Source organism: Hypanus sabinus, chromosome 16, assembly GCF_030144855.1.
Source record: "Hypanus sabinus isolate sHypSab1 chromosome 16, sHypSab1.hap1, whole genome shotgun sequence".
In the NCBI taxonomy this organism is placed as follows: Eukaryota; Metazoa; Chordata; class Chondrichthyes; order Myliobatiformes; family Dasyatidae; genus Hypanus; species Hypanus sabinus.
The window spans coordinates 44,793,392-44,937,570 of NC_082721.1; the positions used below are offsets into that span (position 1 = coordinate 44,793,392).

Consider the following 144,179-nt stretch of genomic DNA (forward strand, 5'->3'; position numbering starts at 1 on the left):
CCCAAAGATTAAGAAGTATTCGGAAAAGAGAAGAACACAACCATTGCTGACAAGTCAAAAACAGCATAAAAGCAAAAGAAAGGGTATATAATATAGCAAAAATTAGTGAAAAGTTAGAGTATTGGGAAGTTTTAAAAACCAACAGAAGGCAATTAAAAAGCTATTAAGAGAGAGAAGATGAAGTATGAAGGTAAGCTAGCCAATAATATCAAAGAGGATTCAATAGGTTTTTCAGATATAGAAAGAGTAAAAGAGATAAGAGTGGATCAAGCAATGGAAAATGACACTAGAGAGGTAGTAATGGAGGAGAAAGAAATAGCAGAGGAAATTAATAAGTATTTTGTGTCAGTCTTCATTGTGGAAGACACTACCTTTATGCCAGAAATTCGAGAGTGCCAGAGGCAGAAGTGTGTGTCATTGTTATTACTAAGAAAAAAAGTTCTCGGGAAGCTGAAAAGTCTGAAGGTAGGTAAGTCACCTGGGCCAGATGGACTACACTCCAGGATTCTGAAAGAGGTAGCCAAATAGATTGTGGAGGCATTAGTAATGATCTTTCAAGAATCACTAGATTCTGGATTGGTTCTGGAGGACAGGAAAAATGCAAATTTCACTCCACTCTTCAAGAAAAGGGGAAAGAAGAAGGAAGGAAATTATAAGCCAGTTATCCTGACTTCAGTGGTTGGAAAGATATTGGAGTCTATTATTAAGGATTAGGTTTCATGGTACTTGGAGACACATTACAAAATAAGCCAAAGTCAGCATGGTTTCTCTCAAGAGAAATCTCGCCTAACAAATCTATTGGAATTCTTTGAAGAAATATCAGGCAGAATAGACAAAGGAAAGTCAGTGGATGTTGTTGATTTGGATTTTCAGAAGGCATTCGACAAGGTACTGCACATGAGGCTGCTCAACAAGGTAAGAACTTATAATATTACGGGAAGGGTACCAGCATGGAAAGAAGATTGGCTGACTGGCAAGAGGCAAAGAGTGGGAATAAACAGGTCTTTTCTGGTTGGTTGTCAGTTCCACAGTGGTTGATGTTGGGACTGCTTCTTTTCATGTTATACAGTTATGATTTGAAAGAATTGATGGCTTTATGGCCAAGTTTGCAGATGATATGAAGATAGGCGAAGGGACAGGTAGCATTGAGGAAGCAGGGTGTCTGCAGAAGGACTTGGACAGATTCAGAGAATGGACAAAGAAGTGGCAGATGGAATATAATATAGAGAAGTGTATGGTCATGCATTTTGGTAGAAGGGAGGAAGGCATGAACTATTTTCTAAATGAGGTCAAAATTCAAAAATCAGAGGTGCAAGGGGACTTGGGATTCCTCGTGCAGGATTCTCTAAATGTTGACTTTGCAGCTTGAGTCGGTGATAAGGGAGACAAAGGCAATGTTAGCCTTCATTTCAAGAGGACTAGAACATAAGAGCAGGAATGTGATGCTAAGGCCTTATAAGGTATTGGTTAGACTGCACTTGAAGTATTATGAGCAGATTTCGGCCCTTTATTTGACATTGGAGAGGGCCCAGAGGAGATTCACGAGAATGATCGTAGGAATAAAAGGATCAATATGTGAGGAATATTTGATGGCTCTGGGCCTGTACTCACTGGAGTTTAGAAGAATGAAGTGGGGAATCTCCTATAACTCTATTGAATACTGAAAGGTCTAGATAGAGTGGATGTGTGGAGAGGATGGTCCTTATAGTGGGTGAATCTAGAACCTGAGGGCAGAGCTTCAGAATAGAGACATCCATTTATGATAGAGATGAGGAAAAATTTCCTGAGCCAGAGAGTGATGAAACCATGGACTTCACAGCCACAGGTGGCTGTGCAGACCAAGCCATTGGGTATAATGGAGGCAAAGATTGATAATCAATCAGGGCATCAAAGATTGTGGAGAGAAGGCATGAGAATGGGATTGATAGGGATAATAAATCAGTCATGATGGAATGGCAGAACAACTCAATGGTCTGAATGACCTAATTCTGTTCCTATGTATTATGGTCTTATGAGTTTGTCAACAACGTCACATTCTGTTGAAGGAAGTTCCTCCTTCTTTTGCAACCTTTGATAAATATCAGCATTATTTTTTTCAAAGATACAGCTAATGCCTTAATCACTAATTACTCACCCTTTCCATATAGATCCATCTCCAGGTGTCACAATGATATTCTGCCAGAAAGAGTGTATCATCGACAGACCCTGTCCTTGCACAATGTCCTTCAGAGTCACGGCACACAGTGAAGTTCCTTCTCAGGGTACGGCGGCCCATAGTTATTACTTAAACAATGTTTCACCCCTCCATTGTATTTCAAGCCATGATAGGATACTCCTGAGCTGAACATTAAGCTTGCAACAATTAACCTGGTAGAGGAACAAAGACACTCGATTAACATCTGTGGGGGAAAAGGTTATTGTGAATGTTTTTCATCGAAACCCTATACCAGGAAATCAGGTCCTTCCACCCCTCCAAGTGCTGTTCAACTTTCTGAGTTCCTCCAGCAAATTGTTTGTTGCTCCAGATACCAGCATCTGCATTTTCATGTGCCTCTTAAATAATAAGGTTGTCTGGCAACTTCCTATTCTTGAAGCACTTCATGTAGTGAGTTATTTTTAATAGCAGTGATTATTGCCAAATAACCAGTGACCGAATTTATGATGAAATCTTCCCAAAACACCACTTGGATAAGATCTACTTAACATGAAGGTTGGAAGTGGGGGGTGTTTGGAAATTATATTTTATGGCATATAATTTTTTATGTGACAAGCAATTGCTTTTGATTGATAACTAATCATGAGAAGTGAGAGGAAGCTCTGCATGTATAGCATGCTCTGGTAAATTGCATTGTAACCCACCTGCTTAATGAGACACTAGCGCATGGAAGTCAAAGAGCTCATAGAGATGTCAATAAGCATGCAATGTACTATTGTTATTACTGTTGCAAAATTGGAGCATACATACAGAGTTACAGAATAGTGAGTACCTCAAAAGTGACAGGAGGCTTCACCAGAAGTCAAGTGGGATCTTGAATCCTCTCACATATCCTGAAAAGTTTTGAAAGAGACATTATATCCCATAACTAATGGAAATTGCATTGTGCCTCCTTTCGCCTTTCATGCACCACACTAAGACAAGCCCACTCCTTACTAGTTCCAGTAATAAATCAGCAGCTCTATTTTTGTAGATGCAGAACCACATAAAGATAGATCGCCAGTGTAAAATGCACTATATTAATTTAAAAATTATTCCCCCCCCCCCCCCGTGGTCTCAAATTGAACTGGTATTTTACTACCCTCCCCTTCTGCCCTGCTTCAGCAATGATTGTTCCTTTTATTGTTTGTTATGAACTTGACATCTGGAATGGAAAATACATGTGAATTTTCAATTTTCAATAAGAATCTGAACCAATTTTGAATGTAACGGTTGTTATGAGCCAAGTAGAGGTGGTAATCATTAAATTATATCCTTTGGAACTGTGTGTTCCTTAGTCCAGTATGCTGGTCTTTCTAAGGATCCTTAATGACTGAGTGACAGCATTTCCACAGAGCAAGACTGACATTGGTATGATGATGTGGAGCACCAGTTCCTCTTTAGTCTTTCTTCCCAATCTCACCTCCAGTCACACTCAGAATTGTGATTCCACTAAATAACTATAGACTCATGAATTGCTGAAACATTTTTTGTTCCATAATGATCTAGATATATTTCTTTAATCACTGCTGCTGTAGGCAGAAAAGACAATTCAAAGCCAATGTCTTCACAATTATTCTTCAGGCAATTTGACTTTAGCAACAGTAGTATTGCAAGAATGGTTGTTGTCTAGAAAAACAGATACATTGCAATTTGTCATCAGTAGGTATTCTCACTACTTCTAATGTTAGCAGAATATATGTGGTTGACTACAGCTACAAAGGCAGGAATTAATCCTTATTGCTCCAAAGTGTTTATCTTTCAACAGAACAATGAAGCAAATAGTCCAGGCTCTTACTTAGATTATAACGGGGGTGTTCCTAAAATAAACTCAAAGTTAAAAGCTTCTTTTCTCCCCCTTTCTTTGGTATATACAGTAGATACTGATCCCAAATTACCCTCTTTCACATGGAGCCTTAAAATAGTGGTCAGGCAGGCTATTGAACTTTGAAATCATTACACCAAGCTTGATCTTATCAATGAACACCATTAATGCATCAGTGCACATGCATATTTGAACAGTTATGTATGTATCCAGCATATTAGCTCTCAGCTAATTTGCCATGTACTGACTTTTTTGCAGGAAAAAGCTGAACTGAGAAAGACATGTTTGGAGTTATTAATGCAAGCTTTCATTGGTTTTTAACAAGCAATAGACTGGCATTCTAATACTTGACATCTGATCTGCACAGAAATAACTTGATCACAGATTTTCTGATTCTCAGCTGCAGAATAATTTGCTCTTTTGTCAATAATTCCATAGTGATATGTGATTGTAGCAGTTTGTAGTCATTAGCTGCTTTCACTTTTGTGCATTTTCACAAGCACAGCTTCACATTCACTATATTGCTTCATTCTATAAAAAGAATTATTGTCATTTACTCTCAGGGTACCGATAAAATCACAAACATTTCCTTTACACTTTTATGAAAGAAAAATGGGGATTACAGGTTACTAACTTCATCCACTCCAAGGAAAGCCAAACTCATCCCAAATGATCCCCATCTAGTGTCTCCTCAATGACATTCTGACCACTCTAGATTTGGCTCACTTTCTGTGCATTTTTTGACATCTTTTGTACGTATGCTCAAACAAGAGGTGTACGCAAGCAGGAACAGCTCAGTCTGAGAATAAAGAAGCACATACACACACGACTATGTCCTTGAATACATATTTTAGGCCAAATATCGAATAAATAAATCAATGTAGCTGTTTATATGAAAATAAAGTTAACTACAAATATGGAAAGGAACACAAGATCATGCAATCACTGATGCAAATACATGCAAATAGACAGGGAATACTCCTGTAAGAATGCATGAAACAGGCACATAGTCTTGGGAACAAGCACACACTGCTTTACGTTTAGTGATCGCTCATCTAATTAATTGACATTAGAAAATCAAAAGAATGTAAAATGGATCTTTTCAAAACTTCTCAATTGCAAATAAGTTTTCTACCTGTGTACGCCATAGTTCTCTCTCTGTCCGGTCACAGTTCGAACTAATCAAGGGCCTACCAGCAGAATCAAGCCAGGTATACTCAAACAAGCAGCCACCTTGTTATCAGCAATCTGGCTATCTGCTCATTTCTATTTGCTTTATCTAGAAGAAAGAATAAAAAGATAATTTCAATAGAAGAGGTATTTCATAATAACTTTGCTCAGTGGAATTGGATGACAACTATTTCAAGGAATCTGATGTATTAACTAATGTAATAGAAAAATGCTATGGATGCTGTAGAAGGAGCAATGGATAAATCACAGAGCAATCATATTGCAAGTGCAGGAATAAAGCTGAGCTCTCACACTGTACAGGGTGTTACACAACAAGTCTCAATCCCAGTCTACAGCACTACAGCTCCACCTTCAAACTTAGAAGATGGCAACCAAATGGAACCTTGGAAGAAATATTTTAATCAGAAGATGTTGTGTTCAGATGTTGTGTCCATCACACAATACTTTGTCTGCTTTGCACTCCTTACTTATTTGTAATTCACATCAGTTTTTTTAATGTATTGCACTGTTGTGCTGCTGACAAGTTTCATGGCATATGTCAGTGATATTAAACTTGACTCTGATTCGGATTCCGATTCTATGTCTTGCAGATTACCCTCACTGCAGCAAGTGAATTTAATTATTTGAACCTGTTGGATCAAGATCAGTGGCTCACTTCTGTTTGGAAGACTAGTGATTTTGTTGTTTCTTTACTGTTAGTTTAACAACAAGTCATAGTCTGCCATACAGCACAGAGCAGAACATCATCTGAGCAGCCTGAACTGTTAGCAACAATTTGGCTCTGGCATTCACATCATCAAGTTTTAAAATTTGGATTAATTGTGCAATGTATGCTTAAGTCCATTTATATTATATTACAATTTTTAAAAATCATGGCCTACCAGCACTGACTAGGCTACCTGATGCAATCTAGGGAAATTACTCTCAGTGTCTCGTAACTGCTCAGATAACTAAGCAAGATGTCTTTTAGTAATGAGTCTACCATGTCTTTCTATCCTAATTCTTAACTAGTGCAAATTGTGTGAATGATAATGAGAGTATACAGAACTATTCTGTGGGCTCAACTGTATCTACAAAGAGAAAAATAAAGTTAATATTTCTGAAGGGTGATTTTCATTAGAAGTAGTTTGGGAGAGTTGGAGTTGGAGTGGATAAAGCTAATTAAATTTGCTTGTATCCAAGCCATTTTTCTCCTCTAAATTGAAAGAGTGGAGGATTTGTGCCCAATTCCCACAGCTGAGAATCAAATTTGGGTTGATGCCTCAATGCAGTACACAATGAGTGTGTGCTGACTGTGCTGTGTTTTAGATGACAAACTAAAACTGAGGCCCCATCTGTTCTCTCAGATAGATATAAATAACCCTACAGGTTAAATTGGATTAATAATGGGAAGGCTTTGCAGGAGGGTTGGTTCTGTATAGTGTTCAGAACAAAAGTTATCTCTAGTCAACATTACAAAAACAGATAATCTGATCACTATCACAGCATCACTGTGGGAACATGTTGTATGTTTATTGCTGCATTTCATAAATTTAGGATAAACTCCACACTGACCCTGCCCTCAAATATACCTGGTCCATTTCTGACACTTCCCTCCCCTTTCTCAATCTCACTGTCACTATCTCCGGAGACAGCTTATCCACTGATGTCTATTATAGACCCATGGTCCCTCACAGCTACCTGGACTATACCTCTTTCCACCCTGTCACTTGAAAAATGCAATCCCATTCTCGCAAATTCTCTGACTCTGCTGCACCTGCTCAGGATGAGACTTCATTCCAGAACAAAGGAGATGGCCTCCTCCTTCAAAGAAAGGGGCTCCCCTTCCTCCACCATCAATGCTACCCTCAACCACATCGCTTCCATTTCACACACATCTGCTCTTACCCCATTCTCCTGCCACTATACCAGGGATACAGTTTCTCTTGCTCTCATCTACCACCCCACCAGCCTCCAGATCCAGCACATAATTCTCCGAAACTTCTACCATCTCCCGCCAGCAAGCACATCTTTCCCAGCCATCCCCGTACTGTCTGCTTTCTACAAGAATCGATCCCTGCGTGACGTCTTCATTTGTTCCTCCCCACTGATCTCCTTCCTGACAGAACAAGTGCTACACCTGCCGCAACACCTCCTCTCTCACTACCATTCAGGGCCCCAAACAATCCTTACAGGTGAGGCAACACTTCACCTGAGTCCACTGCTCCTGGTGTGGCCTCCTGTATATCAGTGAGACTCCGACGTAGATTGGGAAATTGCTTCACCAAGCACTAAGTCCGCCAGAGAAAAAAATTGGGATCTCCCAGTGGCTACCCATTTTAATTTCACTTCCTATTCCTATATGTCTATCGATGGCTTGCTCCACTGTCGTGGTGAGGCCACACTCAGGTTGGAGGAGTACCACCTTATATTCACTATGTGTAGCCTCCAACCTGATTCATCGATTCTTGAACTTCCAATAATGACCCCACCTTTGCCATTTCCCCATCTCCTTTTCCTACTTTCACCTCATCTACTTGCCCACCTCCCTCTGCGGCTCCTCCTCTGTCTTCTTTCTTCCATGGCTTCCTCTCTCTTTCACCAATCAACTTCTCAGTTCTTTACTTCATCCCTCTCCCTCCCAGTTTCACCTATCACCTAGTGTTTCTCTCTCCCCTCCCTCCACCTTTTAAATCCATTCTTCAGCTTGCTTCCCCCAGTCCTGCCAAAGGGATTCAGCCTGAAACGTTGACTGTTCTCTTTTCCGTAGATGTTGCATGGCCTGTTGAGATCCTCCAACATTTTCTGTGTGTTACTTGCCTCAGTCTGTTCTGTTATCTAGACGTAACCAAGTGGCTTCTGTTTTGTACCTGGAATATTATCTCTGATATCCATCAAGGATCTCTCCTTGGATCCTTCTCAGTTTTATTACATCAAGCCTGCTTCATTGTTCAATAAGATCGTGGCTGATCTGACCATGGACTCATCTCCACCTACCTTTCTTTTCTCATGACCCTTAATTCTCCTACTATGCAAAAATCTATCCAACCTTGTCTTAAATATATTTACTGAGGTAGCCTCTACTGCCTGGTCTTCCAGTTTGGAAGCTGAGGACCTACTTGCAGAGGGAGTTACAGCGGTCCAGGATCTGGAGCCTTTCAATCAGAACTGTAGGAAATATTGTGTTAAACGCTAAGCTGTAGTCAATTCTCATCCTGAGATAGGTATTTGTATTGTCCAGGTGATCCCAAGGCTGCATGAAGAACCAATGAGGTTGCATCCGCCATAGACCCATTGTGGCGATAAGCAGTGGGTCCCAGTCCTTGCTGAGACAGGAGTTTGTTCAAATGATAACCAACCTCTCAAAGCACTTCATCACTGTAGATGTGAGTGCTACTGGATGACAGTTGTTAAGGCAGGTCACGTAGCTCTTCTTGGGCACTGGTATAATTGTTGCCCTATTGAAACAGGTGGGAATTGCCGACTGTAGCAATGAGAGGTTGAAAATATGTTTGAACACTCTTGCCAACTGGTCGGCACAGGTTTTCTGAACCTTACCAGGCACTCCATTAGGGCCCGTCGACTTGCGAGGGTTCACCCTCTTGCAAGATAGCCTGATGTCAGCCTCTGAGACAAAGATCACAGGGTCACCAGGTGCTGCAGGGATCCTCCTAGCTGTAGTTTTCTTCTCCCTTTCAAAGCGGGCATAGAAGGCGTTGAGTTTGTCTGGGAGTTTGTCTGGGAGTTTGCCATTCATGATGTTGGGTTTTGCTCTGTAGGAAGTATTGGCCTGCACACCCTGCTAGAGTTGACGTACATCCGATGTTGCCTCCAACCTCACTCGGAATTGTTCCTTAGCTCTTGAAATAGCCCTCCACAAGTTGTACCTGGTTTTCTTGTACAGTCATGGGTTGCCAGACTTGAATGCCACAGATCTCACCATCAGTGATCCTTCTGGTTCATCCACAGCTTTTGATTTAGGAACATACAGTCAATTTTTGTAGGCAAACACTCATCCACACAGGTTTTAATGAAGTCAGTATCAGCTGTGGCATACTCTTTCAGACTCAAAGATGAATCCCTGATTACAATCCAGTCCACCAATTCAAAATAGTCCTGTAAGTGCTCCTGTTCCTCCCTTGCCCACCTCTTCTTGGTCCTCACTACTGGTGCTGCAGTCTTCAGTCTCGGCCTATACAAAGGGAGAAGAAGTATCAAAGTATGATCAAAGTATGAGCATGGGTAAGTGTTATTCTGGTGGTGTAACAGTGTGTTCCTCTGGTATGACAAGTGATTTGTTGGTAATAATTATTTAGAGACTTTCTCAAGCTGGCCTGGTGAAAGTCCCCCTAAATGATGGGGAAGGCGTCAGGATGTGCTGTTTTGTACATGTTGATTACATCACCCAGTTCATCCAGAGGCTTAAGTTAAGAACTGAAATTAGGAAGCATTTTATTCAGTTACAAGTGAGCAAGACTGGACATCAGACCACCAAATAATGATTCTGGAGAGGTAGTCATGGGGGACGAAGAAATAGCAGACGAACTGAGTAAGTATTTTCCATCAGTTTTCACTGTGGAAGATACCAGCAGTGTACCAGAAATTCGAGAGTGTCTGAGGACAGGTGTGAGTGTAGTCATTATTACTAAGGATGGGTGCTTGGGAAGCTGAAAGTTCTGAAGGCAGGTAAGTCACCTCACCTGATGGACTACACCCCAGGATTCTGAAAAAGGTAGCTGAAGAGATCATGGAAGTTCTAATAGTGATCTTTCAAGAATTCTGGAATGGTTCTGGAAGACTGGATAATTGCGAATATCACTCCACTGTAAAAGGAGGGAAGAAGGCAAAAGACAGGAAATTATAGGCAGTTAGTCTGACTTCGGTGGTTGACAAGATGTTAGAGTCCATTCCTAAGGATGAGGTTTTGGGGGTTCCCTGCAGTGTGTTGGGGGACATAAGCAGAGTGAGGTACAGATAGAGGTACAAGACTGAACGATGATCCCCTGATGCATTCTGTTGGTATGTAAGTCAAAACTGAGCATGATACTTTTAATAATATTTTCACATCCTGCTTCTACCTTTCTATGTTGATGAGGTCTACCATTTCAGCGTGGTCACTGTTCACTAATCTGCTCCATGTGTTTCAGAGTCCCCATCTATTTGGTTGTCTGGCTGAGATTTCATGTTCACAGACACAAGAGGTTCTGCAGATGCTGAAAATCTTAAGCATGGTCCTAATGTAGGGCTACAGTGTGAAATGTTGGCTTTTTATTTCCCTCCATAGATGCTACATGACCTACTGAGTTCCTACAGTATTTTGTGTGTTGTGATTTCATGTTGTTACTCTTGCTGTCCTGTGAAAGGAGATAGAGGAATGTTGAACGACAAAATCTGTGCCAGTTTCCAAAAGACAAAATGAAAGCTTTCTATGCAAACTATACCTTGACCAAAAAGTTTACTAAATTGTAGAATTTTACAATGTTGGATGAAGCAACTCATGTGATACAAGCTTGATGAAAAGTAATTGTATTTTTCTCCTTTCATGTTAATCTGGAGTTTCTTCACTCCCAAAACATACGGGTACTGCATTCACAAACTCTATTCACGCTAAACTGTTAACTAATTAACTTTCCTTCCTTTCTCTACCAGAAAAGTTTGAAGATGCCTCTCTTTCTTCAGGCACTGTCTTACCTCTTTCAAAGCTGTCAAGATCACTCCACTTATAAACACCACTGTTGATCCAAGTTTTTGAGAACATTACTGGATCTGAAGGGCTTGGGCTAAAAGGGGAGGATGGTGTGGTGAACTACATATACCTGTCTGGACACGCCCCCTGCTGACTGCTCCTGTGGCTCCTCCCACAGACCCCTGTATAAAGGCGATCAAGGCCTGAGCCCGGCCTCTCAGTCTCCAGGATGTGGTATGGTGGTCACTCACTGCTTGTTCCTTCTTCCAGTCAATAAAAGCCGATATCTCGCCTTACGTCTCAGAGTGAGTTATTGATGGTGCATCAGATAGATAGATTGGGACTATTTTTTCCTGGAGTGCAGGCAGCCAAGTGGTGACCTTAGAAATTTTTTTTAAAATCATGGGGGGCATCGATAGGGTGATTAGCCAAATTCTTTTCCCTCTGGTATGGGAGCTCAAGACTAGTGGACATAGATTTAAAGTGAGGGTTAAGATTTAAAAGGGAATTGAGGGGCAATTATTTCACCCATAGGCATGTGAATGTATGGAAGGAGATGTCGAAGGAAGTGGTAGAGGCAGATAGAATAATGTTTAAAAAGCATTTGGATAATTACATAGACAGGAACACTTAGGGGGATATGAGCCAAACATCGGCAAATTGAACTAGCTCAGGATGGTAATTTAGTCAGCATGGACACATTGGGCTGTGGGGTCTGTTTCCATGCAGTACAGCTTACCCGGTTGCGCCGGTTTTTGTTGATATTTTGGGTGATTTTGAATCGGGCCGGCCTGCAGGTAATGAACACTGAGCTGAACTGAATGTGCCTGGACTCTTTTGATTTTGCATTTAATATTCTGTGTCTTTTGCTTTTTTTGTTGCCATTTGCACAATTTGTTTTTTTTTGTTTGTGCGTGGGATGAGGGTTGATGCTTATCCTTTGAACTGGTTCCATGGTTTTCCTCGTTTCATGGCTGTCTGTAGGGAAGACAAATCTCAGGGTTGTGAACTGCATACATACTTTGATAATTAACGGAATCTTATGAATCTAAAACTGGAAATGCTAGAATCACATACGCAAACAGGGAAACAGATAACATTTCAGATCAAAGAGCCTTCATAGGAACTGGGAAGAGAGAGAGAAAGAAGTTCCAGAGAAGTTGACAGATGGAATATCTGTGACAGGCTGAGGCCAGGGATGCTCCAGGGATAAGTTGTTAAATGTGATAAAAAGAAGTGTGATATGTTGTAAATAGTAGATGAGGTTGTGCCAGTGAAGAAGGGGGAGAAAAATCTGAGCCATTGTCGGTTCTGACAGCCAGAGAAAAGATGTGACATTAGCCCTCCAGGTTACTTTGAGCCTTGTAATAAGAGTGCAGAAGGGCACAGACCAATCAGTCAGAGTGGGAAACGGATAGAGAAAGTGGCAGGCAACAGGAAGTTCAGGGTTACCCCTGCTGTCTGAACATAGGTGTTTTGCAAAACTGTCTCCCAAACCGTGTTCCGTTTCTCTACTTGTGGAGACTGGATTGTGAACTGCAAATGCAGTTCACTAGATTAGAAAAAAGTGCAAGTGAATCTTTACCTGGCAGAAATGTTTAAGTCTTTTCACGTTCAAAAGGGATGGGGTGAGAGGACACTTGTGATCATCTCCTGTCAATGAATGGGAAAATGTCCCAAGCTGAAGACTGGTTGGTGGCAACTGAAGAACAGACCAGGGAACGATCTTTCAACATTCTTAAAGGTGAGAGAAGAAAAATGTGTTTGATGGTGAAATACTGTTGGAGCTGACAGAAATTGCAAAGGATGATGAAAATCTGGCTAAAGGTGAAACTGTAGAGAATGACAGGGATCAGAGGAAAGTGAAAGAGGAGAAAAATATGGACAGTACTAGAGTTCAACTATTTGATTTTGTGACTTTTCATGTCAGAAAAGGAGGAGGAAGTCACCTATACCACCCACCTGGGACATTGCCTCTTCTTTCCCAGACAAAAGACAGTTAAAGCCTGAAATTATGTAGCAACAACCTCAAGGACAGCTTGCACTCCGTTGTTATAAGACAATTGAACAGTTCCCTGATATGGTATGACCTTGTGCCTTACTGTCTGCCAGCACTGCACTTTCTCTGTAACTGAAACACTTTATTCTGTATCCTGTTATTGTTTATCTTGTACTACCTCAGTGCACTGTTGTAATGAATTGATCTGTATGAGGTGCATGCAAGACAAGTTTCCCAACGTACCTCATTACAAATGACATTGATAAACCAATTTACTATAGCAGTGTTGAGTGCAGCACATAAAACATAATTGTTGATTAAGACAGTCTCGCGATCGAGTGAATTATTGCTGTAGTGAGAAGTGTGGAGCATGTGTGTGGAGATGCATTGCATTAATAGCATTTCTCGTAATGTGATGAGGTTACTGTCTTAAGCAATGCCAGATAAAATTTGAGCATATTTGTAACCCGCGGTGTATGGGGTAGCACCTCTGCAGAAGGGACATTATGCGTCATCTACTCTCCATTTGTCCCCACTGGATAGTCAGCACACCTGGTTGCAAGTAGTGTTTTGCACAAAACAGCAACCCACCCTTCAACAGGCAGGCTAAGCCACTTGTGGGTAGCCAGCGAGCCTCCTACACAGGCGAGATAGGAATATGCCTATCCTAGCAGGAGAAGTCAGCGGCCAGCTAATTGGGTGGATAAGATCAATAGTGAGATAGAATGGCCAGGAAAGCAGTCCTGCAATGCTTTGTGGAAATTCCAAGTTTGCTGAAACAGTGTAGAGACTGATACAGCATGGAAACAGCTCCTTCAGTCCAGCTGGCCTTTGCCAACTGCTATGCCCAGCTAGCTAGTTTCATCTAACTACACACACAAAATGCTGGTGGAACGCAGCAGGCCAGGCAGCATCTATAGGAAGAAGCACTGTCGACGTTTCGGGCAGAGACCCTTCGTCAGGACAGCTAGTTTCATCTGCCCATTTCTTGGCAAGAAGATTTTTACTTGGAGAGCGAGGCAGATGATAAGGTACAGAAAAAGTCCCGGTCATCCACTGCAACCAAGGAAGACTCCAGTCGTGAGGTCGACTCTGACCACTCGACCCGCACTTCCAGGTCGAGAGAATGGAACTGCCACAGAGCAGGTTCTCCCGCTCAGTTCTTCAGTCATTGTTGGATAGAACAAAAAAAACACCAGTACTAGTAGTATTCTAATTTATTCTGTATTTGATGTAAATAAACAATTTTTACTCAGTTAAACGGCAGTTTGTCATTATATCTTCTAAACTATGAAACTTCGCCTCATTGGGCAGCCGCTTAATTGGGCCAAAATATACCTGTCCCGATGCGTCCCAACTAACGGGAATCCACTACATATAAAATAAACAAGTAGTCCAACACGAGAACAAAATAGTGTTCATTGTTTCATACACCGTTCAGAAACCTAATGGCGGAGGGGAGAAACTGCTCCCTTCCGCCATTAGATTTTGAGATGAGGGCCCGAAACGTTAGCTGTTTATTCCCTGAGTTTGAGTTCCTCAAAGTGAGTGGGTGAGAAGGTGAGCGGGCAGCGGCGAACCCTGTATGCCGATGCTCCTAAGGTGAGGAATCGGCATTTTGTATGTATGTTGCTCAAGATCTTCAGCACCGACCGAATTTCTTGCGTTTGTGGTTTGCTGTAAACTACAATTGCAGATTAAGAGATCCAGGTTTCGTTACCGACTCCGACCCACAGTAGGCGAGGTAGGTCCTCCGATCCGCGGGAGGCGCTGCAGCTGACTCCGGGCTACAGCGGGCGTTGGAGGTACTCCGAGCCGCGGGAGGCGCCGCAGGTGACTCCGGGCTACAACGGGCGCTGTAGGTACTCCGATCTGCGGGAGGCGCTGCAGCTGACTCCGGGCTACAACGGGCGCTGTAGGTACTCCGAGCCGCGGGAGGCGCCGCCTCTCTGTGGGTTCAGGATGATCCTGCGGCCGCGGCTGCCTTGTCGCGGGATGAAAGGCCGAGGTTGCGGCAGTGTGGGTTGCCGGCGCTGAGTGCCGCCGTGAGTTTGAATGAAGTTGATGAAGGAGTTTGCGTTATTGTAGGAGTTCTGTGGAAGGTAAGTGGGCAGCGGCGAACCCTCGGTGCCGATGCTCCTAAGGTGAGGAGTCGGGCCGAGCCCATGGCCCCCAGTCCCCCGGGCCGGAAGCTGCGCATCAGAATTGCCCTGCGGCTCAGTTCGTGTGCTAAGCGGGGGGCCTCCGGCAGCTGAAGCGGCCTATGCCGGCCTTGGCAGCCACCCTCATATTGAAACTTGTAGCAAAAGGGATCTGTGGTGGTGCAAACCCGGCCCAGTCCAACCGCTATCTTCCCCCACCCACGCCCGTTACCCGTGCCCTGTGAGGGGGAGGGTGTGGGACTCTTCTCCAAAGAACTGCGCTTGTTTATAATATGCGGTTTTAAAAGGAGTCTGGTGGGTCTTGAGGGATCTCTACATACAGGCGATGATTGCGTTTTAAATCAGACGTCGTCTTCAGCAGTTTCTTCTCCCTTTTAAACCATGAATGGCCAGTGGAGGACCATCCCTCCAGATTTATTTCGCTGCACCTCAGTTGACTGGAGTTTTCAAAGAGCAGTTTTCTTGGGCTCGGTTGTTTGGAAGTCTTAGAATTGTTCATTTTACCTCGTTAATAATGCAGATTTTATCAATCTTGTAACTTGTATTGCAATGCATGCTGACTTTCACGTATTCATGTTGTTCTAAGCCTTCCTCGATGATATAACGTGTAAATGGCGTGGCACCGTTCAAGACATAGAACAAAGGTCAGAAGAATGATATTTTTGGATTGTTCCCTTAAGAAGCAAGTTTGCAGCACGAGGTGTCCGGATCATAACTACTCATGTGAAAATGATCGGGGATGGCACAATGGCTCAGCAAGCAAAGCTGCTGTCTTGTTCTGACCTCTGGGATCTTTGCTTGTGTGGAGTTTGCATGTCCTCTCTATGCCTGCTTGGTTTTCGTCTACAGCCCAAAGACATTGATGGTTGAGTGGTTATTTGACTGCTGTAAGTTGCCCCTATTGTGCAGTTAGGAGGTTGAATCTGAGGATTTGTGGAACATAGATGAATAAAATAAGATAGGGAAACATGAATAATGTAAGATTTGTCAGATGGGTGCTTGGTGATTAGCATTGACTTTGTGGCTGAAGGACCTGTTTCCACACACGATTCTTCCATCTGTCATCACTGGATCCCTTGATAATCAATCACACAACTGTGCCCTCTAATTCTTGATCCTCTGTCAGTGGAAAATGGTTTATCTTTCTTTATTTTGTCTCTACCTTGATGATTTTGAAGAGATCTGTCACTACTCAGCTTACTGTTTAAGGAAAATAATCTCTGCTTCTCCACTCCCATATACTTGGGATCCTTCTGGTAAATCTATGGATGCTTTCTAAGGCATTCACATCATAAATTGGGTGATTCCAGTTGTTCATTGTATGTGCTTTTGTAGTTGCTTTCTCAAGCTACCTTGCCACTTAAAAAGAGTACACTCATTCAGTGATATTTCTCTCTTTTGGATTCCCTTTTACTGCCTCTTGAGATTTTCATCAAAATATTTGTGCTTCTCAGTATTAAACTTTTGACGTTTGTTTGTAGGGTCTGAGTGGTGCCAACAAAGGTAGCACTTACAGTGACCCTTCTGGATGCTGAAAAGGTTTCCTGAATCATATACTCAGGTGGGATCCTATGGCACTGTACGTTTCAGGTTGTGTGTGACTCGGCAGGGAATCTGGTACCGTTCTCATCCTGTCACTGCAGTTGTATGTTTGCAAACACCTGTTGGAAAAGCTGTGGTGAGTAACTGCAATGTGTTTCATGGATGGTGCACTCTAGCCATTGTGAATGGAGGAAGCAAACACTTCTACTGGTAGATCAATAGCCAGCAAAACAGCTGTATTGAACTGGATAGTAAAAGGTTTCTTGAGAGTTGCTGGAGCTGCAATAATCCAGGCAAATGGAAATCTGTGGTTTGGATATGGTGGATGGGCTTTGGGGTGTCAGGAGGTGGATCAATAGCTGCTGCATCTCAGCTTCTGACCTTTTGATGTCATAACATGGAAGTGGCAAATCCAGTTACGTTAATGATGACATTACCAAATAGTTTAATGTGAGGGGCTTGATGTAATACTGTTTCCCAGTACCTGTGTGGCACAAAGTTACTGCATTTATCAGTTCATACTTGAATGCTATCTGAGTCTTGCTGTATGCAGGCATGAACAGTCCCATTTAATAAATAATTGTGAGTAAAACTGTACTTGTGCAATTATCAAGCATTCCTTTTTCTGACCTAACAGTGAAGCACCTAAAGATGTTCAATTTGCAGTCCTACACTGCTGATGTGAATCATTTCCAAAGATGTCTTTTTATACTTCATGCAGCAGCCACAGTCAAACCAGTGGAGGAATTCAGCAGGTCAGGCAGCATCCGCAGAGGGAAATTGAGATTTTTAAAAATGAGAGTACCGCTGAGGGCATGCCGTTGGTATTTCTATATGGACATTCGGAAAACTTTTGATAAACAACACATCAGGATAATGAGGATGCTACAAAACCAAAATAAAAACCAGTGTTAAGAAACACTTGACATTTGAAGTGCTGCTAAATACGAACAGTAATATTGAAACTTGTGCAGACCAGAGAAAAGGGACAGTGGAAACAGGTATTCAAAACTGAGATAAACAGTGAACATATTTTAAGAATCTGATTTGGAAATTGGGTGCTGGTTTCACAATTTTTCCTGACAAAGTCCTGAAGCATTAACATAGAGTATTGTGTGTTAGATATAATTTTCAAAACTTGCCCATGGGGGGAACCTAGAAACAGCAAGAATACTGACAGAATGTAAGTGGACACTGATAATGTTAATTGATAGGCAAGCACATGGCAGTTTCACCAGATTACAGCCCATACCGCTAATGGCTATGCTTATTTTACACTTAATACCAACCATCTTGTTGATTATCAAGTGAGAGGGATAAAAAAAAAATCAGTGGAGCAGACTCAGGGGGCTGATTGGTCCAATTCTTTCTTATGTCTTCTGACAATTGCAAGGAATCTGTTCAGTGTTTCTAAGCTTTTTTTTACCAGGTTCACTCAGTTCCAACTTCATTACAGCCTTTGTCCAAGCATGAACAACCAAGTTGAATTCCATTGGCGAGGTGAGAGAGATCATCTTTATCATAAAGGCAGCTTTTGACCAAGTGCATCATCAAGGAATCCAGTAAAATTGAAGAAGTGGGGAACAAGAAAACCATTGTTTGGCTGGTCATACTTCATGCAAACTCAGTCTAGATAACGAGTCTTGATACAACACATTGACTGGCCATTCCCTTCTACAGATGCTGCCTGACCTGAATTCCTCCACTGGTTTGTCTTTTTATACTTCATGCAGGGCCAGTTATTGGATATGATTCACAGCAGCAGGAGTTCCTCAGGGCAAGACTGCAAGCTGACCATCTTTAGATGCTTCATTGTCAGGTCAGAGAAAGGGACGTTTGATCATTGCACAATGTCCTTTGATAGATAACACAAAATACTCTGCTGATGCTGAGGTGGTCCTTTGATAGATCCTTTGTGGTTTTCCTTTATTATGCCACATATCCTACTGCAAATTTTGCTTTGGGATTGCACCTCTAACAGATTTCCCATTACACAGACTGACTTGCAGTTACTGGGTTTATACTTGCACTTACAAAAATATTTTTTTTCAATTCTCCTTTCCTTTGCCACCAACTCTCTATCAAAGAATGATTATAAGATTGTCAAGTACCTTTTAATTTATTTTTCTCCGAATACTGCAATGCATTCCATTCAGACTTGTTAACACATTAGAAGGGACTCTATGTCCCTTGTTAGAATTCTCCATGTCCATTGTTTGAAATTACACATACATTTTTTCTCTATCATGGAAATGAAGTTTACTCTTGAGTTGGCTCTTTGTGAAAACTTTATTCAGTGACAATTGAAATTGGGTGAGTAAATAGAGTAAGCATTAAGTGTAAACTTTACATTGGTGATCTGAAATAACAAGTAAGGTCTTTCTATTTAGTAGTGCACACGTGTTTGTGTCTCCGTGTGACTCACGTAGTTTGGATCATCCTCGATCTTATGAAGAGGGTTGTACAAATGTCATGTATGTGTAGTCATTCTCCACTGATTATGTTCCAGTCATTGTAAAGAAAGGCAGCTGCAGTAAATTGTTCCATTTGGCAAATGTTCAGATGATGAGCAGCTGACATGCAGCGGTTTCTATGCCAGAAATGAAATAAATTGCCTCTGATAACTTGTAGGTATCTGCTTCTGGGGTTTGTACCTTGACTATTAACCATAATTTTGTTTGTGTAACCACTGTGAATTTGAAAGGTTCAATAAATAAGCATGCTTTGAAGTAGAGAGAATTTTTTTTCAGTCTGTTTTTGTGCAGGGAATATGGGTCAATGGTCATATGGTAATACTAATTGACCGGACAGACTGAGCTTGTTTGTTTGGGCCAATCAGCCATGAATGATAGTTACATTTACTGCACATTTTGGTGTCTTGTGTTATGCTGTCAGATGGAACTCCTGACATTTTCTGTTGAAACTTCATAATGTAAGTTTACAGGTGATTTTCAAGGATAATGGAAAGTTTGCTTTGCATTATTTTTTTAACTCATTGTCAGTGGCATTTTTAAGGTAATGTGTGTAAGTCGCTTGGCATTTGTAGGAACCATTAGCACATCATTGTTTTAATTTTGTTGAATATACAGGCAAGTGACAGCTCAGTACAATTTAGTAAATCATTGAAAATCATTTAGGTTCAGAGGCAGCTGTATACACCATTGTGCTTCTAACTGCTCAATAAGCTATCTACTTCTGAATGAAACAGTGGATATTCAGCAGACCAGGCAGCCTCTGGAATATCTCTTACTACAAATATTGCCTGCCCTAAGTATTCGCAAAATTTCCTGTTAGTTTCAGGATCTGTTTTTTGCCACCCTAGTTCTGCTGCTGTTCTTTCCACATTGAGTGTATCATCCTTTCAGATTCTGTTGAAAAATGGAATAAATTTCTTAAATATGTCTAGTTACACAATTCGTATAAAACTTTTGTTAAAACGAAACTCATTGTCTTTTCAATTCCTTTTCTCTAATTTTGCTTTTTGATGTACCTTCAAACAATTTTTTTTTGTATTATTTAATCACATTTAATTTGACACAGCTTCATGATGCTTGCACCATGAATTTACAAATAGACACTTACTTGCTAAAAGTATAGGAAGGAGATAGTGGTGCAGATGGAGGTACGAGTGATCTGCTACCAGCATCAGATTCTTTCGTGTACTATCCTACAGAATCTATTCAGATGCATAGAGAGGACATGCAAACTTGTACTTGCTTGAGGTAAGTATGCACTTTAATGGCTCAGTGGGAACATTCACAACATAAGTCACAAAATTGTGGACTTGAGTCCTCTAGAGAAACGAGCACGCATCCAGCTGTCATTCCCAATGAAGAATTGCTGAACTTTTGGTAATGCTGTTTTTCTGACATAAACTCTTTGCTTTTTTTGATGAATATAAAAGATTCCATAGAATCATTTCAAAGAGGGGCTATGAAAGTATTCCTTAACTAACATTAATATAAAGTTTCTGGTCATTGCTGTAATGTACTGTTACTGTGCCAGCTATTATGTTATGGCAGTGACAGTTCAAAATTGTCTTCGTTAACTGTAGGTTTGAGACATATTGAAGTATTTATGTCCCTGCACTCAATTGCCAAATATTCTTCTGAAAATAAAACCATAGCTCTTTGACCAAAACTTCAGGTCTTCCATTCTACAACTTCGCATTAGCATTCTTTCCTGTTTCATTATGTGTTTGTGAAGTATCTTGGCAAGTTGCTTTTAAATGTAAAGTAAACAAAATTTAGCAAGGCTTCCATATTTCAATACACCATCATGGCCACGGATTTAGTATCCAGTGAGAGAAAAGTATTTGTCATGGAGGTGGCATTCTTGCCATAAAGTTAGATGGTAGTGAATTTGAATCATGCTATGTGTAGTATCAGTTGGTGGAGATGAGAGCTTCAGCTGTGAATTAAGTTTCTTTTTTTAGAGCGATAATAAATATACAGATTTCCCCCTTGAACTTAGGGTTGTGAGAGCCACATATAACTAATTGTAATGAATTATCAAAATTTGCATATAAATCATGTTTGTAGCAGGCTCCCAGTCATAAAGCATTATAGAAATCTTTTAACTTACTGTTAAAATAACTCCTGAATTCACATTGTCTATTTCATCCACCTAGAGATAGAGTGGACAAAATTTCCAATGCACATTAATGCCAAGAAAATTGAGAGCATCAGCACTAGCCACTATTCATGCCATTTTCAACTTCATCAAAGCATTTGTTTTGAAAAAAAATTCTAGGGTTTGACCGTGGAACTCCTTCCTCAAATTTGACCAGCTAGAGAAATTCATCTCCACAAGACTGAGCAAACCATGATATTAACTGGGTCTACAACAGAGCCAATTTCAGTGAAGACTGCCGTTAAACAAGCCTGTGTCATTACCCCAATATTTTCCTCGATCTTTTTTGCAATGTTGCATCTCTTCTCCAACAGATTTCCCATAGAAAAAGAAATGAATCTGATCTTCAGAACTGATGGGAAGCAAGAACTAAGACATGGTCTACCAGATTGCAATGTCTGTCCATATATATACTTCAGAGACCTAAACTGACTTTGGAAGCCATATCAAGGCTTTGGGGGAAATGATCTTCACAAATGACTCCAAATTCAGTAGATTAATAATTGACTCACATTGTTGTTGTCTCTTAGGTTCCCCAGTTCATCTGGTTACTCTCAATTGGCTATTTATTTCAAACAGGGGTACTCAACTTTTTTATGTCATGGACTCCTGTCATTAACCAAGGGTTCCATGGACCTCTGGTTGGGAACCCAATTTAGAGATACAGCTGGGAATAAGCCGTTCTTTCCCTTTGAGCCATGCCCCAGTAACCCCTATTTTAACCCTAATCATGGTACAATTTACAATGTCAAAGTAATCTACTAACAGCACGTCTTTGGATTGTGGGAAGAAACTGGAGCACCTGGAGAAACCCCATGCATTCCACAGATTTGAACTCCAATCCACAGAGCTGTCATAGCATTGTGCCAACCACTACATTACCATGGTGTTCACAGTATGTTGGGCTGGCCAAATTATCTACATGCCCAACACTAAAATCCTGAAATGGAAGCTCTTTTTTGAATTCTGTCATTGAGGGAGATTACCAGGTGCTAAGAGAAGAAGACTTGTTCAAACCTGTAAAGATTCATAGGGTTCTTATGTCTTTAATGGATGCAGGGCCCAAGACAAGCTATATACATTCCTTAAACCTTTACTTTGCTTGTGACCATAACTAGATCATTATGGTCATCCTATTATTACAGCTATGGGTACTTTTCAAGGCAAAATTAATTTTGGTCACCTGGGGCTAATTATGCACTTTTCAGGATCTCCTGGATTGGAAGCATCAATGGTTGAATTTCTTGAACAGATTACTTGCTAATTGTCATGATTTGAGAAGAACTAAGGAACAAGAGAAATATAGTTTGTTGTATTTCTATCTGGTAATAGCTGATGCACTTGTTTCATTTTAATATACATTTGTAGATATATGAACTAGAGGAAATAGGAGTTCATAATAAATAACACTGAATAATTTAAACTGAATATGTAAACATTGCCCAAATACAAAGATTTCTGTTATTTTTCTACTGTGATTCCTCTGTATCCTGGAAGGAAATTGTACTTTAAACCTGACCATTTCTGACATTCCTGCAACTGTGTTAAGTACTCTTTGGTCCACCAGTTTGACATGTATTGGACCTGCTTTCATCTACGACAAGCATAAATGCCTTCCTTTTGGAACTCTCCAGGTGGTAATGGTGCGGTCTTCAGAAGCACCAGATGCTTGGGTATTAGTGCTTCCAAATCAATAAGTCCTGAGGTTGCTTTAGTAATTGGGTGACCATTGATTAGCCTCTACCTCGCAAAGGATTGTGTGGAAACACCCTTCATCAAGATTCTGTACCTTCATGATGGAATTGAAGATCTTTTGCACAGACCTGATCAATCTCTCCCATGCTTCTCCATGTGAGCCTCCTCTTGACTTCCGTATCATCTAGCATGAGTTGGCCAAAACATTCAGGATTCACAGGCCATTCTCTTTCAGCTTGAAGAAGATACTGAGGCTCTGACACACGTTTCATTCTTCAGGAATGCTTTCACCTTCAGAGCTTCACAGGCCACATCTGCTATGTTGCTTGAAATGCTTACACACCTCCTTTGAAGTGCCTATGAGTCTCTAAAACTATTTGCAACAAAGGTTCAGAACCTGAAAGTTTCATTCATGATGTACTTCAGCACAGAACAACTATTGTCGCTGCATGATTCCAAACAACTTGCTGTCATAGCAATAGTGAGCTATGATGACAAGCCAACAAGGGATGGAATCTGATTTCAACAAAGCTACCCAAGATTTTCCCATGATAAAAGCACTGCATCTAAGAGCTCATGTTGTGCAACAAATAGGTAGAGCACTGCTCCATGGCCATCTTCACTTGCTTCTGAAAAGTGGTGCAACTGCAGTAGTAACCTCCAAACTGCAGGGGCTTCAAACATCAAACAACCTTGAAGCTTTTCAACTGGCAGAGTTCTTCCAGCCAGCTTGTCCACTCATGAGCAACTGATGTTGGTATAGTGTCATCCCAGACAAGCTTACTTCCATAGATATTATGGGAACTTCTTAGAAGATAGCACTACCGGACTCAAGGTACCTAGAGGATGATAGATGGAACTAACTTTGGAGAGGATCCCCCTCCTGATGAGTGGTCTATCTCAGATCGTGATCTTAAACTTGAAAGTACCAGACTGAATGCACCATTGCACACCCAGTACACTCTCCACTAAAGGTATATCTTAATCGAAATTCAAATCTTTCATGTCTTTCACTTTTTGTTCTTCTGGTATCCCAGTTAGCACATTATATCTGTTGCCTATCCACTGATAGGTCGAAAGCCACCTTTAGCACAAATGAATGCTAGGTCATGATGGACAGACACCACTTTGTACTCAGAAGAATGACACAAGGCAGTCATCAACATAGAAGCAATGCCCAAAACCCTATGCTTAGTGCTATGTGTAAGAATAAATCAAGATGCAGGGTCAAAAACAGGAGTCAGAAATTTTCAGGAATATCTCATCCTTAATTTACTCATTCAGTGAGGGTCACTTGTGTGGTTCTGATTTATGGGAGAGAACAAATAGGAAGAAAATTAAACTAATCCTCTGGTTTGGTCTTCATAGGAATGCTGCAGGTAAACAACCTAGCTAACATTTTCTGCCCTTTTTCCTCTTGGAGATTTTCAGAAGGCCTTTGACAAGGTGCCACACATGAGGCTTCTATATATGATAAGAGCCCATGGTATTATAGTAAAGATGCTAGAACGGCCAGAAGATTGGCTGACAGGAAGAAGGTGAAAAGTGGGAATAGATGGGGCCTCTGCTGGTTGACGGTAACTTAGCTAGGTTGGTCAGTGTTGTGTCTACTACTTTTCACGGTATGTGTTAATGATCTGGATGACAAGTTTGTGATGAATGTTGCAGATGATACACAGATGGGTGGAGGGGTAAAAAAGTGTTGAAGTGGAGTCTGGAAGGACATTCACAGATTAGTAGAATGACAAAGAAGTGGTGAAGTAGGAAAGTGTATGGTCATGCATTTGCAAGAAGGAATAAAAGCTTAGTTCATTTCTAAATTGGAAGAGAATTCTGAAATCAGAAGTATAAAGGAACTTGGGAGGCCTAGTGCAGGCTAACCTAAAAGTTATCTTGCAGGTTGAATTGATAGTAAGAAAAGCAAATGCATTGTTAGTATTCATTTCAAGGCGACTAGAATATAAAAGCAAAGATGTAATGCTGAGGCATTAAAAGGCAGTGATCAGGCCACATTGAGAGTATTGTAAGCCGGTTAGGCTCCATATTTAAGAAAGAATGAGATAGCATTGGAGAAGGTCCAGAGGAGATTTATGAGAGTGGATCCTAAGAAAGAAAGTGTTAAAATATAAGACCATGAGATATAGGAGCAGAAGTAGGCCATTTAGAATGCCATTCAATCATGAGTTGTTCCAATTCTTCCAGTCATCCCCACTCATCTGCTTTCACCCCATACCCTTTAATGCCATGGCTAATCAAGAACCTACCTATCTACCTTAAATACACCCAAGGACTTGGCCTTCACAGCCATTCATGGGAACAAATTCCACAGATTTACCACCCTCTGACTAAAGTAATTTCTCCGCATCTCAGTTCTAAATTAACATCCTTCAATCCTGAAGTCACACCCTCTTGTCCTAGAATCCCCTATCATGGGAAATAACTTTACCATATCTAATCTGTTCAGGTTTTTAACATTCGGAATGTTTCTATGAGATGCCGCCCCCCCCCCCCCCCCCCCTTTATTCTCCTGAACTCCAAGGAATACAGCCCAAGAGCTGCCAGACATTCCTCATACATAACCCTTTCATTCCTGGAATGATTCTCATTAATTTTCTCTGAACCCTCTCCAATGTCAGCGTATCCTTTCTAAAGGAAGGAGTACAAAACTGCACACAATACATGTACTCCAAGTGTGGTCTCACGAGTGCTTTATAGAGCCTCAACATCACATCCCTGCTGTTGTATTCTGTACCTCCAGAAATGAATGCCAGTATTGCTTTTGCCTTCTTCACAACCGACTCAATCTGGAGGTTAACCTTTAGGGTATCTTGCACAAGGATTCCCAAGTCCCTTTGGATCTGCATTTTGAATTCTCACCACATCTATATAATAGTCTGCCCGTTTATTTCTTCCAACAAAGTGCGTGAGGAGTGTTTTGATGGCTCTGGGCTCCTGGACTTACCAGAGTTTAGACGATTGGTTGGGTGGGGGGGGGGGAATGGAGAGAATCTTGAATATTAAAAGGGCTAGATAGAGAGGACGTTTGGAGGATGTTTCCAATAGTAGGAGAGTCAAGGGCCAGAGGGCATAGCATCAGAATAGAAGGGCTTCTCTTTCTTTCGTCAGAAGGTGGCAAATCTGTGGAATTCATGGCCACCAATGGCTGTGGAGGCTGAGTTATTAGGTATATTCAAAGCATAGGTTGAGAGATTCTTGATTAGCAAGGGAGTCAAAGGTTGCAGGGAGAAGGCAGGAGAATAGGGTAGAGAGGGAAAATGAATCAGTCGTGATCCAATGGTGGTCTAGACTCAATGTGCCAAATAGCCAAATTCTACCCCTACTCTCTTATGCTCTTACGTTTCGACTCATGTTCCTAGGCCTGCAGTTCCTCATTAATTGACTGATTGTTCAGACGTGCTCTGTGACTATGTGCTCTCACAAGACCTCTGGCCTGCACACGTCAGTGGAAGTAAGTGTATTATGAATCTAGGCACCTTTTCTTTGACTTTCTTTCTACCTTGTGGGGGGTTGCTGGTTGGAGTTATTGTCACTGATGTTTTGTCAAAGATCCTAGGTTAAAGTTGAGGCTTTCCTGGTCTGTTTTGTCAAATCTATATGAAAAACTAATTGTCCAAGCCACCATGAGGATGGGGAAAAATACCAAAAAAGTGTTACTTGCATTTTCAAAGCTTGAATGATTTTTAAAATCCTGAACTTTGTGCATACTTGAGTCAGCAAGAGTTTGAGGTTGTAAAGTTCATAATACAGTCAGCTCTCCTTATCTGTAGGTTTTGCGTGTACAAATTCAACCAACCGCGGATCAGAAAAACCTGGAAGTTCTCTCTCCAGCAATTGTTGTTGGAGCATGTACAGACTTTTTATTCTTGTCATTATTCCCTAAACAATACAGTATAACAACTATTTACATTGTTTTTTACATAGTATTTACATTATATTAGGTATTATAAGTAATCTAGAGATGATTTAAAGTATACAGGAGGATGTGCATAGGTTACCACAGATCGGGAAAAAAAAGCAGAAATTCTCTTAAGTCGGAAAAGGTACATCCAGTGTTATTTAGTGTCAGTCAAGCATGATCTCAAAATGGCGGTGCAGGCTCGAAGGGCCAATTGGTCTACTTCTGCACCTATTGTCTATTGTTTGTCTTAGTATATAGTATATATTTTACCTTTATATGCATATAAAACACTTAAGAAACATATGTATTTCAATAATTAAACCACTGCATTGCTTAGTAATAATTGTAGTTTTCATCGGGGCGGGGTCTTCACATGCTCCATTATTCTCATTTTATCCTTTAAAATTGTTCCGATCTTTGACCGACTGTAGCCTAACGCTTTTCCAATGACTGATGGCGTTTCACCTGTTTCCGATTGCTTTATTATTTCCACTTTATTTTCAATTGTGATTGTTTTCCAGAACAGAAACACTGTGGGCGGCGGGTCCCAAGCTCCGCCGGGTCATAAAGTCCACTGCACTGAGACAGGTTAAATAAAGTCGCGAGCTCCGCTGGGTCCTAAAGTCCACTTTTTTTTGGTATCCTGGTGGATAAGGAAGTCCAATTGTACTTAAGATGATAGGCAGTGTTGATTCACTGTTTTGCTTGAGCTTATGGCCTCTCTCTGAGGTCTGTGTCTGTCCTTGCCTGTTGCAATTTTTGTTCTGTCTGGCTAGTGCAGATTTTAATGCAAGTCCTTGCACTTTGCCAGCTACTCCAGTCATCTGTATTATAACCGGCATTACTTCCTACTTAAGTGGTACTAAATTAGCCGGCAGTGAGTTAATTTACAGACATTAATTTTAATGATACAGTTTTACAACATGTTGAATTTTACAGAGTTATATAGCATGCAAATTCTGCCCAGATCATTCTTGTTGACCCAAGATTTCCATTTAAGCTAGTCTGAAATCTATACCTGCCTCTGCTACTTCCTGTGGCGTCTTGATTCCTGTACCCACTACTGGAAAAACGCCTCTCAGGTCTCCTTTAAATTTTTCCTTCCTCACATTCAACCTACGTACTTTAGCTTTAGTATCATCTACTTGGGAAGGGGGTGTGGGGCAGAGACTGTGACAACATACCTTGTACAGTATATTGATCATGACTTTATAAACCTTTAGGTCAGTCCTGTGCTCTAGGGAAACAGTCAGTGTAATCTTTCCCTATAATTCATAGTTATTGATTGAAATTCTGGAAAGCAGAATTCTTGCTATTGTTTATGATCTTTGGCTTGTGCACCTGTATATATATCAGGTTTATTTTCTCTCCTCCCTCATGTGGCTGGTGGTCAGGATCACACCACCTTTGAGTATAAGCAAAGGATAAGAATTGAGAACATAAGGAAGAGGACCAAGAGTAGGTTACATGACTCTGAGCCTGCTCCACCGTGCATCAAGATCATGCCTGACCTTTGCCCTCATTGCATTTTCCTAGCCCTGTTGGCATATCCCTTGGTTCCCTTGATATCCTGAAATCTATTGATCTGCTTTGAATGAACAATGAATAAATCTCAGGGTCACTGTTCTGTGAATGCCTGCATTAGGAAGCAAACAAAGAAATGCAATAGAATCAATGGAGAAACGATAGCCTAATACTGATAAGTGACCAATGTATACAAGATAAACAAACAAATATGGGAAAAAATAATATCAACAAATAAACAAGTAAGCGATTTATTAATGAAGTACATGAGTTGTAGAGTTCTTGAAAGTGAGTCCATAGATTGTGGAATTTGCTTAGTGCATTAGCATGCATAGGAAGCATATAGTGACCCTGAGATTTATTTTCTTGTGAGTATAATAAATTTACTTTGAACTTTTGAATTTTGAAGATGTAAGGAGATCACATTGAAACTTAGAACATTCTTAAAGGACTTTATCAGCTTATCAGCCAGGTGCAGGAAGGATGTTTCCTTTGAATATGGAATCCAAAACTAGAAGGGACAGTCAAGACTAAGGGGTAGCTACTTAGTATGGAGAAATTTCTTCATTCAGAATATAGCGTGCCTTCACAACACTTGATCCTAGCAGGCTGTGGAAACACACCCATTATGTTCATTCAAAGCAGATCAGTAGATTTCAGGATATCAGTTTAGTGTTGAGGTGAGTAAAGTTATCCATGCCAGTTCAGTAGCCTAATGGTTGAATGAATAGCCTAATGAATACAATCCTAATCCTCTGATTTTCTTCATAAAGCAAGTCTGCAATTCCTGAATTCAGTGTAACATTCTTCCATTCCTCCATGTTTTCCTGACCAAAACTGTTCCAGAATAAGATCAAATTCCAAATAGTCAGAAACTAGGTGATTGGCCAATATCCGTTTAGATTAGTAGGAGTAAAGAGAATGACATCTGGAATTTCCATATCACTTATTGCAGGACCATTTCCAGTTCCATTCTCTTCATTGCAGCTGCAACACACGGTAAATTATTTCCAACAACCCCTGGTCGCTACAAAACTGGGATATATGTGGCAAAATTTTCTCGATGTATTCAATTGGAAACCAAGAAGAGGAGCGCTGATCCATTCTTATTTTCATGTTGGATCATTTGCTGACTTCCATGACAATAGTTGGGAAGCTTAGCTTCGATACATTTTATAAGCCAAATTTTTCATGATTTTTCATTTTTTAAAAAAGTCTTGGATTCTGGTAAAAGTCATTGTTCTGAAATGTTAATTTTTTCTCTCTCGCAACAGAATCTGTGATTCAGCAATGCTTTTCCCTATTTTCAACATTTGTAGCTTGTTGATTTAAAAAGTCGAATTCTTTTAAGCATTTAAATGAAAAAACTGTCACTTGCTGTATCACATTAGAAATGTCATTGCTGTACACTGTTGGGATTTGTGCCAAAATCAGTGTTTTTCAAAATATATCATTCTGTTAGAATAAGCATTAGCTGAATTTGTTTTGTTCATAGATTTAAAGAGAAAATTGTGCAGGATGTTTTATTTATTGATCTTTTTTTTCCATTATGGCCTTTCAGTAATGATATTTGAGAACTGCCTTCTGTCAAACTGTTCTTGTCAAGGCCCTGCTGTCTGTACACTGTAAAGTAGTTTTGAGTTGAATAACAAATGTTCATTGTATCAGTCAAGCTTTTTCTGTTTTTAATTTTTTGCAAAAAAAATCTCCAGTTTTAATTTTCAAGTGAATATTTTGAAAAGTCCCTATGCCTGTAACTATAGCCAAAAGAGCAACATTATTTATGCCCCCTCATAATTTGTTTCAAAAATATTTGTCCCTCTCGTTTCCACAAATAGCCCTTGGTTAATGTTATTTAGAAAACTCAGATTTTTTAGCACTTTGCAGTAGGTTGTCCTTGTCCGTAAGATTCCATAGCTTCTAAGTTGCAGCTGTTGTTGCTGCTCATGCAGACTAACACTGAAAACAAAATGCAAGTGCTGATAAAAGCATATAAAAATAGAAAGTGCTGGCAGCATGCTCTAGGTTTCAGTACTTCCTGTGCATCTTCTCTAATTTCTTAAGCTGATATTTCACTGCCCTCTAACATCTTGCCAACCATGGATTCATCCCCTGGATACTATTAACTAGAGAAACTCAAATTGTGCATGTGGAATTCACTGGCAGAGCTACCATTTTTGTTTGCTTATTCCTCTTTGTCCCTTGAAGAGTCTTGAAGGAGCCAAGTGTTTCATCAAGGAGGGTAGATCAATCTTATTAAAATTGGACAGAAATTAAGTTAAAGGACAGACATAAACACACACACACACAGTACTTCAGTTCATTGTCCATGCTGACCATTTACACCAATCCTACATTAATTGTGATATTTTTTTATTCTCTCCACATTCTCATCAGTTGCCCCAGATTCTAGCACTTGTGTAAGCACTAGAGGTGATTTACAGTGGCTAATTTACCTATAGAACCACATGTTTTTGAAGAATAGCAGACCCCTTGAAAGAAGTAAGGAAGTTCATGTGGTCACAGGGAGAACTTGCAGGCACCATATAGGCAATACAGATAAACTAAACTTCCCATTGTTAAACCAGTTAAATTTTTCAGGTCACCCTCATTGAAGATCATTTTTTTCAGAAAACTGAAATTTGTATAAAATGTTTTTAAATTCTTGATTGTATTTGTGCTTGTGTTCTCTGAATTAATAGCCTGACATTTAACCACTGGATGTCCTTTATCTCTACTTTCAAATTTATTCAAAAATTCTGGAAGGAGAAAATAACAATTTTTCATAAATGTTGGGCAAATGTGCCGTTATGGTGGGTATGAAGCAGACAATTCTTTTCTTTATAATCTGTACTTGTCATTACAGGAAAATACCAGCCGTTGACCAGTTTTGGTCTCAATTGAATGCTCTGATTGCTGAAGAGATCTGAGCAGGGTAATATGATAGTTAGTCTGATAGTCTCAAGGAAAAACAGAAGTGTTTATGGCCATGCTAAAGGAAGCATGTTTCTTTTCTGGTGGTGGCACTCATAACATTTGAACTAACTGCAGGCTGAGCTGCTAAGCGGAATATTTTGCCAGGATACATGTTTCTTGGCACTGGTGAATAAAGCTTTACATTGCCTCTTTCAACCTCAACTTAAGGGAACCAAACAACTGGCCCACTCTACAAGCTCCTGCAGTCAATGATCAGTTATGTAAGCAAGTAAAATATAATGAGGTACCTTATCATTTCCCATTTGTTTTGATGCAGATTCTGAGAATGCTATTGGTTGCAACATCCAGTTGTTTTTGACTATGACGTAAAAGGCATTGTTTCAGATAATCTATTTCATGCTTGATAGTAGTCATTGGTAAGTGTTCTTTATTTTAGAAATGTTGAATGTACTATTTTACTATTTTATTATTCTACTATTTTACTTGAGGTACTAACTTTTGTTCTCCAAGAATGTGCAATGTAACCAGTGTCACGGTTATGTAAAGTATTCCTTGATAAATTTGGTCGATAAAAATTTAATTTTTGTGTCTAGTATTAGCGTTCTTTTGCATCCTTATAGTGCACAAAGATTAAAACTGATTTCCTTGTACTGCAGCAAGGACAAATGAGTATGTTTGTCTCTCTCTCAACCCTAAGTGGTCTACATAAATTAATCATTAAGAGTAAACATGATTGTTATTTTATCCAGAATGGACCAAGTACTGTGAAAAATCAGCTAATCTTTGGGTTGTGGTGAATAAGGGAGCAATACTCATAGAACATGGAACAGTATAGCTCAAGAATGGGCCCTTGGGGCCACAATGTTATGCCAAACCAGCTAAAAAGTAAGTTTAAAAAAAAACACTCAAAAGCTCTCAAAAAATAAAACCTCCTTCCTACACAATGTCCATAACCCACAATCTTCCCCAGATTTGTGTGCCTATCTAAATGTCTCTTAAAAGCCTGTAGCACCTTCCAGGCATCCACCACTCTCTGAATAAAAAAACAAACTTAACCCTCACATCTTTTTTGAACTTACCCCCTTGGTATTAGACACTTCTATTCTAGGAAAAAGATACTTTCTGTCTACTCTCTTTATGCTTCTTATAATCATATAAACCTCTAACAGATTTCCCCTCAACCTCCGCTACTCCAGAGAAAACAACCCAAGTTTGTCCAAGGAATTTAAGAAAGGACATACTGGCTCTCGAGGCAGTGCAGAGAAGATTCACTAGGTTAATTCCGGGGATGGGTGGGTTGATGTATGATGAGAGGTTGAGTAGATTGGGACTCTACTCATTGGAGTTCCGAAGAATGAGAGGCGATCTTATTGAAACATATAAGATTGTGAAGGGGCTTGATCGGGTGGATGCGGGGAGAATGTTCCCAATGATGGGTGAAACTAGGACTAGGGGGCATAAACTTAAAATAAGGGGATGCCGTTCCAAGACTGAGATGAGGAGAAATTTCTTCACTCAGAGGGTAGTGGGGCTGAGGAATTTACTGCCCCAGAGAGCTGTAGAAGCTACTACACTCAATAAATTCAAAACGGAGATAGACATTTTCCTGGATAAAAATGGCATTAGGGGATACGGTGAGCGAGCAGGTAAGTGGGGACATGAGGCTAGGTTTAGATCAGCCATGTGATCTCCTAGGCCAGTTTTCGATAGCCTGGATGGGACAGAGAGGAATTTTCCAGATTTCTTCTCCTCAATTGGCAAATCGTTTTTTATCCCCCAGGTGATCACATGGGTTTGGGCGGGATGAATAATAAAATAAAATGGGCGGCATGGTGCCCTGTTGGTTGGCACTGTTGCCTTGTGGGATTCGGTGATAACTAGAGTTAAGATTGGATCAGCCATGATCTTGTTGAATGGCAGAGCAGGCTTGAGGGGCCGATTGGCCTACTCCTGCTCCTAACTCTTATGTTCTTATGTTGTCCAGCACATGTCCTCTAAACCAGGCAACTGCACATTCTCCAAAGCCTCAACATCCTTCCTATAGTGGGATGACCAGAACTGTACACAATACTACAGAAGTGGTCTAACCAGAGTTTTTTAACTTGCAACATAACCTCTTGACTTTTGAACTCAATGCCTTGATGAATAAAAGCAAACATTCCATAAGCTGCAACATTTCTTCAGAATTGCTCAAACTCTGTCTGGAGCTTTCAGAACACATATGCTTGGGCTTGTTTAATCTTTTACTTAGATAAAAATTATGATGTGCACCTGAGAATGCTGAGATTAAGGGATCTATGATGACAATTTATTCAACAACCCAACTTTAATAGTACATGACAAATAGATGGCCAACTGTAGGATTGATTATTAAAATATGTGCAGAATCAGGTGATCAGCTTATTTCATGAAACTTATTGCTTTGTGGCAGCAGTACACTGCAATACATGGTAATAAAAACTAAGACTATAAATTACATTATGTGTATGTGTGTATGTATGTGTATATATATTATGTGTGTAACAGAGCAAAAACTGGATAAAATGCTGGGAAACTGTTCATGGGTTCTGAAATCTGATGATGACAGAAAGGAAGAAACTGTTCCTGAAATGTTGAATATCTCTCTTCAGGCTCCTGTACCACCTCCTTGATTGTAGCATTGAGAAGATGTGAGTCTTGATGGATTTTTAAGGCATCGCCTTTTGAAAGGTGCCCTGGATGCCGGGGAGGCTTGTGCCCATGTTGTAGCTGAGTTTACAACCCTTTGCAGCTTTTTCTGATCCTGTGCAGTGGCCCCTCCATATTAGTTGGTGGTGCAACCAGTTAGAATTGTCTCCTCAGTATATTTGTAGAAATTTGTGAATGTATTTTTGGTGACATACCAAGTCTCCTCAAACTTCTAATGAAATATAGTCACTGCACTGTCATACTTTCTTTGCAATTGCATCGATATGTTGGGCCCATACTTCCTCAGAAATGTTGACACCCAGGAACTTGAAACTGCTCATCTGATCCTGCAATGAGGACTGTTCAATCAGTTCCTTGGTTATAGTGATGGAATTGATGGCTTTGTGGCCAAGTTTGCAGATGATACAAAGATGGGTGGAGGGGCAAGAAGTGTTGAGAAAGCAGGGAGGCTGCAGAAGGACTTAGATTAGCAGAATGGGCAAAAAGGTGGCAGATGGAATATAGTGTCAGGAAGTGCACTTTGCTAGAAGAAATAAAATCGTAGACTCTTTTCTAAATGGAGAGAAAACATTTTTTTTAAAAAACTGAGGTACAAAGGGACTTGTGAGTTTTCGCCCAGGATTCCGTAAAGATTAATCTGCAGGTTGAATCGGTGGTGAGGAAGGCAACTTGCAATGTTAGAATTCATTTTGAAAGGACTAGAATGTAAAAGCAAGGATGTCATGTTGAGGCTTTATAAAGCACTGGTGAGGCCTCACTTGGAGCATTGTGAGCAGTTTTACGTCCCTTACCTAAGAAAGGATGTGCTGACATTGGAGAGGGATCAAAGAATGATTCAGGGATTGAAATACTTATCATATGAGGAGTGTTTGATGGCTGTAGGTCTACATTCACTGGAGTTCAAAAGAATGAGGGGAGGATCTCACTGAAACATCGAATTTTGAAAATCCTCGATAGATAGCATTTAGAGAGGACGTTTCCTATGATGATCAAACGAAGATGAGGAGGAAATTTAGCCAGAGAATTGTGAATATGGAATTCATTGCTACAGACAGCTATGGAGGCTATGTTACATTTAAAGCAGAGGTTGATAAAGTGATTATTCAGGGCATGAAGGTTATGGTGAGAAGGCAGGAGATTGGGGCTGAGATAGAAATGGATCAGCCATGATGAAATGGCAAAGCAGACTAGATGAGCCTAATTTTCTGCTCTTATATCTTATTGTCAAAATTCTGTCTAAATGAACAGCAGTGGAGAATATTAATAGCACAAGTATTGATATGGGAATGATTGAATAGCATGGCTGTGATCCAGTCAATATCGAGATATTAAAACACTTGTTTTGTTTTTGTAGAACACTGATTTGGTGAAGGCTTCTTAGCCTGTTAATGCATAGAGTAAAGAAAATTAAACTTGAAGATCCGTCAGAAAGTTGTAAAAGGTAAGTAACTATAATGGTTGCCCCGCCTCCCTTTATTTAAATATTAACCTCCTTGACTTCTGAAGTTGATGAGATTCTACCAGGATAACAGTATTTTTCTGAGATGTTAAACAATACTGAGCTGATCTGAGATTGTATATCTACTGGATTGTTTGTGGCATCCAGTGACTCAGCAAGAACATTTCAAAGTTGAGATTTTTTAACTTAGTAAACCACTGGAGAATGTCCATGCTGTAAGTATGAAAGATACACTGACTGCAGTTACCGGGTAAATGGATTTTGATGGTGGTTGGTGGGGTGGGCGGTAGGTCAGAAAATACAAAGAACCATATTAATGAAACAGTGCTTTATAACCATTACAGGTGTCCCCCGCGTTACGAATGTTCGCTTTTCGCCACTTTGCTTTTACAAAAGACCTACATTAGTAACCTGTTTTGGCATTACAAAGAGGATTTTTGCTTTTACGAACATTTTTCCCATGTAAATGAATGGTTCTTCACTTGACGCCATTTCAGCTTAAGAAAGGTTTCATAAGAGTGCTCTACCTTTGTAAAGGAGGGGACACCTGTACTTGAGATCCTGGGGATTTAATCATTCCCATGTATCTTTTCTTTAAAGAAAAATACAGTGGAATTTTGATGTTGGAACCATTGTCTTTGCTGAGCATTCTATATTGTTGGTGCATTAGATCTATAATACAGAATTTTCGTTAGGATGGTTGCTGGAACTTCAATATCCCATAGTTGCTTGCTGATTTTCCACTACTTATCACCTTTGACTTAATATATTTATTCTTCTTGAAACAGTGCTATGACAAGAAGGCAGCAATTTTTTAAAATTAGTTAGCAAAAGTATGTGGAGAGCATCATAATTAGGACCCCACCTCTTCCATTGTCTTCCAGAGCAGAGCAGTAAACCAAGATGTTGCATAGGGTGAATGCATGCGTGGATCGATGAGCATGGATTGATAAGCAAGGGCAACAGTTCAGAGGGTTGGAATTGGCTAGCCACGAGTCTAAGAAGTATAGGCAGACCCTTCAGCAACACCATCACAATGTAGGCTGTCACATTTGTGGTCAGGACACAAGTGACAGGAGTTGCATGAGAACCATAATTAAATGTCATAACCTTATAACTGAAAATAGGAGTCAATGCTATAATGTATGAAAAGGCTTTTGAGTCTGTTTAATCCTTTTAGGTGTACATGTTTTAGTGAATCTGAAGCAAATATATGGAGGAGTAAGCTGCACTATCATTTGTATTTGTGTTTATATGCGGTTGGTGCACTGGTGAATTTGAGTTTGCATTTGGGCTTGGATCATTCCCTTCATAATTAACTGATTGCATTTTGAATTGAGCAAGAGTGGAGCACATGTGAAAGTGCCTTGATGTACACGGTGAAATAGCCCATTCAGTTAAAAGCTACACAGGCTGGACACAGTATCTATGGGGACAGAAACATAGATGTTTCAGTTTGCATAACCAAAATAGAAGCCAGGAAAATAAGAAAGCAGGTTTATGGTAATAAAGCTTAACCGGTCACTGTAAATTACTTTAATTGCCTGTAAGTGATAAAATCAGAAAAGAATTATGAGAACATGGGAAGAATTTAAAATGTATTATATTGAAAGAGTATTTGGAAGTAGCTGCTTGGGAGGGATTGTAAATGCTGTTTCATGATGTAGGGTCCTCAACCTGAAACATGTACAAGGAGGTGGTTATGTCTGAGCTATGTATTAACACAGTGGTCCCCAACCACTGGGCCACGGACCAGTAACAGGCCGCAAATCATGTGCTACCAGGCCACTAGGAAACAATATGATTTGGCGATAAAAATCGAAATGAGTCAGCTGCACCTTTCCTCATTCCCTGTCACGCCCACCGTTGAACTTGAATGCACAAGAAATCATTACCCACTCGAGGTCATCAGTTGCCTAAACGCAGCAATGCCCTCACGCCAGGGATCACTGGTTGGCCTTAGATAACCAGCTGCCTCATGCAACCGGTGGGAAGTGCCGTTGCTACTGGCCTGGAGCAGGGACAGATGGGCACCACCTCTAAACCTGTTTAGCACACTGAATGTTCGTGAAGAACCCAGTGCTAAAATATTCACAGACGACCTAATTTGGGCTCAGGGTTTTGTAAGTAGCAGAGCAGCTACCTTGCTGTGATCTACTGAAAGTCATCCCTTGAAGTCATCCCTTGAGCCAAACTTTTATCAGCTGATAGATCCTACCTACCTACGGGGGTGGGGGGGGGGGGGTTGCCCTGTCGCACCCCTCGCTCAGTCAGTTGCTCTCTCCAGACTACAACCGCCATGGCCCTGATATGGCGACTTCCGGCCCTTACCTTGTCCTCTCACTGGTGTGTTGCAATGATGTTATCTGTTTATACAAGGAAAATATGCGCTGTGTGTTTAATATCCAAACCTTAAAATGTTATGATGCTATTTACTTGTAAGTGAGTTATAATTGACTTATTGTGGCGACCCATTTCCTGGCACATCCGAACTGGCTCACAATTAGATAGCCTACGGGGGTTTGCGAGCACAGAGCTTTGGAGCCTCTGCGCCACGGGGGGCAGGTTGAGGGAGGCTTAAAAGTGAGGCTGAGGATTTCGAATAAAGTTTTTTTTTCCTTCGACTGCAGTTACCGACTCCGTGTCGTAATTTTAGCGCTGCGTGTAGCACACCGCTACATTATCACTATATTCACGTGAGGAAAATATGTGCTGCGAGTTTAGTATTAAATCCATTAGATAAACCCTTTTAGAAACAAAATTGAGTGTATTAGTCACTTATAAGTGACATGGTTGACTTATCACCTATATTCCGGTCGTGATTAACAACCCCCCTCCCTCCCCCCGTCGGCAGGTCCGCAAGAATATTGGAATATTGTCAATATTAACCCGGTCCATGGTGCAAAAAAGGTTGGTGACCTCTGTATTAACATCAATGAATGTGTGAGTTCTGTGACTGGCTGCATAGAGAACTGTACTGAGCATATCACTGTTACTGAGCATGGCTGAGAGATCGATACTGCCTTCAGATTGGGGAATAAGACAGCTCTCGGGTTAGCAAGACCCGTGCCATCAGAAAGGCAAAACAGGATTAATCAGAATCAGGTTTATTATCACCGGCATGTGACATGAAATTTGTTAACATAGCAGCAGCAGTTCAATGCAATACATGATCTAGCAGAGAGAGAGAAAAAATAATAAAATAAAACATAATGAATAGACAAGTAAATCAATTATGCTTATTGAATAGATTTTTTTTTAAACGTGCAAAAGCAGAAATACTTTTTTTTTAAATGAAGTAGTGTCTAAAGCTTCAATGTCTATTCAGGAATTGGATGGCAGAGGGTAAGAAGCTGTTCCTGAACTGCTGAGTATGTGCTTTAAGGCTTCTGTACCTCCTACCTGATGGTAACAGTGAGAAAAGGGCATGCCTTTTGTGCTGGAGGTCCTTAATAATGGATGCTGCCTTTCTGAGACACCGCTCCTTAAAGATGTCCTGGGTACTTTGTAGGCTAGTATCCAAGATGGAGCTGACAGGATTTACAGCCTTCTGCAGCTTCTTTTGGTCCTGTGCAGTAGCCCCTCCAGACCAGACAGTGATGCAGTCTGTCAGAATGCTCTCCACGTTAATATTAACCATATTAATATAGAAGTTTTTTAGTGTAGTTCTTGACATGCCAAAGCTCTTCAAGCTCCTAATAAAGTATAGCCGCTGTCCTGCCCTCTTTATGATTACATCAATATGTTGGGACCAGGTTAGGTCCTCAGAGATTTTGACACCTAGGAGCTGCTCACTCACTCACTCACTCCACTTCTGATCCCTCTGAGGATTGGTATGTGGTCCTTTGTCTTACCCTTTCTGAAGTCCACAATCAGCTCTTTCACCTTACTGACGTTGAGTGCCAGGTTGTTGCTGTGGCACCATTCCACAAGTTAGCATATCTCACTCCTGTACGCTCTCTCGTCACCACCTGAGATTCTACCAACAATGGTTGTATCATCAGCAAATTTGTAGATGGTATTTGAGCTATGCCTAGCCACATAATCGTGTATACAGAGAGTAGAGCAGTGGGCTAAGCACACACCCCTCAGGTGCGCCAGTGTTGATCGTCAGCGAGGAGGATATGTTATCACCAGTCCGCACACTGGTCTTTCAGTTAGGAAATCAAGGATCCAATTGCAGAGGGAGGTACAGAGGCCCAGGTTCTGCAACTTCTTAATCAGGATTGTGGGAATGATGGTATTAAATGCTGAGCTGTAGTTGATGAACAGCATCCTGATGTAGGTGTTTATGTTGTTGATGTTGTCTAGGTGGTCTAAAGCCATGTGGAGAGCCATTGAGATTGCATCTGCCGTTGACTTATTGTGGTGATAGGCAAATTGCAATGGGTCCAGTTCCTTGCTGAGGCAGAAGTTCTGTCTAGTCATAACCAGTCTCAAAGCATTTCATTACTGTGGAATTAAGTGCTACCAGGCGATAGTCATTAAGGTAGCCCACATTATTCTTCTTTAGCAGTGGTACAATTGTTGCCTTTTTGAAGCAAGTGGGAGCTTCTGCCCATAGCAGTGAGGGGTTGAAATGTCTAGAATATACAACCACTTCTGTGAAGCCAGAGACGTGAAGCGTATGTGACAGAGCATTCAGATCACTCTGCACATCATTGACGGTGACACTTCTCTTGATCGGCTAAATGTCTTACACTCTGATGCATAGAGTGATGTGCTGGCAAAGAAGGCTCACTTTCCCTTCTGACCCTCAACCTCCCCCCAAGGAGCAGGTACTCTGTCTGGCCACAGCTGATGTGAGGAAGACCCTAGCCAGGGTCAACACACATAAAGCTGCAGAGCCTGATAACCTGACTGGTCAGGTGCTGAGGTTCTATGCAGCCCAGTTAACCGAGATTCTAACAGACATCTTCACTGTCTGTCTGAAACAGTCCACTGTCCCCTCAGGCCAACATCATCCCTGTGCCCAAGAGGGTGACAGTGACCTACCTCAATGAGTACCATCCAGTGGCACTGACCTCAATAATGAAGTTCTCTGAGCATCTGGTTATGGATCACATCAAAACTTCCTGCCACATTGGATCCTTTCCCATTCGGTTATCGCTCACATTTGTCCACCATAGCCTGTGCCCCCCATTCTGTTATGTCTCATCTGGAAAATTGTGCCTTGTATATCAGGGTGCTGTTTATTGACCTCAACCCAATGCATAATATGATCATCCCTCAGAAGCTGGTGGGTAAACTGTCCTTATTGGGTCTCAACATCTTTCTCTGTAGCTCGATCCTGGACCACAGAAAAGCCCCAGATAGTCCATGCTGGCAGAAACAATCCTTGCTCCATCATACTGAACACTGGCCCTGCCCAGGTCTGTGTGCTCAGCCCACTGCTGTTCACACTGCTGACACATGACTGTATTGCTGGATCCAGTTCAAACTGAATCATCAAGTCCACTAATGACTCAGTGGTTGACCTCATCAGTGATGAGACAGTATACATAGAGAAGTTAAAGCAGCTGGTGGAATGGTGCAAGCACAACAAATTGAGTCTCAATGTGGTCAGACCAAAAAGACAATAGTGGTCTGTAATGCACGATTAACTTTAAGAAGTTGCAGGGTGACCCTGCTCACTGCGTATACACAGGTCCTCTGTGGAGAGAGTTAGGAGCACCATGTTTCTGGGAATGCACATAATGGGCAATCTCATCTGGTCCTTTGACACCACCTCTCAAAAAAGCACAGCTGCATCCTCATTTTCTGAGGAGATTGAGGTTTTTACAGGAGCACTACTGCGTGTCCTGACCAGCTGCATCACTGTAACTTATGGGAATTGCAAAGCATCTGACCACAAGACCTTACAAAGGATTGTTGAGAGGATCATCATCGTCTCTCACCCCCCCCCCCCCCCCCGCCCCACTGGAGATATTTATCAGGAGAGCTAGCATTGTCAGTGATCCCTCCCATCGATGGAATTATACCTTTGACACCCTACCATCAGGCAGTAGGTACCATAGCATTAGGAAAAGAACTGTCAGGATGGATATCTTCTTTCTCCCCCCCCCCCCCAAAAAAAAAGCCATAAGACTACTGAACTCCCTGCCACCACCCAGGTCTCCTCATGTATGAAGTAGCAGCAGCATTAGACTGTTTACTTTTTAATGTACATCTTTGTGTTATGTGTCTGTGTGTTATATGTACTGTGTTCATCTTGGTGTGGAGGAATATTGTTGTCTTTGTTGGTATACATGTGACGTGTACAGTTGAAGGACAATAAACTTGGAACTATCTGGCACAGGTGTCTTTTAAAGGCCAACTGGTTACAGCTCAGGACAAATATGTTCCTGTGAGGTTGAAAGACAACAATGGCAAGGTTTGGGAACCTTGGATGACAAGTGACACTTTAAGAAAACACATGTAAGCTGAAATCAGACAAGACCTTAATGAATGTTAAGGGAAGAAGAAAGAACTTAAACAAAGAATTAAGAGGGCTGAGTGGGGCCATGAAGGAAAAGAAAGATATCAATGAAAGTTGATGTGGATTCCTTACAGACTCAGACAGGGCAAAGCATGTTAGGAGGAGGAGGAAATGATGGGAAAATTACACAATTATTTTTTTTGCTTCTGTCCACATGGGAGAAGAGAAACTTTGAAATTGCTAAGTTCAAGTTTACAGTGAATAAGGAGTAAAATAAATAAGTCCATTAATTTCTCTAAATCCTATTTTACCACCAGAGCTGGAAGTCTGTAAACCATAGGGTCTAATGTTGTGTATCCCAGAATTTTGAAAGAGTTGGTCTTGGAGGCGGTGGATGCATTTTTTTTAACCATTTCAAAATTCCACAGATCTTACTGCAGTATTACATTAACTTCAGAGTTTGTCTACTCAGAAAATGGAATGTAGTAAACGTAACCCCACAATGTAACAGGCAGGAAAAAGAAATTGAGGAACTACAAACCAGCAGCAGATCAGCTGAGAAAATACTAATGGAATTACTAAAATCAAGCTAGATCAATGGAAGATAAATCGTAGTTGGTAATCTGTTAGTTTTTTTATTTGAGTTTGTAACTTCTGGGATAGAAAAGGAGGGGCTAGCAGATGTAGTGTATTTGGAAACATTTCACAATTCAACAAAGCAGCACCAAGAAATTAAGTGGAAGTAAACTACCAGAGTCATTTATTATTCTACTTTCACTTAGTAATTCACAAAGTGCTGTAAGGTTATAAATCAAAACTTTGAGGTAATGTAATGAGGTAACATCAATTAAGAGTCAAAAACAATGGGAATAAATAGGTTATTTCTGGCGGCTTTGACTGGAAGTTTGTGGTTGCCGCACCGATTAGTGCTGAGATGTGAGTTGTTCCCAATCTGCGTCAATGATTTGTATGAGGATATCAAGTGTAATAAATTCAGCTTCATTGAATGTGCAATTCTGGATGGCAGCATGGCTTGTAAGAAGATTGCACAGAAGCTTGAGTTGTGATATGTCCAAGAAAAAGGTTGAAGATGTGGAAAACTTATCAATCATGATTGTTGAGAAAAAAGCCAGTAGTTTGTTAATGGTGAGAGACTGAAATGTGTTATAGGTCAGAGAAACCTAAGTTTCTTTGTAAACAAATCAATGAATGTTAATTTGCAAGTACAGCAAGATTTGGAAGGCATTTACTGTGGTGTTTATTCAAGAGGATTTGAGTATATGGAATGGAACTATATACAGTAGGGGATTGGTCAGATACAGTTCTGGTCTCCCACCCAGAATGAATGTACTTGTGATAGACTGCAACAAAAGTCACCAGATTGGATCTAGAAGTGGGGGAGCAGTCCTCAGAGAAGGTGAAATAGACTGCATCCACTTTTTTTTTAATTTAGGAAAATGAGAGGTAATCTCAATGAAACATCAATAACTGGGATGTGACAGGATGAATGTGGTGGAAAATACTTTCTCTGACTGGATTACAGCTTCAAAATAAGAACTTGTGAATCTCTGTAAATTGTTTACCGAAGAATGTAGTGCAGTGCACTCCCCGAGTCTATTCAGTCTTAACGACAGTCAGTGGTCAGCAAAGAGAAAGGTCCGTCAGAATCATGTATGGTAGAGCAGGAATGTGGGATTGACTCACCTACTGTTATTTCTTGTTTTATTTTGGAAGGAATGCGGTTTACTCTTAATTCAATGTTACTTGTTTCAAACAATTTTAGCACAAATTTGTCATTTTAGCACAGACTTTGTTGAAAACAGGAGAGGAATTCAGATCTGCACTTCTTTTGTCTTTTATGACCAGATATCCCAAATTGTTTTGCAGCCAATAAAGTGTTGCCACTGTTGTAATGTTTTGAAAGTATTTACCAGTAATAAAGGTTTCTTCTCTTAGAAGGTTCATGCATCGCTAATCTTATTACAATAATTATTATTCCTGACATGGGCCAACATCTTGTTGAACTATTCTTTGCTTTTCTTTTGCGGCTCTCGTTTCCTTATTGCTGATGCTCTTTAAGAATTATTCCTAACTGTGTGTGATCAGCATTTAGATTTATGCAAGATGCATTCAGATTTTGACTGACTGCGATGTGGTTTCACCTTGCACTGAAATTACAATATGCAATGGCCCAAACCTGGGACTGTGGCCTGTCCTAATATGATAATTGGAGAGCAGCATTGTACCACTTTACCTCGATACCAATATACAACACAAAATTAAGTGCTGCTTTTATTCAAATCATTTGGATTTGCTCTGATAGTAAATGTTATTCCTAAAATTTGTAGGATGTAAGTATTCTGATTATGACCAGGAAATGTTATTTTTCCCCAAAGAAAGTATTCTATTTTGTATAGTGTTTATTTTATTTATTTAGCGATACCACAAGGCTTAGGCCATTCTGGCCCTTCAGGGTGATCCCCGACAAACCTGATTAACTTCAACCTAATTAAAGTACAATTTACAATGACCCTTTCACCTATTTGTTACATCTTTGGACTGTGGATGGAAACCAAAGCAACAGGGAAAACCCAAGCATTCCACGGAGCGGATGGATAGACTCATTACAGATGACACCAGAATTGAACTCAGGAATGCCCTGAGCTATAATGACATCATGCTAACTACTACTCTACCATGGCGCCCTATATAGTGTTTTTATACGTTGTTAGTATAGTGTGTGTTCAAGTGTATAATTACATCGATTATCTTGGGACTGATTAATTGTTGGTCTGTGCTGTGTTAGTTGAGTTGAGTAGGTGTAGCAGTGGGACCACAACCATTAGCATCAGCAATTCAGGGTTATCTGTTCTTACTCCTGTTTGTGGTTCAGCAATTCTTACTGAAGTGTATAGGCTTGAGTAGTAATTGTTCTCATTTTTGTATTCTAAATTGTTTTAGTTCTGAGAGAAATTCATTATATTCTGATGTATACAGTATTCTTCCTTCTTGGAAGTGTTGATCTATTAATGCATTCATGAATATAAAACTAATGTAAATTGAATTCCATAGATAGTACCTATGCAGCTGTATTATAAAATCAGATGAAGAATTATTCTTAAATAGACGGATCAGGTCAGCAACTGAAACATCACAGTCCTGGTGCTAGATTCCAAAGTTCTTTGAACAATGCCACATAAGGTGAACAGCTATTCACTCTCCTGGTTTTTGAGCTGGTGTTCATTTGGATAAGGTATCTGATGGTTTCCAGTACTTATAGAAATGTTAAGATAGTGTAAACCACTGCCTTCAGAAACAGGAAGAGAATTGGAAAGGAAGAAGAGATTCTGCTTTATAGATAGGATTGATGATGTTCGGTTGTAAGATGAGTAGGAGACGTGATTGTTTCCAGGAGGTGTTCTGATTTTGTTTTGTGGTTACATGTACAAAATGAAAATGGAAGAAGTGAGCACATTCCCACACAGTTACTTAATTTATAGTTGATGTAGTCTTTAAGTACAGTGCTTCAGATTTTTAAAGTGCTGAGAGCTGGAGGTTCCTTGGCTGTAACTATTTATTTAAATTGCTGACTTTATAGGGAAGTGCTTATATGAAGATTTCCTGTACTTAAAATCTCCCTGATAATCATCTGCTGAGAAACTGAAAGAAACATCGAACAGCTGATTGTCAACGTGGTTTCAGTACATCAAACGAAAGTTGCACACTCGCCTTATTTACTAGATGGCAACACAGTGAGGAACTTGGTCCTGGCACTAAGAACAATAATTTTATATGGTAAATATTTTTTTTATAAAAGGCTAAAATAAGGAGATAAGAGAAATTTCTCATTACTTAGATTTGTTTTCTCTGTAATTGTTAATGATCCAAGATTTAAGATTTTGCTCAGAATATTCGCTCTGTAAATTTATGTGAAAAGATCATTTTTAATTTGTATAGTATTTACAATTTCAATACCTTACTGGTTTAAATAAATTATAAGGTGTCTAAATGTAGTAAACATACAAAAGAAAATTTTCACTCATGTCACGTGTGCTAGAGCAGAAATATAGCTAAATTCCACTTATAATCCTGGTGTAGAATGACCATGCATGAGTGTGTCTTTTTGTTTTTATCTTTTGAAAATAGGGTGCACATGGATGTCAGCCTGAATCGAAGGGTTGTATGTCCAAGTCCCTTTCCAAGGTTTAGTGCTGCTGATTGATGCAGTATTGTGGCATTACTGTATTGTCAGGTGCCATATTTAACTGAGGCCTGGTCTTTGAGATAAATGTTGAGATCCTATGGCACTATTCAAGTAAGAGGAAATTCTTGAAGTCCTGGCCAATATTTAATCCCTTTTCAGTACCATTAAAAAACATAATCACTATGACCCATTTATGCCACATTTCCTGCATTACATCAGTGACTGCGCATCAAAAGTACTTGGCTGTCAAGCGCTTTGGGATGTCCTCAGGTTGTAAAACACATTTGCAAATTCATTCATTGTTTCACTGATTTTTTTTTAATCTCTTGCTTATCCCTAGTTTTGTAAGTGTTGGATTTCTATTCCCATTGTTAGATTTATTACAGACAATAATACATTTATGATTTCTAATAAATCACAAATGTTTCCAGCTAATAAAAATGATCTGAATCCCTTCTTGATCAATGCTCTCTAATCTCTGTTTCATTCATCAAGATGATAGTCTGCCATATAGTTATCTCTCACAATTGGACTTACAAGATGGAGCTTGATCTACGGACTCTTAGAGACTATTTCTGAATGGAGTGTACTGCATTTATAACACTTGTAGGACATCAGTTGAACAAGAGTGCCTTTGTAGTTTAAAATTATTCAGTATGAACACTTGAATTTTATTCTTTTAATTCTGTAAATTAAATGTTTAATAAAAATTTTCTGATGTATCAAGCAATGAAAATGTCTATATACTAATGTACATTTTTACACTGTGCAATTATAGACTTTTTGTTTTCATTTGTGACATTGAATTGATTCAGCTGTGTAGCAACAGTTGAGGAGATGGCCACAGTAGAAACACTGTCCGAAAACACAGTAGCAGAAGATATGGAAGATGAATCCTCACCGTTCTACGTTGAGAAGCACACTTGGGATGGACTCAGAGAGATTATCCACAGCAGCAGGAAGTACCCTGGCATTGTCATTAACAAAGCACCTCATGATTTCCAGTTCATTCCAAAAAATGATAAATCTGGGCATCATTCCCATCGTGTGTATTACTTGGGTAAGTATTAGATAATATCAGAATGTTAAACCACACATCAAGAAAAGACTCAAGCTGCAGGAAATCATGATGCAGCCAGTTTTAGGTTATTGTTGACCTTCCAGTGGATAAAGTGATGGGATGCAGATCTCCTTCTGATTATAACATAGTAGGAGCATTGTAGTTTTCTGTGGTTTAATTTTCCTGGGGTAAATTGGGAAGAAAATTGTCCGTAATTTAAAACCATTGTGTATCTATTTGGAGTCAGTTGGCTGACTGAATTGTCACATATACATAGGGTAGTAGAATGTATTTGTCCAGCATATTGAAATTTTCTGAATTATTCTGCTCCAAAAATGTTGGAAATGTATTTAAAGTTGTTCCTTGATACAGTATATGAGAGAGTAGTGCAGCTGGAAAAATTTCAACGGAAATGTCATAAATTGCAAAGTCTGGATGAAGTGCAGAATGTGAATTTTATTACATATGTTCCAGTTTGCAGAGTGTAGTGGAAAATAGTTTCATAAGTCAAAGACACAGCCCATGGTGGCATTATAGTGAAAAATCACAGTTTGAGTGATCATTAAGCCATCGTGCCTGCCTGTACTGGAGTGATCAAAAACCAGCTGAGTTAAGTTAAAACCAACTTTGAATGTAGGAAATATGATAAAAGCAATTGAAAGAGCAAGTGCACTTCACATGGTCACTTACTATAGAACCAGGTTAGGAGAGACAGGAATTGTTCTTGGACTAGAGAAGGCTAAGGTGATGTTCACTTGTATTGGTCAAAATTAAATTTATTTAATTTCCTTTAGATTTTTTGTACTTTTTTGGTACTGAACCAGTGTGCTAATGAAACAGTTGCTGGGCATTAACAGCACACTGCTGAGATCCTGCCAAAAATGTTACTACAAACGTTTGTTTCAGTCATCAGCTGGTCAACTTAATTGTCATATTTTTGTCCATTAACGATGCAAATTGCTTTTTTTTTTAATTTATATATATATATGTATATATAGGGATGCCTTATGGGAGTAGAGAGAACTCTCTTTTGTATTCTGAAATCCCAAAAAAGGTCCGGAAGGATGCCTTATTGCTGCTGTCTTGGAAACAAATGCTAGATCATTTTCAGGTGAGTCTTTTATTCAGTGAAAGCTTTCTGGCTTGATGACATTGTGTGCCTTAGTGGTATTGCTAGTAGATTTGCTGCCTCACTGTTTCAGTGATTGTGGTTCACTTCTGACCCTGGGTCCTGAGTGTTGGATTTTGCACATTTTCCCTGTTATGGCATGGATTTCTTCCAGGTCCTCCAATTTCCACCTATATCCCAAAGAGAGTTGATTAATTGGCCAGTACTTATTGCTCTTTGTGTGTAAGTGAGGTAGAATCTGAGGGAATCAATGGGAGTGTACAGAGAATAAAATAGTGTTACTGAAACAGGTTGGTTGACAATTGGCCCTTATTTGGGGGACTGAAGGGCCATCCTTGTGACCATTTTAAACCTTTAATGCAGAGCGTCACAGAGTGCTAGGGCAGCAATTTACCACTGTTCATGTGATGTAATGTTGCCAGTCTATGGCAATAGGAGGGAAGATTGTATGGGGAAACATTAGTTGCATAGTGATCTTCCTTGCTTTTACTGTTTATTATGAAATAGAACTAGATGCAAGAGCATGGAGTTGTATGATGTCTAGAGTAATATGAAATGAGAAGCCTTTTTTCTCAAAAGGATTGAAACTTGTTTTAAACTCAAAAGGCTGCAGGTGCTGGACACCCAAAGCAACACTTAGAAAATGCTGGAGGAAATCAGCAGGTCAGGAACCATCTATGGAAATGAATAAACAGTCAATGTTTCAGGCCTAGACCTCCTTCAGGACTAGAAAGAAAAGGGGAAGACACCGGAATAAGAAAATGGGAGGAGAGGAAGGAGGATAGGTAGAAGGTGATAGGTGAAGCCAGGTGGGTAGGAAAGATAAAGGGCTAGAGAGGAAAGAATCTGATGGGAGAGGAGAGTGGACCATGGGAGAAAGGGAAGAAGGAGACCCAGGTGAGAAGAGGAGGCCAGAATGCAAAGTAGAAGAAAGAATGGAAAAAATTTTATCAGAAGGAGAAATCAATATTCATGCCATCAAGTTGGAGGCATTGCTCCTCCACCCTGAGGTTGGCATAATTGTGGCACAAGAGGAGACCATGGACTGAATGTTGGAACTGGGATGGGAATTAAAATGTTTGGCCACTGGGAAGTTCTGCTTTTGGCAGATGGAGTGGAGGAGCTCAACGAGGCAGTCCTTCAATTTACGATGGGTCTCACCAATGTAGAGGAGGCTGCATCGGGAGCACTGGACACAACAGACAACCCCAGCAGATTCATAGGGGAGGTGTTGTTGCACCTGCAAGGACTGTTTGGGGCCCTGAATGGAGGTGAATGGGCAGGTGTAGCACTTTGGGAATGATGGAGGGAGCGATCTCTACGGAAAGTGGAGGGGAGAGGGTAAACATATGGTTGGTGGTAGGATCCTTTTGGAGATGGCAGAAGTTGTAGATGATGATGTGTTGGATGCAGAGGCTCATGGCGTAATGGATAAGAGCAAGATGTACTTGATGGAGAGAGCCAGCAGTTTACTATTATTAAGGCAGCAGGAAGATGGGGTGAGCGTGGCTGTTCGGAAAACTTGTTTAGATGTTCTTGTTAAAGTCTCTACCTCAACTGAAAGGAGGTAATGTCTGTTACTGTGTTGCACAGATTCTAAGTTGAAGTAGCTATATTTTTTCTTTATACCTTACTCCAGTGGTCCCCAACCACTGAGCCGCGAGAAAATGATATGATTTGGTGATATGAAATGATATGAGTCAGCTCCACCTTTCCTCATTCCCTGTCATGTCCACTGTTGAACTTGCACGCATGCGAGGTCATCAGTCGCCTAAACGCAGCGATATCCTAGCGCCAGGGATGGTTGGTTGGTTGGCCTCTGGTAACGGGCCGCTTCATGCGGCTGACGAGAAGTGCAGTTGCTACTGGCCTGGAGCGCAGACAGATGGGCACTGCCTCCAAACCTGTTTAGCACACCAAATGTTCATGGGGAATCTGGTGCTAAAATATTTGCAGACGACCTAATTCGGGCTCAGGGTTTCGTAAGTAGCAGAGCAGCTACCTCGCTGCGATCTGCTGAAAGTCATCCCTCGATCCAAACTTTTGTCAGCCGATAGATCTTGCCTACCTACGGGGAGGGTGGGGTAGGGTGATGGGCATGCGCCCTGTTGCACTCCTCACTCGGTCAGTTGCTCTCTCCAGACTACAGCCACTGCGGCCCTGGTACGGGGACCTCCTTGACCTCTCACTGGTGTGTTGCAATGATTTTATATGTTCATACGGGGAAAATATGCATTGTGTGTTAAATATCCAAATGTTATTTAAAATGTTATGATGCTATTATGTGAGTTATAATTGACTTATCACTATATTCATGCGAGGGAAAGATGCGCTGTGTGTTTAATATTAAATTTGTTAGATAAACCCTGTTAGAAACGAAATTGAGTGTATTAGCCACTTATAAGTGACTTATAATTGACATCACCTATAATATAGGTCCTATATTCTGGTCATGATTAACACCCCCGCCGCCCACCCCCCCCCCCCCACCCCACTCCATTCGGCCGGTCTGCAAGAACTTTGTCAATATTAAACTGGTCTGCAGTGCAGAAAAGGTTGGTGACCCCTGCCTTACTCGTGACACTTCCCATGTAGCATCTTAAATACTGTTCACAACTATATACATTATCTTCATCACCACCTCCATGTTCAAGCAAAACAAGTATTACTGTGTTTATAAATTTAAAAACTCTTGCATCATGTGCATGGCTTATCTCTGTTGCAGTGAATAGTCTGGTCCTGGTACTTAATCATTCTGTTTGTATTTCTGTCTATTTTTAAGTGAATCTTGGGTGAGAAAAATGTTGACATGGTTTAAAATTGGTATATTTATTCAGAATAGATCAGCATTGTATCTGAGATGAAATAAATCTCAGGGTTGTATGTGGTGACATAAATGTACTTTAATAATAAATTGACTTTGAATTTTGAGATAACCTTCTAAGATATGTCGCTTGAGCAAACTTAATTAGTGATTTTTTTTAAATGATACAGTACCAACATCAGACCCTGAGAGTCAGTGACCAAGAGCAAGATTATCTCAGAGAGGTAATAACCAATTTGAGGAAGCTCCTCTCACTCTGTTGTACATTCAGTAGCCAGTTTATTAGATACAAAAGATATGTTCATTGTCTCATGCTGATATAGTCCATCCACTTCAAGGTTCAACATGTGTTTAGAGATGTTCGTCTGCACACCACTGTTGTACTGCCATGGTTATGAGTTACTGTTGCTTTCTTGTCAGCTTGTCTGGCGATTCTCCTCTAACCTCTCTCATTAACAAGGCATTTTTGCCCTCAGAACTGCCACTTACTGGGTGTCTTTAATTTATCACAGCTTTCTCTGTAAACTCTACAGACTGTTGTGCATGAAAATCCCAGATGTAAAGGAACAAACTGCTCACCCACTTGATCCATTTGAATCAAAAAAATTGTGAAAATTCCTGCTTGACTTCAAGAGAATGCTGATGACGTTCTTTGATTAAAGTCATATTTCCCAATTACCTTTCTAACAGTTGACTCGCCTTAATCTGTCACATTCAAAGAATTAACTCCACATGTAGTAATCCCCTCCTTTGTTACTGAATTGTATTTAACATTCATATTTGCTTTGTATTGCTTCACTCCAAATGCATCATTTCACACTTTTGTTAAAGTCCACATGCTGTAAATATTGCCAATTCACCAAATTATTCTGAGTTCCGCAGATTTTAAGGTTGTTTATTGTTGTCATCTTCAGCTTTTTTTGCATCACTGGCTCATGGAACACTGCTGCATGATACTTCAGTCTGTAAAACAGACATTCACCACCACTCCTTTACCAATTTTGCATCAACTTAACCTTTGTTCCTTTTGAAATATGAATTAAATCTATTGTCATGGCAGTATATTCATTACTTGATACTGTTGAAACTTCATTTGTGAGTCAACCCTGTACTTTATTTCAATAATTGGTCCTAATTTTATAATCACAACAGAATAGATAGGAAACTGCAATTATGCAGCAAATGAACACGAATGGAAACCAGACATGGAATAATTTCAAAAGGAATTTTTGAAACTGCACTCTGTGGAGAAGGGATTTCTTGACAATGTTTTGATTACATCTTTCATTCTCCTGTCAGATGTATAGATTGCCACTAGAAACAAGACTGAGTAATTTTAGATTTAGAATCTTAAAGCATGGTAAGAAGGCCTTCTGGCCAAACAAGCTCGTGGATACCCAATTATGCCCATGTGACCAATTAACCTAATTGCACGTACGTCCTTGCAATGCGGGAGGAAACCCTCATTCTAAGCAGTCAAAACTATTCAATAGGAGTTAAGTCCTTGGCCTCAATACCTCCTTGTGCAATTGTGTCCTTGATTTCCTTGCTTGCAAACTCCAGACTGCAAACTGATAGGTGCACCATAAAGCTGTGTGCTTAGCCTCCTGCTATACTCGCTTATACTTATGTCCTGACGAAGGGTCTCAGCCCAAAACGTCTACAGCACTTCTCCCTATAGATGCTGCCTGACCTGCTGCATTCCACTAGCATTTTGTGTGTGTTACTTCTACACTGAGCGCTGTCACAGCAAAGCAACATCCATCATTAAGGACCCCACCATCCAGGCCATGCTCTCTTCCCGTTGCTGACATCAGAAAGAAGGTGCAGGAGCTTATACCACCAGGTTCAGCAAAAGTTATTACCCCTCAACCATCAGGTTCTTGAATCAGAAGGGATAACTTCACTTGCCCAGCACTGAACTGGGCTCACTTTCAAGGTCTCTTCAATATTTATTGCTTATTTATTATTACTTTTTTTCCACTTTATTTTTGTATTTGGACGGATTGTTTTTTATTGCACATTGGTTGTTGCCCACCCTGTGGGATGTTGTCCTTCATTGCTTCTTACGTGTTTCTTCCACAAGAAAATAAATGTAGGGTTGTATATGGTGACATACACGTACTTTGATAAAAAATTTATTTTGAACTTTGAAACCAGAGCACCCAGGGGAAACTTGTGCTATCATGGGGAGAGTGTACAGACTACTTACAGGCAACAGTTGGAACTGAACCCAATGTAATAGCATTACACTAACTGCTACATGACTGTGCTGCTCTATGACGTTGATAACCATTTACTAAGAGAAAATTACCTGTGTTTTCTTTTGCTTGTGTTGTTTAAATTATTTAGACAGTTTCTGAAACAAATCGCTTTTGGCTGACAAGCTTTGATACCCTCATATGCTATATGTAACTTCGCACTGTGTTCTTAAACATTAGCTGAACAAGGCAGGGTAAGCAGCAATTAAAGCATGATAAGCCTAGTTCCTTATTTATGTTGTCTAGTCGTTTTTTTTTTATCTTTGTTATTTTAAATTGCCAGTCATTAATTAAATTTTCCATGGACACAATATTTAATCTTTGACAATGTATTCCTGACTGGTGTGTGGTAACATGATACATATATTAATGTCTTTTTGACTCCTAAAGACAATAAAAATGCTTTTGCCTATCTTAATTTTATTCAGCTACCTTTGAATAGGGAGATTCAGGATTTAGATCCAGAAATAGTCAAGGGATGCTAATAATTTCTGAGTAAGGATTGAGTACGACTTTAAGGAAAATTGCAGGTGATGCTATCTCCCAATGTACCTGCGTCCTTTTCCTCCCCAGCTGATAGAAGCTGTTGGTTCAGGAGTTGCTGTCAGAGTAACTTTGCCAAGTAACTGCTGTGTATTTTACAACTGGCACATTTTGCCATCACAGTACATCTGTGATTAAAATGAGTTGAGTGGTAATATTCTTACCATGGGTGTGAAACTAATGCTTTTCTTTGCATATATTGCCTTTTAATTCACCTGTACAGCAAGTCATAAATAGCCATACACATTCAGCATTTGAAATACACAAGTCCTCAAACCACCTCCAGCACCTGAAGAAGTGCTGACAAAGGATCTGCTCATAAATCCATGACCTAATCTGTTTCCTAGTCATTGGAGTGATTAGCATATTTCTTGTATTTCCTTTTTTTTTAATAGTTCACTATAAACATACTTGGACATTGTTGCTGTAAGGATTGGCTGTATAGAAATTGTTAAAGTGTGAAGAGCAGATTTGCAATAGTAGTAATACTATAGGGAATACTATCAAACCATGTTCAAAAAAACTAGGATCATAAATATCTAAGAATAATATTATAATCTCGACATATTCCACGTCTCACAAACTGTTAAACTTTATCATCCAGTGCAGTAGATATTACTTGTTTAGTACAGTAAATCATAAACTTAGGACTTTGTGCATGATGTATCATCATGTGCTGTGTCATGACATGGGTGATCATGGTCTTCCATCTATCTTTGAGATGTTCTAATAAGCTCTCCAAAACCTTTGCCTCTCCCTTAATGTAACCCATGAATGTCATGAGACGTTGACCACAACTTTTTCTTCCATCAGTTTTTCCTGTCACTGCAAGATGGTTGAGCTTCTTTCTTCAGTTTCTGTCCCAGAAATTTGAGCTGCCATTTCTTGATTGATGATATCAGCTCTCTTATTCCAGCTTTTTGAAACACTTTCTTATTTGTTACTCTGTCCTTCCACAGTATTTTCATCTTTCTTCTCAAAAAATACACCTACAGATTCGAGTCTTCCCTCATTTTGCCTTGATATTGTCCAGTATTCACTTTCTTATGTCAGTGTGCAATGGGTTTCACACCCAATGAAATTGTTATTCTTTAGTATCTTGCTCAAATGCTCGAATTTTCATTCAGCAATCCCAGTCTTTCTTCTGATTTCAACATCAGCACTACTGTTAGATGTTATGCTCTGTAAGTAGTTGATCTTCCATTTTGTTTAATTGTTTCATTGCTCACTTTTCAGTTTGCATTTTGGTATTTATTTCTTCCTTGTGACAACCATATATTCGTTCTTCTTGCAGTGGATGATCACTTTCTTTGAATTTATCCAATATTTCTTGGATTGCCAGGATATGCCCTCTTCTCATTATTGCCATCAAGGAGATGGTACAGAAGCCTGAAGACATACTCAGTGTTTTAGGAGCAGCTTCTTCCCCTCCATCAGATATTTGAATGGGCAATTAACCCATGTACACTACCTCACTTTTTTTTTCTCTTTTTGCACTGCTTATTTAATTTTTTAACTATATATAATTTGTATTCTCTATATTTTTATGCATTGCACTGTACTGCTTCCGCAAAACAAGTTTTGTGACATATGCCAGTGATATTAAACCTGATTTTGATCTATTTATAAATTGCTTATTTCATGGTGCACTTTAGGTTACCATGTAAAAGGACGATTTTATGATCTTTTCCAGTATAGATTCACGACATTTTTCAATGCTTTTTCTGGATTTCAGTCTCCAAGTGGGACCTTTGGAACAGTTTGCACATTCAGTCATATTTCCCTCATCTTGGAATCATTGTATTGCTCAGCATTTTACTGTTAAGATAATTGGGAACCTGTTATTTACTAATGGCTCTCAATTAATTGTTTGAGGCAATACTGGCTGGATTAATTTGTAAAATTTTGCAGATGCTGGAAATCCAAAGCAATATGCACAAATTGTTGGAGGGACTTTGTAGGTTAGGCAGAATCCAAGGGAATGAATAAACCGTTGACGTTTTCGGCCAAGACCCTTCTTCGGGGTTAAATTACTTTATATTAGCAGTCAGATGAAAAAATTAAACATTTTTCACTAGATTTCTGGTTATCAGTATGCTTTTACACAAAGGTTAGAACAGAATGAATAATGGCCATGTTTTCAATCAGCTTTTTTTTCCCTTCAGTAGGGCTGTAAAAATTGCACCTATTTGGTTTCCCGAGAGTGTTGGGTCATATCCAATAATTCTGTGAGGCCAATTGTCTTTAGATTTAGTACTCTTTAGATCAGCCTGGCGGAATAATTTAATTCTCACAAGATTGATTTGTGCTTGTGGCTTCACATTGTCATTCTGTTACCTTTAATGTATAAATAGCTATATCTTGGTTCATATAATTTAAATGCAGATAGCTTTCAAATTCCAAATCATTTTCCTCCTCTACGCTGTATTCAGCATTCTGTCTATTGCTTTAATTTATTCACGTCTCTTTGCACCATGACGAGACTGATTTGGGGAATGTTATGAGTAGAATAATTTAATATTGGTAAATCTTATAATTGTGGAATGTTATTCAAGGAATTGTTGCAGAGTTGATTTGTTTTGTGGTTATACAGGCCACGCCACACCATGGGATGTACTCACGTGAAGAGGAGCTTCTGCGTGAAAGGAAGCGCCTTGGAACATTTGGCATTACCTCATATGACTACCACAGGGATAGTGGACTTTTCCTCTTCCAAGCTAATAATAGTCTTTTTTATTGCAAGGATGGTGGGAAAAATGGATTTAATGTAAGTACTAGGTTACTGGAGCTATTGAATATTGGATCAGATTGTCTGATCTCTTACATCTGCATACACTGTGTACCTTACTTAACATAGTAGTGTAGTTGACTGCTTATTAGTAGAATTTGTAGTTGAATTTATTTTTGTGCCTTGTATTAAAGTTTTGAAGTTACTGTGTCAACTACAGAATTAACATTGCTGTATTTTGTTGCTCCTGTATGAATGATTGAATATCAAGTGTGTATTAGGTATGTAATGAGAACAAAGAAAGCGAAGCGTGAATTAACTTAGAAAATTGTGCTGTATATTATCAAACCAACAGTACAGTTAACTATTGAGCTAGTGATAGGATTCCCACAATTGGACTCTTGAGTGATGGAAGAGGAATAATAATCAAAAGTTCCTGCTAGATCCTACTGGCATGCTGGCTTTTATAACAAAAGGAATTGAGTATATGAGTAAAGAGGTCCTTCTGCAGCTGTACAGGGCCCTGGTGAGACCACACCTGGAGTATTGTGTGCAGTTTTCGTCTCCAAATTTGAGGAAGGACATTCTTGTTATTGAGGGAGTGCAGCGTAGGTTCACAAGGTTAATTCCCGGAATGGCGGGACTGTCATATGTTGAAAGATTGGAGTGACTGGGCTTGTATACACTGGAATTTAGAAGGATGAGAGGGGATCTGATTGAAACATATAAGATTATTAAAGGATTGGACATACTGGAGGCAGGAAGCATGTTCCTGCTGATGGGTGAGTCCAGAACTATAGGCCACAGTTTAAGAATAAGGGGTAGGCCATTTAGAACAGAGATTCGGAAAAACTTTTTCACCCAGAGGGTGGTGGAAATGTGGAATGCTCTTCCCCAGAAGGCAGTGGAGGCCAAGTCTCTGGATGCATTCAAGAGAGAGTTAGATAGAGCTCTTATAGATAGCAGGGTCAAGGGATATGGGGAGAAGACAGGAACAGGGTACTGATTGTGTATGATCAGCCATGATCACAGTGAATGGCGGTGCTGGCTAGAAGGGCTGAATGGCCTGCTCCTGCACCTATTGTCTGTCCTCTTAAGTAAGTCCTGGCTCATGGAATTGGAATTGCTTTATTATTCTCACATGTACTGAGATGCACTGAAAAGTTTGTCTTGCATACTGTTCTTACAGATCAGGTCTTCACAGAGAGCACTGAGGTAGAACAAGGTAAAACAATAACAGATTGCAGAAAAAAGTGTAACAGCTACAAAGAAAGTGCAGTGTTGGTAAATAATGTTGTACCAGATCATAATGCGGTAGATTGTAAGGTCAAGTGAAGAGTCCATCTTAACATGTTAGGGAACCATTTAATAGTTTTTATGACTGCAGGATAGAAGCTGCCCTTGAGCCTGATTGTATGTGCATTCGGGCTTTTGTGTCTTCCCAGCTGATGGAAGAGTGAAAAGGCAAGAATGTCTGGGGTGGGTGGAGTCTTTGTGCTTGCTGCTTAACTGAAGTAGTGAGAGTGTAGATAAAGTCCATAGAGGGGAGGTTGGTTTCCATGATGTGTTGAGCTGTGTCCACAATTGTTTATAGTTTCTCGCATCACTTGCAGAACAGTTGCCATTTCAAGCCATTATGCATCCAGATAGGATGTTTTTTTATGGTGCATTGATAATAATCAGTTAGGGTTAATCGCAACATGTCACATTCCTTTAGCTTTTTGAGGAAGTAGAAACATTGGTGAGATTTCTTAACCATAGTGTCTTTGTGTTTAGACCAGGTAGATCTTGACCTGTCTAGAGGATGGGTTTAGGTCGAGTTGAAATGCCCTCCATGTTTGAATAGTCTACTAACAAGTGATGTCTCGGCTGGTTTGTGAAGAGTTTTTCTTTTAAGCAAGGGTCAGACAATTTAAAAACGAGTTCTCCCAAGTATTGTGGTGAACAAATGAACTATTTTGGTCTCTGAAAGTTGAGGAAAATAGCATTTAGTTTTTGATGTTGACCTTTGCAAGCAGGAAGGCTTTATATCTTAACTGTTTACGTCAGCAACGGTTGCTCAGATTTAGTGGAGATAAAAACATGGCTTTGCTTTGCTAGATAACTAAAGCTGGGGGAGGAACAACTGAATAAGCTCTTATTCAATGCTTAGAGTCAAACATTAGGAATGTCGTTTGGTTAAGGTGATGTACCTTTGGGGAGAGAAAAGGAGAGAGTGAGTGGAGCAATAATAAAGCATCATTAAATTGTCTCTGACAAGCTGAAATATTATTTCATATTTTGGCGTCGTTTCCTAAGTAAAGTTGTTATTCGTTCTTTATTATCTATATCTAACCTGTGGCTAGCAAAATGCTTTGCTATCATGAGTGGTATGTATTCTTTCTTTACTAGCTCTGTCTCTTTTATAGATATCGCCAATGAAGCCAGTAGAGATCAAGACACAATGTTCAGGACCTCGAATGGATCCCAAGATATGTCCAGGAGATCCATCTTTCATTTCATTTATAAATAATAATGACTTGTGGATATCAAACATTGTAACTGGTGAAGAGAAACGATTGACATTTTGCCATAAAGGTATGACAATCTACCATTGCTTAGTAAGTTTGCAGTGCTATATGAATGTTGGAAAGATGTCTGGGGATTGGTTTTGCAACATTCTGCAGCATTCTAAATTGGAGGAAATATATCGTTATGTTTTCTCCTGTTTCCTGCTTGACGTGTGATAATTGTTCTATGGGATATGTTCATGGTTATTCTGCAACCATTGCAGGTCTGTTTTAAGAGCTGTAAGACTGAGGGCTATGGGAAAGAGATGATGGAACTAGGTTTAATGGTATTATCAATGTTACCAAATGTCCTCAACAGTGATCAGTTACAGCTAAAGTTTTATTACAGAAGAAAAGAGGTCTTTAGACCCTGTTGATCCATATGGATAATTCATGTCTAAGTGTACCTCCTGCAAATCTGTTTTACTATTTTTTTAAGTCAATCAAAAACTATTTTTACATTTTTTTTTAAAAAGTCCATCATAATATTCTTGTGCTTTGACCTTCATCTGCTTATCTAACCTGCCCTTGTTGAATCCAATTTCCTTGTTATGACAACAGCTCTGCCCTGGCTGCAAGAAATTGCAGTAAGTTGTGAATTGCAGTCCAATTCATCACGCAAATTGCCCCCCCCCCCCCCCCCCCTCAGCCTCTGTCTAATGGCCTTGGTATAACAGCTAGCATAATCAGGGACCTCTCTCACCCTTCTCCCCTCTCCTACCAGGCAGAAATTACAAAAGCTTGTATGTCCTATGAGACTTGAGGATGACTTCTATCCCACTCTTATCAGATTTCTGAACAACTTCTCTTATGTATTACAGGTGAACTCTGGATCTCCCAGTCTGTCTTGTTGCAGCCCCTGCACTTTGTTTACCTGCACTACACTTTAGCTGCAACACTATGTTCTGCATTCTTTCAGCTACCTTGATGTACTTGTGTGTAGCATGATCTGCCTGGATGGCACACAAACAAAGCTTTTTACTTTATTTTGTACACTTGACAGCAACAACATCAATTACCCATTTTTTAACCATTCTCTTGTTTCCAAACTATATGTATAGCCCCTGTAAGGCTCTGCAAATTGAATTTCTCTGAAGCCTTTTAATATCACGTGCTTCTGACAAAAAACTGTTGTGGTTCAGCCTAAGTTTTTAAGTTAAACATTTTCACCAGGATTGCCATCAAGTCTTACAAGCATACTTGTGGACCTTTTGGTTTTCACATCAGGTAAAAAGGTTAGCTAATGCCTTAGTCCTTGAGGAATTTTATCCATCATTGTAACTGAATGTCTGTTTGGAATTGATCAAGTTGTAATATGGAGCACAAACTACCTATTAACACAAAGTAAATATTACTAATCAGCTGCTGGAATCTACATTAGTCATGAAATAAACCTGGTCTGTGTGCTCAGAACAATATACGGTTCAACTGCCTGGAAATCTATGGTAAAATCAAATTTATAGCATTGTATAGCAGACAATGTTCCAAACACTTAAACTTGCAAAATGCCTTTTAAAAGTTTTACTTTTTGAACTGTAGTGACTGGCAGTGGGTGACTTTCAGTTTGGTAGTTGTCAATCTTATTTGCTCTAGGTTAAAATATACAACAGATGGTTGTAGAATTATAACTGAAAGACATGTTGAGCTATTGACAATGTTCTTTTATATTGAAATGTATAGAGATTGTGTTTTGACCAAGACAATCACCTGCTTTCCAGGTTTGCCTAATGTAATAGACGATCCCAAATCTGCAGGAGTAGCAACTTTTGTAATACAGGAAGAATTTGACAGGTTTACAGGTTACTGGTGGTGTCCTACAGGAAATGAAGGTAAAGCAATGATTCCCTAATATTAGTCAATAAATACTTAAGTTCAACATTAACTAAATATGATAATTATTTTCTGTTTCATTTTTTATTACATGGAAGTTATGATACAACTGTATAGAACTTTCATGAGGCCATAGTTGGAATATTGTGTGTGGCCTTGTCACTACATCCACGGAAGGATGTGGTTGACCTCAAAGGGTTCAGAGGAGATTTACCAGGATGTTTCCCGTGATGGATTGTTGCAGTTACAAAGAATGACTGGATAGACTGGGTTTGTTATCCTTGGAGCAGAGGAGATTGAGGAGAAACCTGAGAGATGTACAAAATTGGGGATGAAGATACAATGATGTGTATAAACTTTACCCCATAATAGAAACATCTAAAACTAGATGGTAAAGGTGTACGAGGGTTACAGGGGATCTGAGGAAAGTTTTTTTTTCATTGACAGGGTGGTTGCAGAATGCCTTAGAAGCTGGTAAAAGCAGGTTCTGCCACAAACTTTAAAATGCATGTGAACAACCTCTCAAATCTCCAAGGCATGGAAGGCTATGGACCCAGTTCTGGTAAATAGGATTAGTATAGATATATACTTATTAGTAATATGGGCATGGTGGACTGAAGGACAGGTTTCTGTGCTGAATGACAGCCCTTCAAATACTTCCTTGAAAACTGTAGTTCCTCAATCAACTTTGAAATTAAATCATAATCCAAATCTGGATATGAATTCATAGTCAGTCGGCTAACACTGGTTCATCTGACTATGAATTCCATTTGACCAGTGGGACTATTGCGCTGCAACACATCCCCTTGCCTGACTTGATTTTCCAAAGCTAAACAGCACTGCTTCCTTCCTCGTTAATCTGGAAACTAATAATGTGGTTTAACATTAATACATTTGTAAACTGTGTATGTTTCTTTCAAAGCTAGCATTTACTGTTCAGATGTAATTGGTCTTGGGGAGATGGTAGTGAACAATCCTCTTGAAGTGCTGTGTACTTTGTGCTGAAGGGTCTTCCAGGATGCTGTTAAGAGGTAGCTCTGGATTCTAGCCTGATGACAATGGCAGAATGACTAATATGTGGGTTTAAAGTGGTGATATTCCCATGTGCCATGTGTCTACAGCTCTGTTACTTCTAGGCAGTGAATGCTATCCATATGGTCTTAGTGGGTTGGTCCGTGCTTTCTGTAAATAACACCAGGTGTAGCCAAAGTAAATATTGGCATGAATGTTTAAGGTGGTATTTGTATGTTGATCAAGCAGTCTATCTTGAGGGCTTTTGTATTTTTGTTATCACACGTATGCAAAATTGGAGAGTGTTACTTTGTTCCTGCCTTGTACCATGTCTTGTAATTAATGGAAAGGCTTTGGAAAATTATGAAATGAGTTACTCAAATCTGAAATCTCTCTGTCTTTGACCTGCTCTTGTAGCCATAGTATACTTGTGAGTGGTTGAATTATATTAATCTAATTACAATGATTGTAGATTGCTGACTTCAAATTGATGATTTTGACAGCTGCATGAAAAGACCAAAATTGCTCAGAGTTAGGAGGGAAGTTTTAATATTTTCATGCTAAATCTGAGCCACTATTTCCCCACAACTCAGACCATGTGGTAGATTCCTGGAGACTCATGCCAGACACCCTTTAATAACTAAAGTACACTTTAACTACTTAGGAATACAATGTTTATTGGGAGAGAGGAGCTCTCTTGGTCAGCTTATACCCTCAACCAACATCACTAAAACAAATTGACTGATAGGTTTTGCTATTTGTGGAACTTTGCATAAAAATTGCTTGCTAAATGAGAAAAGTGTTTTCATAAGTATTTAATCAGATTAAAAAATCATTTATGATATCCCATACTCAAAGATCATTTATATAAACTGGTTCATTCATTTGTTTTTTTTTAACTGAAGACTCTGTTGTAGCTAAGGCCAAGTGCAATATTCAGTCTCAGCTTGACTTGTATAAAAACATTTTTGATTTGCCTTTCAGATTCAGATGGTGTGAGAACTTATTATCTCTTGTATGAAGAAGTAGATGAATCAGAAGTGGAGATCATTCATGTCCCGTCCCCTGCATTGGAAGAGAGGAAAGCTGATGCCTATAGATACCCAAGAACAGGTTAGCAATATATTGGCTTCTTAAAAAATAATGATTACTATATAAATTTTAATAATATAGTATATATGTTCTCAATAGCTACTCCTTGGATTAGGCAACCAGATTTGTGCAGTTGGATCTGTAATGATTTCCTTTAAAAAGCTGAGGTGTCGTAAATCTGAAACAATATACTATTGCACTTATACATGGTGTTGGTTCCTAGGATTGTGTGCAGTAGTGGAATCAGTGTGAGGAAGAATAATATTGTCGACGCATTGCGCCAGATACCTGAAACTGGAATATTCCAGCACTCCTAATCCTACGCTGGAAATAGTGCAGGTCCCTACTCTTCACTGGCATCCTTGGAGCAATGTGTCTGCCATGGTGCACCATGGGGAAACTGTCGGAGAGGGCTGGGGCAAATGACGGGCCTGCTCAATGTTGAAATGTGGGACTTGGGACTGTACATTGCTCAGCACAAGTGTGAGCCACTACTGGGGACGTAAAACAGCTGTCAAATATGGTAGCCGAATGTCCAGATTTCCCATCACCTCTCACTGAATGTGTGGAAAGCAGCTATCATCTCTGTTAGTACAGAGCCTTTGCAAGCACTGTCAGTTCAGCGACACACTCAACCAAAGAGAAATGTCTAGGTGAGGGAACAGAAGGGCTAACAGCAGTTTTCATCTTACTGACAATTTCAGTCACATCCATCAAAGATACCACAGTATCAGGTAGGTGTATGAACATATGGGGAAGGTGGTACAGTGGTGCCAGTGGAGGATGGGGAATTCATGCCAAAATCCTGATGCTGCAGCAAGGAAGGCAAGGTGCACACCGGGTTTTAGCAGCAAATAGCCCAGGCAGATGCAATTTATTTTTAAATACTGATGGGTTCAAACTCTTGAGTGTGCATTTACTAGGACAAAACACTGTAATGAAAAACACTCGGTGTTGATTTAGTGTCATTAATATTGTAATGAAGTTTATAAAGGGATAATTTTCCTATAGAATGGATTCTGTGAAGACTGCCAAGTCTGTATTGCAGTGGAAGACAGATGTTGCTGTGATGCTTAGTGATGTGTTGTAACACTTAATACAATTAAAAACATAGGTATATTTTACTGAAAAGATATGTTGAAATTTCTGTATTATGTACTTAAGTTATTTTGCTTTAATGTTCTCTAACATTTTTCTCATTTTTTAGAGAAGGGGAATTGTTTAAAACTTAAGTTTTTGTGAGAGCTATATTTAAAAATTGAAACTTATTTTTTTCTAACATCTGTGTCAAAAAGATTTTTAAAATGTAACTTCTGAAACTTACTATAGAACTCAAATCAATTATCTATTTTGCTTTTACCAATCTTTGATGCAATCTGTTGAACCATGGGTTTAATACCTGTAAGTGGCAGAAACTTTAGCTGTTGTTTTATTGCAAATTGCTTTGTGTATAATAATCCAATATTTTTGGAGACTTGATTTTTCACTCTGTCATGTGACTATCTTCATCAGAAGGACTGTAGCATTTCAAAAGCAGCATGGGTTCCTATAGGTAATAAATGCTAGCCTTGTCGATGGATAAATGTACTCTTGTAAACAATACTACAGTATAAACAGAATCAGCAACTTTATTAGTTTAAATAATTGATATTGTAATTTGTCTTTACAGGGAGCAAGAATCCCAAGATTACCCTTAAATTATCGGAGTTCAAAACAGACAACCATGGGGCAGTGAGTAATTCTTTGAAGGTGGTATATTGGATGGCTAGGACATTTGTATTTGTATTGAGCAGTTCAGATAATCACAGAATTACTTTTTCCCATGAAAATAGCTGAAAAGGAAACTGCTGTGAAACAAAACCAGAGAATGTTGCATCTGACAAAGAATTGGCCTGAAACATTGACTATTTCTATTTCCACTGTTGTTGCCTGACCTGCATCCTGCAAACCCCATTTCCAGAAAAGTTGGAATATTTTCCAAAATGCAATAAAAACAAAAATCTGTGATATGTTAATTCATGTGAACCTTTATTTAACTGACAGAAGTACAAAGAAAAGATTTTCAATAGTTTTACTGACCAACTTAATTGTATTTTGTAAATATACACAAATTTAAAATTTGATGGCTGCAACACACTTAACAAAAGTTGGGACAGAGGCATGTTTACCATTGTGTTACATCACCTTTCCTTTTAATAACACTTTTTAATCGTTTTGGAACTGAGGATACTAATTGTAGTAGATTTGCAACTGGAAATTTTGTCCATTCTTGCTTGACATAAGACTTCAGCTGCTCAACAGTCCGTGGTCTCCGTTGTCTGATTCTCCTCTTCATGATGCGTCATACATTATCAATAGGAGATAGATCTGGACTGGCAGCAGGCCACGCTGTTGTAGCCCGTGCAGAATGTGGTCCAGCATTATCCTGCTGAAATAAGCATGGGCATCTTGGGAAGAGACGTCGCCTTGATGGCAACATATGTCTCTCTAAAATCCTAATAAACGCCTCAGAGTCAATGGTACCTTCACATACATGCAACTCACCCATGCTGTGGGCACTGATGCACCCCCATACCATCACAGATGCTGGCTTTTGCACCTTTCACTGATAACAATCAGGATGGTCGTTTTCATCTTTGGCACGGAGAACTCGACCCCCGTTTTTTCCGAAAACTAGCTGAAATATGGACTCAACTGACCACAGCACACGGTTCCACAGTCTTTCGGTCCATCTGAGATGAGCTCGGGCCCAGAGAACTCACCAGAGTTTCTGCATAGAGTTGATGTATGGCTTCCTCCTTGCGTAATACAGTTTCAAGTTGTATTTCTGGATGTAGCGACGGACTGTGTTCAGTGACAATGATTTTCTGAAGTACTCCCGAGCCCAGGGGGGCTATAATTGTCACAGTAGCACGACGGTTTCTTAGTCAGTGCCGCCTGAGGGCTCGAAGATCACACGCATTCAACGGTGGTTTCCACCTTGCCCTTTACGCACTGAGATGTCTCTGAACTCTCTGAATCTTTTCACAATATTATGTACTGTAGATGTTGAAAGACCTAAATTCTCTGCAATCTTGCATTGGGAAATGTTCCTTTTGAACTTTTGAACTGACTAATAATTCTCTCACGAATTTTGGCGCAAAGGGGTGAGCCACGACCCATCCTTGCTTGCAAAAACTGAGCCTTTGATGGACTCTACTTTTATACCCAGTCATGATACCTCAGCCTGCTTAATGTGGACTCTTCCGAACTGGTGTTATTACTTGAATATTCTGTGCACTTTTCAATCTTATTTTAACTCTGTCCCAACTTTTGTTGAGTGTGTTGCAGCCATCAAATTCTAAATTTGTGTATATTTACAAAATACAATTAAAGTTGGTCAGTAAAACTATTGAAAATCTTTTCTCTGTACTTCTGTCAGTTAAGTAAAGGTTCACGTGAATTAACATATCACAGACTTTTGTTTTTATTGTATTTTGGAAAATATCCCAACTTTTCTGGAAATGGGGTTTATATTTCCACTGTAGCGGTGTGCTACAAACAGCGCTAAAATTACGACACGGAGTCGGTAACTGCAGTCGAAGGAAAAACTTTATTCGAAAACTTCAGCCTCACTTTTAAGCCTCTGTCAACCGGCCCCCCATGGCGAAGAGGCTCCAAAGCTCTGTGCTCGCAAACCCCCGTAGGCTATCTAATTGTGAGTCGGTTCGCATACGCTAGGAAATGAGCCGCCACATAACCCCCCCCCCAGAACCGGCGATACACCCCCCAATGTCCACAGCCTGGGCCAGAACCTGCTTGGGAGGTCGGCCTCTGCGCCGAGGCGCCGGAAACTCGGCCGGTTGCGCCAGGTCCACATGGGCCGGCTTGAGGCGGTCCACCGTGAAAACCTCCTCCTTCCCCCCAACGTCCAGCACGAACGTGGACCCGTTGTTCCGGAGCACCGTAAACGGCCCCTCGTATGGCCGCTGCAGCGGTGGCCGATGCCCGCCCCTTCGTACAAACACAAACTTACAGTTCCGTAGGTCTTTGGGTACGCAGGTCGGGTGCCGCCCATGCTGTGAAGTGGGTATGGGGGCCAGGTTACCGAGCTTCTCGCGAAGTCTGCCCAGGACTGCAGCGGGTTCTTCCTCTTGCCCCCTCGGGGCTGGTAGGAACTCCCCGGGGACGGCCAGGGGCGCGCCGTATACCAACTCGGCCGACGAGGCGTGCAGGTCGTCCTTGGGCGCTGTGCGGATGCCGAGAAGGACCCAGGGAAGCTCGTCCGCCCAGTTGGCTCCTCGCAGGCGGGCCATGAGGGCCGACTTCAGGTGACGGTGGAAACGCTCCACTAGCCCGTTCGACTGTGGGTGGTAGGCAGTGGTGTGGTGCAGCTGAGTCCCCAAAAGGCTGGCCATAGCTGACCACAGGCTGGAGGTGAACTGGGCGCCTCTGTCGGAGGTAATGTGGGCTGGTACACCAAAGCGGGATATCCAGGTGGCGATCAGGGCTCGGGCGCAAGATTCGGAGGTGGTGTCGGTGAGCGGGACCGCCTCTGGCCATCTTGTGAACCGGTCCACGATAGTCAGGAGGTAACGCGCTCCGCGCGACACTGGCAGGGGGCCCACGATATCCACATGAATGTGGTCGAAACGCCGGTGGGTGGGATGGAACTGCTGCGGTGGGGCTTTGGTGTGCCGCTGAACCTTGGCCGTCTGGCAGTGCATGCACGTCCTGGCCCATTCACTGACCTGTTTGCGGAGTCCGTGCCAAACGAACCTGCTGGAAACCATCCGGACAGTTGTCCGGATGGAGGGATGCGCCAAGTTATGAATGGAGTCGAAAACACGTCGCCGCCAGGCTGCGGGGACGACCGGACGGGGCTGGTTGGTGGCGACGTCACAGAGTAGGGTCCTCTCACCTGGGCCCACGGGGAAGTCCTGGAGCTGCAAACCAGAGACTGCAGTCCTGTAACTCGGAATCTCCTCATCTACCTGCTGTGCCTCTGCCAGTGCCTCAAAGTCTACCCCTTGGGAAAGGGCATGAACGGTAGGGCGAGAGAGCGCATCCGCCACGACATTGTCCTTACCCGAGACGTGCCGGACATCCGTTGTGTATTCAGAGATGTAGGACAGGTGGCGTTGCTGGCGGGATGACCAGGGGTCGGATGCTTTCGTAAACGCAAAGGTAAGCGGTTTGTGGTCCGTGAACGCGGTGAAGGGCCGACCTTCTAGGAAGTACCTGAAATGCCGGATTGCCAGGTAGAGCGCCAACAGTTCCCGGTCAAAAGCACTGTACTTGAGCTCGGGTGGCCGCAGGTGTTTGCTGAAAAACGCCAGGGGTTGCCAGCGACCTGCGATGAGCTGCTCCAGCACCCCACCGACTGCCGTGTTTGATGCGTCCACTGTGAGGGCGGTAGGGGTGTCCATTCTGGGATGTACTAGCATTGCGGCGTCAGCCAAAGCTTCCTTCGTTTGAACGAAAGCGGCGGCGGACTCCTCGTCCCAGGTAATGTCCTTGCTCGGACCCGACATCAGGGCGAACAGGGGGCGCATGATCCGGGCAGCTGAAGGGAGGAAGCGGCGGTAGAAATTGACCATACCTACGAATTCCTGAAGGCCTTTGACCGTGGTGGGTCGGGGGAAGTGGCGGACCGCATCTACCTTAGCGGGCAGAGGGGTTGCCCCGTCTTTAGTAATCCTGTGGCCCAGGAAGTCAATGGTATCAAGTCCGAACTGGCATTTGGCAGGGTTAATTGTAAGACCGTACTCACTCAGTCGGGCGCAGAGTTGACGGAGGTGGGACAGATGCTCCTGACGACTGCCGCTGGCTATGAGGATGTCATCCAAATAGATGAACGCGAAGTCCAGGTCCCGTCCCACCGCGTCCATTAACCGCTGGAACGTCTGTGCGGCATTCTTCAGGCCGAACGGCATGCGGAGGAACTCGAAGAGGCCAAACGGGGTGATGAGAGCCGTCTTGGGGACGTCGTCAGGATGCATCGGGATTTGATGGTACCCTCGGACAAGGTCGACCTTGGAGAAGATCCGGGCGCCGTGCAGGTTTGCCGCAAAGTCCTGAATGTGCGGCACAGGGTAGCGGTCCGGTGTGGTAGCCTCGTTCAGCCTGCGGTAGTCGCCGCACGGTCTCCAGCCCCCCGTCGCTTTGGGCACCATGTGCAGGGGGGAAGCCCAGGGGCTGTCGGACCGCCGGATGATCCCCAATTCCTCCATTCTCTGGAACTCCTCCTTCGCCAGTCGGAGCTTGTCCGGGGGAAGCCGCCGAGCACGGGCATGGAGGGGTGATCCCTGTGTCGGGATGTGGTGCTGTACGCCGTGCCTGGGCATGGCTGCTGTGAACTGCGGTGCCAGAACCGATGGGAACTCCGCCAGGACCCTGGTGAAGTCGTTGTCGGACAGCGTGATGGAGCCGAGGTGAGGGGCTGGCAACTGGGCCGCGCCCAGGGAGAACGTCTGAAAGGTCTCGGCGTGTACCAGTCTCTTCCTGGGCAGGTCAACCAGCAGGCTGTGAGCTCGCAAAAAATCCGCACCCAGAAGCGGTTGGGCTACGGCGGCCAGTGTGAAGTCCCACGTGAACTGGCTGGGGCCGAACTGTAGCTGCACCTGACGGGTGCCATAGGTCCTTACTGTGCTGCCATTCACGGCCCTCAGGGGGGGACCCGGTGCCCTGCTGCGAGTGTCGTAACTTGTCGGAGGTAAAACGCTGACCTCAGCCCCAGTATCGACCAAAAAGCGGCGTCCCGACCTGCTATCCCACACATACAGGAGGCTATCCCGATGGCCAGCCGCCGTAGCTATCAGCGGCGGCTGGCCCTGGCGTTTCCCGGGAACTTGCAGGGCGGGCGACAACGGCGGGCTTCTGTGTCCCACCGCTGGTGGTAGAAGCACCAGTGTTCATTGGGCCGGGGGTTAGTGGGCTCTGCGGCCGGGCCTGGACTGGTTTGCTGCCGGGAGCGTGGCTGGGTGATCTGTGCGATGGACGCCCCGCTCACCTTTTTGGCGTTCCACAGCAAGTCCGCCCGGGCTGCCACCTTCCGGGGGTCACTGAAATCCGCGTCGGACAGCAGCAGGCGTATGTCCTCGGGCAGCTGCTCCAGGAATGCCTGCTCAAACATGAGGCCTGTGTGTCCCTCGGCCAGAGACAACATCTCGTTCATTAAAGCCGATGGAGGTCTGTCGCCCAAGCCATCCAGGTGCAGTAAACGGGCAGCCCGCTCGCGCCGTGAGAGTCCGAAAATCCTGAGGAGCAGGGCTTTGAATTCCGTGTACTTGCCGTCTGCCGGGGGCGACTGTACGAACTCCGCGACCTGGGCAGCTGTGTCCTGGTCGAGGGAGCCCACCACGTAGTAGTAGCGGGTGTCTTCTGAGGTGATCCGGCGAACGTGGAATTGGGCTTCGGCTTGCTGGAACCATAGGTCCGGGCGCTGTGTCCAGAAACCCGGCAGTTTCAACGAAACCGCATGAACAGAGGCGGCGTCGGTCATTTCTGGTCCAAAAATCGTTTGGACCGTCGGGGTCACCAATTGTAGCGGTGTGCTACAAACAGCGCTAAAATTACGACACGGAGTCGGTAACTGCAGTCGAAGGAAAAACTTTATTCGAAAACTTCAGCCTCACTTTTAAGCCTCTGTCAACCGGCCCCCCATGGCGAAGAGGCTCCAAAGCTCTGTGCTCGCAAACCCCCGTAGGCTATCTAATTGTGAGTCGGTTCGCATACGCTAGGAAATGAGCCGCCACACCACCATATTTTCTCCTCACAGCAGTAAACTATTTACTTTGCTTGATTTAAAACAGTTTTCTATGCTGTCTATATCACAATTTTCCTTAACATAAAAGTTGCATCATCTAGAACTCTGAAGTTAGAATAAAAGGTATATATAGTTATTTTTTTCACACTAATTCTGTAAGAGCAAGTTTTATTCCTTATCTCAAAATTTTAGTAGTGATTTGTGAACTTTGAGGGCTAGGGCTAGCATTTTACTAAATTTCAGAGAATAAGACATCCCACTCGATTGTTCTTTCTAAAACATCTCCCTCATCACAGGAATCAAACCAGTGATCCTTGATTTCAGCCAACCCAAGAATGTCCTAAGGGCCTTCAAGTTCGGTCACACGAAATCCATCTACAGCTCCAGCATGACTTCTCTACTTTTGTACTACTATATGGCCAATAATCTATTTGTTTTCCTATTGATTAAATGCTGACATTGTTCCTTGTGCAGGGTCAACCAGACAGCACTTACGAGGGATGATTCATAAGTTCATGGCCTAAGGTAGAAGGAGTCAATTTTAGAAAACCTAGCACAGTTATTTTTCAACATAGTCTCCTCCTACATTTACATACTTAGTCCAGCGGTTGTGGAGCAAATGGATCTTGGACCTCCAGAAAGTGTCCACAGCAGGGGTGATTGATAAGTTCATGGCCTAAGGTAGAATGAGATTGAGTTATTAACTTCAAGCTTCAACTTCACCCCTCATAAAATAATCTGCTTTTCTGTTTTTGCTACCAAAATAAGAGTCTCTCACTTCCCTGCATTTATACCTGTACAGTTAGCCTTTATCCTTTTGCACAGCCTTTGGTTCCACCCACAGCTTGCTGACTTATTTTTGTATCATCTACAACTTTGGATGTATTACACTCAGCGTAGTGACATTCAGGGATGGAATTTAATTGATGTGTATCATATGTATTTTATTCTAATAAATTGTTTTCTTCCCTTGTAGATCCTGAGTACACAAGACAAAGAGCTGGTTCAGCCATTTGAAATTCTTTTTCCTGGCATTGAGTACATAGCACGGGCTGGATGGACAAAAGATGGAAATTTGTATGTTTCCTTCTTTGTGGGTTACTAAATATTGATGCTTAAAGAAAATGCAGATGTGAAATAATAATAATTGAGTAAATAAAAAGATCATCCAAGCAGTAAAGGGCAAGAAGAGACCAGTGTAATTCTCAAAGCCCCAAAATACTTTGTACCTGTCTTCCATGCAGCTCAGTTACTTTTCTGATCACTTGACTTAATTGGCTTTAGGAGACTAGTTGATTTGTATTTAATTTGCCCAGTACCACATAAGCATCTCATTGAGATTGCAGTTAAAAAGAGGTTTAACAAAGATTCTATCCATCATAGCTGTGCCTTTCCCCTGCAAAAAAAATCGACCCAACTGGCAGAAATAATAGCAGTGTTTATTTCTGAAAATAGGGCATTTGAATCTGCTTTCACATTAAGGCCCATGTAGTCCATTATTTGCATTCTTAAACAATGGAGTCTCCTTTTGAAGCCTACAAAGTCTGCCATCTGGAGGACACAGAATATGTAACTCAGAAGTGCCCTTTTATCTTGAGCCTGCTGCCTTGAACTTAGCACTTAATGTTTATTCCAATGAAAGCAGTAGTGAATGACTTGTCTCTTCTCTCTCCTCTTTGTTACAGTGCCTGGGCAGTGTTACTAGATCGCCCTCAACAGAGACTCCATTTAGTACTGATCCCAACTTTATTATTTATTCCGTTAACCAAGGATGAAAATGAACGGATTAAGTTTTTGGAGGCTGTACCAGAAAATGTTCATCCGCACATTATTTATGAAGAAATCACTGAGATTTGGATAAATGTAAGTCCATGAAGTTCCTAAGGAATATACTTTCTCAGTAAATGATATGTTAGTGTTGGTGAATGGGCTGTTTTCTGTAAAGAAGTCTTCCAGCAGTGAATCATTAAGCATCAATGTTTTCTCCTGATCCATATCAACTAAGAATGGAAAATTGACATTCATTTTGTATGGGACCCCCTAATAGATGTATGGGTGTAGAAGTTGAAGAGTATTTTGCAGAGTTACCTTTGTCAGATTAAAAAAGTATGGCCAGGAATGAGTACAAAGTATCCTGAACTAATTAATTAATAATGCTAGCAACAGGCAATTTTTGAATCTCTTCTAAATACATCTTAGAAATGGAAAATAAAACAGTTTGTGATTGATTATTGAAAATTCACTGACATCTCTAGTCATTGGTAGTTACCAATAATGTTGTTAAATACCAGCAGACAGCTTAAGGTAATTTTTGACCATTTGAAACATTTTTTTTCTTTATTGAACATACCATGAATTAATTTGGAATTCACATTTGAGAAGTGATTCAAATAGCTTGAACTTACAAGATTAAATCTAATTGTAATCTTGGTTTGTGTAAGTAAGGACAATAAATAAGGAGCTTAGCCTGAGAGGCATAATGGAGGATATCAGATTTTAAAATCACTTGCCTACAAGGATAATTATGCAGTAGATGTTCATGCTTGCTCATTCTAAATATGTCAAAAGATTTTGGTTAAAGTTTGAAGAGCAGCTCAGTAAATGAAGTGTTGCCCTTTTTAAAGGAGCAGTACTGTATCAAATAGTGGCAATGTGAGGGTGAATATGTTAAGTTTTTGGAAAGTTGATTACATTTGAGGATCAAAGAAACACTCGGGCAGAATATTCGGTGGGCTGAATAGTTAATTCGAATTGGCATTGAGACATTTGTGCACTGTACTTACTTTGGGTGTGGGGTAAATGATCTGTGATTTCATGTTTTCTTGAATTATTACCAGGTGGCTGCTAAGTTGATTAATTGTCATTTCCCACTTTCTCCAAGGTGCATGACATATTTTATCCCTTTGTACAAACTAGAGATGATGAATTGACTTTTATTTGGGCAAATGAATCACAGACTGGGTTCTGCCATTTATATAGAATGACATCAGTTTTGAAGCGAGGCTGCTACCAGTGGGCAAAACAATTCAGTCCGGGTCCAGGTGAGTTGTTACTCTTTTTTTCCAACTATTTATCTTGTGTTACAACTTTAAGCATGCCATATTGAGGAACTGTTGAAGGATATTTGGTTTTGTTTGTGGTGTCTTTAAGTTAAAGTGCGATTGCCAAGTACTGAGTGAACTTCTCTTGTAGTGCACTTTTATGCTTGTCTGGATTAGTATGTTTATTTCTGCTTTCCTTAGTTTTAGGCTTTGACCATTAGAAATGGTCACTGTTATGTCACATTAGATCTCAGCAGCTGACTGAGAATGTGGAGGTATCTTCATTGGTTTCATAGAATGTCCTTATTTCAGTCCATATCTGGTTCATTCCCTCAATTCTTTTTCTAATACGTTGATGAATCAACTTTTGTATTGATCTCTATATGGCTCTTACCTTCACATGGTTCATTTCTGACTCTTCTTTTTGTAGCTCTATCTCCATTTTGAGAGATTAGTGACAAACATTCATTACAAGCCCACAGCTATCTCAACTGTACCTCTTTCCTTTCTGTCCGTCTCCTGCACTCATTCTCTCTGTTTCTGATGTACTTGCTCTGACGATGAGATTTTTTGCACAGTTATCTCTGAGGTATCTTCCTATTCCTTTAATGGTGGTTTCCTTTTCACCTTCAAAAGATTGCTGCTGTCACTCAACACTCTCCTCTCCGTAACCACCTGTACATTTGCATGGTTCTGTACGTAGTGTTTTTTCTATCTTTTAAGATGAGCACAAAATGCTACAAAAAGCACATTAAATGCTGGAAATTAAAATTTTAAAAAGAACAAGCCAAATGGATTTACGGTAATATCTATGGAGAGGGAAGTTAATATTTTAATAATTGATCTGTCATCAGAAAGGGGTTGTTGACTCAGAACATTAAAAATAAAGTGGAGACAGCCATTTCATGCATCAAATCCATCTTTGTGCAACTGGGACAGAGATCTCCCTAGAAAGTTGGCAACCAGATATAATTTAAGTAACAGACCTATCAATTGTACAGTGCCTTTAAGAAGTATTCAGCCCCACAAATATTTTCACATTTTGCTGTCTCATTTTTTTTAATTTAAAATATATTGAAGTAGGATTTTTTTGAGTTTATAAATATCGTGTATCATATCAAATCAAAATTAAAAAAAAAACAAAAACCTGTCAACAATTTACTAAAAATTTAAAAACAAAATTGTGAGGCTAAAAAAGTATTCACCCCCTTTGTGATTACTGCACTAACTTTCCTCAGGTGCAATATACTATATTACCTTACCAACTCACCCAATTTGTTGTATAAAATTGCAGGATCACCTGTTTTTCAATGAGTTCATAAAAATAAATACACCCTCTTTCTGTAAGTTCCAACAGTATGGTAGATTTTCATCAGACCAAACCAAAATTAAGACAAAAGATCATTCAAGACAAGTCAGGGAATTGATAATAGTGAAGCACAATTCTGGGGAAGGGGGTACCAGACCATCTCAACAACACCGAACATACCTCACAGTCCATCGTGAAAAAGTGGGAAAAAAATATGAAATCACAGCTACACTGCCTAATTCAGGCTGCCCATCTAAACTTAGTCATCAGAGAAGACTGAATGCACAAGTCAATAAGTGGGTCCATGGCAATGTTAAAGAGAATTGGCGAAATGGCTTCACCCTTTCCTCGTTGACTTCTTCCATTGTTGTTGTGTCGGTGTATAGGTCTTCAACTAGCGTCAACTAACTGGAGATGAAGTTCTTAGCTCTACAATCTCTTAAGACCTTGCATAAAAAGTGTATTTGTGGAAGAGTACCAAGGAAGAAGTGGCGGATGGTTAAGGCTTGGACTAGCGATCTGAAAGTTGTGAGTTCGAGCCCCAGCTGAGGCAGTGTGTTGTGTCCTTGAGCAAAGCACTTAACCGCCCACTGCTCCAGTCCACTCAGCTGAAAATGGGTACCGGCAAAATGCTGGGGCTTAATCTCACGATAGACTGGTGTCCTATCCTGGGAGTGGGGGTGGGGGAGTCTCGTACTCTGTCGCTCCATGCCAAGGAAGCAGGCATAAGCACCGGCCTGATGAGCCTGTAAGGCTCGGGACAGACTTTTAACTAACTTAACTAGCAAGGAAGAAGACCTGGTTTTAAGAACAAAAGCATATTCTTGCCTTTAATGGCTTTACAAAGCATCTCTTGGAAGATGCTGTAAAGATGTACAAAACATTCTTGTAGTTGGATGAGACTGAAGTGGAACTTTTCAGCCTCAACACTAAGCAGTACATGTGGCATAAATCTAATACTGCACGCCAGCCGGGCACCACAGTTCCTATTGTAAAGGTTGGTGGAAGAATCTTTTCAGCAGCAGGGACTAGAAATCAGTTCAGAATTGATAGGAAGATGAATGCTGCTAAATACAATGAGATCCTGTATAAAAACTACTAGCCCCTGCCAGAAAGCTTTAACTGGGGAGGAAGTTCATTTTTCAGCAGGACAACAACCCAAAGCACACTGCCAAAGCAAACATGGGTGACTTCAAATGAAGAAAATTAATTATAGATCATTTGTTGTCATGCCTTAATTTTTCTCTCTTTGCTGACTACTTTGCGTAATATTGTTTGTTGTACCATTGCCTTCAACTAATTATTCCTTCGTTATTTTCAGATGATTTTAAATGCCCAATCAAAGAGGAGGTTGCACTAACTAGTGGTGAGTGGGAGGTGCTTGCAAGACATGGCTCAAGGGTAAGCTTACATTGGATGGGTTATGAAGCTAAATGACTTTGCTAATGAGTATGATAGTAAGGCAGTGAATTAATTATAAACTTGATGCCATTATAATTAGACTTTAATCCCAAAGTATTTTCCTTCATCTGTTGAAGCTTTTGGCTTTTACTTACGTAATGTTGCAAATAATCAAGTCATAATTTCAAATAATCATTGTTCACTTAATTTTAGCAACATATCACACAGATAAAACCCATTTACCCATCGTGTCTGCTCCATTTGGGAAGAAAAAATTTAGTCTCATTCCTAACTCTTAGTTTATATTCTTGTGTGTTATATCTTTTCAAGTGCCTTTGCAGTGATATTTAAATACTGTGGTAGTTTCTGCCTTCGCCATCGACTTTGCAAGCAGTCAATTGGATATAAACAACTCCTCTCATTTATCTGCCTATAGCCTTTTAAACAATGCCAAGATATTAGCTGCAAGGTTAAGTTTAAAAAGGGGCTTCCTATTTTTTTATTTTGTAAACTTAACATCTTTACTTCCTCCTCTATTCTTACAAGGGGTGATTGATAAGTTTGTGGCCCAATGTAGTCAATTTTAGTAAACCTAGCACATTTATTTTTCCTACATTTACACACTTAGTCCAGTGATCATGGAGCATACGGATCCCTTCTTTGTGGAAGTTGGCGTCTTGGACCTTCAGAAGTGGTCCACAGGATGGGGTGATTGATAAGTTCGGGATGAGTTATTAATCTCAAACTTACTGCAGTTCCAATGAAAGGGTTGAACTGAACTGCATATGCATGTAATGAGAGCTGTAGAACATCTCCGTCTACCTTGGGCCACGAACTTATCAATCACCCCTGCTTGGACCACCTGGGGGTCCAAGACACTCTCATTACATGCACGTGCAGTTCAGCTCTTTGAGTGATAATGCAGAAAGTTTGAAGTTAATAACTCATCTCCTTCTATCTCAGGCCACAAACTTATCAATCACCCCTGCCGTGGACCACTTCTACAAAGAAGGGATCCATATGCTCCACGACCACTGGACTAAGTGTGTACATGTAGGAGGAGACTATGTTGAAAAATAAATATGCTAGGTTTTCTAAAATTGACTCCTTCTACCTTAGGCCACGAGCTTATCAATCAGCCCTCGTAAAAAAATTATAACCAGCTAGTCCTGCTTTATAACTCAATTTCTGCTCTGTTAAATGTATATATACCATCTTTTGTACAATCACTCCATCTTCATGAAATGTGAAAGCCAAAATCCTATCAGTAATCAAGCTGAGGCTACCTGGTGTTTTATTCAGTTGTAGCATTACCTTTGAGGTGTTATGTATTATGTCTTGGCCAAATAAAGGCAAGTTGATGCCCAATAATGCATATCCTTTTTATAAGCCCACCTCCGTGCAGTCTATTTGTGTACCTTTGATGCAAATAGGAAATGATATATAAATGAAGAAAAATAAGTGACTCAGAGTCTATTGACAATGAAAGGCCACCCTTTAAACATAAGCAGTGAGCATATGGGAATTGAAAGGATAATTCTTTGACAATGCCATTTACACATAGATAACATACTGTAATTGAAAATTATATTTTTTTCCTTTGTGATGTTGGGCACTACATTAATAAAGACATGAAGAGTAGTGTAAATTTACTTAAAGATTTCTAAAAAGGTCAATAATTTTAAGGAGAAATGCAGATGAGGCAATTGTACTGACCTTGTTTTCACCCCAGCCAAGCTCAACTAACTGCACAAATCACCAACAGAGAATGTAAACAGTTTGGCTCTATATAAAGCTAAATGGTCGCTAAAATGTTTTGAGCATTTCATATAAACAATATTTTCAGTTTCTGATGTCCGATATCAAACTAGGATACTTCTAGTTGCAGGACTGAAATTGCTATCAGCATTGTTACCATCTGTGTTTGCTCCTTGTAGGTTTATCAAAAATAATTTACAATTGAAAACTCAAGCTGAAACTTCAGAGAACTGTCTGTTTACATTAAAGTATCCATCCTTTTGCACATGCATGCTTACTGATTTCTGCTTATCTTCCAAGATTTTTCTTCTCATTTGAAGGAATTAGTTGTTTGCTCCAATAGCTCAAGTCGCCTTGATAATGGGAAAGTTGGTAGTAACTGATGGAGATTTGTTTTTCCTCAGAATCAGTCCTCGAATTGCCACATCTTTGTTTTTAGCAAGTATTACTGGGTGGTGGTTCAGAGCTGAAGGCCAGGGTGGTTTCTCATCCCATTGAACTGAGTATTATTCCTGTCTGAGCTTTGCTTACAGACAAGTGAATCAAAGAAATCATTGCATTGGAGTTTCCTGGTTGTTTTGCTTGAAATTAGCAAAACACAAGAAGCAATGTGACCATAGGAGCGTAGGATGTTTATGACCTAAGAATGTTCATGTGGTTATTTCTCGAATTATCGAAAAAATTCTTAATAGCTATTGGTTACATCTAGAGAGATTGTTTTGAGCTGTGCAATAGATGATGGGTAAAGTACAAATCATTTACAGATGTGTTACATAAGAAATGATGTCTTGAACTACCACTGAATATTAAAACTGGAATATTGTGGGATTTCCTGTGATAATTTCAGTTAGTATAAACACACTGCTGCTTTAAAACTCTGTTCATAACTTTATAAATGCTTTAATCAATCATACTATTTGTCCTTCTTATGTTTTCTAGATCTGGGTGAATGAGGCTACAAAGTTAGTTTATTTCCAAGCTACAAAGGACACTCCATTAGAGCATCATCTCTATGTGGTAAATTATGAATCTCCAGGGGAAATAGTTCAACTAACGAAAGCTGGCTTCTCACATAGCTGCTCAGTGAGTCAGGTGTGTGTTTTCACTTCTGGATACTTAGTAAATGGTGAAAAAAATTAAAATAATTAGGTTCTTATTCAACAAGTAGCAAAAAGGGAATGATCAGTTTATCAGCTCATGCAATACAAAAATGAGGGTTGAACTGGATGGGCATACTGATTTAGAAAGCACTTGTACTTATTTTACTACTTCTGGAAGTCAATAACAAATTAGATACCTTAAAATATAATTTAATACATATGGGTTAAGCAATCAGATGAAAGTATTGCACAGATTTATTTTAAATTCATGTTCATATTGCTGTAATTCCTTGATTCCCTAGAGCTCCTTCAATCTACATTTTCTGATCTGTCTCCCATTTTCAGCATTAGTAATGCCCTATGCAGTGTGCCCTCACCTCAGTTCTTGAGTAGAGAAGATGAATTTGTGGTCTGTTTTATATTTAGCATTCTTCATTATTGATGTGATCAGGGCCAAGGTTCAAATTCTGATGAAGCTACTGTTTCATGAATCATTTGTATTGTTACGAGAAATCATAGACATTTTCTCAAATGCATACAGATTGGCGGTATTTGTAGTACAAGATCAGGTTTAAATGATTCCTGCATTTTATTTTTGTTAAATAAAAACAATGTACATATATTCAGGGCAACACACACAAAATGCTGTAGGAACTCAACAGCCAGGCAGCATCTATGGAGATGAATAAACAATTAACATTTTGGGCTAAGACCCTTCATCAGGACAACAAAGGAAGGGGAAGAAATGTGAATAAGAAGGTGGGAGGATGGAGTACAAGCTGGAAGGTGACTGCAAAAAACAGGATTTCCATTAAAATGGCTAACCATTTTAATTCTAATCCCCTCTCCCATTCCGATATGTTCATGGCCTCCTTACTTCCATGATGAGGCAACCCTCAGGGTGGAGAAGCAACGCTTCATATTCTGTCTGGGTACCCTCCAACCTGATAGCATGAATGTTGACTCATCTCATTTCTGGTAATTCCTTCCCTCCCCCCCCCCCCCCTTTTCCCATTCCCAATTCTGGCTTCCTTCTTAGCCCTTCTCTTCTCCCTTGTCTATCATCACCTCCCTCTGGTGCCTCTCCTTCTACTCCTCTCCTATCAGATTCCTCTGTCAGCCCTTCACTTTTTACTGCCTATCACCCTCGAGCTTCTCACCTAATCCCACCCATCCACCTTCCCCCACTTGGTTTCACCTATCACCTGCAATCTTCTACTGCTTCCCTTCCCCACTCTTTCATATCCTTTCCAGCCCCGATGAGCAGTCTCAGCCCAAAACGTCAACTGCTTATTTCTAGCAATGTACACAAAATGCTGAAGGAACTCAGTGGGCCAGGCAACATTGATAGAAAAATGTACAGTTGATGTTTCGAGCCAAAACGTTGGGCCCTTCAGTCCTGTCGAAGAGTCTGGGCTGAAACGTCGACTGTACTCTTTTCCATAGATGCTTCCTGACTTGCTGAAGGGACTCAGCATTTTATGAGTGTTGCACTGGATTTCCAGCATCTGCAATATCTTATGTTTATTTACATACATTCATTTGTTTGCAGAAAGCTACTTAAATTTTGTCTTCAAGACTCCAGTTATGTTTTCTCCTCTGAAATATCCCATGATAAGATTATGTCAGGCTGTTGCTTATTCATCATAACTCAGCATTCACTGCCATCACCCTTTCAGTACTAAGCAATATGCTTCAAAACTTGGGCCACTTTATGGCACTCTACAGCTTGATCCTTGACTTCCTCATTGGCAGACCACAACCAGTACGAATCAGAAATAACATCTCCTTTTCCTGACAGTCTGCAATGGTACACACCAAGGATGCATGCTTAGCCTCTACTCTGTCTACATCCATGACTGTGTGGCAAACACCATCTATAAATTCTCATTGACCCACAATCTCATATGGTGACAAGGAGGCTTACAGGAGTGACATTGTGTAGCTATTGGAGTGCTGACACAACAACAACCTTACACTCATCATCAGTACGACCAAGGAATTGATTGTGGACTTCAGGAAGGGGAAGTTGAGGGAATGTACACACCAGTCTTTATAGAGTGATCAGCAGTGGAAAGGGTGAGCACTTTCAAGTTCCTGGGTGTCAGCATCTAAGCTGAGCCAAACCTATTGATGCAGTTATGAAGAAGGCACATTAACAACTTTATTTCATTTGGAGTTTGAAGTGATTTGGTATGTCATGAAATACTAGCAAATTCAGAGTATTCTAACTGGTTGCATCACCATCTTGTATGGAGTTGTCACTATACAGGATCAGAAAAAACTGCAAAGGGTTGTAATCTCAGCCAGCTCCAGTATGGGCACTAGCCTCCCCACCATCAAGGACAACTTCAAAAGGTGATGGCTCAAAAAGGCAGCATCCATCATTAAGGACCTTCACCACCCAAAATTTTGGCAAGTCATTTCATTCAGCTGTACCCTGCTACCTACCTACAGTCAGCGCCTAAACAGCAAGCTCCAGAAATCAAGACAACCAAGGGGTGGTCCTGGGATGCCAAGAAACGATGTGTTCAAGAAGGCATCTGAAGATCTGAATTAATACACTAGGATCATTAGACTTTATTAAGACAGCTATGAGTGTGTCCCCACTATGAGTCCCCACTATGTCCCCAGCTATGAGTGTGTCCCCACAAAATCATTCAGGGTTTTCCCCATTCAGAAGCCCTGGATGAACAGTGAAATCTGGATCCAGCTCAGAGCCAGATCAGAAGCATTCAAGTCTGGAGATCAAGAATACTACAAGAGGTACAGACATGATCTCTGGAAAGCCATCTTGTGGGCAAAGTGGAGGTTCTGGACTAGACTGGAATCAATGAGGGATGCTTGACAGCTATGGTAGGGTTTGAATGCCATAACCTCCTACAAAGCTAAATCTTATGACATAGGGGAGGGCTTTGCTTCCAGATAAGCTCAATACCTTTAGTGCTTGCTTTGACCATCAGAACAGGTGGAAATATTTCACATCTTGGTGTCAGTATCTGAAGATGACCATGGGCTACCTTCAAGAGAGTGAATCCAAGGAAAGCAACTGGTCCAGACAGAGTACCTGGCCAAGTACTGAAGACTTATGCCAACCAACTGGATGGTGTATTCATGGATATTTTCAACCTCTTGTTCTGGCATTGTGTTGTACCCACCTGCTTCAAGCCGGCTTCAGTTGTATGAGTGCCAAAGAAGAGCAGTTGGTAACTTGTCTAAATGACTATCGCCCAGTGGCATAGTAATGAAGTGATTTGAGAGGTTAGTGTTGAAGTATATCAGCTCCTGTCTGAATGGTCACTTGGATCCATTCCAGTTCTCCTACCGAAGCAAGAGGTCTACAGCAGATGCTATCTTGTTGGCTCTTCAGACAACCCTGGAACATCTGGACAGCCAAGATGCATACATCTAGATGGATTACAGCTTGGCATTTAACACTGCATCCCCTCAAAACTAATAAGTTTTATTCCAAAACCCCCTTGTGCAATTGCTCACTTGTAGACCCCACTCAGTTCAGATTGGCTAAAGCATCTCCTCCACAATCTCCATCAGCACAGGAGCACCCCAAGGTATATATTTAGCACTCAACTCTACTTGCTTTACACCTATGATTGTGTGGCTGAGTATAGCTCCAAAACCATATACAGTGCCTCTAAAAGGTATTTCTCCCCCCTCCCCCTGGAAGTTTTCATGTTTTATTCTTTTGCAACATTGTTGATCAGTGTCAAAAAAGCCAAATTAAATCCACTGTGATTCAAAAAAAGATTATTTCGTGTCAAAGTGAAAACAGTTCTCTACAAAGTGATGTAAATTAATTGCAAATATAAAACACAAAATAATTGATTGTTTAACTATTCGGCCCCCTTTAATATGTTACACCAAATCATCACTGGTGCAGCCAATTGGTTTTAGAAATCACATAATTAGTTTAATGGAGTCAGTGATAAACCTGATTTTGATTCTGATTAAAAAGAAAAGGACCTATTACTCATCCCTGAAAACAGCACCAGTTGCATTTTATCTCGTTGACTTACTATTCATTTATCTTCATTTTTTGTTTCCTGCTTCTTAACTTGCTACTGAGATCAATAGTTACCTCCAATTTAATACCTTACTTCTGTTGCTTTTGTGCAACTTTGCCATATACTTCCCATCTTTGAGTTGATCCTTTATCTACCTTTTCAAAAAATACATGCTTATTAAGCATGACTTACCTTTACAAATGTGAGCTGGTCAGAGGCATTCAGCAATAATTGTTTAATTTGATTCAAGCAATGGATTTTTGAAGTCTCTTCATAATTGATTTCAGACCATTTGGCATATAATTGTTATTGTTTCCTTACGATGAAGTGATATTTACTGTTTTTAAATCCAGATTATTTCTGAATTGAGAGTTTTGGGAAAGCTGACAGGTGGAGGAGGGGAAAGAATGATTCCAAGAGTTATGAAAAATGTATAATTTTCACTTTTTTTAAAATACCCTGAGGCAGAAAGCAGGGATTTCTGCAATTTGTCTGTATTTTTCCTTTAACATTTGTGACTAACCTTGAACATAACATTACCTCTGCTTGACACTTTTTTAAAAAAAAATTTCCTGGATATCAGTAGCTCTCTAGCATATTCCAGGTTCAGATTTATTTGTAGTGTTGGTACTTTTAGAAAGATTAAGGTGATGACATTTTGACAGTCTAAGCTACCCATTAAGTAAGCTATCAGTAAAAATGCCATTGGTTCTTATCCCTAGCATTGGAATCTTTGGATCTGTAAATGAGTTTATCATCCACAGAGTAGGAAATTTGGTTATTTTTAAATAATATCACCAAATATTGTTTATATATCAAATGTATAAATCAATGAATTTCACCTGGTCTTGAATTATCTCTTTAAATTTTCCTCAGAACTTTGACATGTTCATCAGCCATTACAGTAATGTCAGCACTCCTCCCTGTGTCCACGTATACAGACTGACAGGCCCGGAAGAAGACCACCTGCACAAAGAGCCAGAATTCTGTGCCAGTATGATGGAAGCTTCAGGTAAGTGCCCAGAAGGAAATGTCTTTGCATTGCAGTAGATATTGTCAGGCTTTTAATATCATTGGTCACTATGTAACTTATTTTTGTAATGGCATAGTTGATTACAAAAAGAAGATCATACAAAGCAGTTCCCCAGAGTCAGTCAGGTTGATGATGCTGTGGGAGACAATGGCCAAGTGTTTCTTAGTGGAGTCCTGTTTGAAGGGTAAGAGGTGTCTGAGAGTTGGCAGGTAGAGGTCAGTCCACCAAGACTACGGCAGCATCTCCCTGATCTCTGGGTTTGATGGTGAGGTTGGGATTGGTACGGACGGAGAAGAGAAGAGAGCAGAGCATTTGGAAAGTGAGGTTGGAATTGGAGAGAGGAGGGTCTAAGTCTGGATGGTTGGCATGAACATTGATTTCTCGAACTTCCGGTAATGCCCCACTCCCCACCATCACCATTTCCCATCTCCTTTTTCCTCTCTCTCCTTATCTCCTCACCTCTCTGGTGCTCTTCCTCCCTTTTCTTCCTTCCATGGCCTTCTGTCCTCATCTATCAGACTCCCCCATTCTCCAGCTCTGTATCTCTTCCACCAATCAACCCCAGCTCTTTATTTCATCCCTTCCCCTTCAGGTTTCGCCTAACACCTTGTGTTTCTCTCTCCCCTCCCAACACTTTTTAAGTCTAATCCTCAGCTTTTTCTCTGCAGTCCTGACGAAGGGCCTCGGCCCGAAACATCGACTGTACTTTTTTCCGTAGATGCTGCCTGGCCTGCTGAGATCCTCCAGCGTTTTGTGTGTATCTACAAACCTAAAATCTGCTCTTTTCTACTTAACATACTAATGTTGAAGACAAAAATAAACATCTAAAACAACATTTATATAAAATAATCTAAGACTTTTGCATAGTACTGTGTAACGTAAAAAGCTGTCCCAATACTGACCCCTGCGAAGCACCACTTGTCTTCAGCAGCCAACCAGGCTAGGCCACCTTTATTTCAACACTTTGCCTTCTGTCATTCAGCCAATCTTCAATCCATGCTAGCATCTTTCCTGTAATACCATGGACTTTTACCTTGTTAAGCAGCCTTATGTGCGCTACTTTGTCAAAGGCCTGACGATCCTAGTAAATAACATCTACCACCCTGCCTAATATTTCTTCAAAGAATTCCAACAAATTTGTCAGGCAAGATTTCCCCTTAAGGAAACCATGCTGACTGTGGTCTACCATTTTCATGATCTCCAAGTACCCTGAAACCTCATCCTTAATAATCAGTTCCTACATCTTTCCAACCACTGAAGTTAGGCTAACTGGCCTATAATTTCCTTTCTTCTTCCTCTCTCCCTTTTTAAAGAGGGGAGTGACATTTGCAATTTCCCAGTTCTCCAGAACTTTTTCAGAATCTAGTGATTCTTGAAAGATCAATACTAATGCTTACACAGTCTCTTAATCTACCTCTTCAGAACCATAAGGTGTAGTCCATCTGGTCCAGGTAACTTATTGACCTGAGATCTTTCAGCTTCCCAAGCACTTCCTCCTTGCAACTGCACTCACTTCTGCCCCGACAGCTGAATTACTGGCATAATGACACTGTCTGCCACAGCAAAGATTGATGCAAAGTACTTAAGTTAGTCTACCATTTCTTTGTCTCCCATTCCAGCAGTCCAATATTCACTCTCATCTCCTTTTTACTCTTTATACCATAAGTCTGAAAATTTTGGTGTCCCTATTTGATTTCTTTGTTTAGTTGACCTTTGTATTTCACTTTTTCTCCCCTTTTTTTGGTTGTGTTCTGTTGGTTTTTTAAAAGCTTCCCAATCCTCAAACTTCCTACTAATATTTGCTATATTATATTCCCATCTCTTTTGCTTTTATGTTGTCTTTAACTCCCCTTGTCACCCACAGTTGCTTTGTCCTCCCTTTAGAATGCTTCATCTTTGGAATGTATCTGTCCTGCACCTTCCAAATTACCCCAGAAACTCGAGCCATTTCTATTCTGCCAACATCTAGTGTCCCCTTCGAATCAACTTTGGTTAGCCCCTCTCCCATGCCTCGACTTCCCATTACCCCGTTGTAATACTGATACATGTGACTTCAGATTCTCCCTCTCAAACTGCAGAGTGAATTCTGTCATATTATTATCACTGTCTCCTTAAGGTTCCTATACCTTCAGCTCCCTATTCAAATCTGGTTCATTATACAGCACCCAATCCAGAATTGCCTTTTCCCTGGAGGGCTCAACCACAAACATTCTACAAATTTCCTCTCGTGATTCAGCACCAACTTGATTTTGTTGATCAACCTGCATATTGAAGTCCCCAATGTTTATTGTAACATTGTCCTTATTTACATGCCTTTCATCTCCTTTTGAAATTTATATCCCACATTTTGACTACTGTTTGGAGGCCTGTATATAACTCCCATGAAGGTCTTTTTACCCTTACAATTCCTTAACTCTACCCACAAGTATTCTATATCTTCCAATCCTTTGTCCCCACTTTCAAAGGATTTAATTCCATTTTTTCCAATAGAGCCATTCCAACCCCTCTGCCTACCTGCCTGTCCTTTCGATACAAGGTGCCATCCTTCGATGGATTTAATTCAATTTTTTACCAATAGAGCCACTCCATCTCCTCTGCCTACCTTCCTGTCCTCTGGATACAAGGTAAATCCTTCAATGTTAAGTCCCCAGTTATGATCTGTTTTCAACCACATCTCCATAATGTCCTACCTGCCAATCTCTAACTCTAATTTTTAAGTATGGAGACTAAAAACATACCTAAAATAAAATCCACATAGTACAATGATTCCAAGAAACTTCTGATGGAAATGTTTCATATTTTTTTTAAATTGTTGACTTTAATTGATTCCTTGCTGAAATGAAGATATACAAGCATTTCCAGAATTTTTTTGACATAAGTTTATGCATGCTCCTGAAAAAGCAAACTCTAAAAACCTCTATGGCCATCCAAGTCCTAGACTTAATGGGTAGATTCAACGGTCAACAGGTAACTTGGGCTGCTTTCCTCCATCCTCTCCACCAAACTTTACTTAGTGAAGATTACGCCTTGTATTTTGTGTGTGTTGTTTGGATTTCCAGCATCCACAGATTTTCTTCGTGATTACATTTGCAAACATCCATTTTCCAAAAAATTAAATGTTACAAAGAAATGTTTGTACTTTGTTAAAGAAAGTCTAATAGATCAAAAATATGTAATAGACCAACTAAAACTCATCACCTTATTGGTATTTAGCCCGGTGCAAGATTAAACAAAGATAAGAAACCGCTAATGATCAATGACATAATGAGTTGAATGAGCGAAACTGGTTAACTGAAACAGATACAGGTGTAGAAGAAATCAAAGTGGGAGATGGACAACCAAATTAAAAGGTGAGGTGTGGCAGATGTGACAGTTTCATCTACAAATCGTCAATTCTTAGACCAAGACAAGAGAGAGCATAGCAACAAGACTCAAGGTGGTTATCCTACATCAGCAAAGTCTCTACCAAGAAGAAATTTCACGGTAGACAAGAGTTTCAAAAATTGTGTCTAAGCTCTTCTGAAGAAGCACAAAGAAATGGAAAATTTGTGGAGCAGAAACGCAGTGGTTATCCACAGAAACTGAGTGCAGCAAATGAGAGATACATCAAACTGATGTCCTTTTAAATTGGAAGAAGTCCAGCATTGCTATCAGCTCTGAACTCATAGAACAACTAGAACCCAAGTATACCCCTCTATAGTCTGGAGAAGTTTTGTCAGAGGTGGTCTTCATGGAAGAGCTTCTGTCAAAAAGCCATTTCTTCAATGTGGAAACAAAGCCAAGAGACTCACCTATGCAAAAACACAAGGACTGGGGTGCTGAATAATGGCAGCAAGTGCCCTGGACTGCTGAGTCAAAATTTGAAAATTTTGGCTCGAGCAGGAGGCAGCCAATCGTGAAGCATGGTGGAGATTCCCTGTAGGTTTGGAGCTGCACTTCTGCAAAAAGAGTTGGTGATCTGTGAAGAATTAATGGAATCTTCAATGCGGAGAAGTACAAGCAGATTCTCAACTATTGTGCAATACCATCAGGGAGGCATATCATTGGTTCTAACTTCATTCTAGAGCAGGTTAGTGACCCCCAAACACGTGGCCTCCACAGAGCCATAATCTCAACATCTTCAAGGCTGTCTAGGATTACCTAGAGCGAAAGTAGCATTTGACACAGCCAAAGTCTATTTTCTAAATGGGGAAACAATTCAAAAATCAGAGGTACAAATGGACTTGGGAGCCCTCTTGTAGGATTCTTTAAAAGCTAACTTGCAGCTTGAGTCTAGTAGGGAAGAAAGATGCAATGTTTGCATTCATTTTGAGAGGATTAGAATATAAGAGCAAAGGACTGATGCTGAGGCTTTATAAGGCATTGGTCAGGTTGTATTTGGAACATTGTGAGCAGTTTTGGGCCTCTTAGAAAAGAAGTGCTGGCATTGGAGAGGGTCCAGGGAGGTTCACAAAAATGATTGTGAGAATGAAAGGGTTAGCATATGCAGAGCATTTGATGGCTTTGGGCCAATACTTACTGGAATTTAGAAGAAAGGGAGAGGAATTTCATTGACACCTATCGAATATTGAAAGGCCTGTACAGACTGGATGTGGCAAGGATGTTTCCTATTCTTGCTAATGTAAAAAAGACTGAGCTTGCCTAATATCCTTCCATTGGTGAAAAATGAATGGTGTAGATGTTTCTTTTAATTAACTGTATGAGAAGTTTCTTATCCTGCAAAACAAATTTCAGTGGCAGAACCCTTTGAATTAAGCACTTCATTATTTCGTCAAATAAGAAGTAAACATTATTTACTAATTCTACCATTTAGCTTTGTTTACGGTGAATACAAGTATGTATAATGTAAAATCTTTATTTTGTGATATAAGCACTGAAAAATCTTCTGATGTGTGAATTGATGCTACTCAAGATAATAACTTCCCAAGAGATGTAAATTAGATCATGTTGAAAATTTGTGGATGAATGGTTAATCTACAGCTAACGTACTATCAGATCAAAAGTGCATAGCCAGCTGCTGTGACCACATATCTTTGAAGATATGAGATTCTGCAAAATTTCAACACTCGGTGAACAGCTGAAAAGTTCAGTGACGTGAGGCAAGTAATTCCTGGGTTCTCAGTGCAGTCAGCTTGACGTCTTGCAAATCAACAGCTTTGCTCTTTGTAATAACAGATGTATGACTGAAGTTGAAATTATGTAGTATCTGTTGTCTGGGTTATGGGTAGTATCTAGGTGTCCTTAAGGTCCTGGTCATTTTTGTCTATTTTTACTGCTAGATTTGTTTATCAGCTTGAAGTTAAATGAAGTACAGGTTGGAGCAGAATAATCTGAAGTTAGTCTAATTTAGTACAGATAACAATAAGTTGTATTTTTTTTCCTGTTGCAATTTAATATCACAGAAGAAATCTTTGAAATGAAATGGGCATGATAATGTCATTCTGGTGTCCATCTTGGCAATGGTAGCATAGTGGTTAACGTGAAGCTATTACAGCTTGGGGTTTCAGAGTTCAAATCCAGCAACCACTGTAAGGAGTTTTGTACATCCTCCCCGTAGAATTGTGGATCCTCCTCCTTCCCCCCCCCCCACCCCCCAAAAGAGATACAGGGTAGCAGTTAATTGGTCATTGTATATTGTCCTATGATTGGGTTAGTGTTAAATCGGGGTTGGCAGGGATTGCTGGGCTTGCAGCTGAAAGGACCAGGCCTATTCAGCACTATATCTCCAAATAAACTCAAAATAAAATAAAATTGTGGTAGTGTTGAGGGAAGAGAACTTCAGTTTTAATACACACTTTTCCCTAATGCAACTGCAAATGAGAGAGACAGCAATGCTATAGTACAGGTCAGTTACCTAGAGTGGAGTGTGAGTGGTGAATTGAAAAGGTACGTGATAGTTTGTTGTAACAGTGTGATGAGGGGAGTTGATACAATTCCTGCAAGCTGGGTTGCTGGAAAATAAGTTCAAGGACATCAACGCATTGCTGGTGAAAACATTGGAGGATCCATTTATGACAGTCCACATAGATACCACTGGTTTGACTAGACCAGGGAATATGCTTTACTGGTAGCAGAAGTGTTGGGGCTCCTTAAACATTAAGGTGCTAAGAGCTGAGGGCCAGGTGGAACCTCTCACATGATACTGTGGGAGGCGAGGGCAGAGCTGCTGAGATCTTCTATTCTCATCATATACCATCCAAGGATATGTATGCAAATAGTTTGAATGAAAAGATAGGTGGGCTAATTGTTAAATTTGCAGATGACAAAAATTTAGGAAAATTGTGGATATTATCAAAGTATACAGTAGTTGGAAATATAGGCAGAGAAATGGCGGATGGAGTTTAATTGAATATGACTGTGATGTGTTGCATTTTGGGAGGAACAAAAGAGGGAAGCATACAGTAAATGACAGGACCATCAGGAGCATTGAAGAACAGAGATCTTGGGAGTGCATCCATCATTCTCTGAAAGAGGCCATGCATTGATAAGCAGGTAAAGGAGGTATACAGCAAGCTTACCTTCATCAGTTGGGCACTGAATATAAAATTCTGCAAATTATGCTGCAGCTGCATAAATTTTAGTTGCACAGCTTTCTGCAGATGCTGGAAAACCTAGAGCAACACACACAAAATGCTGGAGGAACTCTTGCATTCCATCTGCCACAAAAGGCAGGATTCCTGGTAGCCACCCATTTTATTTCAACTTCCCATCTCACTCTGTCATGTCAGTCCATGGCCTCTTCTACAGTCATGCTGAGGCCTCTCTCAGTTTGTCGGAGCAACAACTCATTCCAATCTGGGTAGACCAGATTGACAGCACAAATTTTGATTTCTCTAATTTACAATAATTTCTTCCCCCTCCCTTACTCTCTTTGTACATCCCCCATTCTGCTTTCTGTCTTACTCCTCTGTTCTCAACTATCCATCACCTTTCTCTAGTGCCCCTCCTCCCCTTTCACCCATGGTCCACTGTCCTCTCCTTTCAAATTCCTTCTTCAGCCCTTTACCTCTTCCATCTATCACCTCCCACCTTCTCACTTCACCCCTCTCTCTCACCCACCTACCGTTCCCTTTTGCATGGCTTCACCTATCGCCTTTTAGCTTGTACTACTTCACTTCCCCACACCTCCTTATTCTGGCTTCTTCCCCCTCCCTTTCCAGTCCTGATGAGGGGCTCAGTACAAAACGTCAACTGTTTTTTCTCACTCTGTACAGGCCACCTGAACAGCTAAAATTTAGGTAGGCTATATTTGAAACACTGTACAGTTCTGTTTGCACACAACAGGAAAAGTGTTGATGCTCTGGAGAAGGTGCAGTAGAGATCACCAGAATGTTGCTTGGTTTGGAGGATTGTTTCCTCTGGAGTGTCAGAGGCTGAAGGGCAATCTGGTTGAAGTATAGAAAATTATTAGAGGCAAGGACAGGATAAATGGTCAGGGTTTTCTTCCCAGGATGGAATTGTCATATTAGGGAGTATTAATTTGAGATGCAAGGTGGATAGGGTAGTTTTAAAGAGATTTGCAGTTCAAGCTTTTCTCAAAGTAGCAGAAAAATGTATTTAGGGTTAATTGTAAAGTGCCCAAGTGTTCTGACAGTTCAAAATACAAAATTAAGCTGCAAAGGGGATTTGGTGAGATGCTTGAATGTGGCAGATGGAGAGCAAAATGAACTGACTGGAATTATATAGCACTTGGACACACTGGGTTCAAGCCAATTGCAAAGTGTCCATCTATACAGAAATCCTCCATTCCTATTTTTCTTCCTTCAATCTTATCAACTCTCCTCAGATTGCCCTGTTATGGAGGTGATTAACTCATCACTCCCTAACAGGGAAGTCTGTAATGGCCAATTAATCTGATTTGCTTATCATCCGGATGTGGGAGGAAATGCCCAGGGGAAGCCCCCATGGTCACAGGAAGTGCATGCAAATCCACATGATGGCACATGAGATCAGGACTAGTCCTGGGTCACTGAAACACTGATGTGGTATATGTGCCAGCTCCTAATCATTGTGTGACAGAAATACCTGCCATGAAAATTTTAAAACGGCAGGTGCTGGAAATTTGCAACAATAAAGAAGAAAATGGTGGAACAGAAGCATGTTTGGAGCAGTAAACATTTGTCAAGATCTGATTCTGTGAAAACTGTTCCTCTGCCCACAAATGCTGCCTGACATTTTCTGTTCTATATCAGTGCCCTCAATAGTCTTCAGTCAATAACTACTTTCTCCTGTAGTCACCATACATCTTTGAGAACTGGTCCAGCCCCCTGCAATGGGAGCAACAGAGGCTTTGTGTCTCCTGCCCTGACTCTTCATGCCTTCACCCCTGTCCTTCCCTAACATTCTCTTACAACAAACACATGCAGAAGTACACCAACAGATGAAAGGCACTGGCCTCTAATAACCACCACAAAGTAAAGCAAATATACTCAGGACTCAGAGGCTGAAGAAAAATATCAAGGTCATTTTCATAAAGCAGAAGTTTTCTAGTGAGGTTATTCAACTAGATTGTAAGAATGGAAGCATTTTTATATCTTTTAATTTGCAAATGACAATGAAATATTTTGCTGAGATTTAGCCATGTAAGTAAATCAAGGCCAGATAGGTACTCAGTTAGAAAGGCATACTGTGCATATTGCAAGGAGCTTGATACAAGACTACAAATGTTGTCACAGTCATGCATGGCTTTGTTGCAGCCACGTCTAGAGTACTGTGTATTGTTTTGATCCCTATCGTAAGAAAGATGTACTTGGAAGCAATGCAGTGAAAATTCATGCGACTTATTCCTGAAATGAGTAGGCAAGTCCCATGAAGAAATATTGAGTAAGATGGATAATATTCTCATTCAGAATAATGAGAGGTAGTCTGATTGAAACATAATACTCTGAAGGTGCTTGACAATGTGGAAGCTTAGTTCTTACCAAGGGAAACAAAGGCACTGGTACTTCCCGAGGGTTATTCTGAGACTAATTTAAGGAGGCATTTCTTCAAAGATTTTTGTGTCTGGAGTGACTGAGTGAGCATACTTAAGACTGGAATTAGCAGATATGTAGAAACTGAAAAAATCACTGGGAATTGGGCAAAATAAGTGGAATTGAGATTTAAATTTGGCCACAATCTTGTTCAATGTTTAAATGGCTTAAGGGGATATGTGGGCTCCTTCTCTCACTTGTTCATGCAATGTGATGTTTCACTCCGGAATAAGTTTCTGGATCCTTCAGAGCTGATTCTGTGTAGACATTGGATTTATTTGACTTCCACAGTATGTATTTCTGAGATACATCAATGTCTAATAATTAAAAATAAAGAACCTAGCAGTTATTTACCAGATTAAAAGTCTTAATTCTTCCATACCTAACATATGACAATTCAGCAAAGATAGGTTTGGAATAGTGTCTAGTAGTTGTTTAGTGGAACATCAATTGCAATTCCTGTGATTGGAGGGAATTTTGACTAGGCATTGAACAATGAGGATACCAGTGATGTTGGTATCTAAAACCATATAAAACTGTGATCACCTGGCTTGTAATCCTGTTTCTTGTTTGAACTTCTCTCTCTTATTTTGTAAAGGTTGCCCCCCTGATTATGTGCCACCTGAAATTTTCAGCTTCCATAGTAAATCTGGATTTAAGCTGTATGGCATGCTTTATAAACCTCACAACCTGCAGCCAGCCCACAAGCACCCCACGGTCCTTTTTGTTTATGGAGGACCACAGGTAAAACAATTACTAAACTATTAGTCGTAATTATAATAGCTGTTTTATTTTAGTTAAGTGGTAAACTTTAAAAAGTGTTTTTAAAATAAAAGTACAAACGTTTAAGCAAACCAAAGAAAGATGTTGTTGAAATCAATTTCAGAAATGGTACATTTTTCTTTTAATTTATTTTGCTGGCACAGTTGGTATTTATTAGACATTCCTTATTTTTCTTGAATGTGTGTTGGGATATTCTCTTGAACATGTCAGACTCCCATGTTGTTAGATAGGATGTTCCAGGATTTTGAAGGAACTGATCTGTTTATCCAGGTTTGATAGATGATTTGTGATTCATTTCTGATTCATTCCAGAAGAATGGGTTCTCAGATTATTTATGTATGAATGTGCGGTGACCAAGTTCCTTGGTGACTTCCTCAGAATTGAGACAAAAGGGACAAATTTGATGGTTGTTTCAAAGAACACAGAATAGGCTGAATGATTTTCTGTATTGTGTCAATCTCTAAGTTTGATTTTAACTGTGCTGTACAATTTGCACCCGTGGATTAGTTCAGACTTTCCATGAATTATATTTTCCATAATGAATCCTTGTGCAGTTTGCACTGTGAGTGCTTGATTCAGTGACAGTATTTTGTCTCGGAATACAACAGCTAAGACCAGTCATTCAATTTTCACATTGGGTCTGGGAGTCTTTTATGACATCTGCAACAATAGCTTGGCTTTGACTGCATAATGTTATAGACAAGTGATATGACTTCTGACAGTTCTTATCATAAATGATGAACTGCTCCCATGGTGCCTCTGGGATTTATACACCTTTTGAGGTAGTCCATTAATGTGCTTGCATTCTTCTATTTCCATTAGTTTTCTGGGCAGGTGGATAATGGTGAGAGTAGTTGGTCAAACTGCTCTTGGGCAGTTTCCATTCTATCTCCGTGACAAGTTTACTGTTTGTCTTTTCCATCTCAACTGTGCTTCACAACCCAACCTTTCTCCACCACTTCACACAGTGCACATAATGAATTTTACCCTGACAACACATCTATTTCACCAGCTTTGTGGTGTACGCACGCTTTGATATGAATTTGTATATCATTGTGATTCTGGAAAAAAATTTTAAAGTTTTATGCTTGCAAGTCTTCTGCCTTTTTGGAGGTGATTTTTTAAAAAATCCGTACTGTAGGTCCAATTTACAGTCTACATTTATCGTTTGATGTCATTGGTCAAAGTGCACAAAATTTTCTCTGCTATTAATATTTAATATGCTATTGATAAAACAATTCACATAGGGATTTAATCAAAATCCATGAAATGATGTGTTGGGTTAACAAAATCCTGCATGTCTATAAAAGATGCCAATTATTATAGCTTGTCCAATGTGACGATTCCTATTCTCTAACACACCCTTCTTCCATCTTCCTTTCGCTAAAATAGCAAATGCATTTATTAAAGGTTTGGAAAGATCTGAGATCTACAATGGAGGTTTATCAAATCATCTCAGTGGAAGTTTAATAATTCTTAGCATAAAAGGAGCATGGTTGCAGTGACAATGTTTGTTTAGTTTGTTAAATTAGCTATAAGTGCGATTTCACCCAGTGAGATATTTTTATCTCTGTATTGCATTATTTCTACGCTAGCTGTTTGTTCTACTGGATCAAACATCTCATCCAGACACTATTTTCCATTCCTGAAGTAATCCACGAAAACTTGTGCATTGGTGCAGTATTATTGATAGTCTTCAGGAACATACAGCACACAACAGGCCTTATGGCCCATAATATTATGGCAATCCCCTTAACCTACTCCAAGATCAGTCCTACCCCTCCTTCCTACATAGCCCTCATCTTGTTACATGCACATGCAGTTCAACTCTGAGTGATTATGCAAAAAGTTTGATAGGAGATGTTATTCAAACTTTCTGCATAATCACTCAGAGTTGACCTGCATGTGCATATAACGAGAGCTGTATAACTCATTCCCTTCTACCCTAGGCCATGAACTTATCAATCACCCCTGCTATGGACTCTTTCTGAAAGTCCAAGATCCGTATGCTCCACGACCGCTGGACTAAGTGTGTAAATGTAGGAGGGGACCACGTTGAAAAATAAATGTGCTAGTTTTTCTGAAATTGACTCCTTATATCTTAGGCCACAATCATCCCCCTCTTATTCTGCTTTCAAGTTTGAACTTCCAAAGTGCATCACTTCATATTTTTCCAGATTTCCACTGCACTGCCTTCATCGATATACTTTGTCACCTCCTCAAAGAATTAATTCTGGCTTATGAGATAAGACCCGCCCTCTTCCTTCCCCCCACCAACTCTGAAAAAGCCCTAATCAGACTATGTTTCTCCAAATGCTTGTATATATCTGTAAGAATCTTGTAGGGACTCCTTAATTTCATTCCATAGATTTCGCCCAAACTGTTGATAGGGTTAAGTTTGCCATGTATGTTACATGTTATGTTATACATTATTACATTTTGGAGGTAGGGTTTATTCTTATAATACAATGATGGCATTTGTTTCCTGTTGGAATAAAATATGTCAGAAGTAATTACACATGTAGATTTTTGTCAACACTTCGACAATCTTCCCAATAGTTTTCCCACCCCTGACATAAGACTTACTGGTCTATGATTCCCAGGGTATTCCCTATTATCTTTCCTGAGCAAAGAAATAACATTTGTTACCCTCCAATCTCTGGCACAACTCTTATGGTAGTGAGAACACAAAGATCATCGCTGAAGATGCAGCAATCTCCTTCCTTGCTTCCCATAGTATAGCCTTGTGTGTATCCCTTCTGGCTCTGGGGACTTTATTTATCCTAATGTTTTCAAAACATCCAGCATCTCTTTCTTAATATGGACATGTTGTAGCATATCAACCTATTCTATAATGACATCACATTCATCAAGATCCCCCTCTGTAGTGCAGAACTCACAGCCAGCCTTAATCCACAAGTACCTATTAAGTTACCATTGTATTAGTGTGTGTTATGCATTCAACAATGGAACTGTTGGTGGAGATCTTTAGTTTTGCATGCCTGATAAAATATTGACTGAAATTGTTTTCCTTGTTGTGTAGGTACAGCTGGTGAACAACTCATTTAAAGGAATAAAGTATTTGAGGCTGAATACACTGGCATCACTTGGCTATGCAGTAGTGGTGATCGATGGCAGGGGATCTTGCCAGCGTGGTCTTCTGTTCGAAGGTTCCCTCAAAAACAAAATGGTATTGTACTTTTATCTATTAATTTTAAAGTGGCATTTAATTGGGCATGTCTAGACCTACCATTTTGTTATAATTTATAGGTGGGTTTTATTTTAAAACTGTCACTCTTAAGAAGGCATTGATATTTTCACAAAGGTTAAGGTTCCCCAGACACTGCTTATTAATGCTGGGAGCTCTCTTTTGCTGAAAGTGATACTTATTTGATTTTGAAAATGATATGCACAGACATATCACAGTCTTAAAAGACGACCCACCTGTAAGTGCAACTGTAATACTCTGCCTTGCTCCATGGAATTTATTCTGCTATCTTTGGGTATTTTCTGAGATGTGATCTGCATTTTCTGGTCTGAAGTTTTTTCAGCAATTCTAAACTGCTGGCTATGACTCTCATTGCCGTAGAGAACACCCAACTTTTGTCTGATAGACTTGATAAACTGGATATATGCAAGATTTGATGAACAACAGTCACACGTCCACTATAGCAAACCTCTCCATAAGACAAAGATTTACTCCCAGTTTGGCACTAATCTGAGCACTTCTCTAAACTATTATTTGTATCAGTGTTTCTTTTTATTAAGGGTAGAATTTCTCTCTTGACTTCATATTTAGCTGGAATATGAAAAAGCTCAGTATTTTGTATCAAGTTGTCCTTCCACAGAATTAAATGTTCTCTATTCTACAAACAAATTTATCATACTGCATCCCACAGTGATTTGATTTACAGATGTGCTGATTTAAGAAGCTGGTGTCAACTCTCAGAAAGTTAAAATATTTTCGTAACAGGCAGTGAATCAGCCTAAGCAAACCCAAGATGACTATTTACAAAATCCAACTTCATTTACTGTATTTAGTCCCCACAATGTTCAGGTGCTTTAGCTTTAGAATGTACCTCAGTGCAACTGTTTTACATTTCCACATGATCCATTTCCATAATTCATTGTGTGTTTGAATTATCTCTAAAGCATTGGGCTCACGCTCCACTAATATTATACAAGTAACTTGTGGCCAAGATTCAGGTGATTTTCATTTCAGATTATAGTGGATACAAATTTTCTAGTTTATTTAATCAATTGGTATATCCAATCAAGTGGGGATATGACCTCTGTTGGCATTGCCTCTTTATGAGCATTCATCGTCAAGATCTATCGCTTCTGCTGGCAAGTAATTATGACAGCGGAATTTTATACTGGCCTTACTATGCCAAATATTAAAGTGTCTACCTATAACATTAAGCAACACACAAACTGCTGGACGAACTCAGTAGGTCAGTCAGCGTCTAGCCAAGACACATCTTCAGGACTGGAAAGGAAGTGGGAAGATGACAAAATATAAAGGTGGGGGTAGGAGAAGGAAGATAGCTAGAACGTGATAGGTGAGGCCAGGTAGGTAGGAAAGGTAAAGGGTTGGAGAGAAAGGAATCTGAAGAGAGAAGAGTGGACCATAGAAGAAAGGGAAGGAGAAGACCCAGGTGGAAGTGATAGGCAAGTGAAGCGAGATAAGGGGCCAGAGTGGAGAATAGCAGAAGAGGGGAGGGGAAGGGAATTTTTTTTCAAACTGGAAGGAGAAATCAGTATTCAGGTTGGAGGTTACCCAGAAGGAATATAATGGGTTATTCCTCCACCTCATCACAGCACAAGAGGAGGTCATGGATCAACATGTTGGAATGGGAATGGAATTGGAATAAAAATGTTTGGCCAGTGGGGAATTCCACTTTTGGCAAATGAAGCAAAAGTGCTTGAGCAAGTGGTCCCCCAATTTGTGACGGTTCTCACCAATGCAGAGGAGGCCACATCAGGAGCACCGGACACAATAGACAACCCCAGCAGATGTGTAAGTGGAGTGTTGTCTCACCTGTAAGGACTTATTGAAGCTCTGAGAGGAGGTGACTGGGCAGGTGTAGCAGACCTTCCAGGTAAGGCAACACTTCACATGCAAATCTGCTGGGATCGTCTATTGTATTCAGTGCTCCTGATGCAGCCTCCTCTACATTGGTGAGATCCGTCATAAATTGTGAGACTGCTTCGTTGAGCACCTTCTCTCTATATGCCAAAAATGTAACTTATCTGTGACCAAACATTTTAATACCCCTTCTGACATGTCGGTCCGTGGCCTCGTCTTGTGCCATGATGAGGCCACCCTCAGGGTGGAGGAGTAGAACCTTGTATTCTATCTGTGTAGTCTCCAACCTTATGGCATGAATGTCGATTTTTCCTGCTGTTAAAAGAAAGTTCCCTCCCAATCCCCTCCTCCTATTTCCCACTCTGGCCTCTTGCCTCCTCACCTGCCTTTCACCTCCCCTGGGTCACTCCACCTTCCCTTTTTCCTACAGTCCACTTTGCTCTTCTATCAGATTCGTTACTCTCCTGCCCACCTGGTTTCATCTATCACCTTCTCACTATCCTGTTTTCTCCCCCACCTCCACCCTTTATTCTTACCCTTTCCTTTCCGGTCCTGAAAACAGGTCTTGGCCCGAAACTTCGAGTGTTTTTTTTTCATTTCCATAGATGCTGCCTAGCCTGCTGAGTTCCTCCACCAGTTTGTGTGCGTTGCTTTGGATTTCCAGCATCTGCAGAATTTCTCTTGTTCATGATTTGCTACCCTATAATATTGTACTTACAGTGTAATATTCTGTGCTAATGATGCCAATGAGAGACCTAATTCTGAAAGTGACTGCTGATTTAATACCCCTTATATTGGAAGAGACAGTAGTATTTTATCCTGTAATCAGACTTGCCAGTCTAGAGTCCAGTGCACATTTTGAACTTGCCTAATTACAAAGAAAAGTCAATTAATCTATCTAGCACATCTTTCCATATAATGGCAAAATTCTTAATTCTATGAGATGAGAAATAATAGTCTGAACATCATTTTTTAAAAAATAGGAAATCATTTGCTTCTACTTGCTCAAAAAGAGATACCCAGGCTTATCCTACCTTGCGGCATTTGGTCCTTGTCTTTGCAAGTTGCAGTTCTTCAAGTACACGTCAAAATGTATTTTAAATGTTTTGAGCACTTCTACTAATTGTGCCAGTTTTTCAGTCGGTGAGTTCCAGACCCCCATTACAATCAAAGTGTGGTTTAAAAAGAAAGGTCTCTGCTTTCCTCTTTTCGTAACCTCTGAAAGGAAATAATTCTTTAGTTAATGTTTTATTCCCCAAACACTGTCAGTTTTTGAAGGTTATGACTGGTCATTCCACATGCCTGACTTAGTTTTGGAATCTTGTATTGACAGTTTTTATGACATCTACTATTGAACAGCAAGTTTAAATAATTCTGCAAAATAAATACTTAGAGAAGAGATGAACCTTGATAAATTAAACAAATTATAACTCACTTCAGTACTTCCATGTTATTGGGCCTTCAATGATTTGCTGCTACTTAATAACCCCACTAGTCTCTAATACATTTCCACCAAAGAGCCGGGACATCTATAGCATTGATAATGGTTGTGCTCTTATTCTCCGATATTGTGCTCGTAACCTCGGAATACTAACGAGTCTTCAGTCACCATTTGCTGTTCTCTTCCAATAGGGCCAGGTAGAGATTGAAGATCAGGTGGACGGATTACAGTGGGTTGCAGAGAAGTATGGCTTCATTGATCTTAACAGAGTTGCCATCCATGGTTGGTCGTATGGAGGTTTCCTCTCCCTCATGGGTTTAATACACAAGCCTAAAGTCTTCAAGGTAATGAAAACACTATCTGGACTGAATCAAATGCATAGATTCTTTTTGTGTAAACAGCATAACATCATAACTCCAGCACCAGTTGCAAAGTACATTGTTTATATTTGCTGATCTAGGTCACTGTATTCTGTCTAATTCTTTACATCACTTTTCACAAGATGCTAATTTAAACACCTTGGTAATTTTACTGTTTGGAAAGTTCTTTTGTCCTTTAAAATACAAATGAAGAAAGCCACATGTGTACACTGCTCTGAGACAATGGAGTGTTGTGGTTATTGACCAGAATGAATTTGATGATAGGCTAGACTAAAAGCAAATATTAGCCTTACAGGAAGTTGCTGTAGGCTGTGAAATATAAAACAAGCAAACTTGAATCAGTCAATAACTGTATTTCTGCAATCATGGCATTAAAGACTGACACTATGCATTGTTGCCATAATTTCCTTCACAGCAGATGGTAAAGGTATTAAAGCAGCAATCTTCAGCACTGGAGTAGTTTTCGCTACACTCATATTCATTCTTGCCAAACTCTTCTGTAACTCTTGCCAAGATACATTAATCTTCATTATCCTTGATCTACGTAGCATTTGATACACCCGATTGCTTCCTCCTTCCTTTCATCTCACATGTTATTTCAACTCTTGGTTCCATCAATAATGGTTTCTCTTCTTGCTCAAAGTCCCTCTTAATCATTTTTTTTTCTCTCTTATTTGCCTACTAAACACCATCTGCTGACTACACTGGGTAACATTAGCTAATTTTTAGACTACTGACACCTAGTAACTCTATTTACAAAATGTCCACCTTTGTAATTCTACTGCATGCCATTATCATTGAGCCAACATTTTCTGCAACGGGATAGTGGAGTCAGTCATTAGCTTGCATTGCTGTTGGATGAATTTTTTTTTAAATTGCTGATGCTGAAGTTCTGAAATAACAAAAACAGCTGTGAGGTGAGGACAGTTATGCAAAACCTGACAACTGTGTTGAATGCTAAATGTGCTAATGACGAAAGACAAATGAAGCCAACCAAGCTCATCATGGTCAAGCCCACTTACGTCTTAACTTGTTCTCATGCCCAAAATGTATTAACTTTCCTATTTTTTCAATCTAAAATCATTTTAAGAGTTCTCACAACTGTACACATCGTTCATTTATGCATTTAACCACTCTGCTTCTGGGTTTTTTCTTCCCTTTGTTCCTATCAAGTACTCCTGCTTGAATTTATGACTCTCTCCCTATAAGGTGTACAGATTTCAATAAAATCATATTTAATGAGATATTTAAAAGAACATGTGATAAATGGTACAAATTTCAAAGTGGTGCAACAGGAATTAAACGTTTTTGCTTAAAATTAGGAATGTGGAAAATAGGTTAACAAATCATTTAATGCGGTGTCTTGGATACTGGAGGTCAGGTAGAGTACAAAAGCCAGAGCACTAAAACAAAATAAAGTTTTAAGTATTAGTTTGATTATAACTGGATTTTTATTCTGGTCTGAACACCTCACTTTAGGAAGGACGCACGGGTTTTCTGTACAAAATGTACTGGAGCAGTTCCAATCTGAAAGAGTATCATACAAAAAAATCAAACTGAAGTAAAGCACTAAAGTACTCCACTTTTAAGCAGTATTGGAAAGGGATTTGATGGGGCAAATAAAAGCATGGTAATTTTTTCAGCATAACGATAAAACAATTTCCAATGTCGAAAGACAATAACAGGAATATATAGGGGAAAGAGCAAAAGGACTAGATGCAATGTGAATTTTTTTTTAAAAAGCAGATGATTTTTAATGGAAATGATTGATGGATATCAGGGGTATTACACCTCATAATGATGCGTTACCCAGATGTCATAGTGTACCTTAATACCTTGTAGATTGCCATAGCTGGTGCCCCAGTCACAGTCTGGATGGCCTACGACACTGGTTACACAGAGCGTTACATGGACATCCCAGAAAATAATCAACAGGGTTATGAAGCTGGTTCAGTGGCGCTACATGTTGATAAACTACCAAATGAGTGAGTAATTTATTTTTCAAGCCAGACACATTTTGTCCCAGCATCCTTTATCAACATTTATACACATGAGATTTCAACTACTCCTACACCATGCCCTCCCTGGATTCCATTGCATTTCACAAACAGCAAGATGAAGGGTCTTGACCCAATATGTTCACTGTTTATTCCCCTCCATAGATGCTGCCTAACTTGCTGAGTTCCTCCAGTATTTTGTGTGTTGTATTATTTTCTCTACTGTTTATCCAAATTTCTCTTGCAAATAAGTTACGACATAAATGTCAAACTGAGTTATCTTATGGCAGGTATAATTTTTAACATGAAATATTATGTGTTTATCATTTGGGTAAGTTTACAAGAAATGATTTGGGTCTTGTATACAAAGTGAGCATCTCTATATCAAAACAAGATCTTTAGAAAGGGTAGATGAAATGAAGGGAAAAGGCACATTTATGGAATGTGACAATAAAGCAGGGGTTCCCAGCTTTTTTTATGCCATGGACCCTTACCATTAACCGAGAGGTCTGTGGACCCTGGGTTGGGTACCTCTGTACTAAAGCAAAATATTGGAAGTATAGTGAATTCTGGAAAAAGATAAGGTTTGAATGGAAATCCTTTCAGTAAGTGGGGTTAAATAAAGAGTTTGGTTGAGACAGAGAACAAAACGCAACATACAAATACTTATATTAAGAATATTATGCTTTGAGCTTTTTAAACTGCAGGTTAAAAAGTACTGAATCCTTTACAAAAGGGTGTTTTGCAATTGCTTGTATTATGGATAAATAAAAATAGCCACAACAGAGAAGAAATGTGTAGAATTAAATAGTTATTATCTGCTTGTGTTCTCTTGATACCAGTAGCAATATCAAATTTAATAGATTTGAGATAATTCTCAGGTTCTCATCTACCCTGCAAATTCATGCCTCCATGGCATCGAAGCCCAGTGGTCATTGGATTCATTGTCACAACAAATGTATATCCTCAAGGTGGAAACACGAGTCTGCAAATGCTTTAATCTGTTTTAAGAAAAACACAAACTGCTGGAGGAACTCCATTAGTTGAGAAAGGAACTGTTTATGTTTCAAGTTGAGATGCTGATGGAGTCTTGATCTGACACAGCAGCAATTCTGTTCTCTCCACAGACGTTGCCTGACCAGCTATATTCTTCTAGCACTTTGCTTTATGCTCCATTTATTTAAGATGTCTAAATAACAATTGAATATATATTTCTCTTAATGCATTTTTGTGTAAGGGAGTGGATGATGGATTATTTAAATATACCCTGCTTGCACAAATGTCAGCATTTGTAGAGTTTCTTCTGAAATGAGCTGAAAGTAGCAGCATTTATTGACAACAGCATGTCAGCCAACAATTGGGAGGTCGGGTGGGGTATCCAAATCTTAGCATACAGTTTGTTGTAGAGAGAAGTTTACTAATTTGTTCAGAACATAACTTAGTTTGAGTAAGCAAAAACTGCAGCAAAGTTGGAAATAGTAATTTCTCCAGAAAAATCTAGTGGTGAAGGTGCAGATAAAGGTCATTCACCTTCAGACATTGATTATTATACTTGATGCAAAGGGGAATTGCCCAGTTATCTCCACTCTGGCTGTAATATTTTCATAATAAATCAACTAATGTGAAATACAAGGGTGGGACCCTTAGTTTAATATGTGTGTTCTTTTAACTGTTTTCCTTCTAGTCTAAAATAAAATTTGAAAATCATTTAAATCATTATGTAGCTGATAACAGCTGGAGTTTGTGGATGGCATTCATTAGTTGATTTCAATTAATAATCGCGATTTCCCTCAAACTCTGGCAAACATCTAAAGATATTTCTTGGAACTCATCTGTATAGTGCGTAAACCATGTAAGGTTCATGCTATCATTGGTGTTAACTTCCCGAACAGTTGAAAGTCCATTAATAAATTTTATTGTACCTCAGGCTAAAGCATATATTGACATTTGTATATTTAGTCACAATTACAGAACATTTCTTTATATAAGGAATAGTTAAGTTTCTGTAATTTGCAGTATAGACTGTTTTAATTTGAGAGTTTATTGTTCATAATTATTTTAAGTTAATTAATTAAAATCGAAGTGTATTAAGAGGGAATTGTCAGCAACCTAGCTTGGCTTCATTCCTAGGTTGTTGAACATTGAACACATTTTTTCTCCACAAGAGGTTAAAAAATAACCTTGTTATACTTGCTCTATTAGTCACGTTCTAAATTGTGTTAACAGTGGATTGTGAAAAATCCTTTGGCCTGGAAGGTACTTTGGACAGCATCCACGGGAAAGCAGATCTAGCATTAGGAGAGGGCATTTTGTTTTTTGAATTTGTGCATATTGTTGTAATGATCTGTACTTTATTCATCTAGGCCCAATCGTTTGTTGATTCTGCATGGATTTTTAGATGAAAATGTGCACTTTTTCCACACAAATTTCCTAGTCTCACAATTAATTAGAGCTGGAAAGCCATATCAGCTTCAGGTAAGACAACATTTTGTGAAAATCAATAAACTGCATATGTTTTTATCCCCCCCCAGTTCTAACCCCCAGTGTCTTGGACCTGAACTGTTTTTCTTTCCACAGATGCTTCCTTACCTGTTGAGATTTTAACATTTTCTGTTTTTATTTTAAAAATTACTTAATGTAGGATCACTATAAGTGGGCGGTTAATGGTCAATTGGACTTTGTGGGTTAACAGACCTGTTGTGAGCTGTATCTCTGTGACTCTATAAACATTTTGTGATTTATTTGTCTAGCTAAATGAATTACAAGATGCTGACTGTTCATTTTTTCTCATCACTCCGGTTTTTAGAGACCTTAACATTTCTATTCCATTAATTAAAATGGAACTTTTAATATCTCTGTCCAGTAAAGATTTCCAAAGCAGCAAATATTCTGTCTAGCATCTGTGGAAAAGGAAAGTTAAAATGCCCATTGAAACACTAATACCTGAAGTAATTGCCTTGTATTCTTGAGCAGTGAAAAGAAGGATTAGATTACAGGTCCCAGTTTTATCATGTTCTGTCTTTGTTCTTACCTGTAAGTATGGAGATGTGCAAATCATGTTTCATTTATTGTTACTGACTCTAAAGCTTGGAATTTCCCACTGAAAAAGTATTGGAAGTATCACCAGCGGAAGGACTAGTGCAAATCCAAAAATAGCACACTGTCACCTTTGCAACTGCAATTGGGAATGGACAATAAACACAAGCACCAGAAAGTCACGTTCTGTAAATGGGCAAAAATGAAAAATCCCAACTCCTGTCAGTCTTTCAGAGATGATGTAAAATATCACAATTTTTCTGCACTGTTATATAGATACTGGCAACTTTTTCAAAGAACACCTTATTACTAGATTCAGAAGCCTTCATTTCTAGACTCTAACAAAAACAATGAGAGTGTAGATGGAGAGTGCACATTTTTGTGGGGACAACATTTATAGATTGTACCACTACATCTGTTCCCTGGATGAGGCTTTCCCTTCTAGGACATCAGAGATGTTCTCCTTCAAAGATCAGAGTTTCCCTTCCTCCACCATTAATGCTGCTGTCACCCACATCTCCATTTCCCAGACATCCATGCTCACCCCTCCTTCCCACTGCCTTAACAAAGATAGAGATCCTGTTGTCCTCACCTGCCACCCCATGAGCCTCCGCATCCAACAACACACACAAAATGCTAGTGGAACACAGCAGGCCAGGCAGCATCTATAAGGAGAAGCACTGTCGACGTTTCAGGTTGAGACCCTTCATCAGGACCAACCGAAAGGAAAGATAGTAAGAGATTTGAAAGTAGTGGCGGGAGGGGGAAATGTGAAATGATAGGAGAAGACCGGAGGGGGTGGGATGAAACTAAGAGCTGGAAAGGTGATTGGCGAAAGTGATACAGAGCTGGAGGGGGGAAAGGATCATGAAGACAGGATGCTAAGCTCATTGACTTCATTGACTTTGCCTCCAACTTCCACGCTGCCCTCAAATTTACCTGGTCCATTTCCGACACCCCCCCCCCCGATCTTTCTGTCTTCATCTCTGGAGACGACTTATCTACTGATATCTACTATAAGCCTACAGATTCTCACAGCTACCTGGACGATTCCTCTTCCCACCCTGTCTCTTGCAAAAATGCTATCCCCTTCTCACAATTCCTCCATCTCCGCCACATCTGCTCTCACGATGAGGCCTTTCATTCCAGGACGAAGGAGATGTCTTCCTTTTTTAAACAAAGGGGCTTCCCTTCTTCCACCATCAACTCTGCTCTCAAATGCATCTCTCCCATTTCCCGCACATCTGCCCTCACCCCAGCTGCCTGCCACCCCACTCAGGAAAGGGTTCCCCTTGTCCTCACCTACCACCCCACCAGCCTCCACATCCAACGTGTAATTCTCCGTAACTTCCGCCACCTCCAACGGGATCCCACTACCAAACACACCTTTCCCTCCCCCCTCTTCCTGCTTTCCGCAGGGATCACTCCCTACGCGACTCCCTTGTCCACTCATCCTCCCCATTCCTTCCCACCTATCTCCCTCCTGGCACTTATCCTTGTAAGCAGAACAAGTGCTACACCTGCCCTTACACTTCCTCCCTCACCACCATTCAGGGCCCCAGACAGTCCTTCCAGGTGAGGCGACACTTCACCTGTAAGTCAGCTGGTGTGGTATACTGCGTCCGGTGCTCCCGGTGTGGCCTTTTATATATTGGTGAGACCCGACGCAGACTGGGAGACCATTTCGCTGAATACCTACGCTCGATTCATCAGAGAAAGCAGGATCTCCCAGTGGCCACACATTTTAATTCCTCGTCCCATTCCCATTCTGATATGTCTATCCATGGCTGCCTCTACTGTCAAAATGAATCCAAACTTAGGTTGGAGGAACAACACCTTATATACCGGCTGGGTCGCCTCCAACCTGATGGCATGAACATTGACTTCTCTAATTTTCGTTAATGCCCTTCCTCCCCTTCCATGTTTAGTTTTTTTCTCTCTCTCTCTCTCTCTCTCTCTCTGCCCATCACTCTGCCTGTTCTCCATCTCCCTCTGGTGCTCCCCCCCCCCCCCCACCTTCTTTCTCCTGAGGCCTCCCGTCCTATGATCCTTTCCGTTCTCCAGCTCTGTATCACTTTTGCCAATCACCTTTCCAGCTCTTAGCTTCATCCCACCCGCTCCAGTCTTCTATCATTTTGCATTTCCCCCTCCCCCCAATATTTTCAAATCTCTTACTACCTTTCGGTTAGTCCTGACGAAGGGTCTCGGCTCGAAACGTCGAAAGTGCTTCTCCTGATAGATGCTGTCTGGCCGGCTGTGTTCCACCAGCATTTTGTGTGTGTTGTTTGAATTTCCAGCATCTGCAGATTTCCTCGTGATTGCTCCGCATCCAACACACCATTTTCTGCAATATCAACCGTCTTCAAAGGGATTCTATCACCAAACACATCGTTACCTCCCCCATCACTCAACACTTCCCACAGGGCTTGCTCCCTCTGTGATTCCTTTGTCCATTCATCCCTTCCCACTAATCTCCCTCTTGGCACATATCACTCCAATTGACAGAAATCCACACCTGACTATTCACCACCTCCACTCCATTCAGTGCCCCAAACATCCTCCTAGATGAGGCAACACTTCCTTTTTGATTCTTTTGGGGTTGTCTAGTGTTTGCGACACGCTCAATGCAGTTTCCTTTACATTGGTGAGTTGAGGATTACTTTGTCAAACACTGCTGGTCCATCCTCTGCTCCTTTCCTCCCTTCCCCCTTCTATTCCCCATTCTGGCCTCTTGCCTCTTCTTCTCACCTGCCTATCACCTCCCCCTGGTGTCCTTCCTCCTTCCCTTTCTCCTATCGTCCACTCCTATCAGATTCCTTCTCCAGCCTTTACCTTTCCCAGCCACCTGGCTTCACCTATCAGCTTGTCCTCCTTCCCCTTCCCCAATCTTTTTATTCTGGCAGCTTCCCCCTTCTTTTCCAGTCGCAATGTCAACTGTTTATTCATTTTCAGAGATGCTGTCTGACCCGCTGAGATCCTTTTTTATTTTCTGTGTGTTAACCTGATCCCACATTTATGTGCTGTCAATTTTCATCTTCAAATGAACAGATACGATTATCTTCCTCTTCCACATTATGAATAAGGAACACTGAAATGCCCCAGTTCCTGCAGTGATGAAGGACAGGTTGGGAACCAAATGTGGTGCTTAGAGAGACTGCATAGAAACATACTTTTGCCTATGAAACTGAGCCCAATTTTTAAATAATCATAATCCAATCTGTTTTGCCCCACATTCTAAACAACCCCATACCCCTAGTTTCTACCACTGTGCACTAGGTGCCAGATAACCTACCCAATATGTAAGCAGAGGACTCAGAGGAAGTATCAGAGACTGTTCTGAGGTACAATGTTGGACTTCATTTGCTTGAGCTGTGAAGCATAGCTGCGCTACTGTGCTGCTTACTTGGCCTTAATCGCAACTATGAAGCCATCAGGAGAACTAGAAAACAGATGTTACTTGCCTTCCAAGTGTTGACAGTCTTAGTGCTGCTCTATACATATCATTGGTTTCTTAACTTTGAAATATTACTTTTCTGTGTTACTAGTTGACTTGTTTATTATTATTGCTCCAATTTATTTTAAATTTTTAGCTTTGGCCTTGCTTTGAAAATAAAAATATCTTGCCTGTTGCTACAGATTTACCCTAATGAGAGACACAGTATTCGCTGCCCTGAGTCTGGAGAGCACTATGAGATAATGCTGCTACACTTCCTACAGGAATACCTCTGAGAAAAACAAAATCAACAGTTAAGAAACACAAGAAATGATTTTAGACCATTGCTGATATTCAGTCCCTGGTGACTTGCTTTGTCAAACAGGATATTTGCCAACCTCACACTCTCCCCAGAAATCTTCAGTCCTAACCAGTTTAACATTTTCTTTATGACTTCATTTCTGAGCAAGGGGAAATACTGAATTTGGTTTAAAACTGTGATTTAATATGACTTGCTAGCCTGAAATTACTTGGTTAAATGTACATAAATGTAAACAATGCAGTTTGGAGTTGGGAGTTGATTCACTTAATTGTATATTGGCATTGAATACAACTTTTCTTTTTACATGCCTTAAACTCCACGATGGCTGGAAATGAGCAAAAATATCTGAAATAACTTCAAAAGACTTGTCCAAGCCTGCTGTTGGGAATTTGATGTACTTTGTCCTTTGGCTGATCGGGTTAGCAGCCACATTTCTGAAATTCATCCCCATAGGAACTTAGTCTCACATTGCCATTTAGTGTAAGACTTGTTTTTAACCTTTGCAAGTTGCACCACCCAGGGAGTGTGTTTCAGGGCAGGAACCAACTACAACTTTACTGAGTATTCAAAATGTGTATCAAAAGAAAATATTTTTATGAATTCTTATTCTTTTATAATGAGTGTATGGCATTGTAACTCATTAAATAATTGTATCACTTAATTTAATGTGCATTGATTTCAAATTCTTTACTGACTTTAACCTTGTTCCTGAAGATACAAGTCCTTTTTGCCTTTTACCATAGGTTCTAGGTGTTCTTGGGTTCTTTAGCAGAACTGGTAATTCCCAAATTCATATTCATTGTCCCAAATGTTATATGTGGCAGAAGCTAGAATGCTACTCAATATTCATTCCTATCCTTATCTAATTGCAGTAACTTCATTTTAATAATTGGCTTAACATGTTTAAAATATACAATTTTATTAACATGCAAAGGGAAAATTGGATGCTAAGGCAAGCTGAGGAAAATTATACAATGATCTGAAGTGTGTTCCTGACCATGGATTTGGGTGGGTTTCATGGAGAACTGCAAAGAGCAAGGTTGGAGAAGATGAAGGAAATTTAAACATAAAGTCTTACAGTAGAGTCTACGGGGGAAATAATCACTGAATTTGTGTTAAGTTGAACCAATTATGGAACATAGTCACATTGAGATTCTTTTTAAAAAGTGCACAACTTTAAAATAAAAAGAAATTTTTAGCCATAAGCTCAAATATTCAGTGATCTATAGACTTCTTGGGGATTCCCAATAAATAATGAACTCACATTTTGCTTGCATAAATTCCTTTCACTGGTTTCCAATTACAAACATGATTTAGTGGTACCTCCAGGTTGTGCAAAAGCCACAGATGTTGGGGTAAGGGGAGGAAAAAGAGAATCACAGAAAAATAAATGATGAGACTGCACCCTAAATATCAGAGAGGTCTGGTTTCTCTACACTTTATAGTACTATAATGGTTCATTAAATTGATTCTTGAGATTGGGGTGGGATGGGAAGAAGTCTTTTAAGTCTTTAGGGTCTTTTAAAAGACTCCTGGATAGGTACATGGAACTTAGAAAAATAGAGAGCTATGGGTAACCTTAGGTAATTTCTAAAGTAAGGACATTTTCGGCACAGCTTTGTGGGCCGAAGGGCCTGTATTGTGCTGTAGAGTTTCTATGTAAGTAAGATTAAGCAGAATGGATCTGTACTCTTTGGAATTAAAATAATGGGAATTGTAATTTAAATGTTAAAGTGGTCAAATATTTTAATTCCAGTTCTCATTCCCATTCTGATATGTTGGCCCATGGCCGCCTCATGTACTATAATGAGGCCACCCTCAGGGTGGAGGAGCAGCACCTTATATTCTGTCTGGGTACCCTCCAACCTGATTGGCATGAATATCAATTTCTCCTACTGGTAAATTAAATAATCACCACCCCTCCAACTCTGGCCTCTTACCTCTTCTCAGCTACCTATCACCTCCCTGTAGGTCCCCTCCTCCTTTCCTTTCTTCTATAGTCCATTCTCCTCTCTAATCAGATTCATTCCTTTCCTACCCACCTGGCTTCACCTTTCACCTTTTTAGCTGTCCTCCTTCCCCTCCTACTACCTTTTTATTCTGGCATCTTCTCTCTTCCTTTCAAAGTTTAAAGTAAATTTTATATTCAAAGTACATATGTCACCATTTTCAACAGAGATACATTTTTTTTTACTTTTATACTCCATAAATCTACAGAATACTAACCATAACAGAATTGTTGGAAGACTGCCCAAGTAGGGCAGAAGACAACAAGATGTGCAAATACAAGCAGAACAAGGAGTAATAATAATACATAAATGAGCAATACATTTTGAAAACGTGATGAAAAGTTCTTGAAAATAAATGCATTGATTGTGGAAACATTTCAATGATGGGGCACATGAAGTTCAAGAGCCTGATGGTTGAGGAATAAAAACTGTTGCTGAACCTGGTGGTGTGAGTCCTGAGGCTCTTTAGCCTACTTCCTGATGGCAGCAGCAAGAAGAGAGGGGTCCCTGATAATGGATGCTGCTTTCCTGTGTTCAATGGTTGGGAGGGCTTTACACATGATGGACTGGGCTATATCGACTACCTTTGTAGGATTTTTCATTCAAGTGTGTTTGTGTTTTGGGCTGTGATGCAGCCAGTCAATATACTCTGCACTGCACATCTATAGATCTTTGTCGAAGTTTTAGGTGTCATGCTAAATCTCTACAAACCCCTAAGGAAGTAGAGGCACTGCCATGGTTTCTTCGTAATTGCACTTACATGTTGGGCCTGGGACAGGTCCTCTGAAGTAATATTATCCAGGAATTTAAATTTCTAACTCAACTCCTTGATCTTGCTGACATTGAGTAAGATGTTGTTATGACACCACTCAACCAGATTTTCAGTCTCCCGCTTTTATGCTGATTCATCAGCACCTTTGAGTTCATGACAATGGTGTCATCAGCAAACTTAAATATGGCACTAGAGTTATGTTTAGCCAGTCATAAACATAAAGCGGGGGCTAAGCTTGCAGCCTTATGTTAATGAAAATCATGGGGAAGATGTCAGTCCACACTGACTGGAGTCTGCAAGTGAGGAAGTCCAGGATCTATTTGCAGAAAGAAGTATTGAGGCCAAGGTCTCAGAGCATCTTCATGTATGTATCTCTGCTGTCGATATATTCCCGAATTAAGTGAAGAGCCAATAAGAAAGCATTTGCTGTCTAAGTTGCCTTTCAGGCAGGAGTTGGTTTGTTTTCCATTTGTAGACAATTTCTCTTACTGTGGACTGATGAACACTCAGGTCTTTAGAAATGCATTTGTGGCCTTTTCCAGCTTCATGCATCTCTACAATTCAGGGCAGGGCTCCTCTACAACCCACAGCTCCAATCTCATCTCATTGATTGGAGCACTTGACTTCAAATAACTTTTGTAGAAGGCATTACCCCAGAGATTCACATACTTCTCCAACAAATACATGTAATATTGGATTATTTTTCTTAATAAATAAATGACCAAGTATATATTTTTTGTTATTTAATTCTCTTTATCTAGTTTTAGGACTTGCATGAAGATTTGATCATTTTTTAGGTCATATTATGCTGAAATAGATAAAATTCTATAGGGTTCACTAACTTACTACCACCACTGTATAGAGTCACTTTCAAGGACTCTTTATCTCATGTTCTTGGTATTTATTGCTTATTTATTTATTTTTGTGTTTGCACTGTTTGTTTTCTTGCACACTGGTTCAATTCCCAACTTGATGCTGTCTTTGATTCAAATTAATTTGAATTTGGCTTCAAACAAGGTCAGAAGAACTGAACAGATTGAATTGAATTGATTTTATTTCTTACAACCTTCACACACATGAGGAGTAAAAATCTTGTCTGAATGTGCAATTTATAGTAATCTGTATTAAATAGTATATACAACAAGACAGTCAATACAATAGAAATACAATGCATCAGCGTGAGTTCATCACTCTGATGGCCTGGTGGAAGAAGCTGTCCTGAAGCCTGTTGGTCCTGGCTTTCATGCTGTGGTACTGTTTTTCGGGTGGTAACAGCTGGAACAGTATGTGGTTGGGGTGACTCGGGTCGCCCAAGATCCTTCAGATCCTTTTTACATACCTGCCTCTGCATATGTCCTGAATAGTGGGAAGTTCACCTGTACAGATGTCCTGGGCTGTCAGCACCACTCTCTGCAGAGTCCTCCAACTGAGGAAAGTGCAATTCCCAGTGATGCAACCAGTCAAGATGCTCTTAGTTGTACCCCTGTAAAAAGTCCTAAGGAATTGGGGACTCATGCCAATTTTCTTCAACTGTCTGAGGTGAAAGCCCTGTTGTGCTGTTTTCACTATACAGCCAGTATGCACAGACCACATGAAATCCTCAGTGATGTGTATGCCAAGGAACTTAAAACTGTTCAGCCTCATCAGCCTGTTCAGATCCATTGATGTCAATAGAGGTTAGCCTCTCTCCATTCCTCCTGTAATCCACAATCAGCTCTTTTGTTTTTGCGACATTGAGGGAGAGGTTGTTTTCTTGAAACCACTGTCAGGGTGATGACTTCTCTGTAGGCTGCCTCATTATTTCAGATAAGGCCAATCAATGTAGCATCATCAGCAAATTTAATTAGCAGATTGGAGCTGTAGGTGGCGACACAGTCATGGGTATACAGGGAGTAAAGGCAATCAGGAAAGATGCAGCAAAGAAAATTGTTAGACAAGATGGCCATGCCATTGAAGATCATTGGCCTATTAAATGAATAATGTTGGCAAAGGTACATTAATTGGGGAGCTGTTGTAAGTGTACAATGTCCTGGGTATGTTACTCAAAATGGCCGCTTTGGTTTGTTACAAGTAGGAATGTTTCTTTGTCGGATAAGTGTTTCTCTCGCCGTTGTTTCACTTTAGAATGGCTGATATGGTAATTGTATTCATTTGTTAATCAATGGGGAATGTCATTGTGTCTTGTGATGCTGGGAACTTGGGGGAGGGGTTTTCGCGGTTTTTTTGGGGGGCGGGGGGAAGAGGTCGAGGAAGGTGGAGGTGCGTGGCACTGCTCGGAAGACCCCCGGGCGTGGTCCTAGGGGCGAAGATGTGGAGGTCGGAGGCAAGCGACGATGGGTCGATTGGTTCGTTGATTGAGCTCCAACGAGTGCACTGAACAGACTGAACTTTGATAAGTTGGCGCCTTTTGTTTTTTTCCTTGTGTGTGTATATATATATTGTATTGCCTACTACTCTTTTAATTTTAGTAAACTCTTTAAAGTGTATGTCATAACGGTATTTGTTGTGGGTTTGATACTGTTGGCGGGCGCGAGGCATAAAACTCGATTCTCACAGCACCTGCGTGTACGGGAGGTGGGTTGGTGAGTGGCTGGATCTCCTTTTTCCCCTAGACATATACCAGCCTGTTGGGTAAGGGTTACATAAGATTCAGTGTACACGTTCACTAAAATGTTACGGTTTGCTGAATAAAACAGTCTGAAAATGTTTCCCTTTGCATGTGATCAGTGAAGAGCACAAATGGGAAAGCAGTTGTCCAAGATCTGGCTAAAATGGAGCAGGGCATAAGTCATGGTGGAGGACGACTCAGCACAAAGTGAAATACGAGGTCAGCAGTGGGGTCAAGATCTGCATTCTATGGATAAATAAAACTTGAGCAAAAAGACTGAAATTTAAGATTATTGATTAAGATAGATATAAAAGAAGGCAGCTGCTAGGCAGGGTACAATAAATACTTTTAATAAAAGGTGATGAATAACTCCACTTAAACGGTGAATGGTAGAATGGTACAGCTACTAGTCAATTAGTTCTACAAATACTTGCAGAACACTAAGGTGCTCCAAGAGAAGTGGGTACAATGAAAACTGAAATGTACACAACAAGGAAGGAGGAAAATATGGGCATATCACTATCTACAAGTTGCTGTCCAAAGTAACCCGAAATGTAATGAAATTCCTTGACAGCACTGTAGGAATTTAGAAATCAAATCAAAGAGAATAATTATTCATCACCACTATGAGAATAGACAATAAATGCTGACCTTAATAATAATGATGGGTAAGCCTGAATATTTTGGTCGAAGTGATGGCTGTTGAATGCAAGTTAAGAGCATAATACAATGCAGTAGTATCAAAGAAGAACATACGAATGGAGATAGTAAATAGTTTAAACACTAGAGGGGGGTATTTGATAACTAATGCAGCATGGTAATTCTCTGAATATCTGTCATCTGTAATAAATAGTATGTGCAACAGGACAGTCAATATAAAATAGATGTAATACATAGTAATACAATAGATAGTATGAATTTAATAGGTGCTAATTACACAGAGACTGAAATGAGTGCGCTGACAATAATACTGAAAACACTTTCCTTCGGTCCCAGATATAAAAATTGTGCTCTCTGACACAAATTGCTGGTAACATTCAAAGGCAGGCAGCCTCTATAGAAACAGAAATTGAGATGACATTTGCAGCTGAACACAAAATAATTTCTGGGCCTCCACTTTACAGCTTCTCCACCTCTAGAGTTAGCCATTACTATCTCCCAATGTGACATTAGCTGCCTCAATTTTTCCATTTTGCCAACTGAATCTAACCTTTCTCCTTCAACCTAAGGACTAAATGCATCTGTGAACAAGGATGGTATTGTGGTTTGATGAACCGATCTCTATCTCACCAAGGGAAAATGTCAACTACCAGACAGCTCCTGGTACTTTTCTTCAAGTCATGACCCAACAGTAAACATCATACACCCACACCACCATCAATTTGACAAAACCGTTGACTATTTTCAACTACTTCCAACACTACCCTACTCTCCTCACGGCCAAAGGATAGCATTCCCCAATCCTCACTTTCCATTGAACCAGTTTCTGCATTTTGTGGATCATCCACAGTTTACAACAAAATAATACACTTCTTCCTTAATCACCTTCATAAAGGCATGTTCTTGTCCCTGGTTCCCATTCCATCTACATCGACTGTTCTTTGGACAATTCTTCCAATGCAACTATAGTTGTTATATCTAATCCCTCCCTACCAGCCAGGGATCAAAAAGTTGAAGAGATTTGTTTGCATTTCCTCCACATGACCATATAGCATTCAGTGCTCACAACATGGACTTCTAATTTTGCTAAGCACTTTATTCTCATGCCATCAATGTTCTTACACACTAGAAGCCCGTCCACCCACCTAAAATTGTTGGTTCCTATCCTTGTCTAGCTTACCTACCATTGAAGACTTCATCTTTCCTTAGTTACCTCGCCCAACAATCCCATGACAGTCTGTCCCAGCTCACCCCAGCCCTTGTTTGCTCGTCTCCCCTCAGCTCGCTGATCTAGTCTGATTCCTGGTTAAACATTTTCATCCCAAAATTCCTTTTCCTTTTCCAATTCCTCCAGTTTTATTCTAAGTCATGACTTTGGTCTCTACCAGCCCACAGTGAAATCCCTGTGTTCTTTTCATTCTGGCTTCTCCATCACCTCCAAATTTTAATTGCTGCACCATTAATGTGCACTGTTTCCAGCTTGATGCTTTAAATCACAAATGCCTGAGCGTTGATATAACATGGACTAAGTGAAGAACTTAGCACACTTGCATTTAACAGGAAGCAGGAGTGAGGGGTATAAGATGAAGGGCAATGTCACCAGGGATCTCCAATCCCTGTGGCTCAGAGTTTCTCTCTCAGAATTTACCACTACTGTACTCTGACCACCATGCATGTGTGATAGATAGGCTCTCCTTTTAGCTGCTGCATACCAAGGAGATTGGGTAGGGTTGAGTAGTGGTAGTGGAAAGGATTTTAGAGGATTGTATGGTTGACATGTCAGGAAGTGATAAAGAAGATGGAGGTAATGGACAAGAGATGCTATTGGGTAAGGGGGATAGTGAAAGGTAGGTTTTCGGGAAACTGAAAAATAAGCAGCAAGTTGAGGATTGTAAAAGTTTAGCATCTGGTAATGAAGACAGGATTTATATAAAAGGACGGAAGAGTTTAAGGTATTACTGAGTTTTGAATGTGGATCTGTTTCTAATATCAATCAGATTAGATTAAGGATTTGAAAAATATGTAAGGAAAACTAGACTTTTAAGATATGTGGCACTATTAGTGTTTTGTAAAGATAGTAGACAATGTGAGAAAGATTTTGGGTTAAAAACTTTAGAAGGAAGGAAAGTAACACCAATTTTCCTCGGGATCAATAAAGTATGTCTGATTCTGATTCTGAATTATATTAAAAGATAAAAGCTTTGGGAGTAATTGCAGGCGTGCCTCTAGATTCTTCTTTATACAATTAACCAAATGGTCTGTGGATCCCATGTTGGGAATCCCAGTCTAGCTGTATCCATGACCAAGTTAAAAATAACTTAGTCGGGAGGAAAAGTTGTAAGCACTAAAAAGTTAAAAGGTTTTGTCATGGTGTTGACCTAATTTGATGGAAAGAAGTTGCCGGATAGGGTTAATTTAGGTTGTATGAGTTATATGGTTTGAGTTTGTGTTGCCCCCTCTGAGAAGTTTTTGATGCCAGAAGTTTGACCACCCTTTTTATGTTATATGCCAATGATTTGAATGAATAAATTGATGGCTTTGTGTGCAAATTTGTAGATGATACAAAGATAGGTGGAAGGGCAGGTAGTGTTGAGGAAGCAGGGGGTCTGCAGAAGGACTTTGGGGGACACATTGGGGGAATGTGGGAAGTGGAAGATGGAATATAAGGTAGGGAAGTGCCTGGTCATGCACTTTAGCAGAAGGAATAAAGACGTGGACTGTTCAAAAATCAGTGGTGCAAAGGGACTTGGGAGTCCCTGTGCAGGATTCCCTAAAGGTTAACTTGCAGATTGAGTTGGTGGTAAGTAAGACAAATACAATGTTAGCCTTCATTTCAAGAGGACTAGTATACAAAAGTAAGGATGTAATGTGGGGGCTTTGTAAGGCTTCATTATAACACACTTAAGAGTATTGCAAACAGTTTTGGGCTCCTCATCTAAGAAAAAATGTGTAGGCGTTGGTGGGGGTCCAGTGAATGAACACCAGCAACTTAGTGACTCACAAAGATTTAGATTAAAGGTATATGTTAGTTTCTAAGAATTGCCAAATGCAACTGACAAGGTCTTAAAGTTGCTTCATTATAATCCTGCTTTCTGCAGTAATCCACATTCTCTGAATATATTTCATTTACAACTTCTCACATGCAAGTTTAAGATCAAAATTTTGCATTTTAATTTGTATTTGTTTTCACTCAAATACCATTTACCTCTAGCCATTTTAACAACCTCATGTAATCTCAAAGAGCTTCAGAATGAAGCTTTGTGAAATCTAGTCATTGTTGGAAGACAGAAATAAAGTAGTGAATTTGCACACAGCAAGATTCCTTAGATGACAATATGCTGGTGGCCATATAATGTGTGTCAGGAATACTGTTTAAGGCATAATTACTGAACTTTCACCTCTCCAAAACTTTCACATCTAACCAGGAGCACAAAAGTCAGCACTTCTTAAAGGCAACGTTTTCTTTCATTTGAAACGCGTGTGGTCAGAAATTTATTCCACACAGCAGAGGAATTGAATCTGGGTTGCTAGCGTTGTAATGCATCACACTAACTGCTACATGACTGACCTTATATCATCTGAGCTTATGGAGGTTTATAAAATTAATAGGGCATAGATAAGGTGATTAACCACAGCCTTTTTCCCAGGATAGGGAAGTCCATAATTGAAAGATATTGATTTAAAGAAAGGAGGGAAATATTTAAAGGGACCTGAAGAGCAACCTTTTCCCACAGAGGGAACGTGCTGCCAGAGGAATTGGTAGAGCTAGGTGGAATTTGCACAATGTAAAGACATTTGGAGGGGTAAATGAATAGGACAGGCTTAGAGTGGTGTGGGAAAAACGCAGATGAATGTGACTAGCCCAGTTGGGCTACTTGGTTGGCATAGATGATTTAGTCCAACTGGCTCACTTTCACCCTATAACTCAATGAATTTTGGGGAAGGGAATTGCAATGGTTCATTACTACAAGTGAAGAAATTCTTTATGACCTCTGTCCTAATATGCAAACCTCAATAATGTCCCTTAATTTTAGACTTTCCACTATCTGAAGTCCCTTAGGTTATTATTTACATCAATGAGTTCATCTGTCATTCTTTTGAATTCTAAGGACAGTGGTTCATTTTGATCACTTTCTCACAAGATGGTCCCCTCACCCAAGAATAAAACCAGGGAACCTTCAATGTGTCATCCACTTACCTGGTTGTGGAACAATGCACTGTACAAACAGTTTGCTATGTTTACCTGTGTCAGAGAACGATAACTGGACATTGTTAGCTGCACCATACTCTATGCTCAACATTTGAAAGGTGTGATGTTCATTTCCATTCTTGCTAAGTATGTTTCTCTGTCATTTCTCATTTCATGTACAGATCTATCAACCAGAGATCAAATAATTTTGAAATATTCAGATTTTTGAAAAATGTTTTAATTTTAACACAGAGAAGTCATAAAAAATCTGGTTTGAAAATGTCATATCAATGTAACATTAGACAACTACAATATACGTACTATATCAATCTATTAAACCAGAACTGCATTTACACAATCCACACACCATTAAAGTTGCAATTTTTTTTTGCTGAGGTCAAAACCACAGACAATTAACCTTACACCATGTTTAAGCACTGTGGTTTAAATACAGATTTTTGGGTACTGTTTTTCTTATCAGACCTCTTTTGCTTTATTCTTCACTCGTATCTAATGTGTTATAAAAATTGCAAGTAGCTTCACTAACTAAGCACTTTAATGATTATTTCACTGTTTCACAGTAATTCATTAAAGATCCCTAAACCAAGGTACAAAGAAATGCATAGATGTGTCGAAAGGAATGCATTTAACAATAAATCATCAAAAGAGTTCATAGCTGTGTTTGTTTTTGTATAAGTATAGGCTAAACCCTGAGATTGGATAAGAAACTTGCTGAAGAATAGAAAATATGTTGTACTAAGATTTGAACAGTCTGCCTGGGGATCAGTACTTAGGCCCCTAGTCTTTATAATTTACCCAATTCTAACAGCCATGTTTAGCTTCATGGGGGTGTCTTCTCAATGCAATCTGCAGCTTACTAGATTCACCTGATGTATCGCTTGAATAATGTCTCAGGCTTCATCATCACTATGGCAACAGAAAATGTCCATAGAGTAGGGGTGAAATATCACTTTGAAATTTGAAACTCAAATGGAGAAAATGACTATTAAAATGAAAATTCCATTTTAAAACAAATGAGGTCATTTCTGTTCTGGACACACCATAATAAGCAGTTGACCAGAACATACCTTTTGTCTTAGAAAAACATAGAGAACCAGTTAGTGGTAGAACAGATAACAGTACCACACAGGAACAAACCCCTCAGCCCACAATGTTCTGCTGGCACAGTTAATTTAGTGAATAAATAGCCAGCTAAATTAATCCCCTCAGCCATCACAATGCCCATATCTTTCCATTTTCCTCACATTAATGTCCCTTAAAAATCCCTAATATACCTTACTCCACCACCACCCTAGGCAGCACATCCAAGGCATCCAACACACTCTGTGCAAAAAGCTGGCACCTCACATCTCTAATGCGGGAATCAATTTGAGGAAACTATGGGAGAGGAGGTTAGTTCACCAGTAGAGCAAGTAAGTAACAGTGTGTGAGGGAGGAAAGGCAGGTGATGGAGAAGGGATGCGCTCAGCCCAAAGATGTAAGGGAGAAGAAAGAAAAGGATAATAAATTTGAATGCATTGTTAGGGATGAAAAGAGAGGAGGAGGTGAAGAGTATCTATTTTGATGCTAGGAGCATTGTAAGAAAGGTGGATGAGCTTAAAGCGTGGATTGATACCTGGAATTATGATGTTGTAGCTATTAGTGAAACATGGTTGCAGGAAGGGTGTGATTGGCAACTAAATATTCCTGGATTTAGTTGCTTCAGGTGTGATAGAGTAGGAGGGGCCAGAGGAGGAGGTGTTGCATTGCTTGTCCGAGAAAATCTTATGGTGGTGCTTTGGAAGGATAGATTAGAGAGCTCCTCTAGGGAGGCTATTTGGGTGGAATTGAGGAATGGGAAAGGTGTAGTAACACTGATAGGAGTGTATTATAGGCCACCTAATGGGAAGCATGAGTTGGAAGAGCAAATGTGTAAGGAGATAGCAGATATTTGTAGTAAACACAAGGTGGTGATTGTGGGAGATTTTAATTTTCCACATGTAGACTGGGAAGCTCATTCTGTAAAAGGGCTGGATGGTTTAGAGTTTGTGAAATGTGTGCAGGATAGTTTTTTGCAACAATACATAGAGGTACCGACTAGAGATGGGGCAGTGTTGGATCTCCTGTTAGGGAATGCAATAGGTCAGCTGACAGATGTATGTGTTGGGGAGCATTTCGGGTCCAGTGATCAGAATAGCATTAGCTTCAATATAATTATGGAGAAGGACAGGACAGGACCTAGAGTTGAGATTTTTGATTGGAGAAAGGCTAAATTTGAGGAGATGCGAAGGGATTTAGAGAGAGTGGATTGGGTCAAGTTTTATGGGAAGGATGTAATAGAGAAATGGAGGTCATTTAAGGGTGAAATTATGAGGGTACAGAATCTTTATGTTCCTGTTAGGTTGAAAGGAAAGGTTAAAGGTTTGAAAGCACCATGGTTTTCAAGGGAAATTAGAAATTTGGTTCGGAAAAAGAGGGATGTCTACAATAGATATAGGCAGCATGGAGTAAAGGAATTGCTCGAGGAATATAAAGAATGTAAAAGGAATCTTAAGAAAGAGATTAGAAAAGCTAAAAGAAGATACGATGTTGGTTTGGCAAATAAGGTGAAAGTAAATCCGAAAGGTTTCTACAGTTATATTAAAAGCAAGAGGATAGTGAGGGATAAAATTGGCCCCTTAGAGAATCAGAGTGGTCAGCTATGTATGGAGCCGAGGGAGATGGGAGAGATTTTGAACAATTTCTTCTCTTCGGTATTCACTAAGGAGAAGGATATTGAATTGTGTAAGGTGTGGGAAACAAGTAAGGAAGTTATGGAACCTATGACAATTAAAGAGGTGGAAGTACTGGTGCTTTTAAGAAATTTAAAAGTGGATAAATCTCCGGGTCCTGACAGGATATTCCCCAGGACCTTGAGGGAAGTTTGTGTAGAAATAGCAGGAGCTCTGACGGAGATCTTTAAGATGTCATTAGAAACGGGGATTGTGCCGGAGGATTGGTGTATTGCTCATGTGGTTCCATTGTTTAAAAAGGGTTCTAGAAGTAAGCCTAGCAATTATAGACCTGTCAGTTTGACATCAGTGGTGGGTAAATTAATGGAAAGTATTCTTAGAGATAGTATTAATAATTATCTGGATAGACAGGATCTGATTAGGAGTAGCCAGCATGGATTTGTGCATGGAAGGTCATGTTTGACAAACCTTATTGAATTTTTTGAAGAAGTTACGAGGAATGTTGATGAGGGTAAGGCAGTGGATGTAGTCTATATGGACTTCAGCAAAGCCTTTGACAAAGTTCCACATGGAAGGTTAGTTAAGAAGGTTCAGTCGTTAGATATTAATGCTGGAGTAATAAAATGTATTCAACAGTGGCTAGATGGGAGATGCCAGAGAGTAGTGGTGGATAATTGTTTATCTGGATGGAGGCCGGTGACTAGCGGGGTGCCTCAGGGATCTGTTTTGGGCCCAATGTTGTTAGTAATATACATAAATGATCTGGATGATGGGGTGGTAAATTGGATTAGTAAGATGATACTAAGGTAGGAGGTGTTGTGGATAATGAGGTGGGTTTTCAAAGCTTGCAGGGAGATTTATGCCGGTTAGAAGAATGGGCTGAACGTTGGCAGATGGAGTTTAATGCTGAGAAGTGTGAGGTTCTACATTTTGGCAGGAATAATCCAAATAGTACATACAGAGTAAATGGTAGTGCATTGAGGAATGCAGAGGAACAGAGAGATCTAGGAATAACAGAGCATAGTTCCCTGAAGGTGGAGTCTCATGTAGATAGGGTGGTGAAGAAGGCTTTTGGAATGCTGGCCTTTATAAATCAAAGCATTGAGTACAGAAGTTGGGATGTAATATTAAAATTGTACAAGGCATTGGTAAGGCCAAATTTGGAATATTGTGTACAGTTCTGGTCACCGAATTATAGGAAAGATATCAATAAATTAGAGAGAGTGCAGAGACGATTTACTAGGATGTTACCTGGGTTTCAGCACTTAAGTTACAGAGACAGGTTGAACAAGTTAGGTCTCTATTCATTGGAGCGTAGAAGGTTGAGGGGGGATTTGACCAAGGTATTTAAAATTTTGAGAGGGATAGATAGAGTTGAAGTGAATAGGCTGTTTCCATTGAGAGTAGGGGAGATTCAAACGAGAGGACATGATTTGAGAGTTAGGGGGCAGAAGTTTAAGGGAAACACAAGGGGGTATTTCTTTACTCAAAGAGTGATAGCTGTGTGGAATGAGCTTCCTGTAGAAGTAGTAGAGGCCAGTTCAGTTGTGTCATTTAAGGTAAAATTGGATAGGTATATGGACAGGAAAGGAGTGGAGGGTTATGGGCTGAGTGCAGGTAGGTGGGACTAGGTGAGATTAAGAGTTCGGCATGGACTAGGAGGGCCGAGATGGCCTGTTTCTGTGCTGTGATTGTTATATGGTTATATCTCCTTTGAAATTACTCCGCTCATCTTAAATGCATGCCCTCTGGTATTAGGCATTTCAAACCTGGCAAAAAAGATGCTGACAGTTTCTACCTATGCCTCTCATTATCTTATAAACACCTATCAGATCTCCCCTCAGTATCCACAGCTCCACAGAATACAGCCCAAGTTTATCCAACCTGTCGTTATAGCACATGCCCTCTAATCCAGGCAGAGACCTGGTAAATTTCTTTTGCATTCTCTCCAATGCCTTAACATCCTTCCTATAATGGGGTGACCAGACTGTATGCAATACTCCTGATGAGATCTAACTGTGTGGAAAATATCATGTGTGGTCCCAGTACCCAAGAAGGGCCAACTGTAAGACTTGAATGACTACTATCCAGTGGCCCTGACCTCACACATCATGACAGGCTGTTCCTAGCTCACCTCTGACCCTGGTCAGATCAGCCCTCAATCCCCTGCCGTTTGCCTACCAGCGGCACTTTAGAGTTGAGGATGCTGTCATTTAACTTCTGAACAGGGCCATTGAGAAAAGCAGGGCAGCACTGTGAGGATCATGTTTTTTGATTTCTCAACAACCTTCAATACTACACAGCCCTCATTGCTGATGGAAAAGCTCTGTTCAACACAGACTGGCACTTCCTTTGTATCCTACCTTGTGTGGACTACAATAAGAGAAGCCTCAGAGCTGTGAGTCAGACACAAAGAAATCTGCAGATGCTGGAAATTCAAGCAACACACACAAAATGCTGGTGGAACACAGCAGGTCAGGCAACATCTATAAGGAGAAGCACTGTCAACATTTCGGGCTGAGACCCTTCGTCAGGTCTACATCTAGCTATAGGCAGCACTGGAGCCCCACAGGGGTCTGTACTAGCTCTCTTGCTGTTTACCCTGTATGGCTCAGACTTTAGATACAACACTGAGTCATGGCACTTGCAGAAATTCTCTGATAACTCACCAGTAATGGAGAGTATAAAGGGGGGACGGGAGGATGAATACAGGGCCCTGGTGGAGGATTTGTCAAATGGTACAAGCTGAATCATCTGCAGCTCCACATCAGTAAGACAAAGGAGATGGTGATGGACTTTAGGGAGACTAAGCCTGCACTGCCCCCTGTTACTATTGATGGTGAGAAATTGGATGTGGTGAGGACCTACAAGTACCTGGATGATGGATCCAAGTGGAGCATCAACACAGAGGTTGTTTACTGGAAGGTCAGAGGGGACTGAGGTGCTTTGGAGTATGCAGGCCTGTCCTTCATATATTCTACCAGCCTATTGTCACCAGTACAATAGACAATAGGTGCAGAAGTAGACCATTCGGCCCTTTGAGCCTGCACCGCCATTTTGAGATCATGGCTGATCAACTACTATCAATACTCGGTTCCTGCCTTGTCCCCATATCCCTTGATTCCCCTATCCATAAGATACCTATCTAGCTCCTTCTTGAAAGCATCCAAAGAATTGGCCTGCACTACCTTCCAAGGCAGTGCATTCCAGACCCCCACAACTCTCTGAGAAGAAGTTTTTCCATAACTCTGTCCTAAATGACCTACCCCTTATTCTCAAACCATGCCCTCTGGTACTGGACTCTCCCAGCATCTGGAACATATTTCCTGCCTCTACCTTGTCCAATCCCTTAATAATCTTATATGTTTCAATCAGATTCCCTCTCAATCTCCTTAATTCCAGCGTGTACAAGCCCAGTCTCTCTAACCTCTCTGCGTAAGACAGTCCAGACATCCCAGGAATTAACCTCGTGAATCTACGCTGCACTTCCTCTACGGCCAGGATGTCCTTCCTTAACCCTGGAGACCAAAACTGTACACAATACTCCAAGTGTGGTCTCACCAGGGCTCTGATCCTCAGCAAGAGGATTTCCTTGCTCTTGTACTCAATTCCCTTTGTAATAAAGGCCAACATTCTATTAGCCTTCTTCACTGCCTGCTGCATTTGCTCATTCACCTTCAGTGACTGATGAACAAGGACTCCTAGATCTCTTTGTATTTCTCCTTTACCTTACTCTACACCGTTCAGATAATAATCTGCCTTCCTGTTCTTACTCCCAAAGTGGATAACCTCACACTTATTCACATTAAACGCCATCTGCCAAGTATCTGCCCACTCACCCAGCCTATCCAAGTCACCCTGAATTCTCCTAACATCCTCATCACATGTCACACTGCCACCCAGCTTAGTATCATCAGCAAATTTGCTGATGTTATTTTCAATGCCTTCATCCAAATCGTTGACATAAATGGTAAACAGCTGTGATCCCAATACCGAGCCCTGTGGCACCCCACTAGTCACCACCTGCCATTCTGAGAAACACCCATTCACCGCTACCCTTTGCTTTCTATCTGCCAAACAGTTTTCTATCCATGTCAATGTCTTCCCCCCGATGCCCTGAGCTTTGATTTTACCCACCAATCTCATATGTGGGACCTTATCAAATGCCTTCTGAAAATCGAGGTACACTACATCCACTGGATCTCCCCCGTCTAACTTCCTGGTTACATCCTCGAAAAACTCCAACAGATTAGTCAAGCATGATTTACCCTTGGTAAATCCATGCTGGCTCGGCCCAATCCTATCACTGCTATCTAGATATGCCACTATTTCATCTTTAATAATGGAATCCAGCATCTTCCCCACTACTGATGTTAGGCTGACAGGTCGATAGTTCTCTGTTTTCTCCCTCCCTCCTTTCTTAAAAAGTGGGATAACATTAGGCATTCTCCAATCCTCAGGAACTGATCTTGAATCTAAGGAACATTGGAAAATGATTACCAATGCATCCGCAATTTCCAGGGCCACCTCCTTTAGTACGCTAGGATGCAGACCATCTGGACCTGGTGATTTGTCAGCCTTCAGTCCCATCAGTCTTCTCATCACTGTTTCCTTCCGAATGTCAATCTGTTTCATTTCCTCTGTTACCCTATGTCCTTGGCCCATCCATACGTCTGGGAGATTGTTTGTGTCTTCCTTAGTGAAAAAAGATCTAAAGTACTCATCAAATTCTTCTGCCATTTCTCTGTTTCCCATAACAATTTCACCCAATTCATTCTTCAAGGGCCCAACATTGTTCTTAACTATCTTCTTTCTCTTCACATACCTAAAAAAGTTTTTGCTTCCTTTATATTCCTGGCTAGCTTGCGTTCGTACCTCATTTTTTCTCCCCATATTGTCTTTTTAGTTAAGTTCTGTTGTTCTTTAAAAACTTCCCAATCATCTGTCCTCCCACTCACCTTCGCTCTGTCATATTTCCTTTTTTTTAATGCTATGCAATCTCTGACTTCCTTTGTCAACCACTGTGGCCCCTTTCCCCCCTTTGAATCCTTCCTTCTCCGGGGGATGAACTGATTTTGCACCTTGTGCATTATTCCCAAGAATACCTGCCATTGCTGTTCCACTGTCTTTTCTGCTGGGCTATCCGTCCAGTCAACTTTGGCCAGCTCCTCCCTCATGGCTCCATAGTTTCCCCTGTTCATCTGCAACACTGACACCTCCAAGCTGCCCTTATCCTTCTCAAATTGCAGATAAAAACTTATCATATTGTGATCACTACCTCTTAATGGCTTCTTTACTGTAAGATCGCTTATTAAATCCTGTTCATTACATAACACTAAATCCAGAATAGTCTTGTCCCTGGTCGGCTCTCGTACAATCTTCTCTGTACTGGTGTGCTGGGGCAATGGGATCAACATGGTGATGCCAACAGGCTCAATAAACTGATGAGTAAGGCTGGCTCTGTTACAGGAGTCAAACTGGACACACTGGAGGCTGCAGTAGAACAAAGGACTCTCTGGAAAATCCTGACAGTTCTGGACAATGTTTCTCCCCTCTGCATGCCACTTTGGCTGAACAGAGGAGCAATTTTAGTAATAGACTAAGGCAACTGCACTGCTCTCAAGAGATCTATATGAGGTCATTCTTACCCTTGACCTCAACTATTAAAGGCAAGCCTGCCATATCCCTTCTTAACCACTCTATCAACCTATGTAGCTATGAACTTGGGCCTTGAGATCCCTCTGCTCATCAACACTGTTAAGGCACTTGTAGTTCCTCTTTACATTTAACCTACCAAGGTGCAACAATTCACCTGGTTAACTGGGTTAGTCTCCACATGCCAGTTCTCCACCCGTATCTGCAACTGAACCATCTCCCACTGTATTCTTTGCTAGTTTTCTACGCTATCCACACCACCACCAATCTTCATGTCATCTGCAAACCTGGAAACTCACATATCTATTTTTTCATCCATGTCTTTTATATACATCACAAACAGCAGAGGTCCCAGTATAGATCCCTGCAGAACTCTACTAATCATAGACTTCCAGCTAGAATAAGTCTCTTCACCCATTACCCTCTGTCTTCTCTGAACAAGCTAGTTATCAATCCAAACAGTCAATTCACCATGGAGTCCATGTACCTTAATCTTCTGGATGAGCCTCCCATGCGGGACTTTGTCAAACACCTTACTAAAATCCATGTAGAACACCCACAGCTCTGCCTTCATCAATCACCCTTATCACCTTGTCAAAAATTCAATCAAATTAGTAAGACACAATTTTCCCTACTCAAAGTCATGTTGGCTCTCCCTAATTAGGCTATGGTTTTCCAAATGCTCATAAACCCTATCCCTAAGGATTCACTCCAGTAACTTCCTTACCACTGATGTGAGTCTGACCAGTCTATAGTTTCCAAGATTATCCCTTGTTCCCTTCTTGAACAATGGAATAACAGTACTCACCAGTCCTTGTCTGTGGCTAGAGAGGACAGAAAGATATGCGTCAAAATCCCAGCTATCTCGCCTCTCTCAATAACCTGTGGTATATCCCATCAGGCCTTGTGACTGATTCACCTTAATGCCCTTTAAGAGATCCAACATGACCTCCTTTTTTTTCCCTTGAAATGCCTGAGCTTATCAATGTGCTTGGTACTGATCTGCCTTTCCTCCACATCCTTCTCCTTGCTATAAGGACCTCATCAACATCCTGTGCACCCAAGCACCTATCCCTCCTCCTTTATCCTTGAGTGGCCCTATCCTCTCCCTAGTTTTCCTCTTGCTCTTGATGTATGTATAGAATGCTTTGGGATTCTCTTTAATCCTACTTGCCAAAGACTTTTCATGGACCCTCCCTGCTTTCCTAATTCCATTCTTGAGTTCTTTTCTGGCTTTTTTTTAATCCTCAAAATCTGTGTTTGATTCTGCCTTCTTAAACTTTACATTCTTTCCCTTTTTCACCTTGACTAAATTCATCACCTCTCTTGACATCCAAGTTTCTCTTACCTTGCCTTGGGACTAGAACATACCCGTCCTTTATTCTGTGCAATTGGTCTTTAAACACCTTCCACATATCAGCTGTGGACTTGCTCAAAAATAGCTGTTCCTAATGAACTCTCCCTACTTCCCACCTAATACTCTTCTAGTTCACCCTGCTCCAACGTAACACTCTCCCGCAAGATCCATATTGATCTTTATCTACAGCTATCGATACTTAAGGAGTTGTGGTCACTGTTCTCTAACTGCTCACCCACTAAAAGATTGGTCACCTGACCAGATTCATTAGTCAACACCAGGTCCAGTACAGCCCCTCCTTTTGTTGGACTATCTATATATTGATTTAAGAAACCCTCTTGGATAAATCTAACAAATTTTGCCCCATCTAAACCTCTTGAACTAAGAAAAGTTCCATATTTATATTAGAGAAGTTGAAGTCCCCCATGTCAACAACCCTATTGTTTTTACACATTTCCTTAATCTGCCTGAGTATCTGTTCCTCAATGTCCCAGTGGCTACTGGGGGTTCTGTAGAACAATCCCATCAGAATGATTGTACTCTTCCTATTTTTGACTTCTACAGACAGACTCCCTCCACTATGTCCCCTCTGAGTGCAGTGGTGATATTGTTCCTAATTTGTAGTGCAACTATCCCACACCCATTCTCTATCGTCTCTAAAACATCAAAACTCTGGGACATCAAGCACCCATTTGTGTTCCTCTCTCAACCAAGTCTCTGTAATTGCAACAACATTACATTAAATCTCCTTCATCAGAACGTAGAACTTCTATGAGAGCGTGTAATGCTTAAGCTGCTATGAGGGAATGAGACAGGGTAGGTGACAGATATTTGTGTCGGGGAACACTTTGAATCTAGTGATCAAAATACCATTAGTTTCAAAGTAAATATGGAAAAAGTTAGGACTGGGCTGCAGGCTGAAATTCTAAATTGGAGGAAGTCTGATTTTGGTGGTATCAGTAAAGATCTGGCAAGTGTGGATTGTGACAAGCTGTTTTCTGGTAAAGGTATACTCGGTAAGTGGGAGGCCTACAAAAGTGAAATTTTGGGAGTACAAAGCTTATATATGCCTGTCAGAATAAAAGGTAAAGTTAGCAAGTTTAGGGAGCATTGGTTTTCAAGAAATATTGAGGCCCTGGTTAAGAAAAAAAAAGGAGGCGCATAGCAGGTACAGGCAGGAAGGAGCAAATGGGGTGCTTATGGAGAATAAGAGAAGCAAGAGAACACTTAAGAAAGAAATCAGGAGGGCTAAGAGAAGGCATGAAGTTGCCCTATCAGACAAGGTGAAGGAGAATCTGATGGGCTTCTACAGATATGTTAAGAGGAAAAGGACTGTAAGGGACAAAATTGGTCCTCTGGAAGATCAGAATGCTAATCCACGTGTGGAGCCAGAACAGATGGGGGAGATGTTAAAAGAATTTTTTGCATCGGTATTTACTCGGGAGACTGACACAGAGTCTATAGAAGTGAGGCAAAGCAGCACCGATTTTATGGACCCAATACAGATTTCAGACAAGGAGGTGTTTGCTATCTTGAAGCAAATTAGGGTGGATAAATCGCCGAGGCCTGACAAGGTGTTCCCTCGGACCCTGTGGGAGGCAAGTGCTGAAACTGCAGGGGCCCTAGCAGAGATATTTAAATCATCCTTAGCGACAGGTGAGGTATCAGAGAATTGGAGGGTAGCTAATGTTGCTCAGCTGTTTAAGAAAGGCTATAAAAATAAACAGAAAATTGGCATCAGTAGTGGGAAAGTTATTGGAAGTTATTCTAAGGGACTGGATATATGAGTATTTGGATAGGCAGGAACTGATTAGGGATTGTCAGCATGTCATTGTACATGGAGTTTTATGAGGAAGTTACCAGGAATGTTGATGAAAGCAAGGCAGTAGATGTTGACTAAATGGAGTTTAGTAAGGCATTTGATAAAATCCCGCATGGGAGGTTGGTCAAGAAGGTACAGCCGCTCGGCATTCAAATTGAGGTAGTAAATTGGATTAGACATTGGCTTTGTGGGAGAAGCCAGGGAGTGGTAGTAGATGGTTGCTTCTCGAACTCATGGAGTGCCGCAGTGATCAGTGCTGGGTCCATTGTTGTTTCTCATCTATGTCGATTATCTGGATGATGATATGATTAACTGGATCAACAAAGTTGCTTTGCACACCAAGACTGGGAGTGTAGTGGACAGTGAGGAAGACTATCAGAGCTTGCAGTGGGATCTGGACAAGCCAGAAAAATTGCGGATGGAATTTAATGCAGTCAAGTACATGGTGCTGCCCTTTGGTAAGACCAACCAGGGTAGGTCTTACACAGGCACTGAGGAGTGTGGTAGAACAAAGGGATCTGGTAATACAGGTCCATAACTCATTGAAAGGGGCATCACAGGTAGATAGTGTCATAAAAAATCCTTTGTCATGTTGTCCTTCATAAATCAAGGTATTGTGCACATGAGATAGGATGTTATTATGTTATGTTGAAGTTGTATAAGAAATTGGTGAGGCCTAATTTTGAGTATTGTGTGAGTACAGAGAAAATTTACAAGGGAAGATTGAATAGGTTACGACTTTATTCCTTGGAACATAGAAGATCGAGAGGAGATTTGTTAGAATTATGAGGGGTACAGATAGGGTGAATGCAAGCAGACATGTTCCACTGATGTTGGGTGGGACTACAACTAGAAGTCGTCATGACAGTGTGGAATGAGCTGCCAGTGCAAGTGGTGTATGTGAGCCTGATTTCAATGTTGAAGGGAAGATTGGATGGGGGCATGGATGGTTGGGGTAAGGAGGGCTATGGTCTGCTACAGGTCGATGAGAATAGGCAGCTTAAACAGTTCAGCACGATCTAGATGAGCTTATTTCTGTGCTGTAGTTTTCTATGACTCCGTGACTCTAACATAGTTCCATGTACTGATCTATGCTTTAAATACATCACCTTTACCCATAATACTCATAGCATTAAAATGCATACCAATCAATCCATCCCATCATATCTCCTACTTGTTCCTGTAAGTTTTCATTTAGTCTGACATCCACCTTCTTCTCCATCCCTCCACTTTTTGATCTGGTATCTGATGCTCTGTTCCCATTCTCCTGCCAAACTAGTTTAAACCTTCCTGAGTAGCACCGGGGAACCTCACAGCCAGGATTTTGGTTCCCCTCCAGTTTAGATGCCACCAGTCCCTCTTGCACAGGTCACCCTGCTCTAGAAGAGGTTTCAATAATTCAAGAGCCCAAAATCGTGCTCATTATACTATCATCCTGTTCCTGCCCTACAATTAATGCTATGGCATGAACCTTTTGAAATTGGGGGTCATTTCTCATACTTATATTATTTCAAGACAAAAGAGGCCGTTCAGTCACTTGAGTCTTTGCTAGCTGTCACAGCATTCCTATCAGTCTCAATTCCCTGCTTCTTGCCATACTAAGTTATTATCTCTCATATACCCATCAGCTCCCTGCTCCCACCTTACACCCACAATCCTTCTTCCACTCACCCACACCATGGGCAATTAACATAACTAAGTAACCTACAAGGCACATCTTGGGATTTAAGGCCACGATCAAACGTATCCTTGGAATGGTGAAGCAGCAACCCGAAGTGTTACACCACTGAGACAGCTGCTTCAATATAATTATAATACTCTGAGTGTACCAGTACAAAAACTACTCTTGAATCTAACAGCTGATGTTGATTATGTTAGACAAGAAATCATGAAGGATTTTCTTGTGTCATGTGGGGTAACTTGCATTTTCTTATCTCTTCTATCTCTTCACTCACTTTTGATCCAGCAAATAGGTCATTTGGACAACACTTCATAAGAAACAAGATGGAGAGGTAAGAAACAGATTAAACCGTAGAAACAGATTTATTATTTGACCTGCTCACTTCCATTAAAACGATTCAACTTGAAATATCTCCTGAAGTCTCATATATACTTGAAGTATCATTTGGAGTATTGTGTACATTTCTGGTCACCGAATCATAGGAAGGATGTCAACAAAATAGAGAGAGTACAGAGAAGATTTACTAGAATGTTACCTGGGTTTCAGCACCTAAGTTACAGAGTAAGTTTGAACAAGTTAGGTCTTTATTCTTTGGAGCGTAGAAGGTTGAGGGGGGACTTGATAGAGGTATTTACAATTATGAGGGGAATAGATAGAGTTGACGTGGATAGGCCTTTTCCATTTAGAGTAGGGGAGATTCAAAGAGGACATGAGTTGAGAGTTAAGGGGCAAAAGTTTAGGGGTAACACGAGAGGGAACTTCTTTACTCAGAGAGTGGTAGTTGTAAGGGACTGAAAAAGAAACTTAATCAAAAGGAAAGTTAGGAAAATATTCAAGAAAAGGTCCCCAGACCTTATGAAACTTTATGTCCAAATTAAGAATTGAGTAATAATTTTTTCAAGGTCTAATCAGGACATAATATCGTTAAGCCATTGAGCATGCGTGGCTGGGGAAACATCTCTCCATCTAAGAAGAATTAGGTGTCTAGCCAGGAGAGAAGCAAAAGATAATATTCGACGTTTAGTCAAACTCGAATGTACATCTGTCTCACCCAAGAAACCAAAAAGAGCAATTAAAGGGTTATGTTCTAAGTGGCACTTCAGAATACAAGATAAAGTTAAGAAAACATCTCTCCAAAATTTCTCTAGACTAGGGCACGAGAGAAGCCTCACCACTTTTGCATTTAACACAAAGAGGACTAATATTTGGGTAGAATCGAGATAATTTAGATTTGGACATATGAGCCCTATTAACAATTTTAAACTGTAAAAGACAATGGCGGGTGCAAAGAGCTTTTTTTGGTAGTAGGCATTATTATCTTCAGTTTTTAATTGCATTTACAGTTTTGGGGGTTTGAATGTTCTGATTTATATTTCCTACATTTTGCTGTGGTTGGTCTGGAAGTTTTTTTTTTGTGGGGGTGGGGGTGGACACTAACTTTACCTGACTTTAATTTGGGTGCTTTTTCAATTATTATATCCTGTATTATATTACCATTGTATGTTTATCTTGCACTGTATTAATTTCCTATTTTGTTCTTGGGGATTCTTTGTAGTGTTGTAGAAAATGCATTAAAAAATCAATAAAAAGAGAGTGGTAGCTGTGTAGAACGAGCTTCCAGTAGAAGTGGTAGAGGCAGGTTTGATATTGTCATTTAAAAAAAATTGGATAGGTATGTGGACAGGAAAGGAATGGAGGGTTATGGGCTGAGTGACTAGGTGGGACTAGGTGAGAGTAAGCATTCAGCATGGACTAGAAGGGCCAAGATGGCCTGTTTCTGTGCTGTAATTGTTATGTGGTTTATATGGTTATATTTTTGTTATTCTCCTGGACAGTTGGGAGTGAAGAGTCAGATGATCTAAAAGATTAGAAGTGAATGTATAAATACTTTCATTAAACTGAAAAGTATGTTTTACAGTCAATTGCGACACATACTTTGAAGTGTAGCCATTCTCATTGTATAGCTGGTCAATCAGCACACACCAAAGTAAACAATATGATGACGAGCAGATGGGATGGAATGTGATATCAGGAATAATTCTGCTGCTGAAATAACAGACCACAGATCCTGGAATCTGAAGCAAAATCACACATTGCTGTAGGGATTCAGCAGGTTAAGCACCATCTATGGAAGGGATGGATGATATCGTGAGTCAAAACCCTGGATCAGTTCTGTCCTTCTGTTTCTGCATAGACATGAAATAATAGATGGCACCTCAGTGTAATATTCTCACCCTGAGAAACAGCAAGCTGTTATACTGTAATCATTCCAAAGTATATCTGGTACCAGCTTAAGCTAGTGAACTTGGCCTTTTCTCCTTGGAACGACAGAGGATGAGAGGTGACCTGACAGAGATGTATAAGATGATGAGAGGCATTGATCATGTGGATAGTCAGAGGCTTTTTCCCAGGGCTAAAATGGCTAACACAAGAGGACACCTGCTTGGAAGCAGGTACAGAGGAGATGTCAAGAGTAAATTATTTGATGCAGATAGTGCTGAGTGCTTGGAATGGGCTGCCAGCAATAGTGGTGGAGGCGGATATGATAGGGTCTTTTAAGAGACTCCTGGTTAGGTACATGGAGCTTAGAAAAATAGAGCGTTATGGGTAACCCGAGGTAATTTCTAAGGAAAGAGAATAACATCAGCAAGTTTGCTGATGATACTAAGCTGGGTGGCAGTGTGACATGTGATGAGGATGTTAGGAGAATTCAGGGTGACTTGGATAGGCTGAGTGAGTGGGCAGATACTTGGCAGATGATGTTTAATGTGAATAAGTGTGAGGTTATCCACTTTGGGAGTAAGAACAGGAAGGCAGATTATGATCTGAACAGTGTAGAGTTAGGTAAGAGAGAAATACAAAGAGATCTAGTTCATCAATCACTGAAGGTGAATGAGCAAGTGCAGCAGGCAGTGAAGAAGGCTAATGGAATATTGGCCTTAATTACAAAGGGAATTGAGTACAAGAGCAAGGAAATCCTTTTGCATTTGTACAGAGCCCTGGTGAGACCACACCTGGAGTATTGTGTACAGTTTTGGTCTCCAGGGTTAAGGAAGGACATCCTGGCTATAGAGGAAGTGCAGCGTAGATTTACAAGGTTAATTCCTGGGATGTCCGGACTGCCTTACACGGAGAGGTTAGAGAGACTGGGCTTGTACACACTGGAATTAAGGAGATTGAGAGGGGATCTGATTGCAACATATAAGATTATTAAGGGATTGGACAAGGTAGAGGCAGGAAATATGTTCCAGATGCTGGGAGAGTCCTGTACCAGAGGGCATGGTTTGAGAATAAGGGGTAGGTCATTTAAGACAGAGTTAAGGAAAAACTTCTTCTCCCAGAGAGTTGTGGGGGTCTGGAATGCACTGCCTTGGAAGGTAGTGGAGGCCAATTCTTTGGATGCTTTCAAGAAGGATATAGATGATATTTGAGCACACAGTCATGGGTGAAGAGAGAGTGGCACACTGGGCTACGCACGCATCCTTGAGCTGCATCTGTGTTGATTGTCAGCAAGGAGCAGGGGTTATTTCCAGTTCTGCACTGACTGTGGTGTCCCAGTGAGGAAGTCCAGGTGCCAGTTGCAGAAGGAGGCAGAGAGGCCAGGTTTTGATTCTTGTTGATTCGTACTGAAGGGATGATGGTGTTTAAAACTGAGCTTTAATCATGGAACAGCAGCCTGAGAAACACACACAAAATGCTGGAGAAACTCAGCAGGCCAGGCAGCATCTACAGAAAAGAGAACAGTTGAAGTTTCAGGTTGACACCCTTCAGTAGGACTGGAGAAAAAAAGCTGAGGAGTAGATTTAAAAGCTGTCGGGAGAGGAGAGAGAAACACAAGGTGATAGGTAAAATCTGAAGGAGGAGGGATGAAGTAAAGAGCTGGAAAGTTTATTAGTGAAAGAGATGGAAGGCCATGAAAGAAAGACAAGAGGGGAGAAGCACCAGGGGGAGGTGATGGGTGGGCAAGGATGGGTAATGGGGAATAGAGAAGGGGGCATTATCGAAAGTTCAAAAAATCAATGTTCATGCCATCAGGATAGAGGCTACCCAAAAGGGATACAAGGTGTTGTTCCTTCAACCAAGTGTGGCCTCATCACAACAGTTGGAGGAGGACGTGGATGGACATATTGGAATGGGAATGGGAAGCAAATTTAAAATGGGAGATCCCCCTTGTTACAGCAGACAGAGCATAGATGCTCAGTGAAGTGGTCTCCCAATCTATGTCAGGTCTCACCAATATACAGGGGGCCACACCAGAAGCACCGGACACACTATGTGACCCCAGCAGACTCACAGGTGAAGTGTCGGCTCACCTGGAACGACTGTTTGGAGTCCTGAATGGTAGTGAGGGAGGAGGTGTAGTGCTTGTTCCATTTGCAAGGATAAGTGCCAGGAGGGATCAGTGGACAAGGGAGTCACGTAGGAAGCAATCTCTGTGGAAAGCAGAGAAAGTTGGGGGGAAGGGGTTAAGGAAGATGTGCTTGGTGATGGATCCAGTTGGAGATTGCGTAAGTTTCGGAGAATTATGTGCTAGGTTTGGAAGCTGGTGGTGTGGTAGGCGAAGACAAGAGGAACCCTATACATATATGGTAGGTTGGTGGGAGGATGGGGTCAGAGCAGATGTGCGTGAAATGGAAGAGTTGCAGTTAAGGTGCAGTGTTGATGGTGGATGAAGGGAAGCCCTTTTCTCTGAAAAAGAGGTCACCTCCTTCGTTCTAGAATGAAAAGCCTCATCCTGAGAGCAGATGCAGCAGAGACAAAGGAGTTGAAAGAAGGGATGGCATTTTTACAAGTAGCAGTGTGGGAAGAGGTATAGTCCAGGTAGGTGCGAGAGTAGATAAACTGCCTTCAGAGGTAGAGACAGTGAGACCAAGAAAAGGAAGGGAGGTGTTAGAAATGAACTTTGATATTTGAGGGCAGGGTGGAAGTTAGAGACAAAGTGGATGAAATCAACGAGTTCAGCATGGATGCAGGAGACAGCACCAATTCAGTTGTCGATGTAGCATAGGACCTGTGCGGGACAGTCACCATTAAGGCTTTGAACATAGATTGTACCACATAGCTGACAAACAGGCAGACATAGCTGAGATCCATGTGTGTGCCCATAGCTACTTCTTTTGTTTGAAGGAAGTGGAAGGAGCCAAAGGAGAAATTATTTAGAATGAGGACAAATTCCACTAGACAGAGAAGAGTGGTGGTGGAGGGGAATTGGTTAGGTCTGGTGATCCATAGTAAAAATAAGATGATGAGGGTCAGGAAACCTGAAATTATTGAAAAGATCCAGAGTGTGTGTATTGTCTCAGATATGGGTAGGAAGTGACTGAACTAGGGGATAAAACAGAGTCGAGGTATGCAGAAATGAGTTCAGTGGGACAGGAACAAGCTGGAACAATGGGTCTACCTCGACAAGCAGGTTTGTGGATTTTGGGTAGGAGGTAGAAACGGGAGGTGCGGGGTGCAGGAACAATGAGGTGGGTGGTGGTGGATGGGAGATCTTCAGAATCAATAGGGCTGGTGATGCTGTGGGAGACAATGGTCTGGTGTTCCTTAGTGGGGTCCTGTTTGAGGGGTAAGTAAGAGGAAGGATCTGAGAGTTGGTGCTGGGCCTCAGAAAGGTAGTCAATATGCCAGAATACTACTGCATCTCCCTTATCTGTGGGTTTGATGGTGAGGTTAGGATTGGTGTGATGGGAGTGGAGAGGCCGATCAGTTAGAAGGAGTGATGTTGGAATAGAAGAGTGTAGAATTCTAGATGGTTGATGTCCCATCAGCAGTAGGTAATGAAAAGGTGCAGAGGAGACAAAAGACCAGGGCGGGATGTCCAGGAAGAGGATGAGGGTTGAAGATAGGAGAAGGGGTCATCGATGAGGGGTGGAGAGTTCTTACCAAAGAAATAGGCTTGGAGATGGAGGCAACAAAAGAAGAGCTCAGTATTGTGGTGGACGTGGAACTCATGGGTTCAGGGGGACAAAGGTGAGGCCCTTTCTGAGGACAGAATGTTCTGCCTCAGAGAGGGGAAGGTTAGAGGGAATGGTGAAGACCCGGCATGAATGAGATCTGGGATCGGAGGGGGAGGGAGGAGCAGGGAAGAGGGTTGGTTTCGTCTGAGGTTTGGGATGTTCAGGGATGGTGGGGTGAGAGGAGAACCCAAGAGATGATGGTAGGACCTGAGAGAGATGGGATTGCAGAGTGGTGGTGGGGGAAGGAGAGACAGGGGTTCCAGTGGCAGCATATGAAGACCTGGCCTGGAGGTCAAGACTGCAGCCTGATGTAGGTATTGCTATTGTGCAGGTGATCTAAGGTCGAAGGGAGAGCTAGTGAGATGACATCTGCTGTGGACCAATAATGGTGGTAGGCAAATTGTAGTGGGTCCAGGTCCTTGCCCAGTCAGAGGATAATTCTAGCCATGACTAACCTCTCAGAGTGGATAACTGCCACAGGGGCATCTCACCCTGCCCTTGTTGGCACCAGTATGACTGATGCCCTTTGGGAGCAGATGGGAACATCTGACTGCGGCAGTGAGTAATTGAAGATATCCGGGTAAGAGACTCCTGGATAGGTACACAGAGCTTAGAAAATAGAGGGCTATGGGTAAGCCTAGGTAGTTCTAAGGTCAGGACATGTTCGGCACAGCTTTGTGGGGTGAAAGGCCTGTAGTGTGCTGTAGGTTTCGATGTTTCTATATTGATCAACACCAGATAGTTGGTTGGCACAGGTTTACAGTGTCCTGCCACATACAAAATCATCTTCTTGAAAGATGTTTCAACATTGGTCTCTGAGACACATATCACAGGGTTCCAGATGCCAAAGGGAGTCACGCAAGTATAGTATTTTTCTCCCTTTCAAAGAATGCATAAAATGTGTTGAGTTCTTGTAGAGTTCTGGATCTCTGGTCTTGAAAAGCACAGATCTAGAACTTAACAGAGTGCATATCTCCTGGTTCATCCACGGCTTCTGGTTTGGATATGTCTGGTATGTTCAGTCAGGTCCAAAGATGAATCCCTGAATATGATCCATTCCTCCAGTATGGTATCTCCACCTCCCTTCACAGTCCTCGCTAACGTTGGTGGTAGTTGGTCAGAGACATTTTGGAGCTGACCTGGTTGAAGTCCCCTACATAACTGGGAAAGCATCAGGGCACACTGCGTCATGACTGGTCATCACGGTGCTCAGCTCCTCCAATGCCAGGGATGGAATGTACACTGCAAGCAGGATGGCGGCAGAAAACTCCTTCAGCAGTTAGAACAGACAGCTAGATGTTCCAGGTCAGGAGCTTGAGGTAGAATCACCAGGTCAGTGCACTGCAATGAGTTAATCATGAAGCAAATATCGCCACCTCTGCCTTCAGCTGAGACCGCTGCCTGGCCCACACAGTGGAAGAGGGAGCTCTTGGGCTGCAGTGCTGGGGGTGAAGTACACAGCAGTCCTTGATGTCCCTCTCGTATTACAGTCTTGTTCTGACGTCTTCAATTTTATTTTCCAGAGATTATGCATTAGCCAGAAAGACATTCTTTACTACATTTGCTCCTGAGTGTTTATAATTCAAGATTGTTTATTATCATTCTTCAATACACAAGTTTAACGAAAATGAAATGATTGTTACTCCAGATCGGATACAGCATTATAAAGAACATAACCAAAAACACAGTAAATACACCTGCACTCTCAACTCACACCACAAATGTCTGGAGTGGCCTTTTTAATTAGGTACATCTGTACACTTGCCCTTTAATGTAAATACCTAATTAGCCAAGCATGTGGCAACAACTCAATGCAGACACAATCAAGAGGTTCAATTGTTGTTCAGACCAAACATCAGAAATGTGATGTAAGTGTCAGACAGGGTGGTTTGATTATCTCAGAAATTGTTGAACTCCTGGAATTTTCATACACAACAGGTTGATCAAGAAATGCACTCATTAACTCATCCCACACACACACCCACCCACCACCTATCATATCCTGTCAGAATCGCCATATGTATGGAAACTCCTGTGCCTAGAATCTCTTTATGTATGTACCATCTGTCTGTGTCTAAGAGCTACTCTTACATATTCACACTCAGTATCCACTTTTTATGTACCTTCTGTATCTAATGAAGTGGCCACTGAGCGTATGTTTGTGGTCTGCTGCTGTAGCCCATCCACTTGAACGACAAAGGTAACTACACAGGCATGAGAGAGGAGCTGGCCAAAGCTGATAGGTTGGGGACACCAGCAGGGGTGACAGCAGAACAGCAATGGCTGGAGCTTCTGGAAGCAATTTGGAAGAAGCAGGATAGATACACACCAAGAAGAAGTTGCAAAAATTAGTGGGAAGCTGGCTGATTGGGAAGCTTTTAAAAACCAGCAGAGCCAACTGAAGAGTAATAAGGAAAGAAATAAATGAAATATGAAGCTAAGCTAGCCAACAATATAAAAGAGGATACCAAAAGTCTTCTGATATATAAAGAGCAAAAGAGAGGTGAGAGTGGATATCGGATCAATGGAAAATGATGCTGGAGAGAGGGAAAACAAAATGGTGAGCAATCCCAGTAAGTAGTTTTTGTCAGTATTCGCTGCTGAAGATAGCAGCGATATGCCAGAAACCTGAGAATGTCCAGAGCAGAAATAATTGTAGTTGTTATTGTTAAGGAGAAGATGCTAAGGAAGCTGAAAGATGGATAAGCCACCTGGATCAGATAGACTATATCCCAGGGTTCTGAAAGAGGTAGCTACAGAGATTGTGAAGGTATTACTTGTGATTTTTTAAGAATCACTAGATTCTGCAATGGAACATGCAAATGTCACTCCACTCTATAAGTGATGTTGGCAAAATTAAGGAAATTATAAGCCAGTTAATCTGCCTTCAGACATTGGCAAGATGTTAGTGTCCATTATTAAGGATAAGGTTTAAGGTACTTGGAGGCACATGATAAAATAGGCTGAAGTCAGCATGGTTTCCTTCAGGGGAAATTTTGACTGAAAAATCTGTTGGAATTCTATGAGGAAATAACAAGCAGGATGGACAGAGTCAGTGGACGTTGATAACTTGGATTTTCAGAAGGCCTTTGATGAGGTCCCGCATATGAAGCTGCTGAACTTTCAGGAGGTGGATTTAAGAAAACTTCCAAGACACTGAATATCCCCAAGGAGTACAGTAAAGTCTGGGGAGGAGGTCTGCACCCTGCACATGTAGCATGCAGGCTCACCAGTGTGTGGACACACCCTGGTGCTTGTGAACCAGATCCCCAGTTGTGGGTAAATAGCCCCACTCCTTGTGGGCAATCTCGGGAAAGACGAAGGGTATGGGAGTAAACCCAGACAGCAAATCTGGAATGAAGCCCCTAAGGCAGCTGAACATCACTGAACATTCTTCTGGCAACTCCTGCAGCCAAGCTCGTGACAAAAGTATTGCTTCATAAGCTTTCCTTTGGACTCCATTAGTGAGGCCTTGAGGGGGATCTTGATCACTGGGCATCTCAGGATCTCCATACCTTTAGTCCAGGCTTGTGATGATAATCATCATCACTAATTGTCCTTCGAGTCAGATGGATGCCAACCACAACCAGATAGTTAAGCCAATTGTCAAGAAGTGGAAAGATATGGCACAGCTGTAAATCTGCCTAGAGCAGCAGTACGCAAAAACTGAGTGACCGTGCAAGAAGGCGACTAGTAAGAGAGGCCACCAAGAGACCTATGGCAGCTCTGGAGGATTTATAGGCTTCAGTGGCTGATATAGGAGAGATTGTGTATGCAACTGTTGCCCGGGTGCTTCACCAGTTGCAGTTTATGGAAGAGTGACAAAGAAAAAACTGCTGTTTGAGAAAAGCTTAGGAGCTCAGGAGGGATAATGGCACCTAATGGCGACTCCTTTGCTTGCATCTTCGGAAACAGCTCTATTTCCATCTTTAATATCTTTATTTTTCCCTTTCAGGGTTCTTTTAAAGACCCTGACCTGGAGTTACTCGTGGGCTTTGGTTCTTTGCGGGAATGGGACTCGTTCTCGGGGTTCCATGACTGGCCGTTATTCAACATGCCAAGGGTTTGGCCTGAGAATCTCGATCGTGTTCAGAAGCCTAAGATCTTGGGCCTCTAGAGACAGGCGGATCGAGGGTCGGTGTCATGGCTGAGACTCGTGTTGTCAGGGAAGCTGGAAAATCTTTTGCTGCGGGCCCAAAGGCCCAAGGTCTTTGTGATCTTCGGACGCAGAGTTCACAAAAAGCGACACACGGACTTTTAAGATTATAAGTCAGCGGGTTGTTGTTATGTTTCCCACTTGCTATGAAAATGGGGTACACCTCCCTCTCCTTTGCCAGGGAGAAAGACCACCTGTGGGTTGTCGAATTCAGATGAAATGCAAAGCTTTTGGTGTAACTGCAAGGTCTGTGTCTTTGCCATCGCTTAGCATATGCTTCAGCTCAGTGATTGTGTCAATGTGAGTTTATTTTTGCTGGTCATCCATCATCCACTCATGGTCAAGCCCCTCTCAAAAACAAAGATGGTTCAACCATCCTGAAGAGCAATGCTGACATCAATTCTAGATGGAGGGAGCACTTTGAAGATCTTCTAAATCAAGCCGTCTCATTTGACAGGAATGTGATTAACAACATTCCAAAACAGCCTGTTGACAACTCCCTAAGCAAAATACCAACACTTGAAGAAGTCAAGGAAGCTCTCAAAACCTTGAAAATCAACAAGGCCGCTGGACTCAATGGAATACCAGCTGAGGTCTACTAAATTGGAAGTAACCCACTTCATTACCAACTGC

General features: G+C 40.8%; 1 protein-coding gene across 6 annotated transcripts; it reads left to right on the plus strand.

The window, feature by feature from the left end:
* Window positions 1-14,796: 14,796 nt before the first annotated feature.
* Window positions 14,797-110,606, plus strand: dpp9 (dipeptidyl-peptidase 9). 6 transcript variants are annotated; one of them, XM_059991653.1, is made up of 25 exons: window positions 14,798-14,976; window positions 31,602-31,701; window positions 35,328-35,414; window positions 38,287-38,342; window positions 45,449-45,645; window positions 46,870-47,114; window positions 48,113-48,225; window positions 51,238-51,291; window positions 56,465-56,638; window positions 59,008-59,176; window positions 60,867-60,977; window positions 62,974-63,102; window positions 64,751-64,812; window positions 71,805-71,905; window positions 72,514-72,691; window positions 73,710-73,869; window positions 76,500-76,579; window positions 79,277-79,429; window positions 84,336-84,471; window positions 94,063-94,208; window positions 97,291-97,437; window positions 100,969-101,121; window positions 103,000-103,142; window positions 105,518-105,629; window positions 109,827-110,606. In XM_059991653.1, exons 6-25 carry the CDS (start codon window positions 46,892-46,894, stop codon window positions 109,917-109,919), a joined length of 2,637 nt encoding a protein of 878 aa, XP_059847636.1. In that variant the 5' UTR covers window positions 14,798-14,976; window positions 31,602-31,701; window positions 35,328-35,414; window positions 38,287-38,342; window positions 45,449-45,645; window positions 46,870-46,891; the 3' UTR covers window positions 109,920-110,606. The 6 variants fall into 6 exon arrangements, with proteins under 6 accessions (XP_059847633.1, XP_059847637.1, XP_059847632.1 ...); XM_059991650.1 differs by lacking the exons at window positions 38,287-38,342; window positions 45,449-45,645 and adding an exon at window positions 15,623-15,680 and having other exon boundaries at window positions 14,797-14,976; XM_059991654.1 differs by lacking the exon at window positions 38,287-38,342 and having other exon boundaries at window positions 14,797-14,976; window positions 46,833-47,114.
* The last annotated feature ends 33,573 nt before the right edge of the window (window positions 110,607-144,179 follow it).

What these genes read in the sequence shown, in the direction of transcription:
- dpp9 (XM_059991650.1), top strand. Translation starts at nt 35,362, where the DNA reads ATGCATAGAGTAAAGAAAATTAAACTTGAAGATCCGTCAGAAAGTTGT. An exon ending in CCATCGTGTGTATTACTTGG is followed by an intron (nt 47,115 to 48,112) that starts GTAAGTATTAGA and finishes ATGTATATATAG; the next exon opens with GGATGCCTTATGGGAGTAGA. An exon ending in TCACTGAGATTTGGATAAAT is followed by an intron (nt 72,692 to 73,709) that starts GTAAGTCCATGA and finishes ACTTTCTCCAAG; the next exon opens with GTGCATGACATATTTTATCC.